The following is a 144,179-nucleotide window of genomic DNA, read 5'->3' on the forward strand; positions in this document are numbered from 1 at the left end:
ACTTAAGTGACTCTCTTTATGGTAAAAGAATTGCAACCATGGACAGATGGCAATGAAATCCATTCATATACCCTATCAGCCAGTACCTGTTTGCTTGTGTACATAATGAATTGATCTTTTAAAAGCAGAGTTATTGGTGTCAGCTTGGGAAGAAAATTTGTATTAGTCAGTGTTCTCCAGAGAAACAGAACCAATAGGAGATGATAGATAGATAGATAGTTAGATGATAGATAGATAGATGATAGATAGGTAGATAGATAGATAGATAGATATCACAGGAGGAATTGGCTCATGCAGTTATGGAGGCTGGGATATGCCTCAATATACCACCTGCAAGCTGGAGAACCAGGAAAACCAGTGGTTTAATTCAGTCTGAGTCCAAAGGTCTGAGAACCAGGACCATCAAAGTCTGAGAGCAGAGTATGGGTGTACCTCCTCAAGGAGAGAGAGGGAATAAGCCATATCTCTGTCTTTTTGTTCTATTCAGGCTCTCAATGGATTGGATGATGTCTGCCCACATTGGTGAGGGTAATCTTCTTTACTCAGTCTACTGACTCAAATGCTAACCTCTTCCGGAAACACCCTCACAGACACATCCAGAAATAATGTTTTACCAGCTGTCTGGACATCTCTTAACCCAGTCAAGTCAACATGTAAAATTAACCATCACAACACCTTTAGGCTCTGCTGAATTAGCGGTCTTTGTCCCTAGGGGTGGGACATTTATACCAGGTAGTAGCTACGTTGTTGCATGGTTACTTTGGAGTACTCATCCTGGTTTCTTTACCTAATATTCAGCAGGCAAAGAAAGGAGCTAATATACTAGCAGTGGTAATTCACATTTATTAGCATAAGAAGAGAGGGACAATTATATAATGGAGCAATGGGGGAGTTCGCCTAGAACTCTAGTTACATGCTGGATGCCTCCTGCTAGCTTTTGCCTGATTATTGCCAGAATGAGCAATTGAAGCAGCCATGGTATGACAGGGTCATGGTAATCAGTAATTCAGACCCATCATGGTGCATGTTGGTGTATCCATGTGCAAGCAGGCAACACTAGCAGAACTATTGGATAAGGATGAGGAGAATCTGGAAGGGGGCAGAGGAGGGAAGTCATGAATATTAACCACAGTTTCAGGACCAAATGCAGAAGTGGAGAATGCTGCTTGTTCTACTCACCCTCTCTTTGAAGTCTTGGGAATTGTGAGAAGCCACCACCTTGAAAATCAGTTTCAGAAGAGAGTGAAGAGGGGGCTTCCCTGAGGCTTCCCTGGTGGTGCAGTGGTTAAGAATCCACCTGCCAGTGCTGGGGGCACGGGTTCGAGCCCTGGTCCGGGAAGACTCCACATTCAGTGGAGCAACTAAGCCTGTGCGCCACAACTACTAAGCCTGCACTCTAAAGCCCGTGGGCCACAACTACCGAGCCCTCATGCCACAACTACTAAAGCCCACATGCAACAACTACTGGAGCCCACGTGCCTAGAGCTCATGCTCTGCAACAAGAGAAGCCACCGCAATGAGAAGCTCGCACACAACAACAAAGAGTAGCCCCCGCTCACCACAACTAGAGAAAGCCCACACACAGCAGCAAAGACCCAATGCAGTCAAAATAAAATAATAAAATAATAAAGTAAAATAAAATAAAATAAAATGCCTTTAAAAAAATTTATGTCTTACTTATGTAAAACTAATTGGCATGAAGGGATGGAGATTGCTCAAGCCATTCAAGGAGGCAAGCTGATGGAGTCTTGAACAATATTCAGCCCATGGCTTTCAAAGGGGTCCTTAGCATTGACACACAACAAGCAGGTGAAAAATGAGAAGACAGAAAGTCATGCAAGTGATGTTTATTGTCTAGACATGGAAGTGGCCAGAATTTAGTCATGTAGGTATACTTAACTGCAAATGTGGCTGGAAATTGTTATAGCTTTGTGCCCAGGAGGAAAGAATTGAGTGAAAAACCAGCTGGACTCTGTCATGGATAGTACTTCCAGTGACCACATACTGGTGTTCACCTTCTGATAAAACACAGCCACCTACTGCCCAAAGAGAAAGCCTTAGCTCTATCTCCTGAGATGTACAGTACTAGGATTTTCACACAATTCACTTTCCTTTACTTATGTCCAGCTGTGATCCATGCTATGGTGATCTATAAAATAAAAATGTCAACACTGCCCCACTCCTACCCTCCCATATAACGAGTAAGAACAAACAGAGCTATAGAAACTCACAATCAGAAGGAAGCAACAGAAAGACACAGTAATGTCAGGAGATAGTAATTTGAAAGTATTGTGGCAAGCCTTGTGAAGTTCCTGGACCCAGGAAGAGTTCATTAAATGACTCCAGTTCTGCTCTCTGGAAGGAATAAGATCCCATGTCCATTGTTCTCTGTGGCCCCTGAATCCACCTTACGTGAGCTTCTTTGTGTCCATTTTCCTTCATGGACACATCTGAAGTTGGTTTTGAAAACTTTGCCCTGCTTGTGAGCTATATAGCTTTCATAGTCTACTTCCTACTTGTGCATAGTTGACAGTCTAAAATTTGTTTTAGAACTTGAATGGTCAAAACCTTTAAAAAAATTGGTCTCATTTCATGAACTGCTTAATAGTCTACTGATGTGTATATTTTTAATCATTTCATTTGCCGATAACCACACTTAAAGGTATTTTTTTTCCCCTAGAAATAATTATCAAGCTCAAACTGGTTTTTACCACCTTGCTCTATTCCATTCTCTTTAACTTTATAGCAGCAGTCTTGAGAAATTCAAGCTTGAGTGGGAAGATCTTTGTCAATCAAAGTTATTTCAATCTTACTTCCTACTGTTTGTGGTTTTTCTAACTCTTTGAAGCCCCATATTTCTGGAATCACTCTATTCACAACCTTTTTTGCCTACACCAGCCAACGGTTACTTAAGCCCATCTTTTTCATCATTTCCTTGTTACACTCAACTAATATCAACCAAAATGCACTACAAATATTCTATTTAAATTTGTTCTCTTACAATTCTAGGTTTGACAGGTATTATGAGTTGACTTGTGTTCCCACAAAATTCATACATTGAAGGCTTTGCCCCCAGTGCCTCAGAATGTGATCTTATTTGGAAATAGATGTAATTCATTAAGTTGAGGGCTTACTAGATAGGGTGGGCCCCTAATCCAATACAACTGGTGTTCTTATAAAAAGAGAAAATTAAGACACAGAGACATACACACAAGGAGAACACTATATGAAGATGAAAGCCAAGATTGGATGGTGCTTCCACAAGTCACAGAAGAGTAAAGATGGTCAGCAAACCATCAGAAGCTAGAGGAAAAGCATAAGACAGATTCTTCTTCACACCCCTCATAAGGAATCAACTGACAACACCTTGATCTTGAACTTCTAGTCTCCAGAACTATGAGACAATCATTTCTGTTATGTAAGTCACACTATTTGTGGTATTTTGTTACAGCAGCCCTAGCAAATTAATACACTTATGGTTGGCCTTCCATATTATCACAGGTAACAATTTTCTAACTCTTTTGCCACTACAGAATATGGCTTTCCATCATTCTATCTTTTTTTAATATACAATTTTATAGAGAAGTTTTAAGTCCACAGCAAAATTAAATGGAGAGTACAGAGAGTTTCCATATTATCATCCCTCCCTTCACCCTGCCACCACTCATCAACACACACAAACCTCCCTCACTATCAATATCTGGCCCCAAGTGCTACATTTGTTGTAATCAGTGAACCTGAACTGACACATTATCATCATCCAAAGTCCATAACTATTTACATTAGGGCTCACTCTTGATATTGTACACTCTCTGACTTTGGACAATGTATAATAATATGTATCCACCACTGGATTATCATACAGAATAGTTTCACTGCCCTAAAAGTCCTCTGTGCTCTGTCTGTTCATCCCTCTCTCCTCCAACCCCTGGCAACCACTGATTTTTTTTTTACTGGCTCCATAGTTTTGTCTCTTCCAGAATGTTATATAGTTGGGACTCCACAGTTTGCAGTTTTTTGATGTTGGCTTCTTTCACTTAGTAATATGCCTTTAAGTTTCCACCATGTCTTTTCCTGGCTTGACAGCTCATTTCTTTTTAGAGCTAAATATTATTCCATTTTCTGGATGTATCATACTTTTATTTATCCATTCACCTACTGAAGGACATCTTGGTTGCTTTCAAAAACAAAGCTTCTATAAATATAAACACCTGTGTCCAGGTTTTTGTACAGACATAAATTTTCAACTCTAAATACTAAGCAGCATGATTGTTGGATCATAAAATAAGAATATATTTTGTTTTGTAAGAAACTGACAAACTGTCTTCCAAAGTGAATGTACAATTTTGCTTTCCCACCAGCAATGCCATCTACCTTTCTTACATCACTTTCATTACTTCCTGCCTCCAGATTATCAAGCCAATGACACACATTTAGATTTTTGTCATGGTAGCACTTCACTTTAAGATAACACTTTTGTATTAATCAAGATAAATCTAACTACTGTCACAAATAATACTGCCAAATCTCCGTAGTGCAGCAATATTAGGTATTTATTTCTTACTCACATAAAGTCTAAGTAGAGATGGTGTGAGGGAGAGGGACTCTCTACTCCATGAAGCCATTCAGGGTTCCAGGCTAATAATTCAATCTTTGCCGTCTTCAGCATATGGTTTCCATGGTGTCACTGGGCATTCCCTTTCAATCCAGCCTACAGGGAAGAGAGCAATCACAAGAATATATGATCGGGCATGGTAGTGGCACTAATTAGTTCCACTTGCAATTGTTGGCCTGACATGAATCACACAATCACATTTAACTGTAAGAGAGGCTAAGAAAAGTAGTCTAGCTATGAACTCAGAAGGAAAGGTAAATGGATTTAATGCCCATCAAACAGTTTCTGCATTCTATTAAGCATAAATGCCCTGTAAAATCTTAAGTAATTTCTCTTTTAGTGAAATAACTATACATGAGATTACGAAAACGTTGAACATTAAAAATGAATCAGGGTAGATTTCGTTTATTTATTTTACAAATATTCATCCCCCAATATGCCAGGAGCTGAGCTAAGTGCTTGGCATATAGGAATAGACAAAGCAAACAAAAATCCTATCTACTTGGCATATAGGAATAGACACAGCAAACAAAAATCCTATCTTATATGGAACTTATATTAATGGTAACAATTTAATTGACTGCTTAAGATAAAAATTTGATGCTAGAAGTTCAAAATCATTAATTTCTAAATTTTACTCAGTTATAAAGTCTATTGTCTCCCTAGTAGAATAAAATCAATTTTCACAAAAATCATAGATGCTATATTGGACAGCCTCACTAATGTATTCCTTTTAGGGCAGATCCCTGAAGATATCTAAGTGACAAGCATAATTTTAATATCAAAGAAATTACTAGAGAAGCAAAGCAGGAAAATTCACATTTAGTCAATTTAATTTAAATTATAAGCTGTGGTAGCAAAATGAGTTTTAAAAGATCAAATGGGCAAACGTGGAGAAAGCTGGTTCTAAAGTTATTAAAACAAGCAAAAACAGCAAGAACAAAATTCACTCCTAACTCATTTACTTGAGCTTTTTATAAGAAAAACCATAAAATTCATAGATAGATAGATAGATAAGTAGATTAGGTCATTGAAAACACAATTTATTGTAAGAATCAAAGATTAATCATTATATGGAATATTTTAAGGTAAATATTTTGTTATTCATAACAGCATTTCACTATTTCTCTAAATTTGTACACAATGAATTTAAATATTATTGTACACTTGTAGAATTTGACATGATTCTAAAATTTACATACAGTAGAAAGCATCTAGAATAGCCAAGATCTTGAAAAAGAAAAACCAAGATTGAAAATCTTAAACAGCATGGTTTCAAGATTTACTATAAAGCTACAGTAATTATGACAATATAAATTGGAATAAAGTTTGAAAAAGTAGAGAAATAAAACAGAGTAGAATCTCCAGATATCAACCCAAATGTATTTGATAATTGGTTTTTTGATAAAGATGATAAGATAATCTAATTAGAATTAAAAGACTTTTCAATAAATGTTACCAGAAAAAGTGAATATTCAAATGAGGGAAAAAATTAACCTCACTCATTATCTCACAACATACACAAAAAATTATTGTAAGATAGATCATAAGCTTAAATGTACAAACTAAAACTATAAAGTTTCGAAAAGAAAACATAGGAAAAGGACTCTCTCTCTCTCTCTCTTTATCTTGCTCTCTTCCCAACTACATCTGCCCTGCTTTTAAAACCTAATTGATTCAGTCAGGCCCACCTTGATTTTCCAGAATAATTTTCTTCACTTATATCTGCAAATTATCTTCACAGTGATACTTAGACTAGTGTTAACTGAAAAACTAGAATCTGTTGCCTAAGGAAATTGACAAATCTAAAAATCCTACTTTGAAGAATCAAATGCACAAAATGGATTTCATTAAAATTAAATTTTTTGCTCATTGAAAATCATAGTTAAAGAGAATGAAAAGTTAATCCACAGACAGGTAGAACATAATCATTATATTTTAATCTGACTAAGGACGCATATCAAGCATGTACAAAGAATTCCTACAAATGTGAAAGATAAAACTGAATAAAAATGGGCAAAAACTTTAATGGACAGATTTTAGGTAGGATAGATAAGCGCCAATAAGCATGTGAAAAGGTGTTCAACATCTTTAATTATCAGAAAAATGCAAATAAAAGCAAAATGAAATATTTTCGCTCCTCACTAGAATAGCTAAAATTAAATAGACTCATTACCAAGAGGGGAGGGCGTGGAGCAATATCGCTGGTGTGAGTGAAAAATGGCACAACCACTTTGGAATATTCTTTGGTAGTTTCTACTAAAATGAAGAGTACACTTACCCTGACCCAACAAATCTATATTAGGTATTTACCCAAGAAAATGAACACATATGTCTACATAAAGTCTTGTCAAAAATGGTACCAGTTTTGTTATTAAATTCACAGGATCGTTGGATTTTTAACCTTGTTCTTCTGAATAATTTTTTAAAATTGTTTTTAAATCTGTTACATTCTTATAGTAGAAAAAGTCATTTAAATTCCAGTCCCCAAACATTAGGACTGTCATATTTTGTACATGCTTCTGCTAGAGACACATACACTACATACATATGATTCTATAAAAATGAGCATTTGAAACAAAAAATAATACTCCTTATGATAAAGCAAAACACAACATGGAACTTTTATAAATTAAGAAGTGATTGAATTGGTAATAGGAAAATCTACATGATACAGAAAATATTGTACAAATTATAGTGTATTATAGAATTATCTAAGATCTTAAATGGTTACATTTTCATTCTGTCTCACTCAATTTCTCCTTCTTCCCCTCCTGCATTTACAGAGTACGCACTTTGGACAAAATATACTGTCTGTCATTTTGAGAAAGCGTATCAACCCTGCCTTCACAGAACTGAGAACAGAAGACAAGAGATAATGTTTTACCACAAATGAATTAAGCAAACACAGAAGGACAGAAACTAAATTCAAAACTGAGATATTTGCATATAGATAGAAATGAAGGAATGAGAAAATGTGGCATTTTCCCAGGAATTATGAGGTAAGAATCTTACCAGGCTTTAGGACAAGTGGTTGGATAAACAGTCAATATGAGATTTACTCATAAGTAAAATGTTCACAACTTCAAGGAAAAATATTTCCTATGGGTTTTAACTACTCTACACTCCAGAACACAGATAACAGGTGAAAATTCAAATATAACATTAATACAGGCCTTTAAGAAAAGATGTTACCTAAAAAGAAAACTCACAGACCAATGGAAAATATGTGCAAAATTCCGTATCACATACTAGCAAACAGAATCTAGTGTTTGTTAAAAGTATAACACGGAATCGCCAAAGGAGAGTTTTCCCAGAAGTAGTAAATGTATTTTATTAACAAATTTTAAAATGAGCATAATGGTAATAGATGCCTAAATGATACTTATTAAAATTTAAGATATATTACTGATGAATCAAAAACTATAATAAAATAAGAATATGAGACTATTACTGAAACCAAAAGAAGTTCATAATTTCACAAACACACATTAAAAAAGAGTCATGGGTCAGAGGCAATAAAGACATGATAGTCTAAGGGTGGTTAAGAGTATCCACTCTGGAGCCAGACTGCTTGGGGACAATTCCTAGCTCTTGCAATTTGGTTGCGACCTTGGGCAAGTTAAGTAACTCTCTGTCCATCAAGCCTTCATACACAAAATGGGAGTAAAAATAGTACGAACTCTGTAGGATTGTGCTGAATGAGTTAGTGAGTTAAATGTTAGTTAACTCATTAACTAAATGAGCTAATGTTAAACAGACAAGTATCTGACTCTCAGCAAACACTGTGTTAGAATTTATTATTACTATTATCCTTATTATTATTTATATCAAATTGAAAGAAAAAATAGAGAACACATCCAAGTCCTCTTCTAAAGTCTGCCATAGATTTATTTAAAAATAAATTGAGGAAACCCTGACATTGCCTTGGTTGGCTCCTCTTTCGGGTAGGCAGTGACGGAAATTGGGTGGGATGACTGGAAAGAGAAAGGGTAGCAAAGCCAGTACTCCTTTCCCTCCAGCCCTGGCTAATCAGCCCTGAGACCATGACTCAAATAGCTAATAAGCCTGACTATTTTTCCTACCTGAAGATGAATCTAAGCATTCCCTAAACACACATAATATTCAACACCAGAGAGAAAAATGTAAAACATCAATATATAGCCTTATCTGAAAAAGGAAAACCACATATAGTACAAAATATTTGTCTCTTAGCAACGAATCTTAGTTGCTATGCCGCCTTCACCTTGCACACTGCCAGAGACCCTAAAACAAAACCCAATTTGCCCAAATCCTGGGAAGTTCCCAAATTAGGAACTGTTCTCTCTGCCAGAGTTACCACCCTGAACAAAGAGACAAAAAGCCCTGCCTTCAGAAAACTTAGGCTTTGCTCCAGGTGGCAAAAAAATTTCAATATGAAGAATGCTGTATAAGTCCTAAGGATTAAAACAGAAGCAAGAAGAGTGGTGGGACCTGGTGGGCTTGGGTGTGCGGCTCTTGTAGACAGGGCAGTGAGGCAAAGCTTCTCTGAGAAGCAAGATTTCAATAATGACCTGAAGAAAGAGAAAGGAGAGCAGTCAAGGCATCAACAGAGAACATGATCGAGGAGGGAACAGCCAGACAGCAAGGTAAGAACAATGTGTCCAAGTGAGAAAGCAGGAGTGGCTGGAGCAAAGTGGGGCTGAAACAAAGCAAGTGGAGTGAGGTCAGATGTGAGGGGGCGGGACCAGGAAGAGCTGGAGCATCGTGAGAAATTCAGAATGACTTAAGGCATGATCTGCTTTGTTCTTAAAAGTTCACTCTTGTTGTTTAATTGAGAATGAAGTAGAATCAAAATTATATTGGCAAAACAGACTGTGGGTAGATATTGTTTGATAATTGTTGCTGAAACCCAGCCTCTGTACACCGACACTGAATTGAATCTCAGAGACAGAGTTTTGGGTGAAAAGTAGAAAAGAATATCTTTATTGCAGGGCGCCAACCAAGGAGTCCAGGGCAGTTAGCACTTAAAAGACCCAAACTCCCCCAAGGGCTTTCAGGAAAGGTTTATAAAGACAGGATGAGGGAAGGGGATTGTGGGGTGTGTGATCAGCTCGTGGATATTCTTCTGATTGGCTGGTGGTGAGGTAATCGGAAGTCAGTATCATCAACCTTCTGGTTCCAACCGGTCTGGGGTCTACGTGCCTATGGGCAGCATGCAGTTAACTTCTTCCACCTGGAGGGGGTTTCAGTATCTGCAAGACGGCTCAAAGGACATGGCTCAGAATACTATCTGTAGTCCTTGAGGAAGAACTAAAGGTCCTTGACTTTGTTTAATGGCTAAAGTATTATTATTTTGTCTTTCTTGACTGTTTTTCTTCCTTTCTGCATTTTCTCACTTCTCTGATTAAATTTATTCTTTGACTCAAGTTTTTCTACAGACAAAAGGCAAGTGGAGGACATGGGTGGGGATCTATTCTGGGAAGGCCCCGTATGGTCCTGCTTGGTTACAAAGTGGATTATCCTTCTGGAGGTGTTGAGGGAAGCTTGGGATGCTATGCTTCCTCCATTTCCCAAACTCTTCTTGCATCCCAGTATTATTTCATTGCCTTTCTTTGTGGAGTAAAGAGATAGATGTTTGAATTTTCATATTACTTATCCCATAGGAGGGATATCTGATTTTAAATTACCTAGGATTTTTAGCTATGGGCCAAAAAGATCACTTTATTAAAAAAAACAACCCAATGAACATGTCGTATCAGAAAAAGAATCTGGGCCACCATGACAGCTTGTACTTACTTGTTAGTCCACCCTGTGGTTACACTTTCAATTCTCATGAAGATAGAGAAAGAAAGAAAGAAAGGAAAGAAAGAAAGAAAGAAAGAAAGAAAGAAAGAAAGAAAGAAAGAGAGAAAGAAAGAGAGAGAGAGAAAGAAAGAAAGAAAGAAGGAAAGAAAGAAAGGAAGGAAGGAAGAAAAAAAGAAAAACAGAGAGAAAGAAAGAAAGAAAGAAAGAAAGAAAGAAAAGAAAAGAAAGAAGAAAGAAAAGGAAGGAAGGAAGGAAGGGAGAGAGGGAGGGAGAAAGGAAGGAAGGAAGGAAGGAAAGAAGGAAGGGAGGGAAGGAAGAAAGAAAATCTACATTCTCAGGGTTTAAACCACTTGTAGTTGGCGTTTGTGTACTCAGAGTTGTAAACATTACTAACAGATATAAACTCTTCTATTCTTTGATCTTTAACCAAGTGCATTTAATATTTTATTAAAAGTTTAAATATTAAAGTACAAATATCTGGAGAATCCCTGCCTATGGAAAGTTTACAACCTAAAGATGAAGCTCAAAAACCCCTTTTCAGCCCTAAGAGACCATGGAGTATCAGTAGAAAAGCTCCTGATAAGAATTATAAGAATTATAAATGGTTAGTATAAAATATAAAGGTTTTTATTTTTGTATGTCCAGTGATACCAGCTTGAGGAAAGTAATTCCATTTAATTGTATTCATTGCTAAAGAAAGGACTTATGCTATTTTTTATGAACAACAATGTGAGGGCTTTGCATTTTTCATCAATTTTTTATTTGCTATATTAGAACACTATAAAAGAACACATAATATCAATAATACATTAATTTGAAAAAATCTATAATTATATTAGGAGAAACAGAGATAAAGAGGCAGGGCAGAATTACTAAGATCAGTATGTTAGAGGTGAAGACGTGATTTCTGGGGGGAAACTGAGTTCTGGATAATTTAGTTTTTTGTCTCTGAATTTCTCATTAAAGAGTATTTGATAAATTAGCACATAGATATTATTGAATGTCCATGGTTAATATATTCCTCTCCTTGTAAGTATTTCTATGGGACATGTAGAAAATACTTTTAACTATACTCACTAAAAGTGAAACTTATGACAGTAAAAATTCTAAATCTAATAGATGTTACAATTCCATATATTTTCCAGTTCTTTCAAAAAAATACTAAAGAGATGGGCAAATACCCCAACCACACATGATAACTGAGTTTCAGGGACAGTAGCAGTAGAAGAAGCTGAAGGAAACTTCAATTCAGGAATTTAAAGACTACTGTAAAGATGGGATATCATTTGAAAAACCCAACCAGTAAAGAACTATTAGCTTCACATTAAATCTGAAATGCTTTTGGACTGGGCAGCCTACTATAATGCATCTTTACTTGAATGCTTTCTCTCCAATTGAATTTTAGACCCTTTTAAAGTGCTGATATCAAGATTCTGGGAAAAGAAAAACAAACCAACAACAATGTGATATATATCAATCCAATAGTGCCCTCTCTAACCTTGAAGAAAGTAATATATTCGGCTCCTTTCTTCTGCTTTTATATTTTTTCCTAAAATAACTTTTATTTTTCCTATGAATCACTTTTCTACTTGACAAGGTCTAAATGCCTGTTTTCCACTAGGAAACACTGGGATTGATATTTGAATTCCCTATTGCACTTCAAACCTGTGAATCATTTCAGAGATTCTTCCTGTGCCCTTGTTTTATCTTCTTTCAGAGGGAATGAGTCATACACAATAGCTGATAACAGTTAATTGCATAATATTTAAAACACTCCTCATCTTGAAGGAGGGCAGAGTGCTTGGCAAACAGTATTATGCAAATAGTTGCCTCATCTCTAAAAAATATCACCTTCTGCACTCTGGGAAATCACAACACGGCATACCATGACAAAAAGCGTAGCCTCTTACTTATTGCTGGCATAGCTGAAGAACGGAGTTTAACACAGAAATTTCTGAAAGTAGAAATTTTAAATTTAGATAATTAGCGCCTACCCACACTTCCTTTATTTGCTCATTTTGTGACTTAAAAATTTAGAACCCTATTTTTGGGTACCTACTGATAATCATCAGCATGTGTGTAAGTACCGATTACATAAAGGGTAAATCAATTACACATTCCAGATTTGTGTAAGGAAGGTGGCTGGGTTGTGTGCTTTAACTCAGGAGGATGGCTCCTGCATACCACCTACTGTAGAAGAGAACTGGTCTCAGAAGCAGAGATCTGGTTTTGTCAGATCTGCTGTGTGTCATCTCAGACGTTACCCTGCACATCCAAAGCAACCACCATAGTTGTGCAATGTAGAGGCACCACATCTGGTCCCAGGAACGCTACACATTAACTCTCACCTTCAAAGTCACTTCAGCTCTTGGGGCTTCACCATGTTCATCCCTAAAAGTACAGTTTTGCCTTTGGTGATCTTTAAAGAACCTTCTAACTATATAAATCCACAGTTAAAATAAAATTCTCAGATGATTAGTCTCTGAATCAAAATGTACCTATTATGAATCATGTGAATATTTATTTAAAAGCCAGAAGGTATAATCAAGAACTTCCAAAAGAAAAAAACAATAAGGTGTAGGAAAAGGTATTTGTTTTTCTGAAGAAAAACTCAAAAAGCAAGACATAATGTGGATATAATATCCTAAAGTAGAGGATTTAACCAACAACTGCTGCTAGCTCCAAATATTAGGAAAACAAAATTAAAAGTTTCACAACTTTTTAAATTAAAAAATGTGTTCACATTTAATTAGAGTCTGTCCATGAAAGGAAAGTAATGTTTTAAGCTATGAGACCCAGATTGCTTATTCTCCTGTGGATTACCCTTCATTTCTCTCTTGGAAAAAGAAAAATGGTCTCTGACTTTCTGAATATAAGGTGGATTTTTCACCAAATGGGATGAAAACTTCAAAGTTTACTTTGCTCTTCTCATTCATCTGGTTAGAATAGGCTGACATTTTGTCACTGTGCAAACTGTCAAATTAGCTACTGACCTTTTGTCCTTAGCCACTACAAGTCCAGACAAACAAAATGTACCACCCAGATCTGTCTAGGTGATTGCAGGGAAATGCCTTTTAATTATGAATTACTTTAGATGGTCTCAGTATAGGTTTAATCTCCTCTCCATCTCTTCTGGCACTTCTAGGTCTAATCTATCATTTCTGAGTTATTCTTGGGTGATTTTTTTTTTTTTTTTTTTGCGGTACGCGGGCCTCTCACCGCTGTGGCCTCTCCCATTGCAGAGCACAGGCTCCGGACGCGCAGGCTCAGCGGCCATGGCTCACGGGCCCAGCCGCTCGGCGGCATGTGGGATCTTCCCGGACCGGGGCACGAACCCACATCCCCTGCATCGGCAGGCGAACTCTCAACCACTGCGCCACCAGGAAAGCCCGATTTTTTTTTTTTTTAATAAAAACTGACCATGCCGTTGCCACCATCTGCCCCTTTCAATGGCACCCTAGCATTTAGAGTTAGAATATGTATGGTTTTGCATAATCCAGACCTTGCTTTGTGATTATGACTCAATGCTGAGCTCAGTCATACTGGGTTCAGGTCCTCGAGTAAACATGCTCTCTCACCAAAGGGCTGATTCCATAGGTCTGGGGTGATATAGGCACTCTTGTTCAATCTTATTGAAAACTACTCCACTTTTTTGCCCCTATTTTATTTATTTATATATATATTTATTTATTTATAATTAAAGTATAGTTGATGTCCAATATTAGTTTCAGGTATACATCATAGTGATTCAATATTTTTATAGATTATATGCCACTTAAAGTTATTATAAAATATTGGCTATATTCCCTGTATAATATAGTCTTGTAGTTTTTAAATTTTGTACATAGTAGTTTGTACCTTTTAATCCTCTACCGCTATCTTGTCCCTCCTCCCTCCCCTCTCCCCACTTGTAACCACTAGTTTGTTCCCTGTATCTGTGAATTCGTTCCTGTCTTGTTACATTCATTCGTACTGTTTCATTTTTTGTATATTCCACATGTAAGTGATAACGTACAGTATTTGTTTTTCTCTGTCTGCTTTACTTCACTTAGCATAGTACCCTCCAGGTTGATTCATGTTGTTGCAAATGGCAAATTTTCATTCTTTTCAGGGCTGAGTAATTTCCATTTTGTATATGTGTGTGTGTGTGTGTGTGTGTGTGTGTGTGTGTATATATCTCACATGTTTTATATATATATATCATGTGATATATATATATTATCACATCTTTTTATCCATTCATGTGTTAATGGACACTTAGAATGCCATCATTTCTTAGCTATTGTAATTAATGCTGCTATGAACATTACGGCACATGTACCTTTTCAAATTAGAAAACTACTCTACTTTTAAACATTACATTTTTTTTTAAATTGGAGTATAATTCTTTATAATGTTGTGTTAGTTTCTGCCGTAGAACAAAGTGAGTCAGGTATATGTACACCTATATCCCCTCCCTCTTGGACCTCCCTCCCATCCCCCCATCCCACCCATCTAGGTCATCACAAAGTACCAAGCTGAGCTCCCTGTTCTATACCACAGATGAATTGGGAGATTAGGTTTGACATAAATACACTACTATGTGTAAAATAGCTAGCTAGTGGGAACCTGCGGTATAAACATTACCTTTAACACTATACCATAGCCTCAGGAATGTCTTCCCTGACCGTCCACTGTATCTGCCATCTCCAAAAACAATAAAAACATACACTGACCTAATACCAACTGCCTCTCCTGCATAACGCTTACCTTAGCTGTAATCTTATATGTAAATCTGGTTCTTGTTATCTGTGGTAGTTATGTTCTATAAAGTTGCCATGAACACTAAATTAGCAAATACTGAACCATTGCTCCTAAGGAAAATGCAGGGTTAGGTTTTTCATGAGCCTCTAGTGACAACGTTTTCATCATCCAATCAAAATATAACCTTCCTTGTTTTATATGTACTTCTGTTTAACTATACCTTATTTAGTATGGATTGTTGATTCAACAACATTGAACTCACGTCCAACAGTACTATAACTTTTGCCTAAACAAAGTTTATTTAACACATGTATATTCTACTTGAGGCACATGGGACACTGGACAGCAGTTCAACACAACACTTGGGGGCTGTTTTAAACAGCAAAATTACCAAAAAAAGCCAAAAACATGGCACTGCATAGACCACTGAAGGACACCTGTTCACAGTAGAGAACTGAAATGGGACCCAGAGCATTGCCAAGTTCCATCTGAGCCTGGAATGCATGCATCAGGAGACCAACAGTTTTCACTGTTCTACACATGCACATGTCCACAAGTAACCCCAAAAGTACAGTGAGTATTGATTTGGGGTTACAAAGAAATTTAGCTACTAGGTGAATTTGTAAGTACAGAATCTGCAAGGATTAATTTTATTTATATAAGCATGTGGTTAATGTGTATTTCTCCCGTTGCACTGTAAACTCCATGAAAACAAGAATCATTTCTCACCACCGGGTCCCCAGACCGCAAACCACACACACACGCGCGCACCCCACGATACATATTTATAATAATGAATCAGCCCTAGATATTGTGAGCAGGACAGTGTTTCCCACATTGAAAACTTTCCACTTGGTTTTCAAACCCTATTATTGAAAATTCAAACAGTTCATATTTTGTTTCAAATCCTTCAAACAATTTTTGTTCTATGAAAGAATGATACAGCAAAACCTAAAAAAAGAATTAGTCACAGGAAAGGTAGTGAGGCCAATACTTAAAAAAGAAAAAGAAATTCAGAAAACTTTATGTTCCACCTAGAGAAATCCTCAGAACACAGGGTTGCTTTTTCCCTCAAATTCATATAAACAACCTTGAATACAACATCTTTCCTCCCAAACCATCCCAGCTGTCTACATCAGAATGTGCAAGTAAACACTGTCTTTTTCCTACTTTAATTTTGATCATCAGTTGATCTTAAACGACAGTCTAGATTATTTTAACTTTCTATTGCTAGCATTTACATTTAACCCTGGTTTATCTCTTCCATCTTATCCCCCAGCAAAATCCTCTCACTGTATTCCCAAGGTACACTGTGTTTTCTTGTGTGTCCCTGCTCTTATAAAGCAAGCTGCTTCCCCAAGAGAGATCCTCTGACTTTCTTCACCAGACTAATTTCTTACTTGTCTGTCAAACTGCCCAAGCATCATCTTTTACCTCCAATCCTCCTATCCCTGGGGTAATTTTGCCTATATATGTTCCTGTGGCACCATGACAATGCTTAAAACCTTCGCTGTTTTAATGATCAGTTCTGTCTGTCTCTTCTCTAGGGATGGGATTTTGTTTGACTTTTCCTCATATCGCTTATGTCTATCATGAGCTCTGACTTACAGTGAGAGATTTGTTAGTGTTTGTAGAATAAATGCCTCTTCAATGAACTTGTTCAGTGAATGAATGGATAAATGAATGAATGCACACTGGGCTAGAAATGGAGAGGATAGTAGGCAGATTTCTACCATAAAGCATATAGGGATGAAGCTAATAAAACCACTAACCTCGGGACTTCCCTGGTGGCTCAGGGGTTAAGATTCTACGCTCCCAATGCAGGGGTCCTGGGTTCGATCCCTGGTCAGAGAACCAGACCCCACATGCTGTAACTAAGAGTTTGCATGCCGCAACTAAAAATATCCCACATGTCACTACAAAGATCCCACATTCCACAACTAAGGAGCCCGCCTGCCGCAACTAAGACCCGGCACCAATAAATAAATAAAATAAATATTTTAAAAAAAGAAAAGCTAAACTTTTTATTTGGTGGATCTGTAATATGTGGACTCTGTAACATCGTAATTCTTCTATTCCAGTTGGTAGAGATTTAGATCCTAATTAGGTTTTTTTTCTAATATTTGCTTATTTATTTATTTGGCTGCATGGGGTCTTAGTTACGACATGTGGGATCTAGTTCCCTGACCAGGGATCAAACCCGGACCTTCTGCATTGGGAGCGTGGAGTCTTAACCACTGGACCACCAGGGAAGTCCCCCTAATTAGGTTATTTAAAAAAATCTTAATTATCACATATTCTACCTATTGTTCGTCTGAGAAAAAAATCGTGAGAAAGACAGTCTTCACAAATATAAGAACATGTATAAGGCAGTTGGCACGTTCTGGAAAGGTGTGTTGTACTGTGGCTCCTAAGTCAGAATAATTCTTTGAAAACACACTTTGTTTCTGATAATTATACCAATGCAAGGCAGGTGATGGCAAAAGAAAAGCTTTACTAGGAACAAGGGGTGAATTAAGTGAAGTGACTGAACAAATAAAGATGTCTTTTTGCTTACTAAGACCATAATCCTGGTTTCTGGTATTCAATCTAGTGTAGCATTTGTCCAGATGTTTTAAATTTTTTAGAAAAGTATTTTTATTAATAGTTGTACTTGAATAAGTCAGGAATAGAGATGGAAGAGATAGCCATGAAGGACATAATCAGATGACTGGTGAAATCTGAATATGGACTGTATATTTTATAATTGTAAAATTATTATATATTATAAAAATATTGTATCTATATAAACTTTCCCAAATAGCTATGTATATTACAGCTGTGTAAAACAATTCCTTGTTCTGAGGAGATATGTGTTGAAGTATTTAAAGGTCAAGAGTCATAATGTCAGCAACTTATCCTCAAACATTTCCATTGAAGTAGTATTAATAATTTGTGGGTTTTTTTGCGGTATGCGGGCCTCTCACTGCTGTGGCCTCTCCCGTTGCGGAGCACAGGCTCCGGACGCGCAGGCTCAGCGGCCATGGCTCATGGGCCCAGCCGCTCTGCGGCATGTGGGATCCTCCCGGACCGGGGCACGAACCCGTGTCCCCTGCATCGGCAGGTGGACTCTCAACCACTGCGCCACCAGAGAAGCCCAATAATATGTTATTTATAGAAAGAGAGATACATTTTTTTAATTGCTAACAATCATTGGATATAGATAAAATGTATATGGGTCTTTATTGTGATATTCTTGCAACTTTTTTTTTTAAACAAGAAGCTATAAAAATGCATTGTGTGCCCTTCCACAAAATAACCTGAATGAGTTTGACGGCTCTCCACTTTGAACTTACCCAGCTTCAAGTGTGGTTTTGTCTAAGATCCCTGTGCACTGGACAGAGTTGTGTAAGATCCCTGTGCAGTGGACAGAGTTCTCATGTTAATAAATAACTAATTTGAAAGATGACTTACAAAAGCTAGCCTCTCTCCTTCTTATCCTTTCCCAAATCCTGTATGTAAACTCAGACAAATTCTCTTGATGACTCCTAAATCATGATGCATGAGGCAGACCGCAAGAAAATTGAATTGAAATTAGAGCTGCCGTGCACCAAAGTCAAAAACTTTTAGTTTGAGTCTAGGTTAATTGCCTACTAAAAGTCATCAACATTTTTGTAGCAACACTGGAGAGCACAGAATCTCTAAAACATAGCATTCATAATATTCAGGATTACAATCCATGTTATTCGACATAACAAGAAGAAAGAATATGTAATTTAATCTGAAGGAAAAGACAATCAACAAATGTCAAGCCTAAGGTGATGCAGGTATTGGATTTATCAATCACTGACATTAAAAGCAGCAATTCTAATTGTATTCAAAGACACAAGAAACATATTCTATAATGATTAAAAAGATAAGAAGTATCACCAGAGAAATAGAATACATTAAAAAGTAGTAAATGGAAATTTTAGAATTAAAAATATGTTGTCTGGGGCTTCCCTGGTGGCGCAGTGGTTGAGAGTCCACCTGCCGATGCAGGGGACACGAGTTCGTGCCCCTGTCCAGGAAGATCCCACATGCTGCCGAGTGGCTGGGCCCGTGAGCCATGGCCGCTGAGCCTGTGCTCCGCAACAGGAGGGGCCACAGCAATGAGAGGCTCACGTACCGCAAAATATATATATATATATATATATATATATATATATATATATGTTGTCTGAAATTAAAAAAAATACTTTATGGGATTATTGGCAGAATGGACATAACAGAGAAAAATAATTAACTTGAAATAGATTACTAGAAATTCAACATGAAGAAGAAACATTTAAAAGTTTGAAAACCAAAGAACAGAGCCTGTGAAGAAGATGAAAATGTAATCTTGGATCACTGTAGACTCAGAGAGAAATAACCAAGAGAATGAGGCAGAAATAAACATATGAAGAAATAATGACTGAATTATTCCCAAATTTGTGGAAAGACATAGGTTTACAGATTCAAGAAGCTAAGCACAAGCCTAACAGCGTATTGCTCACAAAGATAAAGAGAAAACATTGAAGAAATGCAGAGAAAAATATGATATATTACATAAAGGGAGCAGCCATCCAAATGATCATGGATGTCTTATCAGAAACTATGAAAATTAAAAGATAGAGGAACAACATTTTTACAGTTCTGAAGAAAAAAAAAGCTACACAGAATTCTATTGTCAACAAAAATATTCTTGTTGATTCAAAGAATGTGTGAAAACACATTTTCAAGTTTAAAAAAACCTAAAAGAATTCTTCACCACTAAACACATACTACAAAACTACTAAAGCATAGTTTTCAGGCAAAGACAAATGTTAACAGATAAGAGCTTGAAAGTTCATAAATTAATGAAGACTATTGGAAATGCTAAACATTTGAGAAAATATAAAAGACTACATTGCTGTTTTAATTTATTTAAAATATATATGAATGTTAAAATAAGAATATTTTGGCCCATTTTGGGTCTTTTTTTAATACATGTAATGGAACTTTATAAGACAAAAATAGCAGAAAGCTTCTAAATGTATTAACTTGAATTAGGCTGTGAAAAGATCAATAACTACATTTCATTCTTAGAGTAAACCCTAAAATAATGCAAATAGCTCATCAGCAAATAGATTCTGCTGCTGCTTGGAAGAAGCTGAATAAATTCCAATCATAAATTTTCTTCAACTCCCTGGAAAACTGAGATCATCAAACAGACAGATATATTGAATTCTAAATGGCACCAGGCCCCCAGAAGAGAAACAGGGTGAATGAACTTTTCTCCTTTTTCAGAGTGTAAGAGGAAGATGAGCCACAAAACCAATAGAAAGAAGACAGCTGAAACTTGAATGAATACTTGAAGACCACATGTGAGCTAGCATAGTTTAGTAGCCCTGGAGTTCTGTGACTCATCGGAAGTCCTAACTCACCCCCCCCAGCTCTTTTCCTTGTGCCTTCCACCAAGTACTTACAAAAAAAATTGAAGGTACAACAGGAGACCTAAGAAAATCCTACTGAGTGACGCATAGGCAAGAAACGGTGCTAGATTCCCAGACCCTTCTTCTATTTGAAACTAAGCTGTAAACCACTAACAAAAGGGGAGAAAACATTCCTAACTCCTAGCATAAAGCAAATATTCAGTAACTCTGAAAAAGAGATAAAAGCTAAAGCTTTCTTCCACTGGTGGGTGGGAAACCAGCCTGAGCCTATGACTGTGCATTGATACTGAGCAGAGATCTGCTGTCACAGAGGGAGTGCCAAGAAACTTACCCCTACCCGAGACATCTCGCTGATACAAACAAAGCTCAATTTTATTGACACTAAAGGAAAGAAGGAAGCCTATGACAGTGGCCCACATGCACCGTGACTCCCAGGTTAAGGCTAGAGAAGAAGAAAGAAGAAAGCCCCCTCCGCACCACAACTCTTGAAATGAGTAATAAACAACAGTGATATATTGTGTGATGAGAGAAAGAACATGGAGCTAAATCTCAACGGGAAATGCATGTAGGAGCTGCTCAAAGTTGAAGGTGGAGCAGCAACACCAAGGGAAAAATCTATCATTTTCGGCCTCAAGTCAAGCACAAGGCAGCAATAGTCCAGTGCTGAAGGAATCTGTAGTTCGTGGTGCACTAATCTAGGCAATTACAGCAAAAACAAAACCTAAACCCAGATCAACTACCGACTAGTCTGATCCAAAATTGCACATTGAAGACCTTTCAGTAGAAGAGACATGTCCCTTTCTAAGCATGAATATTAATAATGTCAATGTTTACTGTTATTGTAGACACAATCGCCAATATCGAATCAAAATGTACGGGCCATACAAAAAAGTTAACAACAAAGTAGGGAAGCAATCCATTGTCAAGATAAAAATCCAGACCCAGAAATAACACAGATGTTGGAATTTTAAGGCAGGTAATTTTAAATAATTATGACACTTTTGGTGGACATCCAGTTTTCTAGAGTAATAATTGATAACACTACATTTCACTTTCAATAGTGTTAGAGTTTAGAAAGTAATTTATATGATCGTCCTACTTGAAAAGTCTTCACACATTTTATTTCTTTTAAACTTGTGAACCAGAAATTATTATCTTTATTTAACAAATGATAAAACTTACCTCAGTAAGCATTAAAACTTGCCCAAATCACATATCTAGAAAAAGACTATGTTGCTATTCCAATATAGTCTTTGACTTAATGTCTCAAGTTTATCCATTTTAAGTATCCCTGAGTCATATAATTCTTAGATTTGCATACATTTCTCCTATTTTACCATAGTTTAAATAAATGATTGTTTTAGCTAATCTATGAAATTTACTAAAAATCTCATTTTCAAGGTCTAGCATGGTTTCCTCTGCAAATTTAGATTCCCTTGGGCAGAGATTAAGTTCTCCTGATCTATTTCCCGTATATTTTCAGACCTAGTCATTGATCTTTCTTATTCTTTCTGAGTTTACTATCATATGCAAAGATTTCCTTTTGCGTGTACTGGATGGTAGTCACCATTAAAGTAGAAATACTCTCACCTTCTGAATCAAAGCCAATTACCGATTAAAGCTTCAGAATTAATTAAATTAAACTCAAAAGCAACAGAAAATTATTCTGTTATAGTGACAACATAAAAAATATTAAAAATATATCAATGGAAGCAACTAGGAATAAATAAAATATATCCCTCTTAATTTTTTAAAATTCACAGTCACAGGAATGAATATTTTTTCACTCCTATTGATATTACACAAGTTACATGTCCAGTTTTGATTCAAAGTTCTAAGGATTTGATATATTGTAATCAGAAATTAGATGGAGATAAAAATATTGTTTAAAAAACACCAGCATAGGGCTTCCCTGGTGTCGCAGTGGTTGAGAGTCCGCCTGCCGATGCAGCGGACACGGGTTTGTGCCCTGGTCCGGGAAGATCCCGCATGCCGTGGAGCGGCTGGGTCCGTGAGCCATGGCCGCTGAGCCTGCGCGTCCGGAGCCTGTACTCCACAACGGGAGAGGCCACAACAGTGAGAGGCCCGCGTACCGCAAAAAAAAAAAAAAAAAAAAAGCACCAGCATATGTCTCTTTGAGGAAGATTTCAATTTATTGTGATGATGACAATGAATTCTCTGAGCAATAAAATTAAATTCATCAGATGGCTTCTGCTTTTGGACTAAATTAAACTCATATAGGAGGCACTAGACTGAGTAGATTGAACAGGAAATCAGCTCTAAGTAGCTTTCTAAAAGTACTGTAATTTCTACTGTCAGTATAATTTTGTGATCTGTATAAAACCGGGGAATGAGAAACTCACGTATAATGTGAATTGTCTCTGTGGCTAAAGATTAATTACCAGCGATGATTTTTGGCAGGCTAACATCTTTTCTTGCTTGCTTGCATCCCTATTATAAACACATTTTATTGAAAATCATACTGAATTTAGCTATGCCTTTTTGGACAGAGTATGTGGAACAAAATCCTTTGTTTTCTGCTACCTGTTGAAGTGGAATTGCATTGTTGTTATTATCAGTTATTGTTTCCCTCCCTGCTTCTTCAGTATCACACTGTGAATTGCCAGGCTTTGTCATTGACTGTTAATTGCTCGTGCAAAAGATTCCTTAATCTTGATTTAAAAAATAATCCTATTAGTTACTCATCCCCTAATCTCTTATGGTAAGCTGCTTATTTCTAATCTAAAAAGAATCATGCATTTTGTCTTGTATGTAAAAATGAAATACCAAACCCAAGGCCACAAATATTTTCTCATATATTTTCTTTTAGACATTTCATAATTTTACACTTACTTCTAGATCTATAATCCATTTTGAATTAATTTTTGTAAATAACATGAGGTATGTGTCAAGGTTTTGTTTTTCATATGGATGTTTGTTACAGCACCACTTGAAAAACTATCTTGTTTCCATTGAATTATCTTCGCATATTTGCCAAAAAATCAGTTGACAATATTTTTCTGTCTATTTCTGATCTTTCTCTTCTATTCTACTGAGATATATATATATATATATATATATGTATATATATATAAACTCCAATTTCTTCAATTCCACACTGTCCCTATTTGTGCAGCTTTATAATAAATTACAATATTACCTGATCTATAATACTTAAATCAGTTAATATCAGTTCTGCTTGAGTGCTAAAATCAGTTCATATGAGTTACCAATTATTTTGGCTATTCATTTCTTATGCCTTTCGAATGTACTTCAGAATTGCCTTGTCAATATCTACAACAAGTATTTCTTGGGTTTTGATTGAGATTGATTTGATCTTATAGACCAAATTTGGGGTGGGGGGGAAGTAGGAAATGATACCTTAGTAATATATAGCCTTCCAGTCTATAACACAATATATCTCTCTATTTATTTATACCTTCTTTGATTTCTTTAATCAGTAATACTGTATTTTTATGCATACCGGTCCTGCACATAATTCGTTAAGTTTATAGTTAACTCCTTCATTTTTCATGTTATTGTAGATGTGATTGATTTAAACATTTTAGATTTCAATTGTTCATTGCTAATATATAGGAATATGAATAACTGGTGTTTTAACATTGACTTTGTATTCTGGGATCCTGCTAAACTCACCTGTTAATTCTAGGATTTTTTTTTTTTTTTTGGTAAGTTCCTTTGGATTTTCTACCAATATGTTATCTCTGAATAAAATAGTTTTATTTCTTGCTTTCTAATTTGTGTGCCTTTTATTTGATTTTCTTGCCATATTGCACCAGCTAGGATTTCCAAAGCAATTTTGACTGGGAAGGATGAGAAGTAACACCTTTGCCTTGTTCCACATCTTAGTAGAAAAGCATTCAATATATTACCATTAAGTATGATGTTAGCTATAGATTCTTCATAGATGTCCTCTGTTAGGTTAGGAAAATTCTTAAGGAAGAATGATTATTATCTAGATCAGAAACTTATTTATCTTGGATAAGGATGTTTCAAAGTCTTTGTCCAAAACTGATTTATCTATTCCATCTTTCCTTTGGTAAATGTTTGTATGGTATATCTTTCTCCATTACTTCAAATGTATCTAAATCTTTATTTTCAAGTGGGTTCTTTCAGACAACATGCAGTTGGATCTTGTTTTTATATCTGATCTGATAATCTCTGTCTTTTAACTGGTGTGTTTGGACCATTTGCATTTAAAATGATTATAGATAGAGTTAGATTAAAATCCACTATCTGGCTGTCACATTCTTTTTTGTTATTGGTGTTTTGCTTTCATTTGCATTTAAAATGATTATAGATAGAGTTAGATTAAAATCCACTATCTGCCTGTCACATTCTTTTTTGTTATTGGTGTTTTGGCTTTCCAGATTTGTAAGGTACATTATAACTCTGTGGTGTTACAGATGTTGGACTTGTAAATATTTTGTTGTTTGTAAATTTTTGTTTGTTTAGTTGCCTTGTTTTTAAATAGAGAATGTTTAGGGTGATTACAAACTATGCTGTTGGCTCTGCCATCTTGCTGCCAGCTGAACCACTGTATTTCAATACAAAAAGTGTTCTATTTATGAATCACACTAATAAAAAATATACATTATGCATCATTATTTAGTTCTTCTAATCTGTTGATATGATTTTATTACCACCTTATCTTTTACAAAATCTAAGGTACTTTTCCTTATATTTCCTATTCAGAATGTAATTTAAGCAGCAAAAGAATATTGTTTCCAATTTTGAAGATTGTACACACATTATAGAACACAAAGTCAGAGTCTATGGAAAAGTATAGTATATAAAGCACAGACTCTGGAAACAGATTGCTGCATTCATATTTGGGTTCTGTCAAATTATTAGAAGCACACTATATTTATGTTTTACCTTTCTCATCTGTTAAATAGGATGATAATATTAGTACCATAGAGTTTTGCGAATATCAAATTAGGTTTTCTTTATACAACTCTTTTAAAAGACCCAATATCTGTTAGTCAAAAAAACAAACAAGGGACTTTCCTGGTGGCCCAGTGGTTAAAAATCCATCTGCCAATGCAGGGAACACAGGTTTGATCCCTGGTCCCGGAAGATCCCACATGCCATGGAGCAACTAAGCCTGTGTGTCACAACTACTGAACCCATGTGCCACAACTACTGAAGCCCATGCATCCTAGAGCCCGTGTGCTGCAACTACTGAGACCACATGCCACAATGACTGAAGCCTGCGTGTCTAGGGCCAGCGTGCCGCAACTACTGAAGCCCGTGTGCCTAGAGCCTGTGCTCTGCAACAAGAGAAGCCACCGCAATGAGAAGCTGGAGCACCGCAATGAGAAGCTGGAGCACCACAATGAAGAGTAACCCCAGCTCACCGCAACTAGAGAAAGCCCACATGCAGCAACAAAGACCCAATGCAACCAAAAAAACAAATAAACAAACAAACATTACTTCTGCCATCATCATATCAATCTTATGAGACAACTTTGCAATTAATTATATTTTATAAATGAGAATACATAGAGTCAGAGTATACTTAGTATTCCTGAGGTTGAATAACTTTTAATGCCAGAGACATTATATTAATTCAACCTGTAAAGAAGAAAACTTTAAATGTTTAAACGGAGGGTTTTGGTATAAAAATAAATGCTGTCACATCATTTGTTATCATTAATACTTTCACTGGAAAATATTTTTTATTTCATAGATAATAAAATTGAGTGAGCCACTGGAAGATAAAAAGAAGAAAGCTCTGAGTTTCTGGTTTAATTTTAACTTTTATACTTATGTAACACAGAGTCTATCTTTTTTGCCTATAACGGGATGCTTATGATGAAAGAGAATACCACTAAAATGCATTTAAACCCAAATATCCTAATTCTTGTGAATTACAGGCAGGGCTGGAAGATTTATGATCGCTTCATGAATAATAACTATAACAATTACTTTGGATCTCCATTATTCATGTTTTTCAAGAAGAGTCTCATGGAATTTCATTATACAGTTTCTTTAAAAAAGAGTAGGGACGATTTGAACTTTACTTACATTAAAACTTAGCGGGACATTATTTTATTAGAATATTAAATCTAAAGTTTCTATTACAGTTATATCCTTGGAAATTATAATAGGAGCAGAAATCCTTGAAGAGAAATAATTTTTTTTCTGTTAAAGTATTATTATTTACACTTAAGGCAATTTAAACTATATGAGAAAATCACAGAAGTGTAATTTGGATCCTTGTTCTCCAACCTCTCACTGCAGTTCTAAAAGCTTTGTATATTCATCGGCAGCTTTATTCTTTTGCTGTTCAGAATCTCCTCCTCTGCTCTTCTCAAATTTCTGACCCACGACTGTCCAATGGACTCACAAATATTCATTTCAGAAAAACATTTTGATTTCTACTATATGCCAGATATACTTTCTAGTACTAGAGATGCTGTAGAGAAAAGCAAAGATAAAATCCCACGTTCATAAATCTTTATCCTGGCGGGGGGGAAGTGCAGAGAGTAAGTAATTTAAACACTAAACATAATATTACAGAAGACTTACTCTGCTTCACTGGTTACAGAGAAGGCAGCAAAAAGGAACAGCCCCAATTCTGTCTACTTCATCCATCTATTCCTCTTTTCAGTCCTAAGGAATCTGGTGACCTTCCTCTTGTTTAAGGCTTATCTCACTTTCTGTTTTCTCATGCAACTCCCTCTCTTCATTGTTTGTCCAATCTATGTCGTATCACTTTTAAGCCCTTCTCTCTACTGGCTGTTTTCTAGCAGAACACCAATTAACTTAAGACCTCTCCCATCTCATGCCCCTCCCTCTTTTACATAAAAATATGTGTGTTTGTGTATAAGAGACATACACACACATACACTCACTCTGTCTATTTCCTCACCTTTTACTAACACCTCAAACTATCATAAATCTGGTTTTTAGTCTTTAAAATGTTCTCACCAAATCAGCAATTACATATAAATTGGAAAATCCAAAGGACACTTACTTTTTTTTATTATTTGTTCCCTTGAGAGCATATGAAATCATTGATTATTCCTTCTTTCTCAAGCCACAATCATCCCTTGGTTTCCATAACACCACATACTCTTAAATTTATCCTATATCTCTGGTTATTTTTATGCAGTATCTGTGCTGGCTGTTTCTCTCCACTTGAATATCTTTCAGGCATCTCAACAACGACTAGAACAAACTGTATAAAAGTGATTTCTTCTTGTTCCCACCCTCTAGTATTTTCTCTGTCACTTGATGGCATATCTAGCAAATTGCCCAAGTCAAAAATTAAGAAATCACCTTAAAACCCTTTTCTCTTGAAAAACATCTACACCCAATCAATTGTAAAGTCCTATCGAGTTTTACACTTACTTGTCTATCAATTCCATTCTCTTCAGCCCATTTTCACTACTAGAATCATGGTAAAAGCCAATATAATCTTTGATCTACAGTAGTTTATGTTCATTCAGAAATCTTAGCATCTTCGATTATTCAGACATTGTTCTAGGTGCTGGAGACAAAAGGGGTCACACCAGACCAAATCTCTGCCCTGAACATGCTTAACTTCAGTGGGAGAGGGACTACTGTAACTTAACTAGTTTCTGTTTCTCTGTTTCATTAGTCACATAAATATTTGACATAATGGCTAAAACATATTGTGTAAAAACAGGAATATTTTCAAATGACTCCTGCACTAATGTCTTTTTAAAGAATTTGCAATTTCCTTAACAGATATTCTAAACTTATTTTCAATCTTTTCACTGCTTATCGATGCAACTTCCTCAGGTACTATGGTACTTACACTCTGCATTCTGACTGTACTGAGTATCTTTACATAAGTAATTGAGGAAAAGAGAAAGTGTTATAAAGATGAGGAAAGAGCAGGCAGAAAACTAAGGTTGAATGGACAAGAACAAGCCTTTAATCTGTCTCCTATATGCAAAACCTAATGAAGCAAACAACCATGCAGAAAATTATAATACAAACCAAAGATTAATTCCATAAAGTAACTCAAAACTACTGTATAAAATTTCAGAGGAGAAAAATATTGCTTCTCCTTGAACTATTCAAGACAATTATGGAAATTAAGAGAAATGGCATATGAGTAAATCTGAGGGAGAATTTCAATATAAGAACATGCTCAGTAAAGGAAATAGCATGAACTGAAAAATAGGGGAAAAGAGCCTGGGAGTTATTGAGGGATAAGGAATGATGTAGTTTAGGTAAAATAACCATGGGTTGGAATAATGGGAGATCAGGTTTGAAAGAGAAGTCATAATATTAAGTGCTTCCAGGACCAGAAAAGGGAATTTAGATTAATTCTATATGAAAGGTGAGCAACTAAAATATTCAAAATAAGAAAGTAACATTCTAAGCCGTATTTAGTAAGATCATTCTATGTTGACCCTGTATTGGACTTCTAGCTCAAGATGCATGATTAAATACAGATTGAAACCTAAATTTGTTTCCCAAATATCCACACGTGCATACACACACACAACTTTATACATCTTTGTTCAAAACAAGAAAAAGAAAATATTCATGGGGAAGAAACACAAACAAAATCACTAATCACTATAGTAAAGAGGAAGTAAAATGACATGGCATAAAGAATGTCACAGCTGGATATAGATAATCCCTAAAAGAACAGAAAAAAATGTTCAAAATTAGTAGAGAGAAAATAAAAGAAAAAAAAATCCAACAGAAGAAATAAGAGAAAGTGAAAAGAAAAACCACAGAAAGTGGAAAAAACATGGGACGCTGAAAGAAATCCAGGTTATTAGTGTCCACAATAAATTTCAAGTTCCATTAGAATGCAGTCTCCACAAGAGCATTTTTTGTGTTTTCTTCACTGATGTATCACCAGCATGTAGAAGAGTACCTTGTACATACAAGTACTGTGTACTCAATAAATAGTATTTCAATGAAGGACGTTTAACACATATATACAATTGTTTTATTACTCATCCTTTAAAAAGTCTTCACAGTAATTAAGTGAAGCAAGAACTGCTTTATAACCATTCATTATTAATGTAGCACAAGTATTTTATCCCAGTTTAGTTCACAAAATAGTAGGAAACTGGAACCATCTGTCTCCTGACTCCTCACTTACCTCTCTTTCTCCCACATAATAGATTTGGGAACTCAGAACAGAGAAGCCATTCACCCACTCCTGAATATTTAATGTGCGATTGTGATTTTTATTGCAGTTGATAACCACCTGCACTCTGGCTCACATCTCCTATGAGCATTTTTCAACCTTATGGTTTTGTCAAAAGTTTTCTTGTCAAATACCTAATGTAGATTAGACTAAATTTAACAAGTACAAATTCTAACAACTAAGATAAAATTATGGCAAATTAGACATTTTCAAATTATTGTTAACTGACAAAGCAGAGAAAATTGTAAAATATAGGTTGTTAAAAATAAATTCATTTCCATAACTCAAAATGAGATAGGGCATAATAATCTGAAATACATAAGGAAAGGTAATGGAACTTAGCACCTTGGAGATTATGCTTTCATTGTCATGGAGGAAAAACTAAATATAACACTGTTTGTTTGAATTGAAGACTAGAACAGAGAAATAACTCTTTCTGAATTTTTTCAGCTATTTGTTTAGTCTCCAACATTGAAATATTTTGTCAATATTGTAGTAACTTTTATTGGCATAAGCTACCTATGATAGAGATGGATTGGGATACTGAATACATTAAATTAAAAATTTTCCTTCTTTAGATTTTCTCATTATACACCAAGTAAAGAAAGAATATAGCATGATCTTTAACTGGATCCCTGAGGTACCTGAAGAAAAGCTACCTGAAGAATTTGAAGTACTGAATTACCTGAAGAAAAGATAAATATATTTAAGAGCTAGTTTTTAAAAAGAACCATTGAAATTACTAAACCATTAGCTACACTAGGGTAAAAAGAGGAAAAGCACATATTTCCAAATTTAGGACTAACAGGGGGAAAACTAGTTATAAACATAAAAAGTAGAAATGTGAGAGAATACTTTGCACACCGATTTATACAATTGAATGCCTGAAAAAATATTTAGTAAAAAAAATGACTAAAATGGACTCGTAAAGACACATGTATGAATAAGACAGAGACATGGAATCATTGTTCAGCTGCCCTTTAAGGAATTCCCATACTCAGTCTCAAAATGAACTCTAACTTTAAAGAATACATCATTTGACATTTCTTTTTTTTTAGCATCTTTATTGGAGTATAATTGCTTTACAGTGCTGGGTTAGTTTCTGCTGTATAACAAAGTGAATCAGCTACACTTATACACATATCCCCATATCTCCTCCCTCTTTCATCTCCCTCCCACCCTTCTATCCAACCCCTCTAGGTGGTCACAAAGCACAGAGCTGATCTCCCTGTGCTATGCAGCTGCTTCCCACTAGCTATTTATTTTACATTTGGTAGTGTATATATGTCCATGCTACTCTCTCACTTTGTCCCAGCTTACCCTTTCCCCTCCCCGTGTCCTCAAGTCCATTCTCTACGTCTGCATCTTTATTCCTGTCCTGCCCCAAGGTTTGTCAGAATCATTTTTTTTTTTTAAGATTCCATATATGTGTGTTAGGATATGGTATTTCTTTTTCTCTTTCTGACTTATTTCACTCTGTATGACAGACTCTATCTAGGTCCATCCACCTCACTACAAATAACTCAATTTCGTTTCTTTTTACGGCTGAGTAAGATTCCATTGTATATATATATGTGCCACATCTCCTTTATCCACTCATCCGTCGATGGACAATTAGGTTGCTTCCATGTCCTGGCTATTGTAAATAGTGCTGCAATGAACATTGTGGTGCATGACTCTTTTTGAATTATGGTTTTCTCAGGGTATGTGCCCAGTAGTGGGATTGCTGGGTCATCACTAATCATTAGAGAAATGCAAATCAAAACTGCAAGGAGGTATCACCTCACACCAGTCAGAATGGCCATCATCAAAAAATCTACAAACAATAAATGCTGGAGGGCTTCCCTGGTGACGCAGTGGTTGAGAGTCCTCCTGCCGATACAGGGGACACGGGTTCGTGCCCCAGTCCGGGAAGATCCCACATGCTGCCGAGTGGCTGGGCGCGTGAGCCATGGCCGCTGAGCCTGCGCGTCCGGAGACTGTGCTGCGCAACGGGAGAGGCCACAACAGTGAGAGGCCCGCGTACCGCAGCAAAAAAAAAAATGGTGGAGAGGGTGTGGCGAAAAGGGAACCCTCTTGCACTGTTGGTGGGAATGTAAATTGATCCAGCCACTATGGAGAACAGTATGGAGGTTTCTTAAAAAACTACAAATAGAACTACCATACGATCATTTGACATTTCTTAAACTACAACCCTATACTGCTTCTCTAAACATTGTCTATGAGCCACTTGCATTACATTTCTTAGGTTGCTGATTAAAGATGCAGATTGCCATGGCTAACGTAAGACCTACTAATATAAACTCTTTGGATGTTGAGCCAGGTAATCCACATTCTTGCCGAGCGTCCCAGGTGAATCTGATACACATTAAAATTTGACCAAGAGAACAAATTAAAAATGGGCAATTGTTTTTATATAGCCATCATATTAGTGATACTAAAATCTGAAAAATATAAAGAACAAGAATATTCCAACCCACTCTTATTTATTAATACTGATGCAAAATTTAAAATCATATAATAGTAACTGGAGCCATCAGGACATTCAAAAATTTAATTTATTCCAAATTGAGTTTATTCTAGGACTTCATAGATTGATTGATATATGGTATTTATAACTAATACAAATTCAAAGGAGAACAAATATATTATCATATTTGATCAACTTAACACATGCCAAAAGGGTATTTATTAATGTTTAATATTCACCCCAACTCAAAAATTAAATATAAACAAGCAATGTAGAAAGTTACAGTAGAATACGCAGCTCCATGATAATTCTAACAAATATGTTTATTTCAATCGATATAAACTAAATTTGAGAAATAGCCCTGATAAAACACAAATTTTATAAAGGGAAAATGTATACTCTCTGGCTACCTTCCTAAAAGTTAATTGTTTCTACCAGTTAATTCTCTTGAATATTTCAGACAACAATCACATCATCTTCAATAATAATTATATTTCTTCTATCACCTATATCACCTTCTCCTATTATTTAGAAAAGATAAGTCTCTTTTGTTTTTCTAATTTTATTGAGTAGCATCTCCAGAAAATCATTAATCAGTAATGACCATCAAACATAACCTTGTGTTATTTTTCACTGTAATGGGCAAAACTATAAAAATATCTAGTTTTCTCTATTACGTGATAAAATTTAGCTTGCTAGTGAGATATCTACCTACTTAGCTATTGCTCATTTCTATGGTCATGGACTCCTTTGATACAAAGTCATGAAGGGTATGGACCGCCATGCCTGAAGCCTCCCAGATGTGTATTAACATATATATTGGAGTAAAATTAAAGAGTAGTTTAGAGATGCACCTTAGCCCACCCAGGGAGCACCTAGGAGTCTAAGAACCAGTCTGTGAACCAACCACCCTCCGCTGCCTGCATTCTTCCTCTTTGGCTGCTTCTCTCTTCTACCCCTAGCGGCTATTCTCTACTAACCACCTCCACAGCCCGCTGTGAATCAAAGCCCTTGGCTGCACCTCCAAATCCGCCCTCCTTATGCTAACGGTGCCTCTTGGTTATTGGCAGTTAAGTACTACCACCACTTGGGTAGTACTTTCTTTGAGACTTCTCCATTCCCATGGATATTACTGAGCCCGACTCTGTGATGGCCTCATCCGCTGTCAGCCTCGGCTTGCAGAGAAGAGCCCCCACTGAATTTAGTGCAGCTGGTTCCCTTCTTCCCAGCACACTCCTGATGGGCTTGATGAAGAGTTATGTCTTTCAGACCTTTCCTTGGAATGTAAACTCTGGCGGGCATCCTGACCTGATATAATATGTCCATTCCAGCATGCCCATTTCCCTCAGCCTCTTTACTTGTTCTCTGATGTTTGCTGGGGCAACTCAAGCATTTCCACTTCATTCAGAGTTGGCCATCAGTTATGATAGTTATTCCAGACTTCCATAGGAAACTCCAGCAGTCAGTTTGCTCCGGTCTTTGGGGTTCTTTTCAGGGTGTAAAGTCACATGCTGTAAGAAAGTGCTTCAAAATCAAAGAATTCTTGCTTATCTGGTCTTGTATTCTGGCCTCTTGATTAAATATGCTCAAACTCCAATCACGGGAGTTTGGCTCCTGTCAGTACATGCAGGATAATTCTTGCAGCTTTTGAAGTATACAGTCTCTTTCCTCTTTATCAGGTTCAGAACATTCCTCACTTAGTGATACTGGGATTTCCCCTTAGTTATTGGTCTGGCAGTGATTGGTCTCCAGGAGAGGAGATAGAGGCCATTCTCCAGGGAAGTACCCATTGCTTTGAACAGGGGAGGTTTCTGCAGTGTTCTTCCGCACAGCTGAAATTCGATCACTCACTAAGGAAGTATGGGCTGCTTCTGCAAGCCCATGAGTTCAGGGAGCCTGCAGAGTCAATGTCCGCAGAGGCATCTGTCCAAATGTCCCCATCCTAAGTTTTCCAAACTAGGTTTTGGCTTTGCATAATAGGCCTTCCCTGGCTGACCATTCAAACAAGTCTGAAGCTCTGCCACTCATTCACTCATTTATTCAACAAATATTTCTAACTGTTTTTCAGGTGAGCTGGTCTGGATGGCTGGGTACTTGACGATGAACAAAAATGACAGGATTTCTGCCCCTGTGGTTACACATACAAAACAAATAGAGAGTGAATAACACTCTGTATAAATGTGTAAAACTTTGCAACATGCTTCTACAGATTATAATTATTTCCACGTATTAAAATTATTTTGGAATGTTAATTAATTATTTTGGTATACTGTATGGAAATATCAAAATTTAATCATTTAACTCTTCTTTCATTGTGACATTTAGGTTTTATTTCTAGTTTTTTAGGACCACAACAAACACTATAATTAGGATTATATCAGCACCCTTTCAGTTTCAGAATTTGCAGTTCTAAAATTTTTTCCTAGTTCTTCATTATCATTTCCATTTCTCTCCTGAGATTATCTCTTTGTGAATAAGGTCTATATTTTAAGTTCTTGAGTATATTCATAATACATTATAATATACAGTATATATGTGTCTATTAATATATACGTATTATGTTTCATTCCATGAATATATTTATATTATATAACATTAATATAATATATATAATTTTGTAATTTCTGTCCTTATAATTTCAATATGTGGGTCGTGTGGTTTCTATTAACTACTACAGTTGTTAATTATGGGTCATATTTTCACCCTTTGTTAAAGGTCTAGGACTTTTATGATTGCCTGATAGAAATTATAAATCATATATTGTACCAGTTTAGGTTTACATTTACTTCATTTTAAAGTTACGCAGAAATTAGTTAAATTACAGATTGATCCACTTGATCTTTTTAAGTCTAGTCTATTTAAGTTTAGTGTCTAGCCCTAGAGTTTGTCCTTTATTCTAGGGCTTGGTTCTAACTCAATGGGGGAGCGTTCTACAATCTTCCAGAGTGATGAGCGAAGCCAGAAGCTCACAACTTCCTGGCCTTGAGGACGTCCCCACCTCCACTCAGCCCTCAGCCTCACGGAGCCACCCGCTGCAAGTGTGCAGCACTGTGCTTGGCAAATGCATTGGGGACTTGAATGCAGATTTCCGGACACTGACTCTGTACGACTGCATTGTTTCTAGCAAATTCCAAACAATTCAGCAGCCAGGAATTCTGATCTCTCCTCCATTAGTTCAGTGAAATTGTTCTGTTCTGCTGGTATATTTCCTTCCTGTGTTCTGGCCTGAAAAGGGCTCCCTGTCCAGAGGAGTGATCATGTAGCTTATCTTGTGTTTCCTTTGTCTAAATAGTCACTGTGTACATCAAAATGGTTACTTCATATGTTTTGTTTTGTTGTATTCTTGTTTATGCCATAAACTGAAGCCTACCTTCTAGCTAAAGAAAAAAAATCAGTCAACATAATTCATGAAAATTGAAAAAGATAGAATAATAAAACATTTTCAAATCACTGGAGGTGTTTTAAAATATGCAAGGAAAAGATCTGTAGATTTGACATTAAAATTTTTAAATTTTTGAAGAAGGGTAAATGAAAAGTATAAAGTTTTGAAAAACTTCAAAACATATAAAACACTTGCTTGAGCTTTAAAAAGAAAATACTGAGGATTCTGAAAAGTAAACAATAGTAAGGGAGTTGGGAACTGAAGTAAAAATCATAATGACACATAAGGGAGATGGCCTCATTTGCAAGGAATTGCACGAAACTATGGAGGACTTAAACTTCTTAAAAATAAACAAATTGGCATTCTGGCCAGAAGAATGGAGTAAGGATCCCTTAGGAGCCAAAGAATACAAGGCACATCCCAGAGAAGGGAGAGTTAGAAAAAGCGATCTCTTAAGTTTAATGGATGAATTGACATACATCCTGAGCTGACTATTGAGCCATTAATGTACTAAACAAAACCAAAGAAGGTTAACAAAGGCAGCTAGAACTAAACTATGTCATAAACCACTGCCCACATTCAAGATTAACCTCTGAGTGGTACATACACTGAGAAGACTCAAACAATACAATAAAAGCTTTGAAAACTGAACTGATCCACAGAAGGGAAACATAATGTGCTGTCTGAAACTAACTGGGTTGATTACTGCTAAGCAAAACAAACAAACAAACATCAACATTCTTCAGAGAATTTTAACAGAACCCAGAATATTATAACATATTATTCAAAATGTCCTGAATATATAAAATATATAATATACAAAAATTATTTGACATACAGAAAAATAAAGGAAAATTTGACCATTTCTCAAAAGAGTAAACAATTAGTAGATGTCAACCCTGAGATAACTCAGAGAGGATGTTCAGACAGAGACTATAAAGCAGTCATTATAATCATTCTCCCTAAGTTAAAGGTGAACATCCTTGAAGTGGATGAGAAACAGGTGAGAAATAGGTGATTGAAAATAGAAATTTTAGAATGAAAAATTATACAATCTGAAATTATAATATTCACTGTAGGGACTCAGTAGCAGAATGAAATGATAGAGGAAAGCGTTAGTGAACTTAAAGACAGATCAATAGAAATTATACATTCTGAAGAAAAAAAAGAAAAAATGACAAAAAATATGAGCAGACCTGTTGCGACAATATCAAAACATCTAATACTAGTACAGAATTAAAGGAAAAGATACTGGTACAGAAAAATGTGTTTAAATAAATAATGTCTTTTTAATTTTTTAAATTTGGTGAAAGAAAGTTACAGATTTAAGAAGCATGGTGGATCCCAAACAGGACGAAGTCAAAGGAAACCATACTCAGGCAAGTCATAATCAAACTTCTGAAAACCAAAGATGAATAAGAAATTTTGAAACTGGCCAGAAAAATATGACACATTACATATAAGGGAGCTACATTTGAGGTAACTGTTGGAATCATAAATGGTGGAAGCAGGAAGGAAGTGGAACAACAGCTTCAACATGCTAAAAGGAAATAACTATTAACACAGAAAGTTACATTCTGCAAGAAAAATTCTTCAGGAATGAAAGTAAAATGAAGCATTCTTATGTCAATAGAAGACATTTTCTAAAAAAATGCTAAAGGAAGTTCTTCAGGCTGAAAGGAAATTTACCACAGTGAAATTTGGAACATCAGGATGAAGAGAATAAGAGGAGAAGTAATAACTGGATAAATGTAATAAAACGATATTTCTTCTCTTAAATACTTTAAAATATGTATGGTAGTTGGAAACAAAAATTACATGATTTTTTTAAGGAGGTTCAATGTATAAAGATGCAACACACAAAAATATAACAAAAGGGTCAAAGGACCTATTTGGTTATAAGACTTCTAGGTTTTTCTTACAGTGGTAAAATATTAAGTCATTAGACTATTGAAAGATAGGATCACATATAATAATCGCTAAAGCAATCATTAAATACAGAATAAAGTGATATAAGCAAAAAACTATATATATAAAGTATAATGGCATACTAGAATACATAAATTATATATACTAGAATAGAAATGACAAATAGAATAAAAAACAGAGGGGACAAACAGAAAACAAGCAGTAACATGGTAGACATAAATCTGACCAAATCAACAATAACACCAGTTAAAATATAGAAATTGTCATATTGGAAAAAAAAAAGTCAGTTACATGTTGCCTCCAATATGATCATTTTAAATATAATGATTGGATTAGTTAGAAGTAAAGTGATATAAAAAATTATACTATAGAAACATGAATTATAAGAACTCTGCTACAGTGATTTTGATATCAAAGTACATTTTAGAATAAGGAAAATTGTCTGGGGTAAAGAGAGACATTGCAAATTGATCAAAGGATAAGTTCACCAAAGGAACGTAAATATCTTCAATGCACGCCCCTAAAAACAGAAGATCAAAATGCATTTACTAAAATTGATAGCGTAAGAGGAAAAATACTAAAAAGCACAATTATACTTGGAGACTCTATATTCTCATTAACTGATACAAGACAGAAAATTACCAAGTATTTAGAAGCCCTGAACATCATTGACCAATTTGATTGACCTAACTGACTGTGATGGTTACTTTTTGGTATTAACTTGACTAAGTAATCATGTCCAGATGTTTCATCAAAATCTGGATGTTGTTTGATCCAAACAAATCTAGATGTTGCTGTGATGGTAATTTTTAAGATGTGATCAACATTTAAATCAGTAGATTTTGAGTGATGCAGATTACCCTCCATAATGTGGATGGGCCTCATCCAATCCAATCCCCTGAAGACATTAAGAGCAAAGACAGGATCCCTGAAGACGAAGGAATTCTGGCTGGAGTTTTCAGTCCATTTGCCCTTTAATTTAATTTCTAGATTTGTCAGTTCACAGTTGTGTGAGTCAATTCCTTGAAATCTCTCTCTTCTCTTCTCCTTTCTCCTCCTCTCTCTCTTTCTTTCTCTTTCTCTCTTCCTTTTTCTCTTCTCTCTCTCTTCCTCTCTTTCTTTCTTCCTCTCTTTCTTTTTCTCTTTCTTTCTCTCTTTCTTTCTTCTTTCTTTCTTTCTTTTCTCTTCCCTTCTCTCTCTCTCTCTCCCTCTCTCTCTCTCTCTCTCTCTCTCTATATATATATATATATATATATACACACACACACACGTGTGTATTGAAAGACAGTGATAAATACAACAAGGGAAGGGATTGGTCTTTTATAGAAAGGGATCATGCCTGTGTGTAAATCAGAGAAAAACAGATGAAAATGAATAGACAGAAAGGAGGATGTGGAGGTTTGGAAGGTGAGAAAACATAGAGGTTGCTGTTTAATTGTACCTATTTTGTTCAATGAAGTATGAGGCAGGATCATCAAATGATATTGTGTGTGGAAGGCTGAAGTTTGGGAATGTGAAAAAAGTATAACATTGCAAGATGTCTAGGCAATGCTGAGTGCCATTAACAAATGTAGGCAATTTGCATAATTGTTCATCAATCGTACCGAGTGTCAGGACTCTATCAGGTCTTTCTGGGGGCTGCATAGCAGAGAGATGCTGTCCGTCTCCAACCTTCTGACCAGCAGGCTGGTGGGTCTCTCTCTTCTTTCTGTTTTCTGCTAACCTCTTCTCCTGATGTGGGGGCCTGACTCTGGGAATTCTTCAAATCTTCCTCTCCACCCATTGAACCCTGGTTTAAGACTATGTGTACTCACCTAATTTTATGAATTGCAACCCAGTAATCATTTTTGCTAACTCAGCTGCTTAATAAGCATATGAAAATACTTTACCAGTGAATGATAATTTATTAAAATAATTCACATCAATTTTCTCTGAAACCCATTTTTTTCCAAACCCACTGCATCACACAGTTCATTTGCATTTTTAAATGTGTAGTCTAACAATCTAAAAGTCATTTCATAATAACTAAATTATATCAAAACTTTTTGTGTGCAATATGCCAACATACCAATTAACTACTTCTATTTTCTTAGATGCATAAATCAACTATAATTAACTATTAATTAATTAACTCTTTCAAAAGGAGAAATTAAATGACTAAAGAAAAATATTGAAAATTTTTTATTGTAGACAGTGCATTATCTGGGAGACATAATGGAATGAAAATACATGTACAGGGGTACTGAGGTACTGAGTTCTATTTTCTAACTCAGTGACAGACAGTAGAAAAAAATAATAAAATCAAGGTCCATAGGAAAATACCTCCTGATGGTAGCCTAGCTCAGCTTATATTTCTTTGCTGAGACCCTCTCCAAAAAACTCAGCGTGATTGAATTGTGTTGTTTTCTTTAAACATTGAGACAAATTTGTAAGTTTAGATAATTTAACAAGAGAACAATGGTTCTGCCTCATTCATAATTTACCACAGCTGATTCAGCCTTCTGTTCCATGGACACATTTTATCATATTTCACTCGAGTAACTTTTTGTTAGCAGAAGAATTTCATTTTTTTTTAATCCTAGAGTACAAGCCTTGTTCAATATTTGAAAATCAATCAATGTATTCACCATATCAAATCTCAATTTTTAAAAAAACACATATAGTCAAGTAAAGAGATTCAGATTTGATCTTTATGGTCTTGGGTTAAGCAAATATTTCTTAGATAAGACATTAAAATCATGAGCTGTAAAATAAAAAGCTGATAAATTTGACTTCATCAAAATTAAAAACCTCTGCTCTTGGAAAGATACTATTAAGAGATACAGAATGGTAGAAATATTTGCAAATCACATATCTTGAAAAATGTCTTATATCCTATATATGTAAAGAATTATAAAACTCTATAACAAGAAAACAAAATAAAACAAAACAAACATACCCAATTAAAAATGGGCAAAACTTTGAATAGACACTTAACCTAAGAAAATGTACATTTGGCAAATAAGGACATGAAAAAATAATGTTCAAAGTAATCAACTGTTGGAGAAATGCATATTAAAACTACAATATCACCACACACATCAGAGTGTCTAAAATTAAAAAGACTGACCATGCTACATGTTAGCAAGAATATGGAATAACTGGGACTCACATCACAGAAGACAGAAACATGAAATGGTGCAAACACTTCAGGAAATAGTGTTTCTTATGAAGTTAAGCATACACTTCCATATAACCCAGAAATCTCACTCTTAGTTGTTTAACCAAAAAAGACATGTGTCTATGAACCAGGAAATGAGCTCTCTCCAAATGCTGAATCTTCCAGTACCTTGATGTTCCCATCCTCCAGAACTGTGAGAAAATAAATCTTTGTTGTTTAGGTCACTCAGATTGTGGTATTTTGTTATGGCAGCCCTAGCAAACTAATAAAAACTTCTAAGACAGGATAAGATCTCACTATTAAAACAGTAAAGAGACTGAAAAGTTAAATAAGGGTGTTAAGAATGACCACTGAGCGCTTCCCTGGTGGCACAGTGGTTAAGAATCTGCCTGCCAATGCAGGCGACACGGGTTCAAGCCCTGGTCCAGGAAGATCCCACATGCCGCGGAGCAACTAAGCCCATGCGTCACAACTACTGAGCCTGTGCTCTAGAGCCTGCGAGCCACAACTACTGAGCCCACGTTCCACAACTACTGAAGCCTGCATGCCTAGAGCCCGAGCTCCACAAGAGAAGCCACCGCAATGAGAAGCCCACGCACCACAACAGAGAGTAGCCCCTGCTCCCCGCAACTAGAGAAAGCCCGCGCGCAGCAACAAAGACCCAATGCAGCCAAAAAATAAATAATAAATGAATAAATAAATTTATTTAAAAAAAATGACCACTGAACCAATCTCAGAGAAATATGTGTCATGTTCCACCAATATGTTTATCATTGGGTTATTTATTAGCTTATTTCTTAAGAAGATAGGGTTACACAATTCTGATCAAAATGGAATCTCTGAATTTTAGAACTGGAGGTTCCTGTGTCCTTTTTGTAGATTTAGACACTGAGATACAGAAGTTTCAAAGAACTTGTTAAGACTCACAATTACTTGAGCAAAAATATGTCTAAATCAGCATCCAATTTTAGTTGAAAATAGTCAATAAGTCCTTAGACTACCTTTGTTGTTACCTTAAGAAAAAAGCAATCTGTCTTTGACATTTCTTCCAGCCAACAAGATTTCACTTCTTACACATTCTCCTCATTTTTCATCTTACTTTTCAGTTGCCCTTTCTTAGCCCATTATCAGGAGTGTGAATCACTTTTTACATTTCCAGTTTCTGTCTCCACGGCAATAGAAAAATCAATATCATTGCAATATTTTTTTCTTAGCAGTTCAAATATCCTTTGGCTTTTATGTAAAATCTTCTTCCTTAATGTTTGTAGCTTTTTCTCCGGATTCATTGAAGCTAACGGTTTACTAATTTTGAAAAAGACAATGCTTCTCTTTAGCATTCACAATTTTTCATTTGCTTTTAGCAACAATGTTTAGCTCAAATTTGCATGTCCTTAGACTTTTGCCAAGTGAGTTTGTCCTTCGACCCTTAAATATTAAAGAGAAAAAGGTCTGAATTCTTCAGTGATTGACCTATATTTCAACTTCAGATCATATTTGGTACTTATCACAATGCAGTTTCACTTATATTATTTTTTAAAGAAATTCATGAGTAGCTTCAGTGACCTCGTCATAAATAAAGCACGTGAAATGTGCCTGAATATCTCATAGTACAATTCTCAATTTAACTCCCCATGATGAAAATACTTGATTCAATTGTTTCGTCTGTGCGAAATAACAACTAAAACACAGTTAAATGCCATAAAAACTGGGCAAAAGCTTAATAAGTGTACTTTAATAATAATCACATTTCTTAAATATTATAGCTTGCTAATATTATTATCTCCCAGGGTAGAATTTGAGTCATTGCTGACAATTTAAATTTTTTTCCTTCATTTTTGAATTAGAAAGATTCCTTCCCTCCAAATTAATCAATTTCTCCAAATTAATTTTCAATAAGCACAATATTTCACATGTCAAATTCTCCTGCATTGCGGGAAACTTTGAATAAATGCAATAGGTTTTTTTTTTCAATTTCACCATCTTTATTTCCTCATCTGAATCACAAAATTAAAATTGTGATTAGAAATGTGTTATATGACAGAAGACTGGTGTTAAAGTCCCATAAATTCCACTAGATAGCTGTAACAAAATATATCTCATTCCTCCTATTTCACAGGCTTATTGGGTCTTAGATAATGTATATAGAAGCCCTTTGAACACTAAAAGTGAATACAGTAACAAATGGAAAGAATAATCCTTGAGCAGGCTTCCCCTGCTTCACCATTTTCTCCTGTAATGACTCAACATTCATTATTCCAGTATCAAAGGTCTCCCTCCATCATTTAATTTATTTCTCAAAGGATAGTTATTAGATCATTTCTATCAGTATCATTGAGAAGTGAGATGATTTTATTTAACTAAAGATTTCTGGGCCACATCCTAGGCCCAGAAGCATAATATCAGGGGATTTGGCCCAGGGATTTGCATTTTAATGAACATCCAAGACAGTTCTTTTTCACATTAAAGTTTGAGAAACACTAATCAATGTGTTTTTCATCTCTTTCTCGCTTTTTTTCTTTCTTTTAGGTTAACTGTGAGAATGGCCAAATTTTTCATCCCTGTTAATATCTGTGCTCTTTGAAATGTGACTTTGCAGCTCCTCTCATCAATAGGTAGAACCTATTTCCCCATCTCTTCAATTTGACTTGCTTTTGCTAATCAAATGTCATGGAAGTGGCAGTGTGCCAGTTTCAAGCCTAGGTATTAAAAGAATCTGGGCAATTCCACTCACTCTCCTGTAACCCTGCCACTACCACCATGGGAACAAATTTAGGCCAGCCTGCTGGAGAATAAAGACAGCATGAAGAGATGAATGGGTCCAGCTACCCCAAGTGAGAACCCCCAAGACCAGCCACCCATCCACCACCTGATTAACCACCTGCAGACACATGAGTGAAAGCAATTAAGACAGAAGCATCCAGTTAACCAATAGACTCATAAGCAATGATATATGCTTACTGTTTAAGCCATTGAATTGTGGGTGGTTTGTCAGGTAGCAATAGCTAACTAAAGACTGCATGTATCTAGAAACTAAGGCTTAGATAATTTGGGCAGTTTTCCAAAGTCTTCATGATCAAAGTCTACCCTTTTGCCTTTAACTTAAACACACAAAGCACGTAAACACTTTTACAATTTGAAATTCTCCTCTGACTCTTTCTCAACTTGCAATGTTTTTTGGTCGTATCATCATGTTATTATTTAAATTTCATATATTAAATACGATTTTTAAAAAAACTCATCTGAAATTATACCTCAATTATGATTTTTCTAAATAACTAAAAAATGGGCATTTTAATTTTATTTCACATAGTAAAAACATAGAACCATGTAAATGTATTTAGTCCACATCATTGTCTAACTTAGAATTGCCTTCAGGGTTGAAATGTTTGTAGACCTTTGTATGACTATATAATCTACATAATTTTACACAGATTGTTTGCATTAATTCTAAACTTCATTTGAAGAAACAGAATAATAGCTACCTGAATAACTGAATATCTAAGATATTTAAATATCTAAGATAATGTAACTATATAATATCTGGAAAGGGAGAAATAACAATGGAAATTTTCTCTTTGGTCATTGACTTTCCTCTGCTTCTACTTTTTGCTTCCACATATTCAGTCACTTGTTTACTCAGCTATTAACTGAAACATGCCTTTAACTTACACTTAAAAATTAGCTTGGCTTTTTGCATAGATGCAAGTAAAGCCTTTTTTACGCATGTTCACTTCGTGCTCTATGACAAGAGGTAACTTCAGAGTCACTGTGTCTTTGATATACATTCACTTAGAAAGTCAGAAGGCTTCTACTTTTTGCTTTCACATATTCAGTCACTTGTTTACTCAGTTATTAACTGAAACATGCCTTTAACTTACACTTAAAAATTAGCTTGGCTTTTTGCATAGATGCAAGTAAAGCCCTTTTTACGCATGTTCACTTCGTGCTCTATGACAAGAGGTAACATCAGAGTCACTGTGTCTTTGATATACATTCACTTAGAAGGTCAGAGTCATATAAGCTCTTTCTATAACCTCCTTAAATCTATGTAAGCACAAAAGCTGCTTGAAATATCAACTCATAAAGTAACTCTATCATACACTATAAAAACATAAAATATATAAAACTCACACTTGAGGTTCTATAGTTCTGCACCATGATGTGACCTACAATGATTTGCCATTAGATGTTAATAATAGTTCATAGACCAGGATTTTTTTAAAGCATGAAAAGCTGACTTTGATGTGATTTCTTTGAAGAGCTATGATTTGTAGTCATATATGACATTAGCAATTTTCTGTGCTCTGTGACCCTTTCATTTGGATTAGAAACAAAAGCTACATATTTGCCACTTTCTGTCTGCCATACTCTCAAAGGTCATTGTGAATTTTTTATTTGCTCTTTTATATTTCAGTGTCAGTTGAGCATAATTGAGTACTCTTCAGTTTCCAAGCTGAGAAGTGAAAAAGATGAGAATAGCAATTAACAAGACTTCTTACTTTTCCCCCAGACCTTATAAGACTCTATACTCAGTCCTAGAGCTCTAAAATAACAGAAATCCTAGAAGTACAAGCTAGTACAACAAACTAAAAAAATACACTTCAAGAAAAAAAGAAAAAAAAAAAAACACAGCATAAAGCCAAGCTTCTTAGGAGCCAAAGAAAACAGAAAACGATCATCACAAACAGAAGATTGTAATGCAATATTTCAACCTGAATTTAAAAGAAAACTCTAATAGAACAGTTGCATTGACAAAGGAATATCACAAATCAAAACTAAGAAATCAAATAGAAATATGGTCCAAACACTTGGAGTTTTTTTTTTTTTTTTAAACATCTTTATTGGGGTATAATTGCTTTACAATGGTGTGTTAGTTTCTGCTTTATAACAAAGTGAATCAGCTATACATATACATATGTTCCCATATGTCTTCCCTCTTGCGTCTCCCTCCCTCCCACTCTCCCCATCCCACCCTTCCAGGCTGTCACAAAGCACCGAGCTAATATCCCTGTGCCTTGCGGCTGCTTCCCCCCAGCTATCTACCTTACTACGTTTGTTAGTGTGTATATGTCCATGACTCTCTCTCGCCCTGTCAAAACTCACCCCTCCCCCTCCCCATACCCTCAAGTCCGTTCTCCAGTAGGTCTGCGTCTTTATTCCTATCTTACCCCTAGGTTCTTCATGACATTTTTTCCCCTTAAATTCCATATATATGTGTTAGCATACGGTATTTGTCTTTTTCTTTCTGACTTACTTCACTCTGTATGACAGACTCTAGGTCTATCCATCTCATTACAAATAGCTCAATTTCATTTCTTTTTAAGGCTGAGTAATATTCCATTGTGTATATGTGCCACATCTTCTTTATCCATTCATCCGATGATGGGCGCTTAGGTTGTTTCCATGTCCTGGCTATTGTAAATAGAGCTGCAATGAACATTTTGGTACATGACTCTTTTTGAATTTTGGTTTTCTCAGGGTATATGCCAAGTAGTGGGATTGCTGGGTCATATGGTAATTCTATTTGTAGTTTTTTAAGGAACCTCCATACTGTTCTCCACAGTGGCTGAACCAATTCACATTCCCACCAGCAGTGCAAGAGTGTCCCCTTTTCTCCACACCCTCTCCAGCATTTATTGTTTCTAGATTTTTTGATGATGGCCATTCTGACTGGTGTGAGATGATATCTCATTGTAGTTTTGATTTGCATTTCTCTAATGATTAATGATGTTGAGCATTCTTTCATGTGTTTGTTGGCATTCTGTATATCTTCTTTGGAGAAATGTCTATTTAGGTCTTCTGCCCATTTTTGGATGGGGTTGTTTGTTTTTTTGTTATTGAGCTGCATGAGCTGCTTGTAAATTTTGGAGATTAATCCTTTGTCAGTTGCTTCATTTGCAAATGTTTTCTCCCATTCTGAGGGTTGTCTTTTGGTCTTGGTTATGGTTTCCTTTGCTGTGCAAAAGCTTTGAAGTTTCATTAGGTCCCATTTGTTTATTTTTGTTTTTATTTCCATTACTCTAGGAGGTGGGTCAGAAAGTATCTTGCTGTGATTTATGTCATAGAGTGTTCTTCCTATGTTTTCTTCTAAGAGTTTGATAGTTTCTGGCCTTACATTTAGGTCTTTAATCCATTTTGAGCTTATTTTTGTGTATGGTGTTAGGGAGTGATCTAATCTCATACTTTTACATGTACCTGTCCAGTTTTCCCAGCACCATTTATTGAAGAGGCTGTCCTTTCTCCACTGTACATTCCTGCCTCCTTTATCAAAGATAAGATGTCCATATGTGCGTGGGTTTATCTCTGGGCTTTCTATCCTGTTCCACTGATCTATCTTTCTGTTTTTGTGCCAGTACCATACTGTCTTGATTACTGTTGCTTTGTAATATAGTCTAAAGTCAGGGAGCCTTATTCCTCCAGCTCCTTTTTTCGTTCTCAAGATTGCTTTGGCTATTCGGGGTCTTTTGTGTTTCCATACAAATTGTGAAATTTTTTGTTCTAGTTCTGTGAAAAATGCCAGTGGTAGTTTGATAGGGATTGCATTGAATCTGTAGATTGCTTTGGGTAGTAGAGTCATTTTCACAATGTTGATTCTTCCCATCCAAGAACATGGTATATCTCTCCATCTATTTGTATCATCTTTAATTTCTTTCATCAGTGTCTTATAATTTTCTGCATACAGGTCTTTCGTATCCTTAGGTAGGTTTATTCCTAGATATTTTATTCTTTTTGTTGCAATGGTAAATGGGAGTGTTTTCTTGATTTCACTTTCAGATTTTTCATCATTAGTATATAGGAATGCCAGAGATTTCTGTGCATTAATTTTGTATCCTGCTACTTTACCAAATTCATTGATTAGCTCTAGTAGTTTTCTGGTAGCATCTCTAGGATTCTCTATGTATAGTATCATGTCATCTGCAAACAGTGACAGCTTTACTTCTTCTTTTCCGATTAGGATTCCTTTTATTTCCTTTTCTTCTCTGATTGCTGTGGCTAAAACTTCCAAAACTATGTTGAATAAGAGTGGTGAGAGTGGGCAACCTTGTCTTGTTCCTGATCTTAGTGGAAATGCTTTCAGTTTTTCACCATTGAGGATGATGTTTGCTGTGGGCTTGTCATATATGGCTTTTATTATGTTTAGGAAAGTTCCCTCTATGCCTACTTTCTGGAGGGTTTTTATCATAAATGGGTGTTGAATTTTGTCGAAAGCTTTCTCTGCATCTATTGAGATGATCATATGGTTTTTCTCCTTCAATTTGTTAATATGGTTTATCACATTGATAGATTTGCGTATATTGAAGAATCCTTGCATTCCTGGAATAAACCCCACTTGATCATGGTGTATGATCCTTTTAATGTGCTGTTGGATTCTGTTTGCTAGTATTTTGTTGAGGATTTTTGCATCTATGTTCATCAGTGATATTGGCCTGTAGTTTTCTTTCTTTGTGACATCCTTGTCTGGTTTTGGTATCAAGGTGATGGTGGCTTCGTAGAAGGAATTTGGGAGTGTTCCTCCCTCTGCTATATTTTGGAAGAGTTTGAGAAGGATAGGTGTTAGCTCTTCTCTAAACGTTTGATAGAATTCACTTGTGAAGCCATCTGGTCCTGGGCTTTTGTTTGTTGGAAGGTTTTTAATCACAGTTTCAATTTCAGTGCTTGTGATTGGTCTGTTCATATTTTCTATTTCTTCCTGATTCAGTCTTGGCAGGTTGTGCATTTCTAAGAATTTGTCCATTTCTTCCAGATTGTCCATTTTATTGGCATAGAGTTGCTTGTAGTAATCTCTCATGATTTTTTTTATTTCTGCAGTGTCAGTTGTTACTTCTCCTTTTTCATTTCTAATTCTATTGATTTGAGTCTTCTCCCTTTTTTTCTTGATGAGTCTGGCTAGTGGTTTATCTATTTTGTTTATCTTCTCAAAGAACCAGCTTTTAGTTTTATTGATCTTTGCTATTGTTTCCTTCATTTCTTTTTCATTTATTTCTGATCTGATTTTTATGATTTCTTTCCTTCTGCTAGCTTTGGGGTTTTTTTGTTCTTCTTTCTCTAATTGCTTGAGGTGCAAGGTTAGGTTGTTTATTCGAGATGTTTCCTGCTTCTTAAGGTGGGCTTGTATTGCTATAAACTTCCCCCGTAGAACTGCTTTTGCTGCATCCCATAGGTTTTGGGTCGTTGTGTCTCCATTTTCATTTGTTTCTAGGTATTTTTTGATTTCCTCTTTGATTTCTTCAGTGATCACTTCATTATTAAGTAGTGTATTGTTTAGCCTCCATGTGTTTGTATTTTTTAAAGATCTTTTCCTGTAATTGATATCTAGTCTCATGGCGTTGTGGTCGGAAAAGATACTTGATACAATTTCAGTTTTCTTAAATTTACCAAGGCTTGATTTGTGACCCAAGATATGATCTATCCTGGAGAATGTTCCATGAGCACTTGAGAAAAATGTGTATTCTGTTGTTTTTGGATGGAGTGTCCTATAAATATCAATTAAGTCCATCTTGTTTAATGTATCATTTAAAGCTTGTGTTTCCTTATTTATTTTCATTTTGGATGATCTGTCCATGGGTGAAAGTGGGGTGTTAAAGTCCCCTACTATGAATGTGTTACTGTTGATCTCCCCTTTTATGGTTGTTAGTATTTGCCTTATGTATTGAGGTGCTCCTATGTTGGGTGCATAAATATTTACAATTGTTATATCTTCTTCTTGGATCGATCCCTTGATCATTATGTAGTGTCCTTCTTTGTCCCTTTTAATAGTCCTTATTTTAAAGTCTATTTTGTCTGATATGAGAATTGCTACTCCAGCTTTCTTTTGGTTTCCATTTGCATGGAATATCTTTTTCCATCCCCTTACTTTCAGTCTGTATGTGTCTCTAGTTCTGAAGTGGGTCTCTTGTAGACAGCATATATAAGGGTCTTGTTTTTGTATCCATTCAGCCAATCTGTGTCTTTTGGTGGGAGCATTTAGTCCATTTACATTTAAGGTAATTATCGATATGTATGTTCCTATTTCCATTTTATATATTGTTTTGGGTTCGCTACTATAGGTCATTTCCTTCTCTTGTGTTTCGTGTCTAGAGAAGTTCCTTTAGCATTTGTTGTAAAGCTGGTTTGGTGGTGCTGAACTCTCTCAGCTTTTGCTTGTCTGTAAAGGTTTTAATTTCTCCATCAAATGTGAATGAGATCCTTGCTGGGTAGAGTAGTCTTGGTTGCAGGCTATTCTCCTTCAGCACTTTCAGTATGTCCTGCCACTCCCTTCTGGCTTGTAGGGTTTCTGCTGAGAGATCAGCTGTTAACCTTATGGGGATTCCCTTGTGTGTTATTTGTTGTTTTTCCCTTGCTGCTTTTAATATGCTTTCTTTGTATTTAATTTTTGACAGTTTGATTAATATGTGTCTTGGCGTGTTTCTCCTTGTATTTATCCTGTATGGGACCCTCTGTGCTTCCTGGACTTGATTAACTATTTCCTTTCCCATATTAGGGAAGTTTTCAACTATAATCTCTTCAAATATTTTCTCAGTCCCTTTCTTTTTCTCTTCTTCTTCTGGAACCCCTATAATTCGAATGTTGGTGCGTTTCATGTTGTCCCAGAGGTCTCTGAGACTGTCCTCAGTTCTTTTCATTCTTTTTTCTTTATTCTGCTCTGCAGTAGTTATTTCCACTACTTTATCTTCCAGGTCACTTATCCGTTCTTCTGCCTCAGTTATTCTGCTATTGATCCTATCTAGAGTGATTTTAATTTCATTTATTGCATTGTTCATCGTTGCTTGTTTCATCTTTAGTTCTTGTAGGTCCTTGTTAACTGTTTCTTGCATTTTGTCCATTCTACTTCCAAGATTTCGGATCATCCTTACTATCATTATTCTGAATTCTTTTTCAGGTAGATTGCCTATTTCCTCTTCATTTGTTAGGTCTGGTGGGTTTTTATCTTGCTCCTTCATCTGCTGTGTGTTTTTCTGTCTTCTCATTTTGCTTATCTTACTGTGTTTGGGGTCTCCTTTTTGCAGGCTGCACTTTCGTAGTTCCCGTTGTTTTTGATGTCTGTCTCCAGTGGCTAAGGTTGTTTCAGTGGGTTGTGTAGGCTTCCTGGTGGAGGGGACTAGTGCCTGTGTTGTGCTGGATGAGGCTGGATCTTGTCTCTCTAGTGGGCAGGTTCACGTCTGGTGGTGTGTTTTGGGGTGTCTGTGGCCTTATTATGATTTTAGGCAGCCTCTCTGCTAATGGGTGGGGTTGTGTTCCTGTTTTGCTAGTTGTTTGGCATAGGTTGTCCAGCACTGTGGCTTGCTGGTCGTTGAGTGAAGCTGGGTGCTGGTGTTAAGATGGAGGTCTCTGGGATATTTCCACCGTTTAATATTATGTGGAGCTGGGAGGTCTCTTGTTGACCAGTGTCCTGAAGTTGGCTCTCCTACCTCAGAGGCAGAGCCCTGACTCCTGGCTGGAGCACCAAGAGCCTTTCATCCACACAGCTCAGAATAAAAGGGAGAAAAAGTAGGGAGAATTAGTAGAAGTATGAGTAAAGAAAGAAGGAAAGGAGGAAAGGAAGGAAGGAAGAAAGAAGCAAAGAAGGAAAGAAAGGAGGGAGGGAGGGAGGGAGGGAGGAAGGAAGGAAGGAGGGAAAGAAGGAAAAAAGACAGAAAGAAAGATGATACAGTAAAAATAAAATAAAGTATAATATAGTTATTGAATTAAAAAATATTTAGAAAAAAAAAAAAAGGGACGGATAGAACCTTAGGACAAATGTTGGAAGCAAAGCTATACAGAGAAAATCTTACACAGAAGCATACACATACACCTTCACAAAAAGAGGTAAAGGGGGAAAAATCATAAATCCTGCTCCCTGAGACCACCTCCTCAATTTGGGGTGATTCGTTGTCTAAAGGAGGGAAGGAAGGAAGGAAAGAAAGAAAGAACGAAGGTAAAGTATAATAAAGTTATTACAATTAAACTTAATTATTAAGAAAAAGAATTTTTTAAAAAAAGTCATGGACGGATAGAGCCCTAGGACAAATGGTGGAAGCAAGAGTATACAGACAGGATCTCACACAGAAGCATACACGTACACATTCACAAAAAGAGGAAAAGGGAAAAAAATCATAGATCTCGCTCCTAAATTCCACCTCTTCAATTTGGGATCATTCCTTGTCTATTCAGGTATTCCACAGATGCAGGGTATATCAAGTTGATTGTGGAGCTTTAATCCGCTGCTTCTGTGGCTGCTGGGAGAGATTTCCCTTTCTCTTCTTTGTTCTCACAGCTCACAGGAGCTCAGCTTTGGATTTGGCCCTGCCTCTGCGTGTAGGTCGCTGGAGGGCGTCTGTTTTTTCGCTCAGACAGGACGGGGTTAAAGGAGCAGCTGATTCGGGGCCTCCGGCTCACTCAGGCCGGGGGTTGGGGGATGGGGGAAGGAGGGGCACTGCGTGCGGGGCGGGCCTGCGGCGGCAGAGGCGGCGTGACGTTGCGGCAGAGGCCGGCGTGATGTTGCACCAGCCTGAGACCCGCCGTGCGTACTCCCGGGGAAGTTGTCCCTGGATTCCGGGAACCTGGCAGTGGCGGGCTGCACAGGCTCCGCGGAAGAGGGGTGTGGAGAGTGACCTGTGCTCGCACACAGGCCCCTCGGTGGCGGCAGCAGCAGCCTTAGCGTCTCCCGCCCGTCTCTGGGGTCCGCGGTTTCAGCCGCGGCTCGCGCCCGTCTCTGGGGTTTGCGCTTTCAGCCGCGGCTCGCGCCCGTCTCGGGGGCTCGCGCCCTCAGCCGCGGCTCGCGCCCGTCTCTGGGGTTCTCGCTTTTAGCCGCGGCTCGCGCCCGTCTCTGGAGTTCCTTTAAGCAGCGCTCTTAAACCCCTCTCCTCGCGCACCAGGAAACAAAGAGGGAAGAAAAAGTCTCTTGCCTCTTCGGCCGGTGCAGGCTTTTCCCCGAACTCCCTCCCGGCTAGTCGTGGTGCACTAACCCCTTCAGGCTATGTTCAAGCCGCCAACCCCAGTCCTCTCCCTGAGCTCCGTCCAAAACCAAAACCCGAGCCTCAGCTCGCAGCCCCGCCCGCCCCGGCGGGTGAGCAGACAAGCCTCTCGGGTTGGTGAGTGCTGGTCGGCACCGATCGTCTGTGCAGGAATCTCCCCGCTTTGCCCTCCGCACCCGTCGCTGTGCACTACTCCGCGGTCCCGAAACTCCCCCCTCTGCCTCCCGCAGTCTCCGCCCGCGGATGGGCTTCCTAGTGTGTGGAAACTTTTCCTCCTTCACAGCTCCCTCCCACTGGTGCAGGTGCCGTCCTTATTCTTTTGTCTCTGTTTTTTCTTTTGCCCTACCCAGTTACGTGGGGAGTTTCTTGCCTTTTGGGAGGTCTGAGGTCTTCTGCCAGCCTTCAGTAGGAGTTCTGTAGGAGTTGTTCCACGTGTGGATGTATTTCTGGTGTATCCGTGGGGAGGAAGGCGATCTCCGCGTCTTACTCTTCCGCCATCTTCAAGGTCCCCCACACTTGGAGTTTTAACTGAACAATGGGTAACGCAAACGGAATTCACAGAACTCAGGAAAGAACTAAAGAAAAAGATAAAAATGTTTTCAGAAATGAAAGCTAAATTACAGGTGTGCTACTCGTGTAGTCACCACAGGAAAGCATAGGAAGGGAAGAAAAGAATAAAAATAAAGCAAATGAAGCAAACAAAAAGGACTAAGAGAAAGTGATTTTGGCTGGAATGACTGGCTTCATATTGCATAGCACAGGGCGATCAGCTCAAGACACAAGAGGGAGGGTATACGGGGATATACGTATATGTATAGCTGATTCACTTTGTTATCCAGCAGAAACCAACACAACATTGTAAAGCAATTATACTCCAATAAAGATGTTAAAAAATAAATAAATAAAGCATTAAAATAAATAGATAGATACGTAATCACTCAGTCCCGATAAACTTTTGCTTTTGTATTAGTAACCCAGATCTGGGCTATTATACTATATTTTAGCACATAATTCAACAAATTATGAATGATATTATAAGTTTCTCATATTTCGGATTCTCAGAGTACATTTTAAAACAAGTAATTGAAAGAAGTATCACATCCTATTGAGATTTTTTTGATTGTCACAAGCAGTCTCACAATATTTACCGCACAGCCATTAAATGAAGCCCGGGTAAAAAGCACAAAACATATTTTTAGAGGGAAAATGTCATCCTTTGATACAAAAGCCGAATGTGTTTATATCCACACTCTACTTGGATTTCATACATTTTCATGCCAATGGAACCACAGAAATTGAAGACTAAATTATCCTATGTGAGAAGAGCCACCAGCTAAGCATCTTTAGAAAACAAATACAGTTTTTTCGGAGTGGGCGGAATGTTGTATGTTGATTACTTGCATTTTATTTTAATACATTCCTACTTAGTCAAAAGGAAACTTAAATTCAACAGAATGCAACACATTTTCTTAAGTCCTAAAGTATAATATATGATGAAGAAAGGCTTTAATGCATTTAAATTCCATTTCCATGACACTGATGCATACAAACTACCTTATTATCTCATCAGCTTCCACTAAAAGTCACACTGCCAGCTCTTGCTTCTCTTTGACATTTCTTTCTTTCTTTTTAAATATGAAAATCTGAAATAGGATGACTACTTGAAATCCATTAAAGTTTTATTTGTCTACATATCATTGTTTTTAATTCCTTACCCACCTAGAAAGCAAGTAACAAAAAGGAATGATTGGAATTTTTACATCTTCTTAGTCCCAAGGTAGAGAATCAAAGGCGTAGACAGAGAGATAGTGACAGAGAGATAGTGACAGAGAGACAGCAATAGAGACTCTATAAACCATTAACAAAATAATTAGCACTAGAAAAACAAGTGGTCCTTAGGTAACAACTTACACATTGAGAATTTAGAGATTAGCCTATTTCATGTTTTCTAAAAGGCAGTAGAAACATCTATATAAATGCCACTTAATCAGGTGTTATCATGCCTACAATTCTCTAATTATAAAACTAGTTCATTATTTAAATAAAACTTGTCTCCTCCTGACCCGTACTTGTTGCTATCTTTTTTCAAGAATACCATTATTAACTTTCCTCTAGAAAGTTCTGCCCCTTACCCATTTGTTTTCCTATCCTTTCTCTTCCATTTTATTTTTCCCATAAGGATAATTTTTATAAAATAAAAGCCAAGTCATGTCATTACTTGCCTAAAACACTTCAGTAGCTTCACAATGCACCTGAGTAAATCTAAGTCTTATCTTGCTCTACTAGGCCCTATATTATTGAAACCATGTCAACAGAACCCTCAACATATGTCACTGTTCCTTTTCCTCACCAGGCACCAGCCACACTCCCTCTTCCTAGAATGTGCCACTTTCCACTAGGTCATTTGTGTTTGTTTGTTTTATAAGCCCTACATGCTATTTTCTCCAGATCTTCCCCTGATTGCTTTCTAATCCCTCATCTCCAGGTTTAAATGGTGTCTCCCCGGAAACTGCATTCCCTTTTCACTCTAAATCAAGTGGGCCTTCTCTATAATTCTTTACTACCAAACATTGTTTTCTCATGGTTCTAGTCACAATAGATATGTATTTATGTGTACAAATTTTCATTGTTTAACTCTCCTAATTGAACAGAAGCTTCATGAGGGCAGGGATTGTGTGTGTGTTTTACCCATATACCCATCACTTTACATAATATATATCACATAGTGGACAATAAATACCTTTCGAATGAATGACTGAAAGAAGGGTTGAATAGTTTTAATTATATATATAAACATATAAACACAGAATCCAGAATTTCAATGGGAGAGTACATTCTCATAGCTTTATTTCTATTGTCCATTTCATTTTTCATCCCTTTACTGAACAGAGTCCTAAAATCTAGTCAAAGACATTAAGTACCTATGATCCATACAAAGCAATGTGTTTTCTCTCTAAAAGTATGTATTTTGAGTGGTAACAAAGCCATTGCCAAAATAAAAATTCTCTCTTTTATCTAGCTGTGAAATAGACATTTTTAGTAGAAATACTAAAATATAAGTTCATAATCCTCAGACTGTTTTGAGGAAAAGATTTTCCAGAAAGTGATTTATAAAGTCAAGACATGAAGAAACTTGCAAGTAAACCTAATACTAAATCTCATTTCTTTATATTGCGTATATATTCCCCAGTCTTCAGGAAGCTGAAAGAAATAGGAGCTAAGAGAAGTAAAACAGAACATAGAGGAGGAAAATATTTGGTTTACATATTGGCAGAATATGTGTCACTTCTATTCCCAAATTTATTGGTTATTTAAAACAAATATTTTTATCATTTTTTACATAAGTATTACTTTAAGAAGTCGTTTCAAAATGTGTAGTGAGATGTTGAGTTGCCGGGACTTTTTCTTAGATAACCCATGATCTGAATCCCAAGCCTGCACTTTTTTTTTTTTCGGTACACGGGCCTCTGTGTTGTGGCCTCTCCCGTTGTGGAGCACAGGCTCCGGACGCGCAGGCTCAGCGGCCATGGCTCACGGGCCCAGCAGCTCCGCGGCATGTGGGATCCTCCCAGACCGGGGCACGAACCCGAGTCTCCTGCATCGGTAGGCGGACTCTCAACCGCTGCACCACCGGGGAAGCCCAAGCCTACACTTTTTAGTGGTACCGACTTAGACAAAGCACGTCATTAGTAAGATGTGGATAAAAATATCAAATTCAATGTTTGTTGTTGAATTAGATTACGTAAAATATGCAAAATTACTACCGCAGTCACTGACCCAGAAGTCATACTAATGATTAAGATTACTTTTGATACAGGTATAAAAAGATGATGGACTTCCCAAACCACACAGACTGTTCCTGCTTTCTCTTGCCTACTCCGACCCAAGACCACAGAATCTGAGCCATGAGCAAAAAAATTGCTGCAACATTCATTTAATCCATATTAAATTTCTTAGAGTATATCCTCTCCTGATCATTGAGCAGCATTCTCAAAGAATTTGAGAAGCAGAATGTTAGATATAATGTTAAAGAAGCCTATATAGTAATTACAGTCATAAATGCTGAAGAAATAATAAATTTTGAAGAATGCAAAAAAATCTTTTGGCCTGAAATCTAAAAGCATAAATGGCATCACCATAATATATATGAAAGAAAACTGGATCATTCACTTACACAATAAAAGTTTACTGAGCATCTTCTGTGTACCATGGATTGTGCTACGCATTGGAAATACAGACCTTTTTTCACATTTTTTCTCACTTTTTTTTTTTCAGTTTTGTTTATCGAGGTATAATTGACAATTAAAATTGCAGTATATTTTTTAAGTATACAACATGGTGATTTGATATACATACATATTTTGAAGGGATTCCCACCGTTGAGTTAATTAACACATCCATCTCCTCACATATTTACCTTTTTGTTTTTGGTTTGTCTGTTTTGGTGAGAACACTTGACACTAAAATTCTACTCTCTTGGCAAATTTCAGTGACACAATGCAAGATTATCTACTGTAGTCCCCAGCTTATACATTAGATCCTCAGACTTTACCTTACAACCAGAAGTCTGTACCCTTTTACCAGCCTCTCCCTGCTTTCTGCACCCCTCAGTCCCTGGAAAGTACCATTCTGCTCTGGGTTTCCATGAGTTGGACTTTTTTTTTAGACTCCATACACATATAAGTGATACCATGTAGTCTTTTGTCTTTGTCTTTCTGGCTTATTTCACTTGAAATAATGTCCCCCAGTTTCATTAATACTGTCACAAAAGGCAGGATTTCCATTTTTTAGGGTTGAATAATATTCCATTGTGCGTGTGTGTATATATACATGTATATATGTAATATTTTCTTTGTATATTCATCTGTTGATGGACACTGAGGTTTTTCCATACCTTGGATGTTGTGAATAATGCTGCAGTGAATGTGGGAGTACAGCTATCTCTTTGAGATAGTGACTACACCTGCTCCGTGTGTAGCTGTATATTCAGTGCCTCCATGGGAGGGAACTTCGAGAACCTCCTATCTTGCCATCTTGGTCCCTCCAATAGTGCAGTTTTATAAATAGATATAATCCTGCCTTCATGGAGTTTGCAGTTTAGACATGAAGAAAGAAATTAATCAAATAATTAATATCAATTGTATTGTAAAACAGTTATTAATTGCAATAAATGCTGTTGAATAAAAGGGTTCTAAAAGTCACATGCAACATACAGGACAATGAACTTGTAGTAAGGGGACCTGCACTGGAGTAAGGCGCTAAAAGAGGGGAGTTGCGTGTTTCATGACTAACAGAGAGTGTAGGGACAAAAACAGGAGCTAATGAGACAAAATATGCATAGAAGTCTTAAAAGATCATGATAGACTAGATGGGCTGTCACGTTAGTAATGGAAAGAACAAGGTCCTCACTTCAACACTTCTGAAAACTTACAATGGGCAGGTCAGTGTAACAGACATTGCAAGAAAAAAAATTACTACGAAAAGATTGGAGTGATACAAGAACCATGACTAGAATGTGATCAATCATCCAATCTTACGTAACAAGCAAACAATCAGAAAATAATCTCTTAATTGTCACTGGAAAGGGACCAATTCTAGGGACCATGATACTCCCAGTTCTGTCACTAAACAGTTGTTTGAATGAGTACACAACTTAACCTCCAAGGGTTTCAGTTTACTCACCTAAAAATCCTTACCAGTGAAAGAGCCAATTTACTACAAAATTTAACTATCTCTATTGTAAAATAAAAGGTATTGACATTTTGTAACACTTTATTTTTGAGTGATGTTTCATCATTATTTGTTCCTTCCCTTCAGAGAAGAAATTAAGTAGCTTCATTCCTCAATAAACTCCAAGTATGTGTAGCTAATAGAGTGTTCCTTCATTTCCGGATGACAAACAGTCCCAGGGAGAAGTATCCCTGCTGAATTTGTCAGCTATAGAGAAGTGGGCCAGATGACACTGGGAACTGGATAAGAGCTCTCATCTGAGATGAAGTTACACAGCATCTGAAGACCATTAGTATAAGAGCTGCATTTTTAACAAAATGATACACAGCAACCTAAAATTTACATGGAAGTTTCACATAATAGGCTTCAGGCAAAGCTCTAAAATATGTAGCTCATAACTGTATTACATCAGGGGTAAATTAGAAATGGTAAGCACCTGCTTTCTAAAATATTAGTGTGGTGATTCCTCGGGCTTTCTTATTTTTAAATTGAGTATGGATATAATAAATATTTCCCCAGTCTATCAGAATAGGTGTACAGTCAGAACACAATTAAATATCATAACAGTGTTTTTCTGCATCTGTCTGTCACTCCAAATTTTTTTTTATTGAAGTATAGTTGATTTACAACATTGTGCCAATCCCTGCTGTACAGCAAAGTGACTCAGTCATACACATATATACATATTTTTTATATTCTTTTCCATTATGGTTTATCACCAGATATTGAATATAGTTCCCTGTGCTCTGCATTAGCACCTTGTTTTTTATCCATGCTCTATGTAAAAGTTTGCGTCTCCTAACCCCAAACTCCCAGTCCCTCCCTCTCCCTCCCCCTCTCCCTTGGCAACCACAAGTCTGATCTCTATGTCTGCGTGTTGATCCAAATTTACTCCTCCGTCTCAAAAGTGTGTGTGTTGCAGACAAATGATTGCTTTTCAATATGGGAGCATTTTCCCAGAATGCAGGTGTTAGCACTCCTGCAAGCACCCTGGGAAATGGTGCATCAAGCTACTAGTATGGTTCCAAGAAGGACGCAAAGGGATTGCCCACATAAAGTGACGTGAAAATGCCAGAATTACTCTGGCAGAGAGTAGCAACATGTGATGAAATTATTCTATATTCTGATAACTGTATATCAAAATCTTAATTTTACAGTATGTCATTTAATACTTTGTGATACCTAATATATAGTTAGTTCACAGGAGAGAAAATTTAGGGGTCAAAAGTATATGACAAAATGCAGTCTTACAGTCTTAAGATTTATTGAGGATAATGGACATACAGGACATATGTCTATAAAGATTATATTTATCAATATTTAATGTATTTGAAGTTAAAACAGAAAAAATTTCAATATTTATTGCTTAATTTCAAAACAAAAATAATAAACCAATTATATATAACATATTCTTCATAAAACAACTGCATTTTTCAAAACAAGAAAACAGTGAAAAAGAGACATTGTTATACATTTTTGAAAATCTTTTTACTGCCTGTCTTAATAGAAAACACCTGGAGCTCTCATAACTACTTCCACATTCAATTTGCTGAGAAAGCACATTCCGTGTTACCGCTGGAAATCTCCACACTGCGTTTGTGAGACAATGAGAGTGAAAAAAGCAAATAGTAACTTCTTATTTTATAAAGATAACTTTGTCCTCACAGACCCCAAACCACATTCTAAGAACTGTTGCCCTAGAGAAACTCCATACTTGTTTATAAAGAGTCATTCAAACATATTTGAATCAAATGATTCAAAGAGTCATTCAACATTTTCTAATGGAAGAAAAATGGAAACAACACAAATATCCATTCATTTGGAATTCAATACACTATTAGTGATAAATTCATACAGTAAATTTCATTTAACAATAAAAATGAATACCTAGAGGTACATGTACCTGCATGGATAAATCTCACAAATAAATTTGAGACCGAAAAAAGAGTCACAGAAGGATGCACACAGTATGGTAAAATTAATATAAAATGTTGAAACAGGCAAAGAAAAACATATATTTTATGAGCATGCATAGATTTGCCTTAAAAGATAAAAACAAGTATGAGATGGATAAATAATGAATCCATAGGAGTTGCCTGTTTTCTCTGGGTGTAGTAGAAGGAAACACAGGTAAAGAGGGGTACAGGTGATTTTGATTAAATTTGTTTAATTTTTTAAACTTGGTGACTATTTTATGGGTTAACTTAATTTTATTCACTTATACATTTTTGCATGTTTAAAGTAGTTTATACTTTTACTAATAATTATTATTAGTTATTAATAATTACTCTGATAATGATTAAAATATAAATGGCACAGTGATACAGTATGAAAAGGTACAGACTTCCAGTGATGAAATAAATAAGCCTGGGGATGTAATAACTATAGTTAATAATACTGTACTGTATGTTTGAAAGTTGCTGAGAGAATAGATCTTAAAAGTCCTCATCACAAGAAAAACATTTTTGTAACTATGTATGGTGACAGATGTTAACTAGACTTATCGCAGTGATCATGTTGCAGTACATACAAATGTTGAATCATGTTGTACACCTGAAACTAATATAATGTTATATGTCAATTATACCTCAATAAGAAAATATGAATGAAAAGGTGAAATAATGAGTGAAGATTCTTTTGAGACACTTAACCACTAAAGGATACAAAAGGATATTATGTAGTAATTTTTTTATAAAAGAAATATAAGATTGAAGGAGATTTTATTTTCCTTTCCATGGGAGTGACCTGAGCAAGAGAGGGACTTGAAGAGAAGGGAGGACAAAGATACAGGGAAAAAATGGAATAATGGGTGCAGCAGGGTGCGTGCATTGTTGAAAGGAGGGGGAATCCACAACATAGGTAGAAGTGGATCTCAGAAGGAAAGACAACCTTTTAGTTGAGACTCTCTCGGGGGGTACAGAAAGATTAATGTTATTGCAGCTAAGTTTAGTAAGAGACAAAAAGTTAAGGAGAGTTCACATCCGATGGATTCTCCTTTATATTTTTTAATAAAGAATGAAGAATGTACTGTGTCAGAGTATGGAGGGCAGGTGGACAGAGCATTTCAAAGAAAAGAAGTTGACTTAAAAACTTCCACTTGGAGAGTAAGATATACAAGATTTCTGGTCAGGACTCAGGATTGTACCCACTAACTTTTTCTTCCCTATGGTTACAATGAATGAATTGTCCATGTTCCTTAGTAAAGCTTAGGCTTCTGCTGTATGGTAGATCCCATCCCCTTTCACCTTCTCAAGACTATCATTCCTGTAGTTATATTCCATATCCCCTACAATATCAATTTTCACATTATCAATTTTCTGTTTTTACTGTGGCATTTCCATAACTTCGCTAATACAATATATTATTTCCTAACACTGAAGAAAAACTCTAACCTGACCTCAAGTCCCCTTTTAGTAGTTGTTCCTTTCCTGCTATCCCTTATAGCAAAATTTATATGTGGAATCTAAAAAAGTCAAACCATAGAACCAGAGAATTAACTAGTAGTTTCCAGGGGTTTTCAGGGGTGAGAGAAATGGGGAGAGGTTGGTCATACGGTACAAACTTTCAGTTATAAGATGAAAAAGTTCTGGTGATTTCAGTTAATAATACTCTATTGGATACTTGAAATTTGCTAAGAGAGTAGATCTTAAATGTTCTCACCATGCATACACAACAACATGGTAACTAGTGAGCTGATGGATGTATTAACTTGATAATTATTTTGCAATATATATATATATAAAATCATCACATTGTACAGCTTAAAAAATTCATATCATACAACCTAAAAGATAAAAACAATACTTTTCTAAAGTATTATTCAGACCTCTCTCCTGTGTTCTCTATTTCATTCAGTTCAATCAAGATTTTGTCCCCAGTCCTCAAATGAAAATGTTCCAGTCAAGGTCATTGATGATCTCTCCTTTTATTTTTAATCTAAACAGTATTTCTCAGACTATCCACTCAACCTTTCTGCATCTTATGACACAGTTAAACACTCTCTCTTTCTTGGACCTTCACCTGGCATTTGGATAATTTTCACCTGTTTTTGATAAATAATTAATTTCATTTTGATAATCAATGCCATTAATATTTATCAATGATCTAACACATGTAAATACATGATTATTTTTAAAATTATTGAAGATGATTTTCAGTAGGAAAAATATTATTTTTAAAAGGTTATAAATCCTTCTGATTCTGAAAGATGAATTGGTTTTTGTAATTCTCTTTTATTCAAATTTTAATAATAGCAATAGTCTTCTGATTGCAAATATCTCCCTTCCTCATGTCAACCACGAGAGTAATTTCATACTACATTAATACATAAATTTGACTTGTTTAAAAGGAAATGACACTAAGCAATATTATCAGACTCAATCCCTGCATGCCACGTCTCTTCCTGTGTTATTTTTCTTGCAGTGCTATCATTTGAGTTGCTAGGCAGAGGTTAGAGAACACCTGATGATTGACTGAGCCTGCCCAGAATGGATTCACTGTGTAATTACTCTTCCCTATACGAGTGTCATGGGGAAAATAAGATAAATCAATAGTTCTTTCATCTGAGGATATATTTCTTAGACCCAAAATGTTGTGTGTGGGTAAGCAAGTATGTTTTTTACTTTGATAATAAGAGCAGCATTTTGTTGAACCAATTATATTTAGTAATTGTCTAAAGATTTGTTTCTCCTTCAAAGGATATCTGGTCTCAGAGTATCTACCATACAATGCAGACATCTCTATCTTCCCTTTGTCCATTCATTTACATTCTCAACTTTTTGTGCCCCCCACTCTTCAAAACTCTACCAATGGTTTCCATTTTACATTATTTTTCTCTCTTTCTTTTTCATTTATGCCCATTGATGATTTTTCTCCTCCAATCTGAGAAGATCTCACAAGAGCAAAGATCATTGTTTAACAAAATAAAAAATGTCAGCTGTCACAAGCCAAAGACACACATTTATTGAATGTAGGTAAATGGTACAATAGCAACAGCAGAAGATAACTACATATATCCATAGAAAATAGATCGCTATCAAGTAGATAGATGAGCCATTGGCAACTCAGGTTCCTACCAAAGCACCCAGCTGTCAATTTTATCATCTGACAGCATTACAAATTCCCTCAAGTCCTTAGTGAAACTACAAAATTCTTGCCCATGGGTCAGTATCCAACAAAATAGTAATCTCTTTCTATTTGTATTTTCAACATCTCTGTATCATTCAGGAAAACCCGTGCCTTTGGGTAAACAAAAGGTAGCTTAAATTTTTGCAGACTTACCCTTTGTCCAAGTGAAGTTATAACAAAAATATCCAGAATATTTTAAATGTAAACAGGATTGTCATAATACTGGCAGCACCCAAATGAGCGCCTCAAGGCCTTCCTGATGATGTTATAACCTATTGATGATGATAAAATTTTGACTATAGATGATATTATAACATATTGACATAACCATTTCTGACCTGGCCTTCTTGCATTTCACCAAAAAGTTAACTTCTTAAATAGATTTTCTATTTCAGTCTATTTCTGGCCCCTTAGGCCCTGAAATACCACCTGAAATCTCTAAATAATATTCTCTCAAGTTGCGGGAACAATTCATTCAGGAATTCAATGACTTTAACAAATATGCAGTTACCACGTAGGAACTAGGAATAGAAGAACAACAGAATAATAAACATTAATTTTATGCAAGGCTTCATAATGTAGCAGGAGACAGAGACATTAAAGCCTGAACATATGATTACAACTTAAAGGTAAAAGGACTCAAATGAACACCAAGCAACATTAGTGACAAGATATCCATGTCAACATACAATGTGCATTTTGTTTTGTTTTTGAAAGATTGGAAGTAAGAAAAGTTTCTACAATTATTCATGTGGTACCAAACAACTTATAGACACAGAAAAGTAAAAAATTGGATTGGCTCCAGGTGATTCACCCACTATAACAATGCTAGAACACATTTCAAATGGACAATATTTATTTTAAAAATTCAATTTTAAATCGAGCTATTATTCATGTGTGAGGACATTCTTAGACATAGTCAATGATGTAAGTTTCCCATGTATTCTCATAAATAAAATTCTGTCAAAAATATTCCAGAGAAACCAGAAATTAATAAAAACAATGATCTGAAAAACAATGAAATGTGAAATTTTTAAAAAAGTGGTCAGTGAAATCAATAAAAGTGATCTAAAGTCTAATATATTTTAAACTATTATAAAGCTCAATTCAAATATTAATATAAACCTTAGAGGAAATATACACTATACAAAAATAATAACAATATAATAATAATAATAATATATTATATATATTATATATAAAATAATAATAATACATATAATAATAATATTGAGCTCATAACTATCTCACAGGTTTGTTTGTAAGGATTAAATTATTTAATACTTATAAGTGCTTAGAGCTATGAATAGTGCATAGTAAACACCTAATAAGGTTAACCATGATCATTGAATAATAATGCCAAGATGATATTACTATTCTTTAATAGCTCAGATTATTGATACCAAGTATGATCCTGGGGTGCTCCTGGGCACAAAAGCCTTTCTGTGTCCCCCATTTCTTGATTACAGGAAATAGGCTTCATTCAGCCATGACCTTCCCTGATTTCCAACAAGCAGGTTCAAACAGTTGCTAATTAGGGAAGGGAAGGGAAGAAACTAGGGAGGAACAGTTGACAGAAACAATAGTGCTATCTTGAGGCAAGGTTCTGGTTCCCCATCAAGGGATATACATAACAATATCCTTGAACTGTTCTGCAGATACTGAAAGCCCCACCAGGTGGGAGAAGTTAACTGTATGCTGCTCACAAGCCAGGAAACCCCAGACCTTTGGAACCAGAAGGTTGATGATGCGGAGTCTCACTTACCTCACCACCAACCAATCAGAAGAATGTCCACAAGTTGATGACGCCCTCTTTGAACCATTACCATAAAACTTCTCACTACCCCCTCTGGATTCGGCTTCATTATCTCACTAAATCCAGGGTATAAAATAAAGGGAAGGTGGAGCATTTTACAGTCTTACAGAAGAAGAGATCCATAGTGTCCGGTCTCAATTGGGCCTTAATATTACCCATTTTTTTCCTATCCTTAGACAACTCTCTTTCTGAATTCTCACTGGGCTGATACCAAATATTTAGCTTTAATTCAACAATCATCGCAGCCTTCATAACTCTGAAATAATATTGTTTCCTTCTCTATCGGGAAAATCATGCAGAAACCACCATACTGAAAATTGCTTAATTTTTACACAAGTAATTGTTTGTGTCCTCAACCATTTCTTCTTATTCAAAAGAAGAGGTAATTCTGCTCCTATGCAAATAATTAAAATAACCTGAAGGTATCACTTTACCAATTGTACTTTCAATACCTCTATTATAATATCTGAATCCTTTCAATCAGCATTTAAAATGCTTAAGTCTTGCCTATTTGAAGTAATAATAATAATTTTAAACCTAGATGACTATCATTCTGTCTTCCCCTCTTCTTCTTTTCACAGTGAAAGTTCTTGGGATGATGTTAGAAGAGACCAATAAATATCATTCCTTATACTCCAAAGTCCAGAAAAATGTCAGGTAACAAGACTTAGCAGACTGAGAACCAAAATGTCATCTGCACTTGTAACCACTACTGCCCTACTATTGCTAATAAACATTCACTTTGTATATGTTTATTTTATTAATGCATCACCGTATTTAAAATAAATAAATAATAAATTCCCTGCTATTTTGAAAATGTATTTAGTGGCTTGCAGAATTAGGCTATCTTCTCATAATTATTCTCACAGAATAAAGACACAGAATGTAATTCTATCTACTGAAAATATTCTTTCTCTCTCTGGTGGAAACTAAACACGTGCATAAGGCAGAATTACTTTTACTCCCTGCAAAGAAGCTAATGAACGTTTCTGGACCCAAGGAATTGGACACAATCTCCAACCAAGCATATGTTTAAACATCACAGAAACGTAAAAGAAAAAAATAATATTTGGCATATACAAACCAAAGCTTTTTGATACAATTATAAAAGAATATTTTCATAATTAAACATTTGCAGGGCTTCCCTGGTGGCACAGTGGTTGAGAGTCCGCCTGCCGATGCAGGGCACACGGGTTCGTGCCCCAGTCTGGGAAGATCCCACGTGCCGCGGAGCGGCTGGGCCCGTGAGCCATGGCCGCTGAGCCTGCGCGTCCGGAGCCTGTGCTCCGCAACGGGAGAGGGCACAACAGTGAGAGGCCCATGTACCAGAAAAAAAAAAAAAATTTGCATAAAAATCTTAGAAATATATATATATATTAGTATTATCTAAGAAAGCCACAAACACATATCTCCCATTTGGGGTTTGCTTATTAACAATCACGCTAATGAAGCCGAATCCATCCTTTGTACCGTGACACCAACTTAAATCTCGGAGATAGAGTTCTGGGCAGAGTAGAAAAGCTTTATTGCTTTGCCAGGCAAAGGGGGCCACAGCGCCCTAATGCCCTCAAAACTGTGTGTCCTGACCTGGAGGGGGTAGTGAGGAGTTTTATAGGAATGGTTCAAAAAGGGAATGATCAGCTCACGCACATTCTTCTGCTTGGTTGGTGGTGAGGTAAGTGGAAGTCAGCATCATCAATCTGCTGGTTCCAACCAGTCTGAGGTCTACGTGCTTGTGGGCACCACACAGTTAACTTCTCCCACCTGGTGGAGGTTTCAGTACCCACAAAACTGCTCAAAGATATTGTTACGTATATCCCTTGATGGGGAACAAGGACCCAGCCCCAAGGCTGCATTTTTTTTTTTTTTGACTGTTCCTCCCTTGTCTCTACATCCCCTGCCTTCCCTAATGAGCAACTGTTTGAACCTGCTTGTTGGAAATCGGGGAAGGTCATGGAGGCTGAATGAAGCCTATTTCCTGTAATCAAGAAATGGGGGACACAGAAAGCCTTTTGTGCCCAGGAGCCCCACAGCATCCTGCTCAGTATCACTAATTGGTTTCTGAGAGATTTATATCCAACTAACATAAATAGAATTTAAAGCACAAACATATAATTAGCTGGGATAATGTCCAGAAGGACAATTTTGGTGTACATTTTCAACGAGAAGCTTAAGTGGAGCCTTTGTTTCTCACTAAAACCCACATATAATTCTTAAGACATTATTAACAGCCTCTGGTTGGTCACAGAGAATAAAGAAGTCAGGCAGAGGGAAAGAAAGAAGATCCATTGGCCAGTCTACCACAAGCCAGACATGCTAACTAGATGTGATAAACGAAGCACAGTATACTGATCCTCTGTACTGGCCTCTCAATTCGCAGGGACCCTAAACACTAGAAAGTGCAACACAGGCAACCTTGTGACATTCTGTGTCAAAGACTAGAATTTCTTTGAATGAGAGGACAGGAGGGTCAACAATAAAGTAGTTGGCACTAGCGGCAAGCAGAGACACTGTCACCACATAGAAAAATTGCATAATACAAAATTGTCCAGGAAAATAATTACTGCTATCCTCCTTTGTCCCACTTCTTCCGTTACATTAGCACTTAGGCTCAGTCTGTTATCACTGCAAAGACTCCTCAGTTTATACTCTTAACCAAGGCTTTATCAATATAATTAAGCCTGTATTAATATTGCTATTTTTTTTCTTATAAATACCTATAATTAAAAAGTTCCTGACTTGTGTTCAAAGATTTCTTTCATCCCTTGCCTCTTCCTCCCACTAAAGGTCAACACACATTTTCTTTTCTTCTCCATTAACCAGCCAACAGTGAGTTGAATCCCAGATTCAAGAGAGAATGAGTAGGGAAAGGAAGTATCACCAAGGTGGTCTTTGAGGCAGGAATATGTGTGGAATAACTCAGTGAGTAACAGTTCAGGAAGTTTTGTTTCCAAAGGCAAATGGGAAGGGCTTATTGAAAAGCAGAGAGGAGCCAGCAACAGAAGGAGAATAAGGGCAGAGCTTTTCCAAAGGTTGTTTTTCCTGATTATTTCCAAATGTTTATGAATGCAGATGTCTGGAACAGTTGGTTTATCACCCCTGAATTTTGCTTCAACAAAACCTCATAAAAAGGGAGTGGAGATGGATGGGCCAAGTAGCCATTTTATTTATATGAGGAGCTAAAGAAAACTAAGTGAAATATAATCCAAATAAAAAACGTATTTTAGACAGCAAAAGAGCAACAAAGAAACCAACACGGTATACAGAAAACCAGAAACCCTAAACAAAAGCTTCAGATAAACCAAAATCAAAAGGATGTCAGAGCTTCAACTGACGTTAAATACTGCAGAAAAGGATGTCATTCTCAAATCAAAGGGCTGTCCCCAAAGGTAGTCTTTTCCATATGAAATTAAAAGGCAAAATTACTAGTTCAACTATATTCTCCTATATAAATGACATCTTCAGAGATTTACAAACCAAATACAATAATAGACACATGTCATATGTTATACTCAAAGTAGCACTTCAAAAATTCTAACAAGTGAAACAAAAAAATTAGAATTATTAAAGTCACCGAGTAAAACAGTATCTTTAAAAATAAGTCTTGAAATCTGGACCTGATTCTAAATCCAACCTAACAGAAGCACTGAGTCATATTTAGAACTTGTTTAAACCATGAGCTATTAAACATAGGCCATATTAGTTCTGTTGTGCTATTCTATAGTAAACTTTAAACAACAAAGAGTATCTTAACTGTTTAATATAACATCAACCTGAGCGAATCTTATTAGAAAACATATTATTTAAATGTGCTTAACTATCTAAAATAATTGGAATGGTGTAGTTTACAAGTATATAGATTTAAGAGCTAATTTTCAACAGGGGTGTTAGAAATATTATTTTTTCTATATTACAGAATAAATAAAACCAAATGAGATTTCTACGAAATTTACCATCACTAATTTTAAATCACTCCCTTTAATTTACAACAAAATTAAACAGATATTTAAATACCTTTTCAAACTGATAGTTGAATATTTGTCTATTTACCTCAGTCTGGTAGCAATCTTAAAGAAAATAGCAATATGCTACCCTCACAGAGTGATTACTATGTTCTAAGCATTATTCTCATAAATTTAATCAACAGCTACCCTACAAAGTATATACTATTGTTATCCCCCTTTCACAGACAAAGAAGCTGAGATTCTGAGAAGTTAAGTGATTTACCTAAAAGGACACACCTGAGATCCAAATGCAGGGACTGCCCTCTTAATCATCTCATTATATGAAGAACCTTTCCAATGATGTTAAATGAAGAATAAAGATTAGGTGAGTTGTAGGGGACCATCCTTTCTAGAGACACCGAAGTTTTCTTTTATTGCCTAGTTTTGGACTGGATATAAAATATGTAATAGTTACCACTATTCTGTGTATTCTTTGTACCCAAATGACTACTTCTAAATTATCCAATAATCCAGGGCCTGCAAGCTCTACACAAATGCCTCTCTCTCTCTTTCTATTCCTCCTCCCTCTCTTCCTCCCTCCCTCCTCCCACTCTCTTCTTTAAAAACCACTGATGGACTCAAGCATATCTAGTGAAGAATGTCTTAGGGCATGTGTAGCACCTGCACTGATGTTGACTGTAAAATGGTTATGTAAGAAGGACCTCAAATAGAACAACCAGGGGAGGACGTTTAATAGAAATACGTGGAGAATTCTGAATTATTTTTTCTGCCCTTTGGGAAGCTGTTTTTAATTGGAACTCCAATAAGGAAGCCTCCTTTTCCATCAAAACCAGTCAAAAATGACTCCTATATTATAGCATAAAGGGCACAGTCCTTTGAAGAAGAGTATTGTCCTTAGAGAAAGAATATTGGTTCAAGACCCAGCAGAGGGGACTTCCCTGGTGGTCCAGTGGTTAAGAATCTGCCTGCCAATGCAGGGGACATGGTTTCCGTCTCTGGTCCAGGAAGATCCCACATGCCATGGGGCAACTAAGCCCCTCCACCACAACTACTGAGCCCATGAGCCACAACTCCTGAAGCCCACATGCTCTCGGGCCCGCGTGCTGCAAATACTGAAGGCTGCATGCCTAGAACCCATGCTCCGCAACAAGAGAAGCCACCGCAATGAGGAGCCCACACACTGCAACAAACAGTAGCCCCCACTCACCTCAACCAAAGAAAGCCTGCACGCAGCAATGAAGACCCAGCGCGGCCGAAAAAAAAGACCTAGCAGAAAGAGAGAGGGGAAAATCAAGTGAGCTCTAAAATTAAATAAGCAAAAAAAAAAGAACAAAAACAAACAAGTAAACCCTTTTTCTCTGGGGTAATTAAATATGTGTAGTGCAGCCAAGACATTACCAAACAATATATGCAAGGGAGTCACAGAAGAGGACACACAAATGACCTATAAGAATATAAAAATTTGCTCAATCTCAGTGAAAATCACAGCAAATTGCTGATTAAAACACAGGTGACAGATCAAGAATACCAATTAGAAAATTCAGCCTCCTCTTGCCCAATTAGCTCTCTTTCCTCAAGGAATAATTATTCTGTTTATTTATCTTGGTCTTTTTGTGCTGTTGATCTCCTTCAAAATTCTGGTAGTCTTTGCCTATCAATCAGGTTTATGAATGAAGTCCTTCGTTGCTACCTGTAGGTGGTTGGGGCCAGTTTTGTTCTGTTATGTAAGTCTGCTTCCCATTGCCCCAGTAGTCCTGAACCAGAAGGCTGAGACCAACTTTTAAAAATCATTTAATTTTAATAAGAGACTTCAACCAAAAGACTGGTTAAGAACACATCTAGTGTTGGATAGATTTGCAGAATTGTCACAATTCACGAAGCCTCTAGTTGGTGAATAAAATGAGTATCGCACTGCACCACATTGACTCTTGAAAGACCGTTACATAGAAGAAAAGCTAAATATTTGTATGATTACCTATATCCAGATTTAGCTAAAGAAAGCAACCTTTGTAAATCACTAATATTGTAAAATAAACAATAGCTAGATAAGCAAATGTTAAGGAAAATAAATGAGGAATGGAAATTTTCCGTTTTCTTTTTTTTTTTTTGTATCTCAAATATGCCCTGGAGGTCTAGAGCTGGCCAGCTTCAAGAAGGATATCATTCAATAAAACAGACATATATAAAAGAAAAACCAGGAGAGGATTCTTATTCAGGATTAGGAGGGATTTTTCCATAATCTTAAAACGTCAAAAAATTTCCTATGGTCAGCTAACTGTCATGTCCCTGCCCTGTGCAGTGAGTTTCTTGGGCACTTTTATTTAGGTAATGGCAGCTCCTAGCATCATTGGCAGGTGCTCAACATGTAGGAATTTAAAAAACTATTGTGGAGTGGGACGAGGGGAAGATGGTGGGAGAGTAAGACGCGGAGATCACCTTCCTCCCCACCGATACACCAGAAATACATCTACACGTGGAACAACTCCTACAAAACACCCACTGAACGCTGGCAGAAGACCTCAGACCTCCCAAAAGGCAAGAAACTCCCCATGTACTTGGGTAGGGCAAATGAAAAAAGAATAAACAGGGACAAAAGGATTGGGACGGGACCTGCACAAGTGAGAGGGAGCTGTGAAGGGGGAACGGTTTCCACACACGAGGAAGCCCCTTCACGGGCGGAGACTGCCGGTGGCAGAGGGGGGAAGCTTCAGAGCCACGGAGGAGAGCACAGCAACAGGGGTGCGGAGGGCAAAGCGGAGAGATTCCCGCACAGAGGATCAGGGCCGACCGGCACTCACCAGGCCGAGAGGCTTGTCTGCTCACCCGCCGGGGCGGGCGGGGCCTGGAGCTGAGGCTTGGGCTTCAGTCGGAGCGCAGGGAGAGGACTGGGGTTGGTGGCGTGAACACAGCCTGCAGGGGGTCGGTGCACCACGGGTAGCCGGGAAGGAGTCCGGGGAAAAGTCTGAACCTGCCTAAGAGGCAAGAGACTTTTTCTTCCCTCTTTGTTTCCTGGTGCGCGAGGAGAGGGGATTAACAGCGCAGCTTAAAGGAGCTCCAGAGAAAGGTGCGAGCCGCGGCTAAAAGCACAGACTGCAGAAACAGGCATGAGACACTAAGACTGCTGCTGCCGCCACCAAGAAGCCTGTGTGCGAGCACAGGTCACTATCCACTCCCCTCTCCTGGGGAGCCTATGCAGCCCGCCACTGCCAGGTTCCTGGGATCCAGGGACAACTCCCCTGGGAGAACTTACGGCGCGCCTCAGGCCGGTGCAACGTCATGCTGGCCTCTGCTGCCGCAGGCCCACCCCGCACTCCGTGCCCCTCCCTCCCCCCGGCCTGAGTGAGCCAGAGCCCCCGAAGCAGCGGCTCCTTTAACCCCGTCCTGTCTCAGCTAAGAACAGACGCCCTCCGGCGACCTACACGCAGAGGCGGGGCCAAATCCAAAGCTGAGCCCCTGGGAGCTGTGAGAACATAGAAGAGAAAAGGAAATCTCTCCCAGCAGCCTCAGGAGCAGCGGATTAAAGCTCCACAATCAACTTGATGTACCCTGCATCTGTGGAATACCTGAATGGACAACAAATCATCCCAAATTGAAGAGGTGGACTCTGAGAGCAAGATTTATGATTTTTTCCCCTTTTCCTCTTTTTGTGAGTGTGTATGTGTATGCTTCTGTGTGAGATTTTGTCTGTATAGCTTTGCTTCCACCATTTGTCCTAGGGTTCTATCTGTCCGTTTTTTAAAAAAAATTTTTTTCTTAATAATTATTTTTTATTTTAACAACTTTATTATATTTTATCTTATTTTATTTTACTTTATCTTCTTTCTTTCTTTTTTTCCTTCCTTCCCTCCTTCCTTCCCTCCTCCCTCCCTCCCTCCCTCCTTTCTTTCTTTCCCTCTTTCTTTCTTTCTTTCTTTCTTTCTTCTTTCTTTCTTTCTTTCTTCTTCTACTAATTCTTTCTTTCTACTATTTCTCTCTTTTATTCTGAGCCGTGTGGATGAAAGGCTCTTGGTGCTGCAGCCTGGAGTCAGTGCTGCGCCTCTGAGGTGGGAGAGCCAACTTCAGGACACTGGTCCACAAGAGACCTCCCAGCTCCACATAATATCAAATGGTGAAAATCTCCCAGAGATTTCCATCTCAACACCAGCACCCAGGTTCACTCAACGACCAGCAAGCTACAGTGCTGGACACCCTATGCCAAACATCTAGCAAGACAGGAACAGAACCCCACCCATTAGCAGAGAGACTGCCTAAAATCATTATAAGGCCACAGACACCCCAAAACACACCACCACACGTGGACTTTCCCACCAGAAATACAAGATCCAGCCTCATCCACCAGAACACAGGCACTAGTCCCCTCCACCAGGAAGCCTACACAACCCACTGAACCAACTTTAGCAATTGGGGACAGACACCAAAAACAACGGGAACTACAAACCTGCAGCCTGAAAAAAGGAGTCCCCAAACACAGTAAGAGAAGCAAAGTGAGAAGACAGAAAAACACACAGCAGATGAAGGAGCAAGATAAAAACTCACCAGACCTAACAAATGAAGAGGAAGTAGGCAGTCTACCTGAAAAAGAATTCAGAAAAATGATAGAAAAGATGATCCAAAATCTTGGAAATAGAATAGACAAAATGCAAGAAATATTTAACAAGGACATAGAAGAACTAAAGATGAAACAAACAATGATGAACAACACAAATGAAATTAAAAATACTCTAGATGGGATCAATAGCAGAATAACTGAGGCAGAAGAACGATAGGTGACCTGGAAGATAAAATAGTAGAAATAACTACTGCAGAGCAGAATAAAGAAAGAAGTATGAAAAGAACTGAGGACAGTCTCAGAGACCTCTGGGACAACGTTAAATGCACCAACATTTGAATTATAGGGGTTCCAGAAGAAGAAGAGAAAAAGAAAGGGACTGAGAAAGTATTTGAAGAGATTATAGTTGAAAACTTCCCTAATATGGGAAAGGAAATAGTTAATCAAGTCCAGGAAGCACAGAGAGTCCCATACAGGATAAATCCAAGGAGAAATACGCCAAGGCACATATTAAACTGTTGAAAATTAAATACAAAGAAAACATATTAAAAGCAGCAAGGGAAAAACAACAAATAACACACAAGTGAATCCCCATAAGGTTAACAGTTGACCTTTCAGCAGAAACTCTGCAAGTCAGAAGGGACTGGCAGGACATATTTAAGGTGATGAAGGAGAAAAACCTGAAACCAAGATTACTCTACCCAGCAAGGATCTCATTCAGATTTGATGGAGAAATTAAAACTTTTACAGACAAGCAAAAGCTGAGAGAGTTCAGCACCACCAAACCAGCTTTACAACAAATGCTAAAGGATCCTCTCTAGGCAAGAAACACAAGAGAAGGAAAAGACCTACAATAATGAACCCAAAACAAGAAAATGGGAATAGGAACATACATATCGATAATTACCTTAAATGTAAATGGACTAAATGCTCCCACCAAAAGACACAGATTGGCTGAATGCATACAAAAACAAGACCCATATATATGCTGTCTAAAAGAGACCCACTTCAGACCTAGAGACACATACAGACTGAAAGTGAGGGGATGGAAAAAGATATTCCATGCAAATGGAAACCAAAAGAAAGCTGGAGTAGCAATTCTCATATCAGACAAAATAGACTTTAAAATAAAGACTATTAGAAGAGACGAAGAAGGACACTACATAATGATCAAGGGATCAATCCAAGAAGAAGATATAACAATTGTAAATATTTATGCACCCAACATAGGAGCATCTCAATACATAAGGCAAATACTAACAGCCATAAAAGGGGAAATTGACAGTAACACATTCATAGTAGGGGACTTTAACACCCCACTTTCACCAATGGACAGATCATCCAAAATGAAAATAAATAAGGAAACACAAGCTTTAAATGATACATTAAACAAGATGGACTTAACTGATATTTATCAGACATTCCATCCAAAAACAAAAGAATACACATTTTTCTCAAGTGCTCATGGAACATTTTTCAGGATAGATCATATCTTGGGTCACAAATCAAGCCTTAGTAAATTTAAGAAAATTGACATCGTATCAAGTACCTTTTCCGACCACAACGCTATGAGACTAGATATCAATTACAGGAAAAGATCTGTAAAAAATACAAACACATGGAGGCTAAACAATACACTACTTAATAACGAAGCAATCACTGAAGAAATCAAAGAGGAAATCAAAAAATACCTAGAAAAAAATGACAATGGAGACACGACCACCCAAAACCTATGGGATGCAGCAAAAGCAGTTCTAAGAGGGATGTGTATAGCAATACAATCCTACCTTGAGAAACAGGAAAAATCTCAAATAAACAACCTAACCTTGCACCTAAAGCAATTAGAGAAAGAAGAACAAAAGACCCCCAAAGTTAGCAGAAGGAAAGAAATCATAAAAATCAGATCAGAAATAAATGAAAAACAAATGAAGGAAATGATAGCAAAGATCAAAAAAACTAAAAGCTGGTTCTTTGAGAACATAAACAAAATTCATAAACCATTAGCCAGACTCATCAAAAAAAAAAGGGAGAAGAGTCAAATCAATAGAATTAGAAATGAAAAAGGAGAAGTAACAACTGACCCTGCAGAAATACAAAAGATCATGAGAGATTACTACAAGCAACTATATGCCAATAAAATGGACAGCCTGGAAGAAATGGACAAATTCTTAGAAATGCACAACCATCCAAGACTGAATCAGGAAGAAATAGAAAATATGAACAGACCAATCACAAGCACTGAAATTGAAACTGTGATTAAAAATCTTCCAGCAAACAAAAGCCCGGGACTAGATGGCTTCACAGGAGAATTCTATCAAACATTTAGAGAAGAGCTAACACCTATCATTCTCAAACTCTTCCAAAATATAGCAGAGGGAGGAACACTCCCAAATTAATTCTATGTGACCACAATCACCTTGATGCCAAAACCAGACAAGGATGTCACAAAGAAAGAAAACTACAGGCCAATATCACTGATGAACATAGATGCAAAAATCCTCAACAAAATACTAGCAAACAGAATCCAACAGCACATTAAAAGGATCATACACCACGATCAAGTGGGGTTTATTCCAGGAATGCAAGGATTCTTCAATATACGCAAATCAATCAATGTGATAAACCATATTAACAAACTGAAGGAGCAAAACCATATGATCATCTCAATAGATGCAGAGAAAACTTTCAACAAAATTCAACACCCAATTTATGTTAAAAACCCTGCAGAAAGTAGGCATAGAGGGAACTTTCCTCAACATAATAAAGGCCATATATGCCAAACCCACAGCCAACATCATCCTCAATGGTGAAAAACTGAAAGCATTAACACTAAGATCAGGAACAAGACATGGTTGCCCCCCCTCACCACTCTTATTCAACATAGTTTTGGAAGTTTTAGCCACAGCAATCAGAGAAGAAAAGGAAATAAAAGGAATCCAAATCAGAAAAGAAGAAGTAAAGCTGTCACTGTTTGCAGATGACATGATACTATACATAGAGAATCCTAAAGATGCTACCAGAAAACTACTAGAGCTAATGAATGAATTTGGTAAAGTAGCAAGATACAAAATTAATGCACAGAAATCTCTTGCATTCCTACATACTAATGATGAAAAATCTGAAAGTGAAATCAAGAAAACACTCCCATTTACCATTGCAACAAAAAGAATAAAATAGGAATAAACCTACCTCAGGAGACAAAAGACCTGTATGCAGAAATTATAAGACACCGATGAAAGAAATTAAAGATGATACAAATAGATGGAGAGATATACCATGTTCTTGGATTGGAAGAATTAACATTGTGAAAATGACTCTACTACCCAAAGCAATCTACAGATTCAATGCAATCTGTATCAAACTACCACTGGCATTTTTCACAGAACTAGAACCAAAAAATTCACAATTTGTATGGAAACACAAAAGACCCCAATAGCCAAAGCAATCTTGAGAAAGAGAAACAGAGCTGGAGGAATAAGGCTCCCTGACTTCAGACTATACTACAAAGCTACAACAATCAAGACAGTATGGTACTGGCACAAAAACAGAAAGATAGATCAATGGAACAGGATAGAAAGCCAAGAGATAAACCCACGCACATATGGTCTCCTTCTCTTTGATAAAGAGGCAGGAATGTACAGTGGAGAAAGGACAGCCTCTTCAATAAGTGGTGCTGGGAAAACTGGACAGGTACATGTAAAAGTATGAGATTAGATCACTCCCTAACACCATACACAAAAATAAGCCCAAAATGGATTAAAGACCTAAATGTAAGGCCAGAAACTATCAAACTCTTAGAGGAAAACATAGGCAGAACACTCTATGACATCAATCACAGCAAGATCCTTTCTGACCCACCTCCAGGAGAAATGGAAATAAAAACAAAAATAAACAAATGAGACCTAATGAAACTTCAAAGCTTTTGCACAGCAAAGGAAACCATAAACAAGACCAAAAGACAACCCTCAGAATGGGAGAAAATATTTGAAAATGAAGCAACTGACAAAGGATTAATCTCCAAAGTTTATAAGCAGCTCATGCAGCTCAATAACAAAAAATGAAACAACCCAATCCAAAAATGGGCAGAAGACCTAAACAGACATTTCTCCAAAGAAGATATATAGACTGGCAACAAACACATGAAAGAATGCTCAACTTCATTAATCATTAGAGAAATGCAAATCAAAACTACAATGAGATATCATCTCACACCCGTCAGAATGGCCATCATCAAAAAATCTACAAACAATAAATGCTGGAGAGGATGTGGAGAAAAGGGAACACTCTTGCACTGCTGGTGGGAATGTGAATTGGTACAGCCACTATAGAGAACAATATGGAGGTTCCTTAAAAAACTAAATATAGAACTACCATATGACCCAGCAATCCCACTACTGGGCATATACCCTGAGAAAACCATAATTCAAAAAGAGTCATGTACCAAAATGTTCATTGTAGCTTTAGTTACAATAGCCCGGAGATGGACACAACCTAAGTGTCCATCATTGGATGAATGGATAAAGAAGATGTGGCACATATATACAATGGAATATTACTCAGCCACAAAAAGAAACGAAACTGAGTTATTTGTAGTGAGGTGGATGGACCTAGAATCTGTCATACAGAGTGAAGCAAGTCAGAAAGAGAAAAACGAATACTGTATGCTAACACATATATATGGAATTTAAGGAAAAAAAAGGTCATGAAGAACCTAGGGGTAAGACAGGAATAAAGACACAGACCTACTAGGGAATGGACTTGAGGATATGGAGAAGGGGAAGGGTAAGCTGTGACAAAGCGAGAGAGAGGCATGGACATATATACACTACCAAACGTAAGGTAGATAGCTAGTGGGAAGCAGCCGCATAGCACAGGAAGATCAGCTCGGTGCTTTGTGACTGCCTGGAGGGGTGGGATAAGGAGAGTGGGAGGGAGGGAGACGCAAGAGGGAAGAGATATGAGAACATATGTATATGTATAACTAATTCACTTTGTTTTAAAGCAGAAAGTAACACACCTTTGTAAAGCAATTATACTCCAATAAAGTTGTTAAAAAAAAAAGATAGACCTGCAACTTAAAAATAAAAAACTATTGTGGAATACATAAATTTATATTACTAGTTTTGAAATTGAATTAGTATGCTTTTGGAACGTATAAAATAATAAGAATATGTATTTTAGAAGTTATTGACTGGGATAAACATATTACTTTAAAATACATGGGTTATTCCTCCTTTCTCCATTTTCCTTTCCTAATGTTTATTGCTTCATGAGACAAATATCTTCAAATAGCATCTGAATGTATTTCCACCAGTCTATTTGCAAGTAAGATCTGGAAGAGAGATAAACATACAACTGCACATTTCCCAATGTCCAAGTATGCCCATCTCATTAACTTGATCTTTAAACAGCAAAATATAGCAGCAACTCTTTGACATTTAATGTTACTATAACATAGCTTTGGCAACAACAAGAAGTTATTTTTCCGGGAATTAATGGAGAACTAAATTTATAATATGCTGGCTTTTGTGAGATAACACAGATCTTCAGAGCTATAATTTGTTAATTAAGAGGCTAAAAATAAAGGTATTATAATCTGTCAGAAATTAAGGTACACAATTTAATTATCTGCACATATTTTTATTGTTGAGTTTTATTGTTAACCAGCCAGCCATCTTTGTGTTTGAGATAATCTTTTAATACCACATTTAAGTAGAGGAAAGAGGACTGGGCACTGAATCAAGAAATGTAAACGTGTCCTTAGGCAATTTTCATCAGTAAAATGAAAAATTTAGGACACCTCTTGGATTAGGACATCTCTCATCTTCACTCATAAAATTTTAAGTTACATGATATAATTTACATAATACAATATAGGGCCTAATGTATCAGTTGGCTAACTGTGGAAGATAAGGAAGAGAATGTAGATGTAGAAGAAAGATAACTGATTGAGAGTCCTTGATCCAGCTCCATCACATGTTCATAATATTACTTGTGAAAGTCATATAAGGTGTCTAGACTTCAGTCTTGTCATGTGTAAGATGCTGAATAGCTTCATTCAGATCATCTCCAGAGTTCCATCCAGCTCTCAAAACCACATTCATATAATTCATTTTGAAATACTGGGTTTCTTGTCTCAGATTGAATCTCCTTGTTAATTTGAACAAGGTTAAATCTTTGAGTAGTTTTGAAATCAGGAATGATTTAAGAAAGCAAATTGTCAATACAATTATACAACTTCTTGAAGCTTCTCTTTGAATAGATCACATCTTGAGTCCGAATTGGCATCCAGCAGATGGCACTGTGCCATCATAATGGGACCAGCCAGCCTGTAAGAGCAGCACTCATCTCGCAATCAGCAATCTTACTCATTGGCAATAATTAACACTGTCATACTTTATGATTATAAGATGAACTTGATACTTTCTAATTTGAATAATTATGCTCTATTTTATTCTTCTCTTGGCAGTCAGGTAGATAAAGCCTGAAAAGGGAGTTTGCTAATTCTAAAACTTGAGTAAATAGCAGGGGCAGAGGTACTGACATTATCTGTTCTCTGACAGAAAAAGGATTGAATCCCACTTTCTCGGAAGAAAGCTGGACCAAACAATGAGACTGTGAACTCTGTGAAGACAAGAACCATATCTGCTTATGTTTGTATCCCCAAGCCCTCACTTATTAGGAGGTGCTTAATAAATTTGCTGAAATGGATTAAAAACAGAATATAGGATCAATGAACATGGGATGCAGAAGGATGTACTGATGATAATATGTAGAAAATCTCTACTTATTGCTTCAATTTTCTAAGTAAAGGAGGTTGCAAAGGGATCATCTGAGAGTGAAGATGAAGGAAGAGGTATTAGATGTTTAGAGGGCAGAGAGGTTGTGAAATGGTTTCTAGGACAGTGAGAGAGAGAATGAACCATACTAGAGTAATATGATTACTGCTCAATTTTGGGACGAGCTGAAGGTTTGGTTCTGATTTAAAATGAGAAAAATTAAGTTGTGAATTTCTCTCTAGCTACATTTGTAAGTCCAGGCATGATATAGGCCGAAAGTCTGATACAGCTGTGGTTGAGATGTATCAGGCAAGAGCAGAATGGGGACAGGGGAGTAAGCTTATATGCAAGGGAATAATTGTAATCAATGCATTGGAAGTCCTGGCCAGGTTGAAGCATTGTTGGAGTCCTAGATGAAATCAAATGAACTGATATGATGGTGGTGGTCAGTGAGAGGTGTAGGCAAATACGGAAGGGATGGCATTATTGGCAAGAACAAGTTTTGGGTATAACCATGAAAGTTAGAGTAGGATGAAGACAAGATCATTGAAGGAAAGAAGTCCTAGAAAGTAAGAGGCAAAGCTATTGGAAATATTATCCAGGTACATTTTGAAATCAACAGGACAAAGTTGGGAGTTATGTTAGAATGACAGTGAACAAAAATATAAATTATTAAGAAATAAAGAAGGGTGAGACAAAAGCTTCTTAGACGATAGCAACAAAGTTGATGATATGATCTAATGAGATGATATTCAAAGATAGAGGATTTTAAGGAAGTGGGAAGAAGAATATCTGAAAACAACCCTGAGGAACAGTAAGAACATTTATTCATCATTTACTCACAGGTAGGATACAAAGTCAGCACTTGAGGGGGGCTGCAAGGAAGGCAGGATAATCAGAGGCAATCTAGATTTCTGTTAGAGCAAGAAGTTGAGAAAAACTCATATGGGGAGAACATGTAGCATAGAGTATTCAAGGGAGAATGTATATGAGATTTTGCCAGTGTTGGACCATGACAGCCAGAGGGCACAGTGGAAAAAGTGATGAACATTTAAATATAGAATGTAATAGTATTTATAAATATTTATGGGTTCAAGGCAGATAATAGCAGGGAGGCCCTGGATTCAGGGGCAAAGGGGAGAGTGAGTTCTGGGGATTTTGTTGACTTCTGTTGATGGAGGCAAGGAGATCTATGGAAGCTGGGTTTGGTCCCACTGTATGAAACCCTGTTGACCCATGCTGACAGGATTAGAAGCCACCTCCCTTATTCTGGGGTTTGCTCTTGACACTTGTTAGAAGAGTGAATCAAAACACCAGTGCTATCTTGAGGCCTGATGATGGAGGTGAAGCATTTCAGGAGGCCACATGTCCCTCTCTGCATGGTAGGGGCCCTCTCAGCAATGATGATGTGTATAGGAGGCATGGATGAGGCCCTCCTCAGAAAGATCCTGTTTTCTCCTGCTGGAATTCCTATTATTTGAATGTTGGGTCCTCCTGGAATGATCTTCTAATTTTCTTGTCTTTTTTCTGCATTGTTTTTGCCTGTTCTACCTGTTCTTTCTGAAAGATTTCTTCATGTTTATATTTTCTACATTTGTATGGGTAATGCGGGTGATATTTAAGAACTCTTTTTCTCTTAAAAAAACAGCATCTAGTGGTTGTTTTATGAATGAAAGATTTTCTTTTTTATCTCCCAGAGGATATTATCATTTCTTTTTTGCTTTCTTTTCCATGAATTATTTCTTTTTTTTTCAAGTTCTTTTCTTTTCTTATTTAGGCACTAAAATGTCAGTTATAATTTCTGTGTTCTGGGGAAAGAGCTTGTCAATTGATGGACTTAACCGAAGTAGACTGAGTAAGGACCCAGATGTTTCACTGGACTTCTGCCAAAAAGCAATCTTTGTAGGTACTTTCTTTAGGCCATTTAATTTTTCCAAAGGAAAATATACTTCAATATCCTTAGAAAGTGAAATAGTGAAAGGTATCTAAAGTATATACACTTCAGTGTAATTTCTATTTTTAATAAGATAGGTAACTCTCCTTCACGGTGTCCTTTTTCTGTCTAGTTCTAATTATGCAGAGAATAAATGTCCTGCCATTATGACAGAGAGGGTAGTTGTCTATAAGAACAAGTGAGAAAAAACAAAAAAATTCTAAGAAGTCTATGGGTTTCTTAAGGAATTCTGTAACAATTGTCTTAGTTTTTGCCCCACTCTTTGCCACATCCTGAGGTTTATAGGGTTTCTACTTCCTTAACCTTTAAGGGCTCTGCCGTGCAAATTTTCTTGTTTCTAAATTACATTGCCTTCTGCTGGCCCTGGATTTTGGCTTTCTCAGCTCTGTGACGCCTCTTACTGCTAATACATCTGCTTCCCAACTTCTAAAAATGTACTGATGCTTCTCATGGGCTGCAGTCTCCTCTCTTGTGTTCTTTGATTTGTAGAGCATTCTTTTTTATTCCTGTGCTATTATTTTAGTGGGACATTTGAATAAGGCAAAGATCTGCATATGTGTGTAACTTGTCCATTTTCTCATATTTCCTTTCCCCAGTAATAACTAGGACCTGGGTTGTAACATGAAGACCTTTCCTAGGGCTCCTGTGAGACCGAATGAGGCCTGGAGTTAATGCTCATATGGTCATATCATGAGCAATGATTTAGTCGTCACTTCTCTAGAGACCATAGATAAAATGAGGAAGACGATTCTGTGGATTTTGCCATTCTCTCAAATGAAAGGTGATTTGTAGCCCTGTCCTATTTAATCCTGTGTATAAATGTCATTATCATTATGGACATTTTACAGCATTGCCAGCTGAACTTCACGTAGGACAATTTAACAAGGTTGCTAATGGAGAAACGCACATTTGTCCCAGGTCTCTTTGAATCCAGAGACCATCTTCTTGACAACCTCAAATACCCTTAATTACCTAATTAGGAAAAATTGTCTGGAATATGTTATAATTGAGTGAATCTGCATGAAATTATAATTACTGTAATTTTGTGTCCCAAGTTTGCTGCATTATGTTTAGCATAAAATACTATAAAATTATGCAATATCAAAATGAAATATTGTGAAATATTAAAGTATTGTGGGAAATCACAGTAATCATTTCAAAACCTCCCAGGCACCTTTACCAAAACAACCCCTAGATTAGCAATTTGTGAACTGTTTCCTGAGATGTCCTTTGGGCATTTGGTGGTGGTGATAGAAATGGGCAGAGGGAAGAAAGAAACATGAAGACGTGGACTACGTGCTTATTTCATGTCTGTACCTCATGTCTCAGGACAACGTCCTCAATTCACTTCAGGGTGAGATACCAAAAATTAATACAATAAAATATAACATTCCCCAGCCTCAAATAAAGTGGACTACCTTAAAATCAATGTAAGTATTTGAAATATTTGCAAGTGAATTTCATGACAGAGACAAGACAAATGTGGTGCCATAATTCAGCAGATGAGAGGTAAGAATCCTTGGAGAAATGGTCATGACTCCTTCTACAAATTGGATTTACAAGCTTGTATACTCCATCAGTGCTTCCCCATCAAATCTATCACATCCTAAATGGCATTACAAAAACAAATGCTCTTTTTCTAATGAGTTTTTCATGTTGCTTTCCTCTGTTTCCCTGCCAACACGCTTTTCTCATCAGGGAAGGCAACACATTGGTTCTTTAAAATAAATTTGAATTGAAATTCCAGAAGAAAAGTGGGTGGCAAATGCCTGGAAAGGTAAATAATTTGATGAGACATAAAAATAATGAAATTTCAACCACCTTCACTGGAGCTTGAATGTTTAATTCTACCAAGAAGTACCAAGATTAATCCTTAATGAAAGCAGAAAGTAGGATGACTTACTGACGGAAGCTCTCATGTGTGAGCCAGTGATAGCAATATTCTTTTAACATAATACCTAGAATCTATATTGTAATTTATTTTTACCATTTCTGTGCAGCTTTTGTTTTCAACGTTTAAAAAATGTACAGAGAGAACTCACTTCAAATATGATCAGGTTCATGATAGAGCTTTATCTCCACCTCCCCTGCCTATTATCCCTTAGCCTGATGGTAATAAAGACCACAGAGCTGCTTGAAAAGAACCAGGTGCCATGTTTCTATATGTTCATTTTTGGTTTTGCTTCTTTCTTATTTTCATTGTAAGATTTATCTCAGAGAATTACCCAAAAAATGTTTTAAATGCACTAAGGTAAAGATACTTTTTCATCATCATCAAGTAATATACTGAGTACATATTTTGGCACTGTGCAAAGCATGTTACATTATTTGACTTGGTTTACTACTCAAAATTACCAATCTAGGAATGGTATTATTTTTACCAACTTGCTTTTGAGAAATACAAGGCTTAAATGGTTAAACAAAATGCTCAAGGTCACACAAGTGAGAAATGAGTTAGGCAATTCTCTCCAAGTATTCATCATTAATAATGATTTAAATTAAATCAGTAACGACATACTTTTCAGTAGAGTCTGTTAACTTGAAATCAAGTAATAGTGAACTTTAAAAACTGTCAGCTCAAGCATCTATTAAACTTTCTTGAAATGTAAGTAATTTAATGATCTTAATTAGAAATGATTTAGTCACACTTGGAATACATTATTCCTTTTGGAAATGTCTAACATAGTGGTCTGAAGGAAGTTAATGATACCTCAAACTTGGGCCACAGTTGAGGCAACACATTTGTCTTATAGAAAATATGCCCTGCCCAGTTCACACTGGAAGAGTCTAAAAAATCCTGGACAAAAAGATCAAAATGTGTCTTCTAACCCAAACTTATAGTTCTCTTTGCTTAATAAGTACCTCAGCAGCATATCATTGAGTTGGTGTTAAATATATTGCCAAAGGTACAGATAAACATGCTTTGCAGTCAATGAACAGTGGATTTATTCACAAACTTTATTACATAGAAAAATAGTAGTTTAAGTTCAGTCAGGAAACAATGCATGTCTTCATAAGCTTTTTCTTTCTGAATTGATCTCATCTTGTGGAAGACTAGACTTCAAGGAGGCAGAGGCTCACCCAAAACGAAATCCCTTAATATGGTTATAGCTAATTAAACAAAGAAAAGAAACAAAACAAACAAAAATCCATATTCCTCAATCACACAGACCTAAGGAGAAGGCAATAAATAGTTAATTCAATTCCCTGTAATTTTCCCCTTTCTGCACCTTTGAAACGGATTATATTTGAATTCTTTGTGAGTGGCAACCAAATGTTAGATTATTTGTTTTGTAAGAATAATAAATGTGTTGTTTGCCATTGAAATATTCAGAACATCTCAAAAATAATAGTAGCTGTCATTTGGGGGGCACTTCCTATATGCCATCTGCTGGGAGTGTTTTATTTATATACTTGCACTATATTTTCACCCTCTTGAAAACTGCTACAAACGTTTATCTCTAAGATTACTATACTATTCAGTGATGTAGTTGGCACTCCCACCTGTACTATAGAAATAGAATACAAACAGGAGAAATATCAAGTTTTAAAGAAATCATGCTATGTCTCTGTATAATAAAATGTGCCAATTTAAATGAAAATCTGACATAAAGATGCCAAGACTGCTGGCAGAGAGAGGTTCCTAAAGTCTGAACTGTGAAGTTCAATGTGTCAGCCTCATGGGTGGCTGTCACTGCCATCAGCATTTCCGTGCAGGCCCAAACAGCTCCTTCTAATTTGTAAGGATAATGAAATATATCAAATTGATCCTATTCACTGTTAGAAACTGTTGCACTAACAAACAGAGTATTATGGACTTATTCTTGCCAGACTCGTTCTATTAAAGGCAAATCAGAGCAAAATGTGTCTAGGCAAAACCTCAAATGTTTGCCTGCAATTTTCTTAATTTCGAATGAGAAATGTGTCGTTTCCAGTACCTTCTAGGCTCATGCAGTGCAGAGATAAATTTATGCACCTTGTGATTAACTGACGAAGCATAATTAATTAGGAATATTATTTTGCCTGTCTCTATTGCTCCTATTCTAGAAGAGAAACAAAAATAATACCTAAAAGTCAAGAGCCTTGATTAGAGTCCTGTCATGGCTCCAACAAGATACTGTACATAGAAAATCAGTCAAGAAATACTGAACACCATTAGCACTTATAAATATTTCTTATCTTCATTGTTTGTAATGTGATTTGGAGGTGAGGAAATTCTCAACCCTTGCAAGTAAGTGAAAACTCATGAAACATTAGATTGCTTCTTTTGTAAGGATACGAAACGCGTTGCATTGTTTGTCACTTAAATATAAAATGTATCTAAAAAGAATAGGGGCTGTCATTTGGAGGTACTTGCTGTGTGCCATACACTATGAGACCTTTATTTATATAATTTCACTTACTTTCACCATTACCTAATAAGGTAATAGTTCACACCCAGTGAATAAATGAAGAAAATGAGGGCTTGAGAGGGTGAACATTTTGCCCAAGCTCAAACAACTAGTAAATGATGGTTCCCTGATCCTGAACTATAGCTGTCTGACCCCCAATCCTGTTTTCTCGATGACTCTGCTACCCTCTTTTTATCAAGTATTTGACTCGCAATAAATCTATTAATTAAATTATAAAGCATAACCCTCTGGATTTACAAATGCCCTTTTAAGTTTTTAAAGCCAGTTTTAGGCTACGTACCTCCATAGAACAGGCTGGGCACATACTAAGCTGTGTGTCTGAATTTCTAGATGCTACAGATTGAAGACCCTCCCACTCTTGCTGGAAAAGCAGTGAGAAAGTTCAAGTCATCCTCCTGACTCAGCAAATGCCCATTTGCCCACTTAACTAGACTGATCTTTCAAGAAATATACAGCACCCCTTAGTTTCATAAAGTGTTTAACATAGGAATAACTGGTTCTGTAACAATAAGGAAATAGTAATCATAACTCAAATATATTATCAAGTTGTGTTCCTTGGTTTAATTCTCAATCCTTGGAACCTGTTTTTGCATCAGATAGCCAGGTAATGGTCCATTAGGATACCTTTTAATTAGGTAGTGTTGCTTGATCAAGAAATACTTTTCCCCTGATTTAAATGCTAAAAATTTTGGAACAGTATATGTTGCTATGACTTTGTTTATTGTCCTTGTTAAATATAATTTCAATGATAAATATTTTTCAGTGGTGTTCTTGTGACTACCCATCAAGTAATGAAAGGGCTTGAACTCAACTTGTCTTTGGTTGCTGCATTTTATCTTAGTCAGTATTTAGTGTGTAACTATTATAACATCATTTAAAGCTATTTATCAACAGTTTATGAAGCATATTGAGAAAAAGCAATATAAAAACATATTGGAAACAAATATTAAGGGGTTCTTTCTGCTCAGATTTATAGATAGTAACAAATGATTCAAAAAATGGGATGGATTGTAAAAAAAAAAAAAAAGGAGAATTTAAAAAAAAAGGGAGAATTTTTAAAAAGTAGAACAGTGAAATGAAGGTATTTTCCAAGTTATAATATCATGGATTAATTTGAGGGAAGAGTCAATATATTACAATATATTAGAAATAAACATTGATAAATAGCCATAACAACAGAAATAACAAATACATGTCCGTTAAATGCTTATTTGCTACTTTCTATTATGTATTGTGATATATGATTATTATGAATTTTTTTTAAATTTAATCTCAGAACTTAATTAACTTAACTTAATTCTCAGAACTTCTCTTAAACTCCACAGCCAATATTACTGGAGCCAAATTTAAAGCACTATATTTAACTCATTTTTTTATCTTGTTTCATGCTATTTATTTTAAAGCTTCTACATTGTACATTTGATATGTGTTTGCTATATAAATATTTTTAAATGTTTTATATGCATTTTGCTTGCAAGACAGTCTTCTAGTTCTTCTATTAATGTCAACATTTGTTTTTATAAGTAGTTTATATTGTCTTTAGTTATCAACATTAGAAATAAAATTATGTTTTTAAATTCTGTCTATGATAAAAAAGGAGTTTATGATGCATTTACCTTCTTTCTCTCACTTCAATTATTTTTGATAAAATGATTTGGAAATTTAAAAACAAGAGTATTGGACTCAGTTGTATTTTTAAATTATTAATTTTCACTAAAATGTGTTTTGTATTTATAATCCATCTTATACGAATACTGGTAGTATATATCAAAAATATATCCATAATAATTATCCACTAATTTATATATTACATATATTTAGTTTGATCATAAACAATATTTTATTCCAAATCTTTTGAATCATTATTTTTTAATTTATTTCATTTTTTATTCAAATGTATGTAATTCTTTCAAGAGTGAAAGGTTTTAAACCCAAATGTACTCTTTTCCCCATGGCTCACTTCTCAATATATTTTACAAACATTGTGCAACTTATGTACACAAAATGATGTGTGAACATTTCTGATGTTCATATTAGAAAAAAATTTTAGAAGTTGGTAAATTTGGAAAAAATGCACAAAATCAATATAAATGATAAATAAACATATTTTAAAATGATCAACATAACCAGCACACAAATCTACAAAATATCCATTTTTGCCTTTCAAATTGGTAAATATGTTTTAAATGTTAATACTGAGCATTTACATGCATATAATGAAATGCGCCTTCTCATACACTACTAAGGGGCATCCAGCTGTTAAGTATTTTTAGAGGGTCTTTGGGCATCATATTTCCAAAGATTTAAATATACTTAATTCCTTGATTCTGTAATTCCCTTCAAGAAAATTCCCCTAAAAAGCTGTCTTAGATTGTGGTATTTGAATGCTCAACAGCTGTTTTGTATAATGTCAAAAACAGGACACTGCACAAGGGCCCAACAATTTGGAAAAGGTTAATTAAATCATAATCCACACAAAAAAAATCCAACATTATGCATTATTAAAATGTTAGTTTAAAGAATATTTCATGACATGGGTGAGAATAAACAAACTAATGTTAAATGAAAATTCGGAATAGAAGTTCAGTATATAATTTGATCCTATGATAAAAAAATATGATTAGGATCAACAATTTGGTCAGATTTAAAGCACAGGTTGAGAGTAAGCACACTTTCTTTAAGATATGGTTAAATTCACCTTCATACTTTCCTTTTAAATAAACGTGAAGGAGGTATCAATCATTTCTTTTACAAATTCATTTTCACATTTCTTTTGAGATACACCTCCATTTGTGCATATTACAGAAAATATATATTTCTTTTCCCCATTTCCTTCAGAAGCAATGATTATTCCTTAATAGTTAAGACATTTTTATATTTCCAAAATTTCTCCAGTGGCTTGATTCCTTTTTCTTTCTTTCTTTCTTTCTTTCTTTCTAGGGTCAGGATTCTTAGCGTTACAATTCTGTTAACCTTTTGCGATATAGTTTTAATTGAATTCTGGTTCTACTTCTTCCACTTATAACTCTATACTTCCCTTTCTTTAATCTCTACTTTTCCTATAACTTCAGAAGCCATAGTATTCTAATTTTATTTTGTCCTTTTTTAAAATATTAATCTCCAAGTGCCTATCTCTGACCTTTTTCTAATAGTTCCTCACAATTTTTTATACTTCTATAAGCTTCAGATAGAGCTGTATCTTCTGCAGCATTTTTTTCCTCTTCTAACACCAGTTTATTTTCTGCTTTGTTGCTATAGTTTCCTAAAATATTCTAAATTTTGATCATTTTACTACTTCGGATATATTTGTTGATTTTCGTCCATCCAACACTTTTAGTTTAGTCTACAGGAGTCCTTTCCAAGATAGCCCTAACAAATCATTATGGAACCAACCCTCTCATTTTCTCTCCCCTTCTCACCACCATCAGCCCATCTCCCAGACCATCACCACTTATTGTGTACCAGAAAATGTTTCTCAATTTTACTTTACTCTCTTTCCAACACATTTCTGAACCTTTCTGGCCCCCATATGTTGAACCTGCTGATCTTCATAGCTAGAATATTACCATCCATGCCTTAATTAGTAACAAGGAAAGCCAACTAATTCTCCAAGTTCCAATTAATGTTATCTTTTTGGTAGACTCTTCACAATCTACCATAGGCAAGAGTTAAATTATCTTTGTTCTTGTGGTATTTTGCATACTTCTTACAATGCTGTATTAAATATTATCTGTTTATCTATTCCTAACTGCAAAATAGACTCAGATGATTTTTTTCCAATGCTCTATTTCTGTTGGTATTTTCCAGTTCCAGTTCCAAACAAATTTGACTATTTTGCATGGATTTTTTTGTACCACAAAAATGTCTTGCTAACTAAGTCCCTCTGCCTCCTCTACTCACTGCTTTATTCCTGTTGAGTGTAAATTGAATCTTCAACCTTAGCCCTCTGGGTGGAATTACCAAAATAAATTCTCCCAGCAGTCTTTTTCTTTGTTTTTTTTTTTTAATACTTTCTCCATCATAAATGCATGTTCCTGCTGATTAAATTGCATTGAAATTCTCTACACAAGATTTTTAAATTAAGCTCAGCAAGAAAAATATTAAATAAATATCAGTGCAAAATAAAATAAACCTACTGATCTGTAGTTACTCATTTCCCTTTAAATAAATATTTATATAATTTAATTCCTGCATTAGAGATGGAAAATATTTTCTACACAGAGCACCTTCCTTTCTGCCAAAATGGATGGATGATGACATGTCATATGTGAGCGAATGCCAATACCTGTAGTCAGAACTGCAAACAGATGGTTAATTATTCGGAACTCTATGAATTATTTACATGTTGCTTCCAGAAATTCTAGGTTGATTTTTTATGCAAGGTTTGCTCAATCATACCCTAACTGTGAGAGTCCTGGAGGTATCCTTTCATCAAGCCTTTGAAAAATACACTCAGCATCTGTAAAGAGCTCCAAGCTGGTTCTTCTCTGCAGACCAAAAAAGCAATAGGAACTTTTACCATCAATGTGGGCTCTCTGGATCCAGTGAGGATGGTGAGATCCATAAGTGATAGGGACCAGGTAGAAGCAGAGACCAGCCAGAGACCAGCAACCACAATGGGCAGTTATCTGAAAGAATCAGAATGGTTTGACTTATGGGAAACTTTGATGTGATGTAACTGAGCATGTGTCCCTAGGACTGAATCTGATGGCAGGCCACTAAAATCTTACTTGATTTGTGTAACTGGAAAAGCTTCAGATATTGTGAAGTCTAACCTCAATCAGCACAAAGAGGGTGTGCCATATCAACCATTTTCTAGAATTGTGCCAGTTTGTGACTAGAGCCCTTAGAATGAAAAGTGAGCTCATTTTATGCCAAATGAAGACTAGAAGGCCATGGAATTCATTACTCTCACCATATTCCCCATCTCTATGAATCAACTGGCCTTTTAGAGTAAAATGGCATTTTGAAGAGCCAATTATGTCACAAACTGAATAATAACTCCTGTGTGTCTATGCCCACAAGGTCTATACAGGACATGCTCCTATGAAGTGGTCAAAATACAGTGGTGTTTCTTCCATAGCAAGGACACTAGAAGTTCTAATCAGACAAATCGGTGGGGAAAAGGAAATAAAAAGCATCCAGATAGAAAAGGAAGAAATAAACACCTGATGCCATTTGATGCTAGATGACATAATAATCTACGTGGAAAATAGCCAGAACTCCAAAAATTCCAACTTACTGCTTAACCTCCACAAATTCCTGGGATTTCCACTGAAATCAGTTAAAAGGTTAGTACCTACAACCTTCAATCACTACAAAGATTTCTGCAGAGCTAAAGTTCTCTGGACTGAGCTGTATGTAGGAACCTCAACCTTTTGTAGAAGGAACTACTGCTTCCTGGATGCTGATTTGGAAACCTAAGTTAGATGAGCCAGTTCCACTCAGGCAACATGAACCTGCTTAGTATTCAAATAATCTTTGACCCTTACTGTATAAGGAAGAGAAACCTGACAAAACTCAATTAAATACAGGAGAGATGCCTAGGGTTTATAGGATTAGCTTTAGCTTCAGATAACACAGTTTGAATTTTCTAGGCTCTGTACTTCTTACCTCTAATTTAGACAAGGTTTTGGACAAGATCTCAGTTTCATTATGTAGAAAATGAGCATAATTTCAGGGTTGAGGTAAGAATTAAATGTATTATGTAAAGAGCTTTGTTTAATGTCTAGTACAGATTATGCAAAAATAACTTGGTGGTTCCTTTCATTAATATCAGTATAATTGAAATTTTCCTATATTATATGTAATATTAATATGACATTCTGGATTTTTAAAAGCAAATTATAAAGCTGAATAGTTAATTAATGTGACCTTTGGGTATATCAATAATCATTACTGACATTACTTAAAAAATTTAAAGTTGGATTTTTGAATAAACATGATTTTGAACTTTTTAAATGCTTATTTCAAAAATTTATGCATAAATTATTTCCTTTAACCATGTCTGTTTTAACACGTTTTGCAATTGTGTAGAAGATGTCTGAGTATAGCTAAGATGCAAAAGCACGTTTCTCATCTTTGAATATGCCTGTTTTTAATAAAAAAATCTCTGGAGGGTTTCCCTGGTGGCGCACTGGTTGAGGGTCTGCCTGTCGATGCAGGGGACAGGGGTTCGTGCCCTGGTCCGGGAGGATCCCACATGCCGCTAAGCGTCTGGGCCCGTGAGCCATGGCCGCTGAGTCTGCGCGTCCCGAGCCTGTGCTCCGCAACGGGAGAGGCCACAACAGTGAGAGGCCCATGTACAAAAAAAAAAAAAAAAGAAAACGTCTCTGGAGACTGCAGTGCTGTGCAGACTAGACTATTAAGAACTAGGCTTACTCTCACTAGGATGTTAGAATGTATTCAAATTGACCTTAAAAATCTCACATCTGAAACACATATTTTGTTCTATAAGTATATTATTTATTGCTGTTATTTTCAGTAGAGATATGAGTTATTAGATTTGCCAAATAATATTCTACTTTTGAAGGGAGTACTTTTATTCTAAAAATAGAAAAGCAGAACAAGCAATAAACAAAAGACATAATTTACAAACAGACTTTTATTGCTATTCTTTTGCACAGTCTTAAAATACAATTGCTTTGGTGTTTTCTTATTAAAGGGTTACATTATGGAATGCTTACCAGAAAATTATATCTTACACATATTTTCTGAATTGATGAGGTTCAACTTCCTAATGTTACTTTTACTGAATCCATTCAGTCACATTTTTATGAAAAGTAAACCATGTATTTACTGGACAACATGCATAGTTAAATAAATGTTGTAAATGGAATGCACTTTGATATAAACTATTAAAGTGTTCACATCCACATATGTTACTAATTGTGAGGTTACACAGGGGTAAACAAAGCAGAGTCATCTATTTATACGCATGACCTTATGGTACGATGGCAAATATATGTTTCCCATTTATTTAAGAATTTAAGGAGTTCATTTTGAAAGACGTGTTTATTCAGATCTTGAAAGAACTTTTATCTGTTAAGAATTTGGTCAGCCACTATGGAGAACAGTATGGAGGTTCCTTAAAAAACTACAAATAGAATTACCATATGACCCAGCAATCCCACTACTGGGCATATACCCTGAGAAAACCAAAATTCAAAAAGAGTCATGTACCAAAATGTTCATTGCAGCTCTATTTACAATAGCCCAGAGATGGAAACAACCTAAGTGCCCATCATCGGATGAATGGATAAAGAAGATGTGGCACATATATACAATGGAATATTATTCAGCCTTAAAAAGAAACGAAATTGAGCTATTTGTAATGAGATAGATAGACCTAGAGTCTGTCATACAGAGTGAAGTAAGTCAGAAAGAGAAAGACAAATACCGTATGCTAACACATATATATGGAATTTAAGAAAAAAAAAATGTCATGAAGAACCTAGGGGTAAGACAGGAATAAAGATGCAGACCTACTGGAGAACGGACTTGAGGATATGGGGAGGGGGAAGGGTGAGCTCTGACAGGGCGAGAGAGAGTCATGGACATATACACACTAACAAACGTAGTCAGGTAGATAGCTAGTGGGAAGCAGCCGCATGGCACAGGGATATTAGCTCGGTGCTTTGTGACAGCCTGGAGGGGTGGGATAGGGAGAGTGGGAGGGACGGAGACGCAAGAGGGAAGACATATGGGAACATATGTATATGTATAACTGATTCACTTTGTTATAAAGCAGAAACTAACACACCATTGTAAAGCAATTATACCCCAATAAAGATGTTAAAAAAAAAAAAAGAATTTGGGGTAAAAATATAAATCCAAATAAATGGAAGTTGTATCATATGACTGATATTGATAACTCACTAATTCATTATCAAACAATATTTTTCAAGCACAATTTGCATGTTCTCTGTGCATTGGTATTCCAGGCAAAGAATCCACTGTCAAGTAGTTTTAGGAGTTAGGGGAGTTGTCCAGTGACAAAGCAAACACATGGGTAATTTCAAATTGTACTGATATAAAGTTTTATGTCCCAGAAAGTAATGTGATAAGGAAGTTTTGCCTTCATTGACCAAGATAGGCCTTGTCTTGTTTTTAGGAGTTTGTGGCTATGAAAAGATGAGAAAGAATCACTATTTTTCTCCCTCTTTGTTTCCCTATTAAAAAAAAAAAAATGCCCAGCTTGTAGAGAATCAAACTGGAAACAAAGAGTCTCCTTCAGTAGTCCAGGCAAGATTAGATGGGTGACTCAGACCAGGGAGGTTGCAGTGGGAGCTGAGAGAAGTAAATTCATTCAGGATATATTTTGGAGATAGAACTGACAGGTTTGAATGTTGCATTTATTTCTAAAACGAGAAAATAGAAGGAGCTAAGAATGACTCTCAAACTCAGTGATAAGGTAAGGAAAGAAGTTAATTGTTTTTTCATTTAAATTTTTTATAGGTATGTGCATCAATGTAAGGGATCAAGATATATGTTTTAGTCATGTTAGTTTTAAGGTAACTCTTTGATACCTGGAGACAACAATTAGGCCATTTGATGTATGTTTGAGAGTTCATGGGAGAAATAAATTTTTGAGACATCAGCATTAGGTACCATTTAGACTATATGAGCAAAATGGATTGTCTGGGGAGAGAGAATGTAGAGAGATACAAACAAAACACAGTCCCAGGACAAAGTCCCGGGGTTTTACAAAATATTGATGTCTAGCAGAGGAGAAGGTAAAGCTCAAGGAGACTGAGAAGGAACCAAGGAGGGGATGGTATCACAGAAGCTAAGAGAGGAAACTACATTAATAAGGAGAAGACAGTTAACTTGCTGAATGCTATTAAGAGGTCAATTGAAGAAGACAGGGAAGTTGCCTTTGGATTCGACAATATGGACGTGGTTAGCGACATAATCCTGAGCAGTATCAGTGGATCAGAAGATAGAATCTACTGGGTGAAGGGCCTATGGAACTTTCCAGTTCAACATGGTGGATAGAACACATGCTTCTACCTTCATTTGCTCCCAAAACTACACTAAAATGACAGCAAAGAAATTTAAAGGATAAAAGGTTGATATATAGCACTCTTTGACTTAAGTAAAAACTGTGATCTGGCTATAGTGGTAAAACAGAGAGATGGGTGATGTGTGTTTTATCTGACAAGGTAAAAGAGCTAATGCATTATGAATATGAGGTAATCTATAGTTATTGTCTTAATACTAAAAATCAAGACCTATTAATGTAAACATTTCATTTGGAATTATGAAATTAGTAGTAATAACAAAAACAACTACAGTAATATTTATACACAATATATACAATGTGCTAAATATTGTTCCAATCATTTTATCCTCACAATAACCCTTTTGCTAGGTAAATGGTTATGCCTATAATGAAGAAAAGGCAACTAAAGTACAGAGAGTTAGTTAAGTGACTTGACCAAGTCACACGGCCAGCAAAGAGCAGAGATTTGAAGCAAATCTTGCAGCCTGACTTCCATTTCTGCTCTGAAGAGGTTAAAGTGTTGTCTCCAGAGAACCAGCATCAGGGCTGAGTAAGTAGGAAGGAACAAGTTTTCTCGCACTAGTGTCTTTGTTCCTTAAAAAATATATACATGTATTACTTGATATAATTTCAAATTAAACTGTTTAAAAAGGAAGAAAATACATCCAGTTTTAAGCTTGATTTTCTCTAAGTGAAGGAATTATTGATAGTTTTAAATTTGTTCCTTTTCCTTGTCTGTATTCTGATTTTCTTACAATTGAGTCCTATCAGTTGTACAATTAAAAGAATGCTTTTTTATAAAAAAATTTTTAAAGTGTGAATAGGAGTTGAAAAAGTAAAATATAGACATGTCTTTCTATAAATAATGCTCTGAAAGGGGAAACAGAAATGAGGTCTTGAAGATGTGAGACCAAGATAGGAAATTCCAGAGCACATTCGTATGGTGATACGAATAATCCAGCAGTGAGGGGAAAAGAGATGAAGGAGAGAGAGGAGGTAATTGCTGGATGAAGTCTTTGAAGAGTTGAGAGGGAATAGGATATATAAAAAAGGGTCTTCTTGGGAGCATGAATATTTCATCTGATTCATTTCTATAGGAGTGAAGGCAGAAGGTATAAAATTCAGATTAGAAATTTCAATTCTGATATTCTACATTTTCCAAATGACATTTGAGGCCAGTTCATCAGTTAATGGGCAGTGGGGGAAGGACGGAATATGGAGATTTTGAGGAAAAATTAGAAGTTATGAAAGGGTCTGCAATTGACTCATTAGTAAAACAGATTTCTTGACCATATCATTTGCCTAATTGAGATTTGTGGCCACTAACTGAAAGTGAGAATAGACAAATTGATTATAATAAAAGTAAGTAATAGCCTAACATATTGTAGGTTATCACAAAGTGTTGCATATTATTTAATCATCACACAAATCCCTAAGCAGAAATCTCAGAGTTCAGAACCTCTGTCCCTGGCTTCACCCCTCTCAGATAGCCTGAGACTTGATTCCAAATCACCACCTAGATGCCCACAGATCTCCCTGCACCATACAGATCTGTAATACAGCATTCTCCATCCACTTTCCACAATATACAAGCAAGCAAAGCAGACCAAACGCTTTCTCCGTTTAATATCCTCATACTTTCTCTGGGGATGAGAGAATAATTGGAAGGGGTTAAGCCAGGCTATTACATGGGAATGGTTCTCTAAAACTCATTTTTCAATTGCTTCTTGCCAAGCCAAATATCTTGCACACTCATATTTGTATTAGTCTCTGGGAGAAAAATCCCATAAGATCTCCCCTTTAAAATAAGAATTTCCAGAATTTCTTGTTCCTCGTATCTGTTAATTATTGCAGACTATTGACTGTTGACTCAGAATGTGCTTTCCTGAATCCATTCAGTTGTTCCCAGAAATTAGTGTTTAATGTTCATGATCTGAGGTGTACGTGTTGAATTCCACTTTACTAATCATTTGCATGGGTGTTGAGAAAGTCAATATAACAATATTGTTCATAGTTTTCAAGAAGGTAACAGAAATACAGTTGGGCTGAGTGACCTGTCCAAAGTAATATGGCTAAAACCTAGCAGAAAAGGTTTTAGGTTTAGTTCAATTACCATCTTTGTAACTGCAGTTCCCAGATTTCATAATGCATCATAATCACCTGCAGTGTTTGCTAAAACATATTTCTAGCTTCCAAGTCCAAAGAAGCTGATTAAATAGGTCTGTGGTGATGACTGAAAATCTAAACTTCTAGCAAGTTCCCAGGGGATGTTGATGTTGCTAGTCCTTTGCTATAGAACAAAATTAAGCTTTTTGAAGTTCTGCGTTTCCAAATCTCACCTTCTGGCATCAAGTCCAAGAAACTTACTACTTCTTTCTATCTCCCAGTATGTAGATGATCTCTTTAGATATGCATGCCCTGGTTTTGGGCTCAGTTGGTGCTATTTCTGCAGTTTAGACAGAATACTGGTAATGTCTCCTTGCAATATTGTTTTTAAACTTCTAGAAGTTACTCTTGGAAGGGTCCCCTGTTAATACTTCTACATAAATATCTATATGATTTGTAGAATCTCCGTTAATGAACAGTTCCTTTATAAGAAATGGACTTGTAACATCTCCAGGTATCAAGAGTGTAACATCTTTGGCTCTCTCCTCTATGCTATACTATGTATGTGGGTTACATTTTCCCCAACTGTCTTCTCAAGGCATTGATATTTTAAAGCGAAGTACTTATTTCAAGTAGTGCTGAGATTCACGTATGCATAAAAATTCAAATTATGTTTTCACAACACTACTATACCATTTTATATAAGGGACTCGGACACTCTTGGAATTTGGTGTCTGCGGGGGGCCTAGAACCAATCTCCCACAGACAATGAGGAACGACTGTATCTAAAACCCCAGCTGAATCTCATCTTCATGTTTTAAATGTGAAACATGATTCTTTAAGTGTAAAATATCCCTTTGAATTTAGTTATCTATATCTTAAAGCTTAGGTACTGACAAGATTTTAGACACCAGTGTAATCAATCGTCAGGAATATAGCTGTTTGGGGTTTTTTTTTTTTCCCTTTGCCAATTGAAAAAAAGTGCAGTGGGAAGATACCTTTAGACAAATGAAACAACCTCAAAATAAAACTGATTTTTTGCCAAAGTTTGATTTGAATGTGAGTTACGACAATCCAAGAAGAGATTTTCTCACTGTAAAAACAGTGGATTTGAAAGTATACTTTGACATGGAACACTGTGTACAAAAAAAAAAATCTAAAAATCATTAAAAGAACCTAAGATAGTAAGAATTTTTCATTAAATTTTCAAGAAAGATTTCTAAACAATAAAACAAAGTCATATCATAAAAATGTTAAACGACATATCAACTCAGATAAGTATTTTGTAATAGAAGACATGAAGATTAAATGGCAACAAAAAGACATTTTTACGCCATTGAAGATATTTATTTGGTTTGATAACAAGTATAAACTTCTAAAATGAGCAACCTTAATTAAGAATAATAATTTCAAGAAAATCTCTATATCTGTGCTTATTGTTCTATATCTCAATTTTGAATATATGTCTCTAAACCTGTAATAAGAATCGTTATGTACCTTTGGAAAATAATAAGGCAAAAATACATCCAAAAAAATGAAAGTTAGTAAATCATTTGTATGGTCTATCCCTGGGAAAACAGTACAGCTTCTCATCTAAAGACTAAGCTGTAAAACCTTGCTTCATGTTTTTTTTCTGGGTTTATAGGGCTATCAGCTTCAGTTGAGGTCAGCCCATCCTCAATATCTCCATCTCTGACTCAGCAAGGGCTTCTGTGCATTTTCCTGAATACTTCCTGCCTTTTAAAATTCCTTTCTAACTTTATTTAATGTTATTAATAGCAACTTGTTCATTCACAATTCTCATTCAGCAATTATTGTCTTCCTCTTCACCCTCTCCCCAGTCTCTCAAAAAATAAAAAACATATTTTTCTTTCACCAGTAATTCCATGTTGGAGTATACAATACATATCCAATTCTTTCCTAGAAGAAATGCCCCAGCATACAGCCCAAGCAAACAGCACCATTTAGCATAGACCATCTCGAGTTTGACTCCGTTTACTTAACAATCACCTTCAAGTGAAAAGCTACAAGAAATTTTTGGAGAAGTGTTTTGTTTTATTTTGTTTTGTTTTAATTACCTAAAATTCATGAAGTTATCACGATAATGTACCTAAATAACATTGATGTAAAGATTCCCTAACTTCAGAAGAACTCAAGAGTTCTCTAATCAGTTATAAATACTACTTGGTATAAAGAAGGTAATGCATCTACATTTTGAAAATATGAAAAATAATGAGTGAAAGTGATAGGCAGAGTCATGGTTAGAAGGTTGCAAATAAAGCCCACCTCTTTTGATTTTCTGTGATGATATTATTTCAAAATAGTTCAATGCTAATAGTACTATATACAGCATCTTTTGACCTCAATCTGCATTAGCACTCATGAATATTAACTTCCTCACGGGTTCCAAAAGAACTACATCTTTGCCAATTTGGTAAAAAAAAACAATACCACTTGTCTTTTATTTCTTATTCCAATCATATACCCACTTTTCCCTCAGCAAGAAATGTCTTTATCCCTTTGCTGTGATTAATTCAAGAACTCCAGCTTAGTCATTTCAAGAGTTCAGTCCTGATTGTGAAAAGGTAGCCAGGATCACGTATTTGTCTGTTCCAGAGGTCTCTTTTTCCTGTTGATACGGCTGCTCTCAGCAGCCTACAGTATCCCTGCAAAAACACTGGGGCTACAGACTTCAGGGAAGAAGCCTGTTGCTACCAAGTATCTATTACTCTTGACGGCTTGGTTTTGTTGATTGTGGTTTCAGGGAGATAGTATGAGAAAAAAATCTTCTCTCTAAGAAGCAGGTCTCATTCTCTTCCATCTGGTCAACTTCAAATAATTTCTCAACCCATGTCAGTGAAAGTTAAAAAACAAATCAGAAGTTTTCCTTGCCTCTAGTCCTGCTCTACATAGCCAGGAGCAGCACACTGCCACCTATGAAATGCTTTTTTTAGAAAGGTCTTTCAACAGCTGGGCAAGAAAAACTAGATGGTCCCTTTTTTTTCAGTTTTTAAACCTACCTCTATGCCCCTGTATTAACCACATTCCAATATTATTAACAGAAGTTCATTTCTTTCATTCTTATTGCAAAAGAGGCTTTGTAACAAGTAATAATCAATACTGATATGCTAATTATCCATTCTATAACAATCATACATGGCTCAGCCAAATTGGAGACACTGAGAAAATATCCTGGGTTGAAAACATGAAGTCCTATTCTTATGGCCCCTTGAAGACATACTGAAAAAAATTAAGGATAAATAAAGATGTTCTTATATGTAAATATTACTATTTGCTGAAAGTATTACAGTCATCGGTTTGCCCCTTGGAACTCAAAGCATTCTAGAATGGAAAAGTCTCTCGGTCAAAAGCCAAGAGGCCTGCTTTCTGCCCCCTGCTTTCTACTGGTTAACTGTGTCGTCTTAACCAAGTCACGAGGTTTCCTGAACTTCATCTCTAAAATTAGGACATTAAAATTTATAAAACCTAAAATTTTCCAATTACTGAATTTCCACATAAGAGAACAAAAGTTTAGCAAATATTCAGATCACGAGATCCTTGTCTATCATTCTTTAAAAAAAAAATACTTGCATACGTATTAGCATTTCATTTCCATAAATATTCACTGCACACCTGCTTTCAAGGTATTGTCAAGTCTAAGTATTGTTTGAGATGTAAAAGAAAAATTCTCCAAATTTTAGTACAGCAATGGAAATTAGGAATATTATATGCTAATATCTGTCACAGGTAAACCATGCCACAAGAACCTGATATTCTGACTTTTATTCTAGTGACCCTTTTTGTAGTATGCATCTTTTTTTTTGTTTGTTTGTTTGTTTTGTTTTTTGCGGTACGCGGGCCTCTCACTGTTGTGGCCTCTCCCGTTGCGGAGCACAGGCTCCGGACGCACAGGCTCAGCGGCCATGGCTCACGGGCCCAGCCGCTCCGTGGCATGTGGGATCTTCCCGGACCGGGGCACGAACCCGTGTCCCCTGCATCGGCAGGCGGACTCTCAACAACTGCGCCACCGGGGAAGCCCTGTAGTATGCATCTTTGAACAATGTATCCTATATCCCTATCCTCTGAAAACGAGTATCATCTATGAGAGGGCAGAGTGAGTTGGTATGACATGTACAGTTATTACAGCATGTACAAAAATTTTTTAGTAAAAACACATCACACTAGATTCCCCATTCATTAATTCATGTCAACATTTATGCAAAGCACTACGTTAGTGACTGTGAGAATCCAAAAGTAAGTCAATTTTAGTTGTTCACCTCCAAGAACTAAATCTAATAATATAGAGACATGATGATAAGTAACTATAATTAAGGCCTAATGTGATTGTTACACTTACAGGTTTAGAAAACAAGTTCAGATAAAGAACTAAGATGGCTTCCTGACATGAAGCTAGTTGGGTTCAGTTTGAAAAAAGGAGAAAGATTAACAGAGTTAGATATGAGGGTAAAGAAATATTTTACTTTTTAAAAAATGTAAAATTAATATCAGAGAGTTCAGAAAAAGAAGAGAGAATAATGTTCACATTGTCCAGGAGATCCATTTTAATTGTATAAAGTTCATCCAACATACAATATCTGGGCAAATCAATCTACAATGTAAATAAAGTATGGATTTTAGAGGCAAAAGTTGGGATGAAGAGTGCCACTTGGGCTGTTACCAAATGTATGTGTAGGCAATTAATGTCAGAAATAAGGACCTTAAAAAAGAATAATTGCAGTGAGAGTATACAATAATATTTATTCAGAAGAATAATTTATAGAACATACAGAACACTTTAATTACTCTACCAAAAAGAACTCATAACTTTTTTCAATTTGTACCATTTTCTGCATTTTACAGATGAGAAAAATAGAATTAGAGAAGTTAAATGACTTTGTCTAAGGTCACACAGTTTATAAATAGTGATACCAGGATTAAATTTCAGATTAATCCGATTCCAGAGTCAGTGTTCTTTCCACTTTACTACCCTCTCTCTGAATGTATTTATAAATCAAAAGAATGAATAAATGGAAAACATAATAAATGTAGAAGGAAAGTAATAGGTAAGAAGCAAACAAACACCCCAAACCCCAAAAAAACCCTAAAATTATAATTATCCAGTGGAAGAAAAAAGCCAGAAGGGAGGAAATAGTCAAACATATAATACTTAAAAATCTGAGCTGAGAAAAAAACAACTCCACAAATCAAAAAAAGGCTATGATTTCTAGGCAAAATTAGTGATGAAATTCATCTAAAGTCAATCAAATTTTGGAACTTGTTCATATTTAAAGGGTTGGAAATAATCCCATGAGTTCCAATGTAGAAAAGTATATAGTACTTATAAAGGAAGAAAAAACTTAATACTCAGTCATATTTCCTTGGCAATACTGAGTGACAAAAAAATGATGAAAATCTTAATTGTTTGAGAGAAAAAATGCTGTGAACCAAGTATTCTATATCTAGTACATATTAAACATTTAGAGTTGTGTCATACTAATGGTAAATACTGAATAAATGATAATTATTATCACTCCCAATTCACAGATTAAAAAAAAACAGAACACAGAGAGATGGAAAACCTTGCTCAGCTCACACACTAATAAATGTTGGAACCAAAGTTTAATGGTAAACACCCAGACTCCAGAGCTTGGCCACCACAAAACACGACTCAGCCATGACACCAAGGCTACCTTCCTGAGAACAGAAAGATACACTGAGATATGCAGGAAAACCATAGTCATGCTATTCGTCTACTGAAAAAGCATTCAGAAAGGAAAATCAAGGACTCAGTAAAATGAGTTAGTCAAAAGTAAGTTTTGTATGCATATAAATCAGTTAATTAGATGAGGTGAGTTTAAACAGATGTTATAAAATTAAATGCAAGCATTTAACAATTATCTTTAAAAATAATGAGTTTGCCTTTACCAAACTTGGTTTCAAAAGACTTTGAGAAAACGAGTTAGTTACCAAATCATTAGGAAAACAACTTTTTTATTAAGAATCTTAAAAGAATAGGAAATGTTAAAAAAAATACAAATAAAAGAGGCTATCAGGTTTATTCTATAAGCCAATGTACCAAAATAAGACTACTGTCCAATCCTAAAGTAAACTGAAAAATCTAAGTACAATGGGCCTGTGGGTGGGGAGAATAAAAGAAGTATGCCAAAATGCTAACAGTTTTGAAAACTATATATAATTAATTTTCTTCTTTTTTCCTCAATTATATTTATAAAAGTCATGTTAATTTTATAGTTTATTTTAAATTATTTTAAAGTGATAAGTTGTAAGTTAATACAGTTATAAATGTGTTGTGGATGGATTTATTTCAAACCAATAGGATTTATCATTAAGAATTAAACTTTACCTGGAAAACAGTCAAAAAAATTCTAGCAATTTCAAAATGTTCCATATTATAGTATATTTCAAATCAATTGTTTTAGGAAAAATAAAATACATGGTATCATTTAGCATATAGTGATTAGCATTGCCATTCTGTTCACACAGTGTTATTCATTTAAGTCAAACTATGGCATTTATAAGACTAAGCTGTTATTTCTTGGTTATTAATAGTAGATGTCATGCTGTCTTCATTATGCTATTTCAAAAGCTATAAAAGTTTTGTACCACTTATTTCTGTAAATGACCATTCATGACACTTTATGTTCAATCAACAGAATTTTTTCTGCACATAGTCATGTCATAAAGTAACTCTGCCCAGAAATTAGTTCTGCAAATTAAATTTTCTTTTAAAAATTGTTAAAGAGAAATAAACAATGTTTCTAGCACTACTGAAAAATAAACTCTTCTTAATTTATAGTAAAAATATAATTTTATAAATGTATTAGCACAGAATATAGACTTATGTAAAGGAATATTTTCACAAGTAGACATCAGTGTTCCTGGGTGCTTAGCTTCCTTTTCCCATTCTTCTGGTAAGAACACCCAAATTCTCATAGGCAAAACTGTCCTGCTTATTCTGTGATTCTGATAGTGCTGTCAATCACATGCTGGGTACATGCCCATTGATGATGGATTTGAGGATATACCACTATCCACAACACCTGCTGGTTGGTTCAAGCACAAACATGTATTCTAATCCAAATTTGATGTATGGATACTAGGAAATAAAATTCCCTTTTTACCTTTTGGGTCCAACCAAGATTTAAACTTAGAACTGCCAATATCATTATTCCTGTGGAAAAACTCTGCTTGAGAGGGAAATCAATACATAGAGGAACAAAGTGGAGAAATACAAATAGAGAACGAGGGTAAGAAAGAGTGGGAGTGCCTTGAGGGTACTCTTTGGATATTTAAACAAATACTCCAAACCAGATACAACTTTCCTAGTTACATGACCCAAAACATTCTATTTTTAATAAATCTAGTTTGAGACAGATTTCTATGATCAGCTAACAAAAAGGTTGGGGGTGTGTATAAACTTCAACTTAATTTAAAATCACTAATACTTTCCTGCTCAGAGTTTGCCTATCAGAAAGCCATATCCATTAGATGTTGTAAAATAAAGAGTTCCAGAAATGTTTGGTTAAACACTTTGATATTTTCCATGCACATTAGAAACTAAAGGTTTTTAGAATAAGTTCAATAAGAAAATGTCAAATTGGCTTAATTCAGATTATCCCACAGCTATTGGCACTGAACACCACTTTTCTTCTTTTTTTTCCCTCCTAGGAAAACTGCTAATATAGACATATTTGGGGAAACACTATATTAGGTTAAAATGAAAAATGGAAAAAGCAAAAAAGAAATTTTTAATGCAATTTTAAAAATGCTTGAGATATTTCAACTTAATGCTTTTGGAGACAGTCTACATATGGACATCAGCAAGAATATTTTTCAGTTTATAAATGTTAAACTGTTAATAAAAGGTAAAAATACTGACAGCTCATGAGTGACTCAGACACTCTATGATCCAGGAATTACATTTTGTTCATTGGTTTGCTCACGGTCTCTAATTTTTGGTTATACTCTTCTCTTTTTCCTCCTAATAGGATGGTTGATAACTATCAGCCCCAGGTCCACATCCTGTCAGCTCATGACCCAAAGGAGAAAAGAGACTGTCTTTTCTGTTACTCAAATAGCAAATCAAGGATTATAGTCCCATTCTCAATCTAATCATTATGGACAGTGGGTCCAATTCTATGATTGGTCCAGCCTGGTCTTGTGGTAGAGAAGGAATGCTGGTCTGTACCCCAAGATTACCAATCACAGGAATTGGGTAAGAATTTCTAAAAGTAATAAAATTGAAATGGAAAAACAAGACATGCAGACAAAAATTATAGTTCCTACAGAGTATACATAAGATTTATTAAATTTACTCTCAGCTCTACAGAAACAAATAACTATTAGTAAGTGATAAATTGCTGAGAAGTTTTGCATGGTTCTTCAGAACATACTGATATATTACAGCACACAAAATGATTCTGCCATCAGACTAGGAAAGATGAAAATAGTAAATGATACTGTACTGTAAACTGCTAGAGATTCAGAAAAAAACACGATATATATTTATATGACAATAAAAGTCCAGTCTTGACTTTATTTCAATGGAGTGAAATTCCACAGAGAAGAAAAAATGATTTCCACATTAGCCTATTGGGCCAAAGATATATTATTATCCATATCTCCTATGACTTAACAACTTGTCATAAATACAGTTAGACAGAGAGCTCTAAAGTTTGCAAAATTGGAAAAATGGATCAGTGAAATTGGGGCCATATTTGCCACATGTTACATAATGGTTTGAAAACAAAATACAACATAAATGTACAGTTCTATAATGCATTCCTTAAAGTGAAAATATAAAATAAAATAATAAAGCTATACATTCAACTGTACATTAATGATTAGAGAAGAACAACTCCAGAAAGAAGTAAAGATCTTATGGATTTTATACCACCAAGTAAAAAAAAATAGTTAAAGGTTGAATTATGTATGTCATTTAACATTAGACCTTAATAAGTACAAAAGTAGTAAGTTTTATTTCTCTCACTGTTCTTCTCAATCTCTCACTCACAAAAACACATGCACTCTAAGTTTTTTCATCTCACTTCTACTCTGCCTTATCTAAGAAAGAGGAATAAAAGTCAATCAGCATGGAAGAGCTTGAGAAGCATTCGTATTAATTCTTGTTTGAAAGTTTGGTAGAATTCACCAGTAAAGCTGTCTTATCATGGACTTTTGTTTGTTGAAATGTTTTTTAATTACTGATTCAGTCTCCTTTCTAGTAATCAATCTGTTCATATTTTCCATTTCATCATGATTTGGTCTTGGTAGCTTGTATGTTTCTAGGAATTTACCCATTTCTTCCAGACTGTCCAATTTTTAGTGTATATAGTCCCTTATGTTTTTTCTTTCTGTGATATCAATTGGAAGATCTCTTTCATATCCAATTTAAAATTTTTGAGTCCTCTCTCTTTTTTCTTGATGTTTCTAACTAAAAATTTGTTAATTTTGTTTATCTTTTCAAAGAACCAACTTTGTTTTATTGATTTATTCTACTGTCTTTGTAGTCTCTATTTCACTTATTTCTGCTCTAATATTTCTTATATTTTTCTTTTACTAACTTTGGGCTTCAATTGTTCTTTTTCTAGTTCCTTGAGGTGTAAAGTTAGATTGAGACTCTCCTTGTTTCTTGAGGTAGGCATTTGTCACTATGAATGTTCCTCTTAGAACTGTTTTTGCTGCATCTCATACATTTTGGTATGTTACATTTCCATTTTTATTTGACTTAAAGTATTTTTGATTTCTCTTTTTAATTTCTTCTTTGAGCCCTTGATTGTTCAGTAACATATTGTTTAATCTTCACACATTTGTAAGTTTTCCAATTTTTTTCATGTAATTAATTTTAGTTTTATGTCATTGGTGTTGAAAAAGATGTGTGATATGATTTCAGTCCCCTTAAATTTATTAAGACTTGTTTTGTGGCCTAACATATGATCTATCTTGGAAAATGTTCCATGTGCCCTTGAGAAGAATGTGTATTCTGTTGCTTTTAAATTGAATGTTCTATAAATATCTGTTAAGTTTATCTGGCCTAAAGTGTCATTGAAGGCCAATATTTCCATATTAATTTCCTGTCTGGAAAATCTGTCCATTGACATAAGTGGGGCATTAAAGTCCCCTACTATTATTATATCCTTGAACTCTTCCAAAAATTAGAAGAGGAGGGATATCTTCCAAACTTGTTTTATAAGGCTAATATTACTCTGATATCAAGATCAGACAAGAATGCCAAAAGAAAAGAACATTACAGGCCAATATCTCTGATAAACATATCTGTAAAAATCCTCAACAAAATATTAGCAAATTCAATAATACATTAAAAGTATCAAACACCATGATCAAGTGGGGGTTATTCCAATGATACAAATCAGTCTATGTGTTACACCACATTAACAAAATGAAGGGTAAAAAAATCATATGATTATACAACAGGTGCAGAAAAAGCATTTGAAAAAGTTCAACATCAATTTATAATGAAAACTCTTAACAAAATTGGTATAGAGGAAATGTACCTCAACATAATAAAGGCCTTGTATAACAAGCCCACAGCTAACATCATACTCAATGATGAAAAGCTAAAAGCTTTTTCTCTGAGATCAGGAACAAGACAACGGTACTCAGTCTCACCATTTTTATTCAACAAAGTATTGGAAGTCCTAGCCAAAGCAATTAAGCAAGAAAAAAAGGCATCTAAATTGGAAAGGAAGAAGCAAAACTGTCACTCTTTGCAGATGACATAATATTATTTATGGAAAAACTTAAAGACTCCATCAAAAAACTGTTAGAACTAATAAATTTAGTAACATTGCAGGATAAAAATCAATACACAAAAATCCATAACACATTTCTATACACTAATAGTTTAATACTAAACTATCAGAAAGAGAAATTCAGAAAACAATCCCATTTACAATTGCATCAAAAAGAATAAAATACCTAGGAAAACATACCTAACCAAGGAGGGGAAAGATCTGTATATTGAAAATGATAAGACATTAATGAATGAAATTGAAAAAGACACAAATAAATAAAAAGATATTCCATGTTCATAGATTGGAAGAATCAATATTATTAAAATATCCATACTACCTAAGGCAATCTACAGATTCAATGTAATCCCTATCAAAATTCCGACAGCATTTTTCAAAGAAATAGAACAAATAATGCCAAAATTTGTATGAAACCACAAAAAAATTTTGAATAGTCAAAGAAATCTTGAGAAAGTAGAGCAAACCTGGAGGCATGGTGTTCCCTGATTTCAAACTTTACTACAAAGTTATAATTAGGACAGTATGGTATTGGTATAGAGAAACAGACACACAGATCAATGGAACAAAATAGACCAGAAATAAACCCAAACATATATGGTCAATTAATTTATGACAAAGGAGCCAAGGATATACGGTGAGGAAAGAACAGTCTCTTCAATAAATAATGTTGCCAAAACTGGACAGCCATATGCAAAAGAATGTACATCATACAGAAAAATCAACTCCAAATTGATTAAAGACTTGAACATTAGACCTGAAACAATAAACTCCTAGAAGAAAACATAGGCAGTAAACTCCTTGATGTCAGCCTCAGCTATGATTTTTTAAATCTGACACCAAAAGCAAAAGCAACAAAAGCAAAAATAAACAAGTGGGACTACATCAAACTAAAAAGTTTCTGCACAGCAAAAGTAACTATCAACAAAATGAAAAGGCAACTTATTGAATGAGATAAAATATTTGCAACTCATATATCTGATAAGGGGTTAATGTCCAAAATATTAATATACAAAGAACTCATATGACTCAATAGTGAAACAAACAATATAATTGAAAATGGCAGATCTTAATAGACAATTTTTCAAAGAAGACATATGAAATGATGCTCTACATCATTAATCATCAGGAGAATGCAAATCAGAACCACAATGACATATAACCTCACACATATTAGGAGGCTATTATCAAAAAATTAGAAATCAGGTGTATTGGTGAGGATGTGGAGAAAAGGGAACCCTTGTGCACTATTGTGGGAATGTAAATTGACGATTCCTCAAAAAGTTAAAAATAAACTATGGACTAGAGAGAACTTCATGGATCAGCTCATCAGTGAGTTAGAGAAAGGAATGCTCCCTGTGGAACTTAAAAATGACAGTGTCCAATAATAAGTTGCTTAAGAGTCTCAATCAGGAAAGAGAATTTGAAGTACAGATTTGAGACTAATAAGGGTGAGTATAGATGGTAATTAAAGCCATGAGAATAGATGGGATGGTGTAGGGAGGGAAGGAAGGGACTAGAAGGTATCCAACAGCAAGTTCATCCAGCAGAGCAAATTTATTTCCTTTGACCTGCAGTTTACCTTCTTCTTTAGTTTTTACCTATTGAATTTTAATGCCTTTAATCAAGTCATGTATTCTCTATTTGGTTAAAAGTTATATTATCTTCACTATTTTACCAGTCCATTTCACACATATATATTATTTGCTTGGGTCTCGTTTGCTATATGTAGTGTGGTAAGAAGTGCACAGCTTTAAATAGAATCCTGTGAACATCAACACCTAAGAGAGGAAAAACAAAGAGAAATCTGAAATAAAGATAGTAAAGGAGCAGTCAGAAAAAGAGTAGGAGAACCAGAAATGTACGTTTTCATGACAGAAGTCAACCATGCCAAATGCTAATGAAATTAGATAAGATGAGGACTGAAATATTGTTTATGGTTTTTGTGACAAGGAGGTCATTGGTGACCCTGGAAAGAGCAGTTTCAATATAGTATTAGGTGCAAAGTCATATTGCTGTGGGCTAATAAATAAGTGACTTGAGGAAATAGGAGCATAGAACAAGCAGGAATAGACAATTGTTTCAGTAAGCTCGCCTATGTAGGATAGAAAGAAAATCAGGCTAGAAGGAAGAATTGGGTCATGGAGTAGTCTTAAAATGACTATTATTACAGTATTTATAAATCCTAAGATGAACGTTTTTGTTAGTCTCATAAAAAAAATGCAACTTATAATCATGGTCAGACAGATGCAGATTACCATGGTGGCACATTTGTTTGCCTGGTATCACTTCAACTGAGTTACATGCAACACTGATACCACATGTTGTTTTGTTTAATGTCTTAAAAAAGTATTACATTAAATTATGTATTAAAATGAAATGATTGTTCATAGAAAAACATAAGAGCAGTAGTATGAAATAAAAATGCAGTGTGATGTAAAAATCTTTGTCCAAAAATTCTTTAAAAACTCATTTATAAAACATAAAATGAAAGGTAAAAATGAAGCATTGTGTCATGGTTTAACTGGCATCATCTGTTTCCTAATAACATCTAAAATATAGGTCATCTGATGGTCAATGTGATTTTAGATTTGAAATACTTTTTAGTATTACAAAGTAATGCATGAATATACTTTTCTTGAAAAATAGGAATGAGTACAGATAAACACCTATTCTCAGTCCCCTTTCCCAGTTCTAATAATGGTTATCTTATTTAGTCCTGGTAATCAAAACAATTTCTTCTTGTAGAGCTTTTCTATTCATTGAAATACAGACACAAATACTAAAATAAAGTATGTAGTTGGTTTATTGTTTCTTTTCTCCATTAAATACTATCATTCTGTATTTCCACAGCTACCTATTTTAATAGTATAATACCATGTTTTATTGAAGAGATTGGAAATGGTATACTGCCAGAGAGTTAAAATTGATACAAACTTTTCAAAGCAATCTGACAATGCATATTAAAGTTTAAAATGTGCATATCATATAACCTGAAATATTATATTTATTTCTACCCTAATGCAAAATCTCCCACCAATGAACAATGAGGCACACTGTTCTTTTTATAATAGGGCAATAATGAAACATCATAGGTGTTTCAGTAGAGAAATTGATAAGAAGAAAACAAACTCTGATATACACACACAATGGAACACTACACAGTAGTTTAAAAGAAGGAAGTAGACCCGTAGGTACACATATGGATAGTTTCTCAAGATATCTTATTAAGATTTTCTTCTTGTTTGTGTTTTAGATGAAACTTACCCAGATAAGTTTAAATGCTAACAGGAAAGAGACTGTAAAGAGGGTAAAGATAAAGGACACAGAGGGAGAATAATAGTAACATGAAGTCTCTGAGAAGAGATAGGACTGGAAGTCCAGCTGAGGATGGACACTTCTTCAGTAACAGGAGAAAAGGAGAAAGGGTGAGTGTAAATGCGGAGAGGCAGAACAGTTTTTGTTCTACTGTTCTCAATTTTTCTTTATCTTAAATTTTTAAAAAAATTTTTATTGGAGTATAGTTGATTTACAATGTTGTGTTAGTTTCTGCTGTACAGCAAAGTGAATCTGTTATACATATACATATATCCACTTTTTTTTAGATTTTTTTCCATATAGGTCATTACACAATATTGAGAAGAGTTTCCTGTGCTATACAGTTATATATAGTAGTGTGTATATGTCAATCTCACTCTCCCAATTTATCTCTCCCCTTTCCCCCCCAGAAACCATAAGGTTGTTTTCTACCTCTGTGACTCTATTTCTGTTTTGTAAATAAGTTCATTTGTACCATTTTTTTGTTTTTAGGTTCGATATATAAGCAATATCATATGATATTTGTCTTTCTCTGTCTGACTTTTTATGTTGAATCTCTACCCACAAGCCTGCTCAGTCTAACTAACCCTTTGTATGTCCTTCTAAATTTTTGGAATGCCCTCTGTATTACTTTCCCAGGGTTATTGTAACAAATCACCACGAGCTGAGTGGTTTACAGCTATAGAAACTCATTCTTAAAGTTCTAGAGACCACATGTCAAAAATCAAGATGTCAGTGGAGCTGTGCTCTCTCCTAAATTTCTAGGCAAGTACCCTTTCTTGCCTCTTCCAACTTCTGGTGGATTCCTGGTTTTCCTTGGCAATGGCTTCACAAGGCTGTCTCTGTCTTCACATGAGATTCTCCTCTGGTTCTTTCCTCTTCTGTCCATGTCTTCCATGAGGACACTTGTAATTAAATTCATAGCTCATAATTCAGAATATCTCACCTCAAGATCTTTAACTTAATTACATCTGCAAAGACCCTTTTTCCATATAAGGTCACATTTATGGATTCTGGGAGTTGAGATGTAGACAAATCTTTTGGGGGAACACATTCAATCCACTACACACTCATTTTTTTCCCCTTTGATGAGGACCTAGTTTCCTCTACCTCTGTGTCTGAAGTCCCTATAACTTTAGATCTTAAGGGAAACGTATATGGAATTAAGGTATCATAACATGTACAAAATGGTGCAGAAAAGTTGGAGAAGTCTAGTATTTAAAAGGCTCAATATCCAAAGCTAGGTATCAGTGAAAAGAATGGAAAAAGAGGAGGAATTATTGTATAAACAAACTCTCTTATCAATAAATCTTTCATTATAGGAAGAGGCTGTTACTGTGATTGGAAAAGGAAACCAATTAGGAGATTGCAGAAGATACGTATAGGAAGGGTCTCATCTATAAAAGAAATCTTTACATAATTTACTTTTCTTTGGCACATTTAAACAGGTTGGCTGGGTCTGATTATTCGGAAAACAACTTGAAATTTTCAAAAACACTAAAAACAGTGCTACTGTCTTGTGAATTAAACTTTCCTCTGTCTCCTCTATGTAATCCAGGGAGTCAAAGAGAAAACTGTTACAGTCTTGCTGTGGGTAATGCTACTGATAACAGCGACCTGTCTAGTGTCATTAGCCCATTACTTCATGTGTCTCATTTTCCTTGAGAGAGAAAATGAGAGATTTTACAAACTCCAGTAGCATAAGAACATGGAATCGAATACTTTTTATCTCCCATTAACATTGCTGAGCATATCCTCAAGGAGCAAATATTTCCCAACTTAAAAAACATGGAGATGAAAAGCTAACATTGTAACACTGGTTCTGTAACATCAGGAAGAGGAAACCATGTCTCTTGATTCACAGAGCTGTTAATTCCCAGAAGACTCAGAACAGTCTCTCCTGAACCAAACAGTAGAGCTATGTATGGAGAGTGTGGCATGAATCCCCATGACATCAGGACAGCGGGGACCAAGGAATACAACAGCTTCTAAAAGTCTCTAAACCTGCATTGTCTTCTTAGCACGTTTGCTCCCACTGAGAAGATCAGAACTTTCTGAGTTTCATTTTTCTCATAGGTCAAAATAATGCAAGAATCCAACAAAATAATATGAGCAAGGAAAGGAGTAAAGGATAGTGTCTGTGTGGTGTGGAGGATTATTTTGTTAGAAACTCTAGGTAGAGTAATCTATGCCAAACTCATTGTAACAAATAAGCAGAGATGATCTTAGAAGCAGTTGTGTAAGGAATGACTGACTATACTTAAGCAACAAGGTTACTAGTTACATGAATCAGTGGAGTCTCTAAAGGATTCCATTGCCTAGTTTTCTTTTGTTGTATTCTTCATGTAAAAAATAAACCATGGAGGGATCCAGAAGCAGGCTGTAGCTGCACCCACAATTTACCTCATGAGCCCTTAATTTCAGAAGTATCTGGTGGGCTGCTGTGTGTTTCTCTAGTTCCCAGGTCAGCTAGCCAACCTCAGGGAAAGAAAGACTAGGGCAAGTGGAAAAGCTGCCTCTTTGCAAGATAGGGCATGTACCCAAGTCAGGACCCAGGACTATGAAGGACGTTTTCCACAGAAAACTTCTCCAAGGTGGAAGTGCTCCAATGCAGTCAGTGTTCTACCAGTTGGACACACCGGTCTTCAAGGAATGTATGCAGTGAGAATCAGCATTGATTTTTGCTGCTGCTGTGTGGCTGACAGGGTCTTCGTGTTCTGGCCTGGTGTCAGGACCCTGAGCCTCTGAGGTGGGAGAGCCAAGTTCAGGACATTGGGCCACCAGAGACCGCCTGGCTCCATGTAATTTCAATCAGTGAGAGCTCTCCCAGAGATCTCTGTCTCAATGCTAAGACCCAGCTCCACCTAACGGCTAGCAAGCTCCAGTGCTGGACAACCCATGCCAAACAACTTGCAAGACAGGAACATAACCCCACCCATTAGCAGAGTGGCTGTCTAAAATCATACTAGGTTCACAGACACACCAAAACACACCACTGGATGCGGCCCTGCCCACCAAGGAGACAAGATCCAGCTCCACCCACCAGAACACAGGCACCAGTCCCCTCCACCAGGAACGTTACACAAGCCAGTGAACGAAACTCCCCCACTTGGGGCAGACGCCAAAAAAAATAGGAACTACGAACCTGCAGCATGCAAAAAGGTGACCCCAAACACAGTAAGTTAAACAAAATGAGAAGACAGAGAAATATGCAGCTGATGAAGGAGCAAGCTAAAAACCCACCAGACCAAACAAATGAAGAGGAAATAGGCAGTCAACCTGAAAAGGAATTCAGAGTAATGATAGTAAAGATGATCCAAAATCTTGGAAACAGAATGGAGAAAATAAAAGAAATGTTTAACAAAGAACTAGAAGAACTAAAGAGCAAACAAACAATAATGAACAACACAATAAATGAAATTAAAAATTATCTAGAAGGGATCAATAGCAGAATAACTGAGATAGAAGAACAGATGAGTGACCTGGATGATAAAATCCTTCTGATAATCATAAAAAAACTTGTCATCGTCCTAAAAATAGTATAAGATAACCACTTTTAACCAATCCCTTGCTGTCTGAAAACCCCCATTGAAATAACCAATATTGTAAAAAAGGTTAAACAACTTCCTCACTTTCACTTTATAAGCCATTCTGTAACATCATGCCTCTGAGCTTCCTATCAGTTTTGGGTTTGAAAGTTCCCAGTTTGTGTACTGTTCTTCCATGCACAATAAACTCTTACTAAGTAATATTTTACCCATCTGGTTTTAATTATTACTATTTCTGGATTTTTTTACAAGAATTATATGGAGATTTTAAAACCTAAAAATACAATAACCAAAATTAAAAGCTCAGTGAATGAATTCAACTCAGACGATAGGTGACAAGAAGGAATCAGTGAACTGGGAGACAGAACAACAGAAATTATACAATCTGAACAATGGGGGAAAAATAGACTCAAAAAAAATGAGCAGAGCCTCAGGGACAGGTGGTACTATGACACAAGGTGTAACATTTATGTCATTGGATTTCTAGAAGAAGAAGAGAAAGAAGTCAGGTCTGAAAAAGTACTCAAAGAAACCATGAATGAATTAACTCAAACTTGGCAAGAGATATTAGCCCACAGATTCAAAAAGCTGATCAAAGTTTAAACAGGATAAACTCAAAGAAATCTGTGCCATGACACTTTGTAATAAAAAAAAAATCTTGAAAACAGACAGAGAAAAATGTCAATTTACCTTTAGGAGGGAAAAAAAAACAGATTGAGTGGTTTCTCATCAGAAACCATGGAAGACAGAAGAAAGTGAAAAATATTTTTCAGGTGTTGAAAACAAAGAACTAGCAACCGCAAATCCTATATCCAGTGAAAATATCCTTCAGGAATGGGGGAAATTAAGACATTCTCAAGTGAAGAAAATGATGAGAATTCATCACCAGATGACTTAACCTATAAGAGTGGCTAATGAAAGGTATCTAAACAAAAAGGAAATGACAAAAGAAGGAACTTGGGAACATTAGGAAGGAAGAAAAAAGAGGGTATACAAAAAAAATAGGTGAATACAATAGACTTTTCTTCTCCTCTTGAGTTTTCTAAACTATGTTTGATGGTAGAAACAAAAATTATAACACTACTTGCAAAGCTTTAAACGTTTGTAGAAAAAATATTTAAGACAATTGTATTATAATGGGAGAATGATAAAATGACATAAAGAAGGTAAGTGTACTATTCTTGAACTGATAAAATGACCACACTTATAAACTATGATAAGATATGTAGATATAGGTATAACTTGAACAGCTACTTACAAAGTTAAACAGACATACTAAAGATATCTAAAACACTATAGATAAATCAAAATGGAATTCTGAAAAACTGTTCATGTAACCCACAGGAAGTCAGGAGAAAACAGAAAAATGAAAAACAAAGAAAAGAAGACAAAAAATACAACGGCAGACTTAAGCCCTAGCATACTATAACTATATTAAAAAGAAATGGTCTAAGCACACAAATTGAAAGACAGAAACTTGGCAGAGTGAATTAAAAAAACATGACCAAACTATATGCTGTCTACAGGAAACTTGTTTCAAATATAAAGAGGCAGGTTGAATGTAAAAGGATGGAGAAAGATATATCATGAAAACATTACCTAAACATATCAGAGATGACTGCATTAATATCAGATCAAATAGACTTAAGAGTAAAAAGCTACCAAGGAGAAAGGGGGCACTATATAATGAAAAAAGGGCCAGTCCACTAGCAAGACTTATCAATCTTATGTATATACGCAGACACCAACAGAGCTGCAAAATATGTGAAGAAAAAACTGAGAAAATTGAAAAGAGAAACAGAAAAATCCACATTTACAGTTGTAGACTTCAACACCCCTCTCTCAATAATAGGTAAAACAACTAGACAGAAACTCAGCAATATGTAGAACATACTGGATACAGAATAGAGAAAAACTAAAAACCGCTATTAATAAACAGAATATAATGAATATTTATAGACCATTCCACTCATCAATAACACAATATGCATTCTTAGTAGTACCCATGGAACATATACATTTATAAAATATTCTGGACCATAAATCAAGTCTCAATCTTTTAAGAAAATTGAAATTATACAGAGTGTGTTCTTTAACCATAGCAGAATAAAACTAAAAATCAATAAATCAGTAAAGATAACAGGAGAATCTCCCAAGATTTGAAAACTAAATAACACTTCTAAGTGACACAGTGTCAAAGAAGAGGTCTCAAGGGAAATTTTAAAAATACATTGAACTGACTGAAAATGAAAATGTGACATCAAGATTTGTAGGGCACAGCTAAAGCTAGTCTGAGAGAAATACATGTATTTGAAAAGAAGAAAATTCTCAAGTAAATATCTTAAGGTCCTATCTCAAGATATTAGGAAAAGAAGAGCAAAATAAATCCAAAGCAAGGAGAAGGAAGGAAACAATAAAGATAAGAATAGAATAGAATAAAATTAAAACAAAAGAGAAAAACCAACATAACAAAGAGCTGTTTCTTTGAAAAGATAATAAAATTGACAACCCACTAACAAGAATACTAAATAGATGATAGATACATACATACATACATAGACAGATAGATAAGATACAGAATATCACTATCTGGAATAAAACAGGGTTTCACTACAAACTGTGCTGACATCAGAAGGATAGTAAGAAAAAATCAAGAACAAGTAGACAAACATAAATTTCATGTCTTAGACAAAATTCCTCAATATACTACCATGACTCATTGAATATGAAATGGATAATCTGAATGTCTATATAACTATTAAGGAAATTGTTTTCATAATTTAAAAACTTCCAACAAAGAAATCTCCAGATTCAGACAGTTTTACTGGGGAAGTCTACCAAGATTTTAAGAAACATTAAGACCAATTCCACACAGTCTCTTCCAAAAAAATAGGAGAAGACACTTTCCAACTCATTTTCCAACTCAGAAACTACTATAACATGACACCAAAACCAGACCACAGAAGGTTTATGTATCTGTGGTACAGACACATAAAAATGACAAACCAATATCCCTCATGAATATAGGTACAAAAATCTTTAACAAAATATTGGTACATAGAATACATCAATATATTAAAATAGAATTTATACCATTTATGCCAAGTAGAATTTATACCATGAATACAATGATGGATCAGCATTTGAAAATAAAGCAATGTAATCCATTATATTAATGTCTAAAGGAGAAAAACCACATGATCATATTGATTGATGCAAAAAAAATTATTTGACAAAATTCAACACTCATCTGTGATTTAAAAAAAATGCAGAAAATTAAAAGAATAGAAGGGAACTTCCTCAAATTGATAAAGAATGTTGATGAGAAATTTATGACACATTATACTTGATGGTTAAGACTGAATTCTTTCCCCCAACATCAGGAACAAGGTAAGGACGTCCACTCTCACAACTATTATTTAACGAAGTGTTGGAAGTTGTAGTCAGTGCAATAAGGCAAGAAAAGGAAATAAGTGGCAAGTTGATCAGAAAGGAAAAAACATAACTGTTCCTATTGCAGAGGACATCACTGTCTACACAGAAAATTCCAAGGAATTTTAAGAAAACTCCTGGAACTAAATGAGCTCAACCAGTTCCCAGAATACAAGGTAAACATTAAAAAAATTATAATTCTCTACATAAGCAATTAGACACCAAAATTAGAAATACAATACCATTTATATCACTCAAAAAAATGAAATTCTTAGGTGTAAATCTCAAAATATGTACCAGACTGTGTGCTCAAACTACACAATGCTGATAGAAAAAAATCAAAGATCTAAGTGAAATGGAAACAAATACAATGTTCATAGATTGGAAATTTAACATGGTAATGATATCAATTCTTCTCAAATTGATGCACAGGTTTAACACAATTCCTGTCAAAATGCCAGCAATTCTTTTTTGTAGATATAGGCAAAATTCTAAAATTTATATGGAAAGGCAAAGAAACTAGAATAGCTAAAGCAATTTTGAATAAAGTAGGAGGCTTTTATCCTTAATAAATATATTTTCAGTATTTACTGTGTGCCTGGCACTATTCTAGGTACTTGGAACATAGCCTTAAACAATATTTGGAAAAACATATGGAGCTTAAACTTACTGAGAGAGATAATTGATAAAATGTGAACATGTAACATATAGTGTTAAGTCAGGCAGGGTGAAGTTCTACAAATAAAAATAAAGCAAATAAGGGTGGGGAGTGGGGAAGGGTATCTATAGGAAAGGTCTCACTGAGAAAGAGTCATTACAACAAAGACCTAAAGATCATGAGGGAGCAAGCTGCATAGATATTTGGGGGAAATGTGGCTCAGGCAGGGGTAGCTTCCAGGGCAAGGGATTTGAGGCGGAGTGTGCTGGGCATAGGACCATGGGGAGGTGACCACTGTGGGTGGAGTGGAATGATTGAGGAAGAGATTAGATGCCAGACCATGTTCAGAGAGTCTGTCATGTCTTGAAGGTGACTGTGAGAACTTTGGATTTTACTCTGAGTGAAATGGTAAGTCATCTGGAGGATTCATGATGAAGAATTTTTCAATCTGAGATCCACTTTTGCTAACTCTGCTAACAAATGTGAAACAAATATATGTATTGATGAAAAGCTAACAAAATAATAAAGGTAAACATATCATCATATCAAATAATCTCTTATAAGGGATAATTACATTCGTTTAAAAAAAAGGTTATTTGAGGTTAGAAGGCAAGGCAACGAGGACAAATGCAGTAACATTCTAATTTCTCTTCTTACAGAATAAACCCCATTATAAAGAGATTATAAAAATCTTAGCCTTTTTTAACTGTATCTTTTCCTACTTCAGATTCTAAGACAGATGCTATTTTTTTCTTTGTTAATGATAAGAACCTAAAGCTCATTAAGATAGTATTAACTCCACCGCTAAGAATGAATGGTTTTAAGAGTTGCATGGCAAACAAAGGGTTGCAACTGGAGAAGGTGTTAAATTAAATGAATTTCAATTAAAAGGTAATGTGTTAAAGTTTGAAAATTACTTAAAATTTATAAAGAGGTACATTACATTTTAGCATAGACAAGTAAAAATCACAAAATATTTAACAACAGTTTATTACTGAACTTGTGTAATTGTGTAAACCTGACTTGTTACTTTATGATAATAACACATAATAATTTTATGATTTTAAGTTACTTGTGGAAATATCTGAAAGAAAACATGATGGTTTGAAATGACCTTTTGTAGTATCTATAATGACCCCATGCTGTCATAGATTTTGATGAAATGTCGTCACAGAAACAGGAAGCTAGAATTGAAAATATAAACATCCTATCTCAGCTGACCCTGCTCTTGGGATTGTGCTTCTTTGGTGTTGAAAATCATGAGGTGTTTCAATTTGTGGTTTTTACTTGTGGTTTCTAATATTTTTGTTTAATTTTGTTGTCAAGCTTTCACTAAAGGGCATTCACAAATAATAGTTACTAAATTTGGATTAAAAAGAATGCAATTATATCTTTTATAAGAGATTATTGAAGATATGGTAATATGTTTAGCATTATTGTTTTGTTAGCTTGTCATCAATATGTATATTTGCTTCATATGTGTTACAGCAGAGTTAGCAAAAATGGATCTCAGATTGAACAATTCCAGCCCATCTGGGAGGCCTGGTGCATTAGGATTCCATCATAAATCTCAGCTTGTTTTTCAAATTTTCATTGTGTGTCATTCCTCTTTTCTGAAGAATCTTTTTCTATTAACATCCATCCTTATAGTTCACATGCTATTCTTAAATTACTCAAATTAAGAAGAGTCTTAAAATACAGATACTTAAACCCTCTGGGATTAGATTGTTTTAGCCTTTCATTTAAGAGTTACCATTTCAATTTCCCTCTTTAAAATTCTACATGTATAACTTTCACTGTCCAATTTTCTCACAACTCACAACCTTCTAGAGGTTTTTACAACTAAACAATCTCAGATACTTGTCAATGTCTTCCTTGTCTGAGTACCAAACTTTAAGGATGAATATATATATAAAGTTCATGTTACTCTATGTTCTGATAAAGGTATAATATATCAAGATATTTTAAATCATGAAACCATTATATGTAACAATAATGGAGAAAAATAAAATAAAATAAATGTTTAACTTTGGTACTTTTTACTAGACCCCAAAGTCCTTTCCTGACTTATGAAAATAGAACATATTTTCCATAATTTATACACTCATAAAACTAATAACACTATTAAATATATATAAAACTATTAAACCTATGTGTGATATAAAAGAATAAATTGATTCAAACAAAAACTGCAACTGTGCAATTGAACTTGATTGTTAAAGCTCATTACTTTCATGTTTTTATTTGTGTTTGCAATAATAACTACAAGTTAATGAGCTTGAAGCCTTTTCAAAAGTCTTGGTCTTTTCAAAGCCTTATCAGGACTTCCCTGGTGGTCCAGTGGTTAAGACTTAGCCTTCCAATGCAGGGGGTGCAGTTTCCATCCCTGGTCAGGGAGTTAAGATTCCACATGCCTTGGGGCCAAGAGACTAAAACATAAAACAGAAGCAATATTGTAACAAATTCAATAAAGACTTTAAAAATGGTCCACATCAAAAAAATCTTAAAAAAAAAAAAGCCTCGTCATTAGAAATTGACCAAAAAAAAAAAAAAAAAGACTAAAACAATATTAATAATGCTTTTTTTCTCTTTATCAGTGGTATACTAAATCAAGGTTTTATTGAAATTTATCTCCTGAAAATTGACAAATTGTTAAGTGGTTATACAAAGTTTTCATTTTCAGAAAAAAGAACTGAGAAATAAATTTGAATCTCTCTTCACCATCAACTAGTGACTGAGTTGTTTTAATCTTAACAAATGTAATTGCAGTGCTGTCATCGAACTACCTTCTCAAGAAAGTTTGCAGAGCATGTATTGCCTAACCATAACAATATTTCCTATTCTGAATTAAATAGTTTGCTTTATTTTTTTGTTATTATTTGTAGGAATACGGACAGAGACTACAAAATGTTGTGTTATTTCTCAGGTCATTGGAGATAAATGTGAATAACTTCATATGCAATAAATTTAGAAGTAATAGGTATTAGAATCTTCTTCAAAGGAAATTCAAAATATATTAACTGTTATATATAGTTTTCTTTCAAGATTCTCAACTATCATATTTCTTATGGAATAAATCACTTCATTAAATCTATTGATTTAATTTTGATGTCAAAATTTGGTTTTGCATTTTCTCTTATTTAATGAACAGGAAATATAATAGTAAATTCATTTTTGAACTTTTGTAATTTATTTTGTTCTTTAACAAATTTTTCTGAGAAAGTCGAATACAATATGGTCATTAAGAAACAAATTTACTTACAGGTTTTCACATCTTAACACAATTAAATGAATCAGTATTCCTGATTACATCTCCAATAGTGCTATCAAATGATTTTCTTTGTCATAGAATTATATGATCACAGAATTCTAGAAAACCTCAAAGAACAGAGAGCTCAACTCTACCCACAACCTCAGTATAGCCTGCCAACGTCAGTGATCTGTGGTCACTGATCTCTTTTGAAAAATCTCCAATGATAGAGCATCATTTAATATCAGAAGCAAAATAACAGATACTGCTTATGACCAGACAGAGATTTTCACATAGTTTCAAACAGAAATACTCTGCTAAGTGTTTTTTGCCCGAAAATAAATACAATTTTAATCCTTTATAAATTATCCTTGAGCTTTCTGTCCCTTTCCCTTTCCCTCCTGTCACTCTGCTAATGTTCATTACCACTGGTAAATTTAAACAGATACGGCCAGTTATGTCTTTCCTTTTCTCACAGGCACCGGAACGCTAATTTTTGCCATCAAGAATGAAAGAGACAAAAGGGAATGAAATGCATTCTTGAGCACTCATGTACAGAAAGAAAATCGAAAATACCCTGTATTTAACATTACCTAAAATCCCATGTAGTTACAATGTACCCCGCACTGTCAATACTTCAGTTTAGCACTAATGCAGAACGTGCTGTGAATACCACGTCGACTGGCAGGCAGACCACTAACTGCAGTGTTTTAGTGCCTTCTGGTGTTGGTGCCTAGAAACGCAGTTGGCATAATTTACACCATTTTTAACATGCTACATGTATTGATCTTTCTCATATTTGCAAGGAATTTTCTACTGTAATTGACAAATACACCTCAATGTAAAAGCATGTTTATCAATTGTTGAACGTTATCAACAATAGTCTTTTAAATTCTGCGTTATTTTATTTCTATTAAATGTCCTTGTTATTTCTCTGGAGAAAAGATTTTGAACAAGAACAGTATATAGCATACTCTCTCTAAAAATACACTAGTTAAGTAAATATAGAGAAAACCTCAATTTACCTGAGTTTCTTTTACATTTCAGATTTTCTAAGAAAAATATTAACCATAAATAATAAAGAGATGAAGGTGGCCAGAACTACTTCCCTTTAAAAATTTTTTTTTTCCGTGGAGTAACTCCTATTTCACAGATAATAAAAAAGACTCTCAGAAGATCACCTTTGAAAATTAAATACTAAAATAAAAATAACTTGAAAGTAGTTTGGCTTGTCTTTTTGCAGAATCCTGAATGAATATTTTTACGCTATGAAAAGAGAGATTAGGAGAAATGACCAAAATCAGCTTAATACCGGAACTAAACAGGCTAAACTTACATAAAAGAGCAAAGTCAGCATCTCCTAGTACAATGAGGGTACATTTAGCAAATAAGTCTTTCCATTTGCTAAGTAGAAGTCTTATAAACTCCCAAAAGAGAGTCACTTATCCATGCTTCCCCTGTATCATTAGGACCATCCATTCCCCTGTAAAAATTTAATGTCCTACACAGAGAGAAAGATACAAATGACAAGGAAACCAACTTCTCCTGAAAGATATTTTAAAACATTTAAAATTCTCCATAATATAAAAATTATCCAAGCCAACATGCTTCAGAAAGAAAATAATTCAAGGCAGCAATACAGTCTATAATCCAGCTGTTAACAAATTTGAGAAACTTGAAAAAGTTTAATATCCCTAGACATTATATTCTCTTTCACAAGTACAATAATTTGTCTTTACCGTGTAAAATAGTCATAATAACAATAGTATAGCCATTATCGTGCTAAGGAGATCACTTCTTAGCTTTCTCTAATGAGCTGTTTGGATTTAAACTGAACACTATTTTTTATTTAAAGTCTAGAAAATAATATGTCTTGAATTTGATCCTAAAATGTGAAATTTGTTTAGTTCTTAATCAAGTAAAACTCAAAGTAATCATTACCAAATCCTTAGTTAAAATAACATGACATCGTTATTCTTAAGATGTAAATATTTTCTTAAAGTAATTAAGCTTTAAATTAGGTTCCAATTCAAGATGGCATCTAGATATACAGGAATGCTTATAAATAACCATGGCAGAAGGGAGCATGGCCCTTGGATTCACGTGTAGGATACTGTCCTGTGCTCTGGGGTACTGAAATGGTGCAAACTGAAGTCCACAGGCAGGACTATTGAGGGACCACAATGGCTTGCTCCATCAGCACAGTCATCTTTGGTTACCCCACATCAAGATGTACATGTTAGCACCTGTTTGCCTCCTCCCCCTTGTGGATAGCATCGTTAGAGGCTGCCATCCCTTCCAAAGGTGTGTCTTCCTGTCCCAATAAACTGGCTTGTAACCAAAGTTAACCAAATTGGTGCTTTTTCCTGGACTTTGCACCTTTAGTAAGTGACCTGGCTTCATATAACAAGGATATCAGTAGTGGAGATGGCGCTAGAGCAAGATGGCTTCTGCCCAGAGGATTGTTCTCCTCCCTGCTCATGGCTTCCCTGCCCATTCTCAAGCCTAGTGGCCCAGCCTCTGGCCATTTCCTTCCAGTAAATTCTCTCTCTCTCTTTTTTTTTTTTTTGCGGTACGCGGGCCTCTCACTGTTGTGGCCTCTCCCGTTGCGGAGTACAGGCTCCAGACGCGCAGGCTCAGCGGCCATGGCTCACGGGCCCAGCCGCTCTGCGGCATGTGGGATCTTCTCGGACCGGGGCACGAACCCGTGTCCGCTGCATTGGCAGGCGGACTCTCAACCACTGCGCCACCAGGGAAGCCCAAATTCTCTCTTTTTTTAAGTTAGCCAAAAATCAGTTTGGGGTTTGCAACCAAACAATTGATAACAAACTAAACAATGAAGAAAATGGTCATCAGGACCAGAGACCTCAACTAAATCCACATGGTCATGGATAAGAGGTTGCTTTTAGCCTCACTAGTTCAGTGTGGCTGAACCTGTAACTATCAGCATCTCTGACATCAAGGAGCTGCTTTTCAATAAGGAAGCAAGGGAGTCTTGGGAACCATGCTGGGGTAGCTTGACTAAGCAAGTTTTAAAATTTCTTGCATATTTATTACAAGTTAGGAAGCTTAATTTGAAAGCCAACAGTATAATAAAAAGATCTTTTATCTCTGGTCATGGCAGAACAGGTTTCAAAAAAACCTGTTCTTTTAAATATATTCTTTTAAATATGTTCTTTTAAATATATTCAGTTAGTACAGTCTATGTATATATATATACATACATATACAAATATATATTAAGTATATATATATTTGGCCATATCTTTTTACATTTATGATTATAAGATTTATACAGTTCTCCATCAAAAAAAAAATAGAACCTCTTAGAAATACCTACAAGTATATTTAGAGTGCTCTGATAAAGATGGATGTGATTTAAGGGTCCATTTATTGATGTAGCAAAATATATATAAATCTATAAAGCTTTTCTTTGTCCACAGAATATCCCAAAACATTAGCAAGACATTCGTCATGAAACTGAGCTTTACTAAATCATCATATTTTAGAAAGGAGTTTGATAGATGTATTCCCCAAAATCTTTCTTTGTCAAAGAGATATGTCAAAACCCACACTCATGCCTGCAGTTAAAGAGAGGCAACACCCAGGGCTCTCATCCACAGCTGATTGCAATGCTGTGCAAGGCATTCTCTCTTTTTTTACCTCTTTCTAAGCCTCAGAAAATAAAGCAAGATAGTCAACTGGACACGGCACTGGGCTGCATGCAGCCGCATATTTCCTACAGCAGTACGATTGGCACAGTAACAGAAACAAGACAGCAGAACCCAGATAGCTCTTCATGATTCTAAAGACTTTTTTCCTCAGGAATCTTATTTGTCCATCAAAGTAAATCCCTATTGTTCTGAAATCAAGGAGTGGTGGGAAAAATCACTGAGGGGATACTGACCTTCCTCTACTGTGAGCAAAACTGCATTATTCCCAAACTTGAGAAAAAGAGTTCATACCTTGAATATTTCACTTTTGCCTCCTGCCAAAAAAAAGTACTTAAGTAATGCTATGTCCTTTATTATTACCTTAATATTTTACTCTCCTAGTTTTTTGTGTCTGATAGTTTTTGACATTTGTGTTATTGAATTTAAAACAAATATGTACATTGGGGATTAATTTGTTTTAGTTCATAGTACTTTTTTGTTTGAAACATGGGCAAGAATTACCTAGAAATTTCAAGAAAAAAAGGTAAGTGAATTCTATAATAATAAAGGCCAAGTGTATATGCCTAACCAGTTATAGTTTCTATTTATAAAATCATTAAAATACATGTTATAAATATATCTAGATAAATCTAGCACTTTAAAGTAGCTGGGAAGAATATTAATTTTTGCTTGCATTTCTGCTAATGTCTTTATTCCATAAATTTCTATTACTAAAATCAACACTAAAAGAATGAAAGTCAAATGTTCATATATTTTTCTGCTACATATTTGGCTTTGGAATCCCAAAACTCAAATAAAATCACGTTTATTTAATTATTTTCCCTTCAATTTATGTTCATTCACATATTAACAGCACTGAAAATTACTTTTATAAAAGTTCTGGAAATTCATTCTCTAAATAACCTAGAGTGTATATAAAATGTCACAGAAAATCTTTACACACTGGGAAACTGGGTCAAAACCTTAGAAGCAATAGGCATATGGAATTCTCTCAACAAAGCATGGAAAATAGATTTTAATAAACATTTAATTAGATAAAATATTTGCATTAATTGTATTAGTATTTATTATCCAGAAAAGCAGGGTTTGGTTACAGATTTTTATTTTTTAATGTATTTTAAATTTTTTCATCTTTTTTTTAAAACTAATTTATTCTTTAAATTGATCTGAAATCATATGTACAAATGATTGTGATTTCAATACTGGTTTTCCGTATATTTGTATAATGATCTCCCCTACTGCTTAGTAAGTTTGATTTGTCTCATGTTTAAGTACATCTTCTGCTAGTATTTTGTAGTAACTCCTTTCATTTAAACAACAATAGCAGACATTCAAGAACTAATAAAATATGTATGATGAGCGTATCCTCACAAAAAGATTTGAAGACAAATAAAATTAGTTTGGTTTTATATATATATATATATATATATATATATATATATACACAAACTTCTTAAGCCAGCTGGAGTTTACTTTCATGGGGGGAATCTGAGTCAAGGTAATTTGTATTATTTTTATAATAAACGGTTTTGGTTTCTTTTTTTTCCTGCTCCAATGCCTTTGTGATTGATTTGAGGTTCTCAAACTTTCTTGGTTCATGGCACCCTTAAATAACTTAATGTTATTAATAACATTAATAAGTTATTAAGTAACTAAACAACTTAATGTTACTTAATAACCCCCTTAAATAATTTCCTGTTGATCATAGCACACCTTCTCAAACCTTGGAATCAGATTGCAGCCTCATTTCTCATTCTACATTGACTTTCGCATGGTATGTGTTTTCATCAAACCACCCACCAAGAAATCCAGTTTCACCTAGATATGACATCATAAAAAGGATATGTTGTGCAATCTAATATTGAAATTATGAACTTCCTTAAGCTAGTAATATACACAGCATCTGAAAGACATCTACTCTGCCTGTATTTCCCCCCGAAATGTAAAATATCCTGTTGTGAGCTTATGGTCATGCCCCAATGCATCTCGGCAAAAAGTTTGTGAACTCTGGGTTTAAAGGATTCTTTCTTTAATCTTGAAATTGTCCAATATTATGATATTAAACAAAAATGTTGGTCTCTTGTAATTAATTTTTTTTTTAATGAGGAGCAATTTTTTTAAAATCAGTAAATGTTACAGTTTAGATGTACCCCCCAAATATTCTTAAATTCCTTCCTGGCTTGCAGACAGCTGCCTTCTCACTGTGTCTTTATGTGGCCTTTCCTCTGTGCACACACAGTCCTGCTATCTTTTCCTCTTCTTATAAGGACACCAGTCCTATTGGATCAGGGTCCCATGCTTATGACCTCACTTAGCCTTAATTACCTCCTTAAAGTCCCTATCTCCAAATACAGTCACGTTGGAGGTTAGGGCTTCAACATAATAATTTTGAAAGGACATAATTTAGTTCATAACAAGGTACATATGTAAACCCTGTGACTATGCTAGATTAAATAGAAATATTTTTTCACCTCACTCAAGTTTTTTAATTTATATATGCTTCTTAGCTCTGTCTTCATCTGTTGTTTCATCATCTTGTCTTTTATTCTTTATTTCATACAGTTTATGTTTTTCTGGAACGGGGGGAAAGGCACCTTCTAAATTATACTACTAATACTTTTTCATAAAAATATCCTTTTTTTGCTATGATCTTTATCTCCTATTTTACAGAATCTCTCCATCAGACCTTCTTGGTTGGTTTTACTGCTGCCTTTTTTCCAGTTTATTGGCTTATCTTTTATTACACGGAAAACTACTAAGTATCCATTTCTACTGTTCATTCACAAAATAAAAGTTCTATGAACTATCCCCGGTTCCTTCACTGTACATCTCGTTGCTTTCACAGCCCTCCTCTCATCCCCTAGGCTGGAGGTCTGCGTGATGCACATTGACTCTAACGAAAACTTTCAGCACTTTACAATCTTTCATTGAGTATGAAACCACAGGACTGACAAGGGATCTGATGGTCTCTAGTATTTGATCATCTGATTATAATCATTGGAGTTTTTTCCTGAAGTCAGAAATAGTTCAGTCATTTTTCTTTTCAAAAAAGTATATAAGGAAAAGAAAAAATACATATACCACTTCCCCCATGAACTTTCCTGGCCTATCCCTTTTTATCTACTGATTTTATATCTGATGCAAAGTACTTTTTTTCTAACCATTTCTGTCAACACCTACATTGTGTCAGGGGAAAGTGAGGTTTCAGAACCTATTCATCAAACAGGCATTAAAGGAAGAACGTGGGCAATAAATATTTATAGCTGTATAATAGCTATAGCCTTGACTCTAGCTTCTCCGTAAGAGAAACGTGATTTTCTCCTGTGGTATATAGAAGCACAGTGTCTGTAATATAGGTAAATAATGGTCATAGATGGTTAGATAATCGAGGAATCTGCTGGTGCCTTCAAATCTGCAGAATTCAAGGCTGATTGGATACATATACTCTCAATCTAACATGAGAAAGATGAACATTCAACTGGTTCTAGATCAAGATACACCGATAAGACCTAAAAGTGTTCCCAGCCTTCTTTTCCCCTAACTTCAAAAAAGAATCCTCTGTCCCATTTTGGTCTCTTTTCTACCCTCTCTGTTCTATGGAGGAGCTTTCTTATTAGTCCAGGTATTTTGGCTTCTGTTGGGAGAACTGGAGGGAGGCAAGAGGGTCTGAGGAAACTAGAAGATGCACAAAGGTGACACCTGCAGACAAATTTTGCTCTGGAGTTTGCTTGGCATCAGAGAAGCTTTGATAAATGGGAAAAGAAACAAAGCAGATTTCAAATATTTTTGGGACTGATTGTTCCCTTTGTTCGTCATTTTGGAATTAATCTTTCTTTCCAGGACATTTTTCATCCAATAGTGGGGTTGAGTCTCCTAGGTCAATGTTTTAAAATGTTATATTTGATGGTGGTAATGTGAGTAAAATTAGTTTCGGAGCCAACGTGTACCAGCAGAATTTCAGACTTAAATCGTTACCTTCAATCTGAGCCACATGTGTATTCTTGTTATCTGCCTGGATTCCAAAGAGAGGGGGAAAGAGAAAATCTTGACTCAGCCTGAGTAGAGGTGGTTTTTGGACCACCACCAGAAAGTAAAAGGGATCTTATGGAGACTACACTAAGATTGGAATTTCAATCTGGGGGGAATGCATGGTTTGGTACTGGATGTTCCAGGCAGAAAACCAGATTTGTACAATGTTATGCAAATTGACTAAATTGAGAAAATGTTTGAAACTTCCTAGTGAATATAACCAGGAACTGAACCCTTAACTGCACACCAAATTTCTTACAAAGATGCCAGACTTACTGGGACTGGTACAAATTTTCTGCCTGGCTCCACGCAGTATATCCTTGTGGACATAGCCTTGACTAGGGCCTCCCAGTCTGAACTCCCCTGATATAAGCTACTTACAACCAGAAAATTGAAACTTTCTTGGGAAATAATTGGCAGAGTATAGAAAGAAGGACTTTGAGTTCTTCAAGTTAAATCCTATCACAGAGACAGTAAAGAGATGAAAAAATCGCGTAGAAAAAGGTTTACAAAGTTTTGCATTAAAAAAAGGTTCTTTTTGCAAGCCATATAGTTGGCTGTTTCTGCTAAGATCTGCCCTAGGAAAAGTGAACTGCGATAGGGACAATACTGCCATGGAGACACTAAACTCAGAAGTGAATGCCAGTGACTCAGGGGACAATGTTCTGGCTTCATCTTCCACTGGGAAAAACCACTACGTGCGGTCTACCGTGTATGTATTAGGATAAGGTTTGATTACACATAATAAATTTTTTTAAGAATATAATATTGGCTTACACAAGATAAAATTTCATTTTTAACTGATGTAAAAAGGTCTAAAATTAGGCAGTACCAGTGTTGGCTGTTCTACAATGACTTTAAAAATATTGCCTCAGTGGGGCTTCCCTGGTGGCGCAGTGGTTGAGAATCCGCCTGCCAATGCAGGGGACACGGGTTCGAGCCCTGGTCTGGGAAGATCCCACATGCCACGGAGCAACTGGGCCCGTGAGCCACAACTACTGAGCCTGCGCGTCTGGAGCCTGTGCTCCGCAACAAGAGAGGCCGCGACAGTGAGAGGCCCGCGCACCGCGATGAAGAGTGGCCCCCGCTCACCGCAACTACAGAAAGCCCTTGCACAGAAACAAAGACCCAACACAGCCAAAAAATAAAAAAAAAATAATAATAAATTTAAAAAATATTGCCTCAGGCTTTTCATTGTTCAAAGCAACAGAATGAAGGAAAGAGGGGCAATGCTATCTCTGTGATACTTTTAATTATCTCTCATTTACCGAGAACTTAGTTAAAAGGTTATTATCTAGCTGTAAGGAAAAGCTATCAAAATATATCATTCGTTGGTACATTTTCACACCATTATTGAAGTTATGTTCACAAAGAAGAGGTAAGAAAAAATTGGGGGGTAAAAAAAATACTAGTGGTTTCTTCTTCAGGGCTGTAAAAATAGTATTGCAGGCTCAGAAGAATATAAGCTTGGAGATAAATCAAATATTCATGTGCAATTCTGGTATTTATTCACATGCTGAGGAGGAAAGGAAGGCAACTCCAATGATTAAATATGAGAAGAATCAGCTAGGAGTCCCCTCAAGTCTCAGCCTCTTCAGCTAACCAAGGATAACAAATGGTATACATCATTCCATGTTCAAATGCATACACATAAGTGTAAAGATTTATACAATAATTCAGGGAATTCCCTGGTGGCGCAGTGGTTAAGAAACTGCCTGCCAATGCAGGGGACATGGGTTTGAGCCCTGGTCCAAGAGGATCCCACATGCCACGTAGCAACAAAGCCTGTGCACCACAACTACTGAGCCTGCTCTCTAGAGCCGACTAGCTACAACTGCTGAGCCCGCGAGCCACAACTACTGAAGCCCCCACACCTAGAGCCTCTGCTCCGCAACAAGAGAAGCCACCACAATGAGAAGCCCGGTGCACCCCAACAAAGAGTAGCCTTCGTTTGCCATAACTAGAGACAGCCTGTGCGTAGCAATGAAGACCCAACACAGCCAAAAATAAAATAAATTTATTAAAAAAAATTTTTTTAATAAACAATAATTTAGTTTCTTTAATGATATAAAACAATTCAGCTTTCTTTTTCCTCCTGATTCAGTTTTGGTAGTAATTTTTCCAAATATATGTCCACCTACCCTAGGTTTTCAGATTTCAGCAATAAAGTTATTATGACATTCTATGTTATCTTTTAATATGTACTGCATCTAAACTATGGCCCCTGTATCATTCTTTTCAAAAATATTTCTTACTTTTCTCTTGTTATCTTGATCAATCTTCCCAAAAGTTTGTCAAATTTATTTTTCTTTAAGATTATTTTGCCTTTTTTGAGTCTCTCCGTTATAACTTTATCAGCATTATTCCCTTTGCATTTCATCTATTCTTAAGAAGACTTTTCTAAAACAAATATTTAAGACTATAAATTTCCCTGTAAGTATTGCTTTAGCTGCATCCATAAGCTTTGATACATAATATTTTGCTATCATTTAGTTCAAATATTTTCTAAATTTTGAAATTATTTTTGATCCATGATTGGTTTTATTTTTTTCAACTTTTCAAATTCCAAATTTCAACTTCCAAATGCCAAATTACTTCCAACAAGTAATTTTTATTAATGATTTACAACCGAACTTCAGGCCTTGTAGCCCTCTCCAATAATGTCTCTGTCCTGCAGAGTTCCTTGATATGAAGTGCTTGTGGCTTGCCACATGTTCAAGGCTCTGGCAATCCATCCCATATCATCTTAGGGCTAGGGGTCCTCTTATCAGGCTGCCTTTTTGCGGAGTCTCAAATATGTTTGCTTGAAGGCCAAGAGAGAAACACATTTCCTATTTGTATTTCTCTGAGTTTAGTCCATTCAGTAAACTACAAAACAAATAAAAATTTAGATAGATGATAGATACATATAGACATACATACATAGGTATAAAATTTAAAATAAAGCATGAATAATCATGTTAATAAGTATTTGCTCCTATATTAATAAATTTTAACTTATGTATCTCTGGTTTTCCTATCTATTAGAGATTGCTTCTCTAATAGATATTTCCATATCTATTAATATGAAATTTTTAATTGATTTTTAAATATTGTATCCTCTTATCAGTTCTATAATAGACATATTCTTGTTATAATATTCTTTTAATATTTTGATACATTATTTGCAAATAGGGTTTTTACATTAATATTTATAAGAAAACTGTTTGTGTTACCTTTTTGTTATGCTTTGGTATCAATGTTTTCTAATTTTAAAGAAAGATTTTAAAATGATCATTATTTTTTCTATTTCCAGAATAATTTTAAAAGCATTGCAATCATCAGCTTTGCTGTTCCTTTGTAAAAATAATTTTTCTATAATAATTTTCTTTGTACTTTCTGTAACTTCTGCAGCCAGTTTGGTCATTTGTATTGCAAAAATGCAATGCTAAATCCACATAGTTTAACATAGTTCTTACTAACAGATAAACAGTCAAGTTTAAAAGAAACATTTGAACATCAAAATTATCAGTGTCTCGAAGTTTACAACATAAAACCTACAGATGCCTAGATTATGACAGCACTGGTGGGTGAAAAGACACTTGCCCTCTCTCCTTATCCTCTTACATGTATCTCAACATCCCCATGAAAAGCAGAAAAGGGTGGTGCTGCCTATGGCCTGAAAGAAGGAACTATCAGACAAATGATCCACCTAGCGATTTTATATAAACTTGCAAGAATATCCCAGGAAAGAGTGACCCGAGAGGTCACCAACCCCTAAATACACAATTCTACAAACTACAAGACTGTACAATTTGTCCTGACACCCCAGTTTTCCTAGTGCAAACAGTAGAACCATCGAGCTGAGGTTGAGGAGATGAATATAAACCTGGAACAAGGAAGCAGAAAGCCTCCACTGCAGACACATCATCTTGATGAGGGCAATGCCTCACCTCTGACTGGCAACTCATGAGAGCCTCCTCAGGGGCTGGGATCTTGTGACCACCGCATCTTATGGTCACATCGCCAAGCAGCACTGTTGGGTGCGATCCCTTTCAGGGTAACCTCCCGATATCTCCTTTTCACAGGGTCCGCATCTGGTCGCCAGATGCCCATATCTCTGCACTTTTATCTACAGAAATCAAATGGCTCCGGACACAGACCTCTTTACTTCACTATCAGGCAAAGGCAGCTCTGGCCACAGTCTCTCATTTTTACTTTTCTCCTAACAAGAGTCAGTTTCAAGTCCTTAAGCTGCCTTATCTCCAGAGAGAATAAACATCTAAAGTTGTCTATAAAGCAAAAACGATTTCGAACATAACATTTTTGCAACTTGGAATGTGTTCTTGGAACTAGAGAAGAAAATAAGAAAAATAGAAAAAAAAATCTAAAAACAGAATAATAAGGCAAGACCCACTGTAGCATTTATTAAAATATAAAGTTATGATAACAAAATCCCTCATCTTACCTATCAATGGTGTCAAGAGAAGGTCTGGGGCAATGGTTGTGAGCATCACCAAGTGTGAGTGGGAAACCACAGGAGAGGGCACAGGTGTCTAGAATCTCTCACATGGAGACTCACGCTGGGGCCTGGAATGGGTAGCTTTATCATGGTCAAGTTCCCCAGCGGTGGGACTCTGTCACCCCGCTGCTATCCATTGTTAGGGATCAACACAGAAGCCATCTACCCACCGGAGCTTCACAACAACACTGGAAGCACCTGAAGAATGCATGGGAGGTTGGTCCCATGTTGGCCCTTCTCACTAAGGAGGAAAAGAGGCCATCGGTCCTCACTAGGGTGTTATGAGGCCGTGTGGAGAAAGCTACCAGGGACAATAGGGGACAGCCCTCTCTGAAACAATGGGCAGGAGAGAAAGGTCATGGAAAGATACAAGTAGGAGGGAAAGTCAGTCCATGATAAGGACAGAATCTCAAATGATGGAGGAAAGACGAATTACTCAAAAAACAGTATTGAGACAATGAAATGACAAGCTGGAAATAAATTCCGTATGTGTCAATGATTTAAATAATCTTAGATGAGAAATCCATGGCAAAATAATTTTTATAAACATAATATATACATATATGTGCATTACACTTTTCAAATACAAATAGAAGCATACACTGCTCTGCATTCCACTTATTTTCACTTAATTATACTCACACACATGTACATACATACATATATACACAGACACACACATGCACACACATATATACACACACATGCATACATATATACACACATACATATATGCACATAAATACATAAAATATCTCTCAGGGAAAATAATCAATTGATAACTGTGACTGCTTAGGGGGATGAGTAATGACTGCTTCTGAAAGAGGGAAACGAGATATTTTGTGCTTTTTAAAATTTTTTACCATTTACTTATTGGGCTGGCCAAAAAGTGCCTTCAGTTTTTGAGTAAAAATAAAAGACACATTTTTCATTTTCCCCAAGAACTTTATTGAACAATGTATTCACCCTTTTGTTCCACTACCTTCTGCCAATTTTCAGGCAACTTCATAATTCCATCTTCCCAAAACTTTTTATCTTTTTGAGCAAAGAACTGTTCCAGGTGCCTTTTACAGTCTTCCAGGAATTGACATTTTTTCCATTAAGAGAATTTTGTAAAGGCCGAAATAAATGGAAATCCGAAGGTGCAATGTCTGGTGAATGTGACAGATGAATCAGAACTTCCCAGCCAAGCTGTAACATTTTTTGCCTGGTCATCAGAGAAACATGTGGTCTTGCGTTATCCTGATGGAAGACTATGTGTTTTCTGTTGACTAATTTGGACGCTTTTTGTCAAGTGCTGCTTTCAGTTGGTCTAACTGGGAGCAGTACTTGTTGGGATTAATCGTTCGGTTTTCCAAAATGAGCTCATAATAGAGGACTCCCTCCCAATCCCACCATATACACAACATCACCTTCTTTGGATGAAGATCGGCCTTTGGTGTGGTTGGTGGTGGTTCATTTCGCTTACCCCACCATCCCTTCCGTTCCACATTGTTGTACAGTATCTTCTTTTCATCGTCCATCAGAATTTTTAAAAAAACGAAACGTTTTCATTACGTTTAAGTAGAGAATCGAATGCGGAAATATGGTCAAGAAGGTTTTTTTCACTTAACTTCTGTGGAACCCAAACATCAAAGAGATGAACATAACCAAGCTGGTGCAAATAATTTTCAACCCTTCATTTGGATATTGTGAGTATGTCAGCTATCTCCCACGTGGTATAACATTGATTGTTCTCAATGTCTCGATTTGATCGCTATCAACTTCAACTGTTCTACATGACTGTGGAGCATCGTCCAGTGGGAAATCTCCAGCACGAAACTTTGCAAATCACTTTTGACACGTTCGATCAGTCACAGCACCTTCTCCATACACAGCACAAATCTTTTTTTGCGTTTCAGATGCGTTTTTACCTTTCTTGAAATGAAAAAACATAATATGCCAAAAATGTTGCCTTTTTTTCCATCTTCAACATTAATATGGCTACACAAAAATTCACCAATTTTGATGTCTTTTTTTAAATGCACGTTCATATGACAGCTGCCGTATGCAATTTAACAAAATTGTTTCAAATGAAGTTAAAGACAATTAAGTGCTACTCGAGCCATCTTACGGGGAAAAAAAACCGAATGAACTTTTGGCCAACCCAATATATTGCTCATTATGAAATAAATAAATTCTTAAGGAAGTGAAAAAATCAAGCTAAGTGAATTTTAAAGAAGTATGTGCTATGGGCTGAATTAGCCCCCAAAATTCATGTGTTGGAGTCTTAAGTCCTAGTATCTCAGAATGTGACTATATTTGGAGTTAAGGTTTAAAGAGATGATTTAGTTAAAATAAGGTCATTAGTTTGAACCCCAGTCCGGTATTACTGATGTTTCTTATACTTCTTTTAAGAAAAGGAGATTAGGACAGAGATACGTACAGAGGGAAGACCATGTGAAGACCTAGAGAGAAGATGGCCATCTACAATATATACACAGATAGGTAATATGTACATGTGTATATACATGTATGTATATGTGCAGTAACTCAAAATTGAAAGCTGGGTTTAATTGGATTTTGTGGGTTTTCTCTAAAGTAATAATTGGAAATGAACATTTTCTTTACTACAGTTTATGTGAATTCACTTGATTCCTGGAGTTTTTTACTTTTTAAATAAAACTCAGGGTATTATTGTTTTTTCCATGTACAAATGCTGAATTACTCTTCATTACCTGGACAAAACAGATCAAAGAATACTATGACAGCCTCTTCAGGTCTTTCACAAAATTAATTGGTGATCTCATTGTATGTCTTATTGAAAAGACTTTTATTAATTATCTTCAGAATCCATAAATGGAGTAGCAATAACATTCTTTTCACTTCTTTTATTAATCTTAAAGTCGGAATCAACAGATAATTTCCAAAGCTTGGGCACATGGACATCTGTGGAAGATTCCTCCAAATCTCAGGATGGTTAATAGGAAAAAATCTGGAGTGATTTACTAAATAGAAAAATGTGGATATGATTTATTTTGAAAACATTTTAGTTCTGTTTTTGTTTTTCACCCCTGGATCATAGTCACAATTTGGAAAAAGCAGCACATGACATCAATTTTATAATATACAGTGAAAATGAAACCAGCAGGAATACACCATGGTAAGCCAATGAGCTCAGATTAGGAATATTAGATTTTTGGATGGATTAACAGGAAAATAATTTCAAAGGGAATAAAGGCAGGAGCCACACATTCTGCTATTCACCTCTCCCCGTAGAGCTCTACCTTTTTCCAGGCTCAGCGTGTTTGCAGAAGCAGCTGCACTCATTACTAAACACCAGATTCCTTCCCTTATTTCCCTCACTCTGAATCTGCAAAATTTTTAAACTTTTTCCTGGTAATGTTGGACATGATCTTTTAGTGGATGTCAATTTTAGAAGAAGAAATGTTCCTTCTACTGGTGCTTAGAGCGCCACTCTCTCATCCAGGAGCAGCAGGAAAAAGTGGTTTTTTTTTTTTTTTTAGTGTTTAAATTTTTGTGATGTCCAGGTTGACATTGAATTTAAATGATTAGGTAGGCACACTCTGTGATAGACCATCACGTTTCATTCGTAAAGAACAACTGAATAAGAACGTGATACCAGAAGAGCAATTACGCATTAACATCTAGACAGTTTTTAGTGACATGGAGAACAATTCATGCAGATGGAGATCTAGAGAGAGGCTAAGGGCTGAGGACTAGAGGACAAGTGGAGTCGACACAATCACTACTCACTGCCTGGATTGCCAACAGATTTGGGCAGATTCTGCAAGAGAGTGAAATTTCAGAAGTTCTTGAAGTGATGGGCTAGAGCCATGTTTTCCTAGAGCATGTGATCTCCCATATTGTCTAGCACCTCTGTCCTACACTAGACTCAAGAGCAAGACTTAGACTATGTGCTTAGCCTGTATCTGTTCTTTTTCTGAGAATTACAGTCTTCTTATATAAGCACAAAAAGGTTTATGTAGTTTGTCATCACTCATTGCTATAACTACCTTGTACTTTGTAAAAGAATTATTTTGAAAGGAACAAAATTGTTTTTTAGCAGAAAAGTCGACCAAACAAGAGAGGCCAAAACTCCAGCAGGCATGTTGGAGATGGTAGGGGAGGAGGTGAGCTACTGGAGTCAGCTGTGAAGCCAAGAGGAAAACAAAAAAGTAGAACAGCGGAAAAGATGGTTTTCATAGAATTCTATGTGACCAAGCCCAAGATAAAGCTACCTTCCTGTAGAAGTAGCTAAATTCTAGCCCTGGGCATACTTTGAAGATTTCCTCCCATTCATTAAGAGAGGCACTTAGAGTATTCAGCAATATCGATTCATTCATTTTGACTTCTTTTAGTAAAAGACATAACAGAGGCAAAAGAAGGTTAAAAAACAAAATGTCCATTTGACATTTCTGGCTGAGGAAAATAAATTAACATTATTGCTTAATTAAGATTTTCCGTCCACAGAAAGCTTAAACGCACCCATTTATAGCCATCACTTTAAACAAGTTTGCCATCGTCACCCAGGTACCTTTAGGGAGTAAAGGAGGAGCAATAACCTCCTTTGAAAAAGCACCAGATTTGCCAGTTATCTTAGATAATTTGTTTTTACGTTATTTTGCATCATCATAGTTTTTCTTTCCACTCTAACGTTGGCACTGTGGCATTTCTTCACCTAGCAGCTAAAGTCCTTCGGTGAAGCCAAATTATAAGCAACGCAGCTGTTCAGAGCTGAAATCGAGACAGGAAATTGTGAAGTGGTTTCCTTAGCAATGGGAATGATGTGAATGCTTTCAGAAGCTTTCAGAAGTTCTTGGCCTCTCCCATCTCTTCCTTTGCCATCCCTCACAAGCTCATCCACAAATCTATTTTTCCTCTGGCCTTATACACATTTTCAGTATTTATCTTCAGACATATTTTAAATTTATTCCTTTTTTCATGTCTACCGCTTTTTTAAAAATTGTGAGTGTTGTATTTAGCAATGCTACTTAAAAATTGTGAGTGTTGTATTTAACAATGCTACTTACCAAGTGTTGTGGGCTGAACAGAAGTCCCAAAGACATCAGGTCCTAACCTTTGGAATCTGTAAATAATGGTGCCATATGGAAAAAGGGACTTTGAAGATGTAATTAAATTCAGGATGTTGAGATATGGAGCTATCCTGGATTATCTGGGTGTGTCCTAAATGCCATCATATATGTCCTTATAAAAGAGGCATAAAGAGATTACACACACACACACACACACACACACACAAAGACCATATGAAGATGGAAACAGATTTGGAGTGATGCAGCCATAAGCTAAGGAGTGCCAGCCACCACTGGAAGCTTGAAGAGACAAGGAAGTATCCTCCCCTACAGCCTCTGGAAGGAATGTGATCCTGCTGACACCTTGACTTCAGACTCCTGGCTTCCAAATAGAAAGAATAAATTTCTGTTGTTTTAAGACCAAGTTTACGGTAATGTGTTATAAAAGCCACAGGAAATCAATACACCAAGAATAATCAAAAGTAAAAACATTCTTATTTTTCAAACAAGTATATAATATACGTTTTATCATATGCTGGAAGTCCAAAGATAAGAACATGAGCACACTGTAACTAACTGAAATCTCTTTTGATTAGAACTTGTAGACATTGTTAGTAAGGTAGATTGTTAATTCTTAAAACTAGAAGCCATCCCACATCTCTGCTCTAAAAAGGCAGTGACAGTCCCAACATTATCATTAAGATATCCCTCTAGAGTAACTTCTGGAACTATTAACTACTTCCAAAGCAGGAATGGAAGAATACTGACTGTCCTGGTTATCTTTGTAAAATCCCTTCTTTGTCCAAGATGGAGTGAAGCCACTTTACCGTTCATCTCTGGTTTGCAGACAGGCAATCATGTCTAGGGCAAGCAAATAAGAGAGACAGCCCCATGCCTGCACTTGGTGGAGGACAGAGCTATGTTGTCCAGAGGCCAGATGGGTTGGCTGCGACAGAGGGAACAGCCTTGCAGGAGAGGCTCTCCCAGCTGCCGACTGATAACATGCATGGACCACATGCAGGTGTCTCTCTAGGCTTGTGAGTTGTCAGGTGTTTACTAAGTCTATGGGATTTGGGATAAATGAGCCTGTGTGAAGGGAAAGAAAAGAAAATTTGGGTTTCCTAGAAATGTACTCTGTGCTGATTTGGATATAGAACATTCTGCAAATAATGTCACGACAGAGTCCCCTTGAGAAAAATGCAAATTAGAGCTTCTTCCCTTAGTGGAATCTTGAAGACCGTACTACTCAAGTGTCATAAAGAGATTCCCCTAGTGCTGGCTGGGGTGTCAAACGTATTGGGTTGGCCAAAAAGTTCATTTGTGTTTTTCTGTAAGATGTTATGGAAAAACCCGAATGAACTTTTTGCCCAACCCAGTATTTCCTCCCCCACCAGCTTAAAGACTGGGATAAAGTTGTAGACTTTCTGTGCACAATGCAAAAGTTTGGCTCCTCTAAGACATCATTTGCCTGTATCACTTGTGAGGAAAGACATGAAAATCAAAGGGGACTATAAAAAAGAGAAAAAGCTAGGAGACTTTTGATTTCTCTGAATGAGGTCTTACCATAATCCCATAGGAGGCCAAAACTTGTATCTTCAGACACACAGCAGGGAAAAAGTGAAATAAGTTTATATGATATTTATATGACAAGCACAGTGCTAGGTGTTTTGTTTCCATTTCATGTAATCCCTTTAAAAAACCATATAAAGTATACTTTTCCCACAATCTAACAGAATTATCAATTTCTACAAAAACAGACAAAGATTAAATAACTTTACTCAAAACACTATAGACAGTAAGTGGAGAAATCAAATCTTGAACCCAGTTCTGCATGACTCCAAAAGCTACGTTCCATCATTACACCTCACTGAGATCCTTAGGATAACTACATGAACCCTGGAAAGTCCATCAGATAGATGGTTCTTCGATTTCATTGCTATCAATGAGAACAGAGAAGCCAGCAATGGGTATGGTCTTCAAAACAGATGAGATAAACAATCTTTATGAACTGTGAAAGCAGCTTGAATGCTTCAGGAATAGACAGATTTACTCCTACTATTAGGACAAAATAAGCTGAAAATCTCCCAACTCTTTTTCTTCACCCAGCCCCACAAATACATATACCTCCTCTTCTATTAGGAAAGCAATATGTATCCCATATACTTTATTTCATGGCAATAATGTCATCATTGATTAAGGTAATAGGCCTTTCTAATGAAAATCAAGATAGGAAAAAATATGTATTTACATAATAAGTTCAGCTTTATCATTTTTGCAAAAAAGTTATATTAGCAGAAAGAAGATACATCCCTCACATAAACCAGATCCAGCAGTCTTTGAAAGAGAATTAATTCTTGTGTTGGCAAAGTGGGTTGCCTTTATGTATTTTAGGAGGAAACATTGGTACAGAATAACTGAAATTGGAAACCAAGTAAGAGAGGAAGCCTCTATGGGTTTAGAGAACTCCCCCCTTTCCAAGAAAATAGACCTCAAACTACCCCAGGCCCCATAATAAGTAAAAAGCTAAGCATGGGAAGGCTCTGTTGATATCTAGCCCATGATGGTAGAGAAAGGAGGGACCTACCAGGTTGATTTCACCTCAAAGAAGATAATTCACATAAGGAATAGGACACTGGAGGTCATGCATCTCAGTTTCCATGGAGCTCAACTCCACTCCACCCAGAGACAGGTGAGTTTCAGTCTGTAGTTTAATTTTCATTTTTTTCCTCAGGAGAGACCCGTGAAACAGACAAAAATGGGAGAGTCTTCAACTACCCACCTCTTTGGAGGTCAAACTATGGATATTTAATCCTCTTCAATGAGAAGAGCCCTAAAGAATATCTATGTTGTTAGTTTAAGGACTCCTGAGATGCCTGAGCCTAAGTGGAACACCTATTGACTTTGTTAAGAGAGGACTGAAGGATATTGACACTGCTATTGGTCATCGTAGACTGATTACCTGCATTCATTTCATGCCAATTTCATTGGCAGCCAGCATGTAGTTTGAGAAAGTCTTAGATCCCAGTCCAGGCTTCGAGAATCTGAAGACTGAATACACTGTTTTGGTAAGGGACTCTAGGATTAAAGGAGCGTCTTTAATTTAGGAGAAACATAACATGCTATGTTTAGCATAACAGCCTATCCTGTTGGGAGTCACCTGGTATAAAGGAAGAACTAATGATGAAGGAGAGAGACAATTGCAGGGGCAAATCTGTATATTCTCTAGAGGGATGACTTTCAGCTTTGGAGAGATGGGCAATCACTGATTGTGGCAAGAAGGAAGGCAGGTACAGTGGCAGGTAGTTTGGCTGATTTGATGGAGAAAGAAGGTGGAACATATCTTCTGGTTGTCTCTGTTTTCTCAGTAAAATATTAGCTGAAAATGAGGAAGTAGATAGTGAAGAGCTAAGGAAAGACAAGTATATGTTGCATAGTTTCTGAGAAAGCTGATTGCACAACAATTAGCCATATATATGCACCTAAAAACACAGTTAACACTAACAGAATTTCAATGAGAATTTGACACACCATAATCATTATTGGGAGATATTGGCATACCACTCTCAAAAACTGATAAAAGTAGTGACAGTAAGGAAGATGTGAGCTACACAACTAATAAGCTTGATCCCATAGATATTAATAAGTTTGATCCCATAGATATAGACAATCTCTTATGCCATCACTCCCCCAAAAATAAAGTACTTCAAATCATCTACATGCAAGGCTACTAATAATATCTCAATGAGATCCAATAATTATTATCATATAGATTGTTATCTGACCCATTCTAAGAAAACTATATGTCAACAATAAGCCAGGATTGGATGAAGACAGCAGAGTAGAAGGACGTGTGCTCACTC

Source organism: Phocoena phocoena, chromosome 12, assembly GCF_963924675.1.
Source record: "Phocoena phocoena chromosome 12, mPhoPho1.1, whole genome shotgun sequence".
In the NCBI taxonomy this organism is placed as follows: Eukaryota; Metazoa; Chordata; class Mammalia; order Artiodactyla; family Phocoenidae; genus Phocoena; species Phocoena phocoena.